This window comes from Elephas maximus, chromosome 17 (assembly GCF_024166365.1).
Source record: "Elephas maximus indicus isolate mEleMax1 chromosome 17, mEleMax1 primary haplotype, whole genome shotgun sequence".
Taxonomy (NCBI): domain Eukaryota; kingdom Metazoa; phylum Chordata; class Mammalia; order Proboscidea; family Elephantidae; genus Elephas; species Elephas maximus.
The window spans coordinates 90,030,274-90,174,452 of NC_064835.1; the positions used below are offsets into that span (position 1 = coordinate 90,030,274).

The following is a 144,179-nucleotide window of genomic DNA, read 5'->3' on the forward strand; positions in this document are numbered from 1 at the left end:
TTCATATAGCCTGGCTTCTTGGATTATTTGCTCAGCATACAGATTGAATAGGTATGGTGAAAGAATACAGCCCTGATGCACACCTTTCCTGAGTTTAAACCAATCAGTACCCCCTTGTTTTGTCCGAACAACTGCCTCTTGATCTATGTAAAGGTTCCTCATGAGCACAATTAAGTGTTCCGGAATTTCCATTCTTCACAATGTTATCCATAATTTGTTATGATCCACACAGTCAAATGCCTTTGCATAGTCAATAAAACACAGGTAAATAGCTTTATTCAAATACCCCCATCCTAGCTGAGTTTCTGGTCAGCCTAGTCCATCAGTTATTGAGAGAGCAGAGCTGAAGCCTCCCACTCGTGTGACAGATTGTCAGTGCCCCTTTGTAATGCTTGCGGTGTGTGCCTCTCATCTCTTCTGAAGCTGTGCTATCAGATGGTTACACATTTAGGGTTGTGATATCTTCCTGGCGAAGTGAATCCTTGATCCTCATGTAGCGACTCTCTTCCTCTAGTCGTGCCTTGCCACGTATTTTGTCCAATATTCGTGTAAGGACATAAGCTTCCGTCTGTCCTGGAATTGGCATTTACCCGGCATATCCTTTTACTTTCAACTTTTCTGGGTTATTTCTTGATTTTGTGTTTCTTATAAACAACATTTGTTGTTGCTGTTGTTAGGTGCCATCGAATCTGTTGCGACTCATAGCGACCCTATGCACAACAGAACGAAACAGTGCCTGGTCCTGCACTGTCCTTATCAGTTTACTCGGACAGCCTTGTCTTTCGTTTGATGGTTAGCCTAAACCTTTATAGTCGTTACTGATATATTTGAATTCACTTCTGCCATCTTCTCTTTACTTTCTACTTGTTTTATCTCTGTTTTTGTGAATGTCTTAGTTTCTTTTGCATTTATTGTTTTCTTTCCCTTTCTATTTTTCCCGTTTGTAGCTTACGCTCTATTTCTGTTCATTTTGTGGTCACCTTGGCAATTTTAACATGCACATTTAACTTACAAAGTCTAAAGTTAATTATCTTTCTTTTATCTCAGCACTACAAGAGTTTAGATTGCTTTAAGTAATCACCAGTTCCCAGCCTTCATATTATTGTTGTCCATTACGTTAGTTCTACTTTTTTTAATCCCACCAGTTACCCATGGGATTTATTATTATATACAGTCAGTGTTTCCTTAACATTACCACCTTTCAAGCATTTACTTGGCTTACAATTTCTTATTGCATTTCTTTAGTTATTCTCCTTGTTCTGGAGTACCTTCCTCAGAAGATCATTCAGCGTGGATCTGTGGAGCTGAACATCATTGGCATCGTTGTGGGGCTAAACAACGTATTCTAAATATGTCTTTATTTCACCCTCGGCCTGGATAGGTTAATATTGTTATGTATAGAATTTATGGCTGACAGTCACTTTCTCTCAGAACTTTGAAGTTATTCTATCATCCTGGATTCCCTCATCGTTGCTGAGGAATCAGCTGTCTAGTTATAATTTTTTGTGGCAATCTGTTTTTTCTGTTTGCTTCTTTTAGGATAGGGTCTTTGTTTTTGGAGTTCTGTGTTTTTACCACAATGTGTCCTAGTACGGATTTGTCTTTATTTTTCCTGTTTTCTGAATGTGTGGATTTGTGTCCCTCAACAATTCTGGAAAATTCTAACCTGTTGTCATTTTGAATACCACTCCTCCACTTTCTTTGTCTTATCTCCTGCTAACGTTCAGTTTAAGGAGCTCTTGTGCACAGTGGTTAAACATTTGGCTGCTAACCAAAAGGTTGCAGTTTGAATCCACCAGCTGCTCCTTGGGAACCCTATGGGGCGGTTCTCCTCTGTTCTGTAGGGTCTCTATGAGTCAGAATCAACTCTATAGCAGTGGGTTTTGGGTGGCACAACAGTTAACTGCTTGTCTGCTAACCAAAAGGTCATAGCTGAAACTACCCAGCAGGTCAGACGGAAAAAGACTGGTGATCTGGTTCCGTAAAGATGACAGTCAAGAAAATCCTTAGGGGGCAGTTCTGCTCTGTCACATGGTGTCGCTATGAGTCAGAATGGGCTTGACAGCACTCAACAACAACAGCACTCAGTATTTGCTTCATCTGCAGGTTTGGTTCTGTTGATTTTACCTCTCGTTGGTTTCTCTCCTGTTTTGTGAATTTTTTTTTTTTTTTTTTTTGAGCCTATTTTCTTTGGAGTTTTATCTTGGTAGTTCTTTCAGGCTGGAGGGGATTTTCTTGCATTTTCCTCTACAGGTGCCTGGAATACCACAACCTAGGGCCACTTTAAACTGGGCCCTCTACTTGGGGCCTCAAGGGCCTCCTAGGTTGTATGGATCCTGGCCCAGAGCATATGAAGGCAGTCTTATCGTCAGAAATTCTAAGGAGAGGTATTTCCTTCTCAACTCACAGCCAGAGTTGAGGAGACTGATTTCCTCATTATCAATGAAGAGATGATATTTTCTTGTTTTACTCATAGTAGGTGTCATTTTTACTCAAAGCCAGAGTTGAGAAGACTGATTTCCTCATTATCAATGAAGAGATGATATTTTCTTGTTTTACTCATGGTAGGTGTCCTTTTTCAGAGGACCTAGGTTTATGTATGTACCACCACCCGTCTGTCAGTTTGTGATGGCTTGTGTGTTGCTGTGATGTTGGAAGCTATGCCACCAATATTTCAAATACCAGCAGGGTCACCCCTGGTGGACAGGTTTCAGCAGAGCTTCCAGACTAAGACAGACTGGAAAGAAAGGCCTGGTGATGTACTTCTGAAAATTAGCCAATGAAAACCCTATGGATCACAACAGAATATGTCTGACATAGTGCTGGAAGATGAGCCCCCTAGATGGAGGGCACTACACAATGACCACAACAATGGACTCAAAGATGGCACAGGACTGAAGATGGCACAGGACTGAACAATGTTTTGTATGTTGTACGCAGGACCTCCATGAATCAGAGCCAACTCTGTGACATCTAACAACAACAGGTGTATGTAGGCTCTTACCTGGCCTCAACACTTGCTACCATCTTGGGAATCGTGTTCTGTCACTGTATTTGGCCTCAGAGCATTTCTGTTAGTCATTTTAGTTATGCGTTCAAAATAATTTTTAAAAATTATTTTATTGGAGTGTATTTTCAGTGATTTCTACTTTAGAGTTTTTTAGTCCACCATGTTTAGTCTGCCATGCAGCTTCATTGCAGAGACAGATGTCCTAAGGAAACCTGGCTTCCCTTCCTCCACGCTACGTGAACTGTTTGTCAGGATCACCAGTGATTCCCTGCGATTCAGTCCCAAGGTCCCTTCTTGGTGCTCACCTGCCTGACCGTTCAGCAGTGTTCATCATGGTACACTGCTAACTCCTGGACACACCCTTCTCTCAGCTTCCAGGACACCATGCTCTTTGACTTTCTTCCCACTTCTTCAGCTTCTTAATCTCCTCTGCCAGTTTTTTTTTTTGCCTGACCTCTGGGTCCTTTCCTCTCTGTGAATTTGCACCCTTGGTGATTGCGTCCCTTCCTGTGGTTTTAATACAGTCTACATGGAGAGGACTCTAATTTATATTTCCATCCCAGGCTTCTTTTCTTGTCTCCAAATTCTTGTATCTGACTTTCATTTTGACTGGTCCACTTGAATGTCTCCCCACAGGTAATGTCTCCGGATGTGAGCATTCCATTTCTCCCCACAAACGTACTTCTCCAACGCAGTAAGCATCACAGCTGTCCGCCTAGCTGTCCACGTAACCCGCCTTCCTTTTTCTCACACACACACCCAGTTCCTCTCCAAGCCCTTCACCATGTATCTTGGTTCTACCATCTTCCATCTCCATGTACCAACTAGTCCCAGCCATTCTCCCTCTAATGTCTGTGCTCCACCAGCAGCTATTGTAATCCTTTAAAATCACAAGTCATCTTACTGCAAAAACTAGGTTCCTTAGTGGCTAAACATTACACCTAAAATAGCGTAACATGAATCCCCAAGATGGCTCCAGAGACCCCCAAGTGACTCGAGTCCCGTCTCCCTCTCCCACATAGTCTTTGGGCCACTCTTCCCTCACTCACCACCTCCTGCCACGGCCTTCTGGAATCTGTGAACATTCTGCTCCTTCGTGGCCTCAGGGTGTTTGCACATGCTGGTCTCATACCTGGAGCAAACTTTCTCTTGTTCGTGGCTTGGCTGGCTTCTCTTCTTTAGGGTTCCTAGTTAAGCAAGCCCTCCGAATGCCTTCTCTGGCATCCAGGTTAGTTTTTTCTTGTTAGTTTTCTTTCACAGAACCCCGATCTTTTCCTTTCTGGCAGTTTCCACAGATTTGTGTGTGTGTGGTGAAAAATGTATATAGTATATATATAACAAAACATATGACAATTCATCACAATTTCTCCATGTATAACTCAGTGACATTGATTACATTCTTCAAGTTGTGTAACCATTCTCCCTATTCTTTTCCAGATTATCCCATCACCATGAACATAAACTCAGTGCCCCCGAAGTAAAATTTCTCCCTTTCCCCTCCCTTCCACCCTGGTAACCGCTAATAATCTTTGGTTTCTATATATTTCTTATTTCAGGCAAGTAAGATCATACAGTATTTGTCCTTTTGCAACTGACTTATTTTGCTCAGCGTAATGTTTTCAAGGTTCATCCATGTTGTGGCATACAACAGAGCTTCATTTCTCTTTATGCCCGAGTAATAGTCCATTGTATATATCACCACATTTTGTTTATCTTTTCATCTGTTGATGGACATTTTGGTTATTTCCACCTTTTGGTTATTGTGAAAAGTGTTGCAGTGAACATCGGGGTACATTTTTGTGTTCCTGCGTTCACTTTTCCTGGGTATATGCCTAGGATTAGGATTGCTGGATCATATGATAATTTTATGTTCAACTTTTTGAGGAACTGCCAAAATGTTTTCCGTAGCGGCTGCACCGTTTTACATTCCCACCAGCAATGGATGAAGTGCTGTAGATCTTTATTTTTTTTGTCTGCCTGACTGATAGCTGTCTTTCTCGTGAGGCCAGGGCCATGACTGTGTGCTCACAGCGTGTAGCATAGCGCCTGGACATAAGGAGACCCTGTACGTATTTGGTGATGGGATACACAAACGATTTCCCTCCCACTCACTTTTCCCAGTTCATAAATCCTGAGAGTGCAGGATAGCACTGAGAGGGTCACCTCAAAGCATAGAGGACTAGGCAGACAGCCTGTCATCACTTCTGCTGGGCCCTGAATTCTATATGCCAGAAGACCCAACCAGATTGTGGCCGTCAAAGAAAATGTTGTGGTGGGTCTTCAGTCTCATACACGCCTAGGTCCCCATACATGTGGGCTCTTCCTGTAGTTTCAGTGGAAACTGGGATGGTAGAGAGATATAGGTATAAAATTAGTACAACTAAAACACAGCCCCTGCTGGTGGTTGAGTCAGTTTCAATTTTTTTAAAATGGACTTTCCTCCAAAAAATAAGATTTATTTTGTCTGTTTCTTCTTCCCTGGGTAGAGCAAATGGTTAAGCTCTTGACTACCAGCAAAAAGGTTGGTGGTTGAAACTCATCCAGAGGCACCTCAGAAGACAGGCTTGGCGATCAGCTTTCAAAAGGTCACAGCCTTGAAAAACCCCATGGAGCAGTTCTTCCCTGCACACATAGGTCACCGTGATTCGGGATCAACTCGATGGCAACTAACAACAGTGACAGCCCTCAGTTTGGTGTCCCTGAGTGGCGCTATGGTTAAGTCCTCAACTACTGACCAAAATGTTGGTGGTTTGAACCCAGCTGGAGGCGTCTCAGAAGGAAGGCCTGGCAATCTGCTTCTGAAAAGTTACAGCCGTGAAAACCCAATGGAGCACAGATCTACTCTGCACACGTGGGATTGTCAGGAGTCAGAATCAACTCCATGGCAATTTGTGGTTACCCTCAATTTGTTTGAAAAGGGGGGAAAAAGACTGCTGTTCGTTTGTTCTGGTGCATTTATTAAATTAATCATGTAGTTAAAAATCCAGAGACATTAAAAACATCAGGAAAACGTTAAACTTTTGCTCTACAGTGTTTGAATCAGAAAGTATGTTTTGTGGAGCTCTCACTGAAATGAGACACAACCTTAACGACATGCACGATTAGTTGCCAAGAGGCTGGATGTAACGCAGACGCGACGAGTGGAGTGCGCTGTCTACCGGGAGCTCGCTCTTCAAGGAGACGGACGCTGGGCTGCGTGGCCCCTGGGGATTGTTCCGGCTTTTGGAGCGTGAGTTTCGAGTTTCCTCTGCTTTCTATGTTCCTTTCTTTCTTTTTTATTACAAGCGAAGTAAGCTAATGGAAAAGATTATTCACTTTTTTTCTTTTTGGATGAAACCTGTTTCTTCCCTCACTGCTGTCTTTTTTCCTATCTTCCTTCTTGTCTCAACCAGGAATATATAAACAAGTTCCCCCACTCAGGAGTCCAGTGTGGAAAGAAAAAAATTTATGGGAACTACCCTTTCCTTTTATAATAAAAGCCTACGGGCCTGTTGCGTACCTTGAGATGGTGACTTAGAGAAGGGTTTCCTGAGAGTGACAAAGATTTACTCGAGTTGGATAAGCAGTCAACACGGATTAATCTTGTGTCATGAACAAGCACAACCTGAGATAACACTTTACGTGTGTGCATGTGCACACACACACCAGACACATGCATACACACACACACATGCAGACATACCCACATGCATACTCTGCTCTGTGATGTTCTCATAGGCCTCCTCAAAGTACATTTTTAGTTTTAGGCTGAGGGCCCTGTGGTGGAGAGATTCCCAACAGAGGTATACAGGGGAGGGATCCAGCCCATCCCCCAGAAAGCCTTCATCAGTGCAAGCATTAGGCATGTCCCTGGGGAGAGCTGCCTGGCCTGGCAGAGGAGCTAACACATCCGCTATATTTGAGATATCCATGACTCACTTGGAGCACCTCACGCTGTAACCAGCACAACCCAGCTGGGGAGGAAGGGAATGTGCCCACTGGCTTTCACTCAGGTGGCACCCTCCATGTGGACATGGACTCCTGAGGAACCTGTGTGGTTTGGCAGCTTCGCTACTGAGAGATGTCTTTGGCACCTTTTCCCCAGTTACTGCTGATACAGTTATGAGGCTCAGAGAAATCAGACAAAACCCAAGAGAGAGTGATAGTACCCCGTGACTCGCAGGTGGAGGAAAAATACAGGAGTGGAGGACAGGAAATACACCCACAGGTATTTTCCTAGGTACTTCAGAGTCTTCAGGAAATCAGCATGGAAGTGGCAGAGCCCTCGGCACGCTGGGGCACTCAGGGGTGTCTTCTCCTGGGCAGAAGCAGGTTTCTCACGAGGGTATTTGGCTTCAGAAGGGGTCCACGAAGATGAGACCCTGGCCAAATGCAAAAGAGGTATGGACACCTGAATCAGCATGTCTTCCCTGGAGCATTGCCCCTGCCCTGCCCTGGGTGATACGGTTTTCTCTACCTACCTCAAGAATGGACTCATTCTAAACACCTCATCCTGAAGGTGGACCTAACTAGACCCCTGTGGGGCACTGTGTCAGAATACAGTGCAGCACTCAGGTGAGGAGGCTCCAGGGACAGAGCTTGGAGTGAGGAGGGCACATGGGCCAGACTTGGGGCCTCAGGCAGATGGCGGAGGCACAGGGTCTGTTCTGAACCCCGGGGCACTGCCCTGACCAGCATCAAGAGCCTCGTGCAGGGGCCGTTGTCTCCTGGCCCAGTGACTTGGGCCTGAGGAGACACAGCTTTATGAACCCTGTCGGGGTGCCCCAGTCTGTGGGAAAGTGGTGCCTTCTCCTCCCGGGCCCATGAGGCTGTTGCAGGAAGCCCTCTGCCTCCTGTCTGTCTTGGGCACTCGCTCAGAGCCCCTTAAGTGCTGTCTTTCTCCACTATCCTCCTCCTCCGTGCCCTCCCTCCCCAATCTGAAAAGAGCTGGTTGCTGATTGTCACGGGGCCCTGATTATCCCTCTAACCTGGTGCTCTGTTCCATGCTGAGGTCTCTGTGAGGGCTGATGGTCTGTGTGCTGGGCTGGTTAGAGCTTCACTTTACATTCTGTGGGGCGTGAGACACCTCTTGGTCAGGTCCCCACTGGGAGAATTGGGAATGTCAGGTCACCACCTGGCAGCAGCCTCTCGCATCTCAGGCTGTAGCAGCTGAGGCAAGGTTTGTGCCTGTTCTCAGGCCATGGCTGCTTATTGTTAACTGTGCTCAGTAAATTTTCAGGAACACATAAATGAGTGCAGGTCCACGCATGGGTGCACAGGAGCCGCTCACTTACAAGGGTGTCCCATGCCGACAACTCCATCTAAGTGGGCTCTGACGCACGTCAAATGCCTCCTGTTTTTTTTAGTTTTTATTATCAGCCCGTTTGGCACAATGGTTAAGAGTTATGACTGCTAACCAAAAGGTTGGCAGTTGAGATCCACCAGCTGCTCCTTCGAAATCTTATGAGGCCGTTCTACCCTGTCCTGTAGGGCCACTGTAAGTCAGAATTGACAGCAACGAGTTTGGTTTTTGGTTTTTATTATCAGTATCTTTATAAATCAGATCTTTATTTCTCTTTGGGGGTTGGAAACATTACATGTAAGCATCTGTGAGTGAACATCTGAGAATGAAAACATCAGCAAATTACGAGCTGTAATCTTGCACGTAGTACATACGACCAACTATAAGACGTACAAAAAAAAGGGATGGTCGTAAGTGTAGTTCATTTACGTTGAATATTTCCTTAGCCAGGGACTATCTGTACCTACTTTGTCTCTAGCCCTTGAAGACGATTGGGTTCACTCACCTCCGTAGATCTGAGCCATGGTTACCTGTGACCTTGGTTGGCGATTTTCCAGGTCCTTTGCTCCCACCTCATTCTGCATCCCCTGGTGCCATTCCTGCCTCCACCTGAGGCCCGACGACTTGAGACCCTGGCCTTTCCCGGCCTCTGGCCTTGGGGCTCCATGTTACATTCTGTCTCTACTGCATTTGAACTTTTGCCTTCACTAATGGAATGTAACCAGCCATACCCTCTGTCCACCTGGGCTCCTGCTCTGCAGAACTCGACCAGGACAGGGATGGTCGTTGGATCCAGGCACGTAAAGTGTGACTGCTAGTTTATCTTCTAACCTCTCAGTCCAACCACACATCCATGTGTCTGTCCAGCCATTCATCCTCCTTGTAGAAGAGAAGTAAGCATGCAGGCGTTCGAGCTGGACGGCTCTGGGCTCAACCCTGTTTAACCACTCGCCAGCAAGTGGCTTCACTTGGTAGGTCAGCAGATACTGTGTTGTGCCCCTCCAGGGTGCCAGACTGCGTGTTCATACTGGGGAGACAGCAGGGAACGAGATAAAGTCTGTGTCCTTATAAAGTGTACAGCCTAGAGGGGCAGACAGCAGTGAACAACTATACAAATAAGAGGTTATACTGTTGACGTATAGTTATGATAGCATGGTATGCTGCCAAGAGAAATAAATACAGAACAGGGACTAGGGACTGACGGGGTAGGTAGGCCAGGAACAGGCTCCCTGTGAGTGACGGGGTAGGAGGGCCAGGAACAGTCTCCCTGTGAGTGATGGGGTAGGTGGGCCAGGAACAGCCCCCCTGTGAGTGACGGGGCAGGTGGGCCAGGAACAGCCCCGCTGTGAGTGACGGGGTAGGTGGGCCAGGAACAGCCCCCCTGTGAGTGACGGGGCAGGTGGGCCAGGAACAGTCTCCCTGTGAGTGACGGGGTAGGAGGGCCAGGAACAGCCCCACTGTGAGTGATGGGGTAGGTGGGCCAGGAACAGCTCCCTGTGGCAGGAGCCTCTGACCAGAGACCAGAGTGAGCCCCTCTGAGATGCGGAGTGTTCCAGACAGAGGCAACATTCAAGGAGGGGCAAAGCCAGGGTGACCGGAGCAGAGTGAGGGACTTTCACTGAACCGCAGCTTTCTCACGATGTTGTTGGGAAGAAGTGATAGCTTACTTGTAACACATAACACAGACTTGGTCCTCACTCGTGGCGTCTGTGACAGTGGTACTGGTAGCCTCGCGAAGGCAGCAAGTGGGGAGCCTTGACCTGGCAAGGACCCTCTTCTTGATCTCCACCAGCGGCCGCTGTGGGTAACTACCAAGGGAACATACTCCGTCTTTCCCCTCAAATCCTGCCCTCTGGAAAGCAAGAAGCAGGGAAGGAAGAAGGGAGGAAAGGGAGAGGGCAGGATTTGAGGGGAAAAACGGAGTATGTTCCCTTGGTAGTTACCCACAGCAGCCGATGGTGGAGAGCTAGGAGAGGGTCCTTGCCAGGTCAAGGCCCCACACTTGCTGCCGCTCTGTCCCCACTGTGGAGAGTCCAGGATCACTGGGAGGACAGTCACACAGTTTACCAGCCTCTCACCCTGGGGGAGCAGGCCAAAGCTGAGCTTCCCGCCTGAAGAGAGAAAAACTAACATCAGATAAAAAAAACCTTTGTGTTCACACGACTGTTGTGTCTGTTTTCTGAGAGACAGTTGGCATTTGTTTGCTAATTCAGCTGCCCTTTGAGTAGAGTATCTGGGCATTTGAAAGCCCCGGTCACCACATTTCCAGGCCCAGGGTGTGCACAAGGTCTAAAGTGTCAGAAAGCAGCCAGCTGCCTGTCGCCCCTCCCCGACTGAGGTAGCCCAGAGCAGACTGAACCACAAACCTGGTCAAGGAAGAAGTGCGTTGCTTTCCAGATTTATTGTTTTCAGCATTTGGCACCTGTGTTTCTTAGCTCTAACCGCATCTTCTCAACACCAAGGTTGAATATTTAGTGTTAACCTTTTCCCACACTCGACCTTGAGAGATTATTCCAGGACATTCTGAGGCTCACTTTCTTCATCTGTAAAATGGGAGTGACAATGCCCATCCTGGAGCCCTGGTGGCGCAGTGGTTAAGAGCTTGGCTGCTAACCAAACGGCTCCCATGGAATCCACCAGCCACCCACTCCTTGGAAGCCCTATGGGGCAGTTCTACTCTGTCCTACGGGGTCACTCGCTGTGAGTCAGAATCGACTTGATGGCAGCGGATTTTAATGCCCATCCTACAGAGTTGTGAGAACTAAAAGAATTAAGTGAAATAAATGAAGTTTCCGTAAAGCACCCAGCACATATGTGGCCTGTAGTGGGCAGGACTAAATGGTAGAATAGTGATGATTTGAATGAGTCAGAGGTGTCCTTGGTGGGGAGACGGGGGGAGCACTCTGTGACGTGATTACATCCAGAAAGAATGTGATTTCATGTGGTTTGCCTATGAGGTGGGTTTAACCTGAGGTCATTTAGAAGGGCTGAACCTCTCCAAGACGGAAATATTACTGATTTAAACCCGTTGCCCTCAAGTCAATTCCGACTCACAGCGACCCTACAGGACAGAGTAGAACTGCCCCATAGGGTTTCCAAGGAGTGGCTGGTGGATTTGAACTGCCAACCTTTTGGTTAGCAGCTGAACTCTTAGCCACTGTGCCACCAGGGTCTGTTAATGATCTATTTATCTATAAATAAAATCAGTTTAAACTTCCTAAAGTAATTTAGAGTTCCTGCAGCCTCCTGGAGACCCTTTTGCTCCTGTATACTTCTGATGCTAACACTGCCTACTCTTGTCTCCTCAGACTGCCCCGATGCTGAGGAGAAACAGGGAAGGTGGGCCTGATGGAGGAGGGCGGGTCTCCAGGCAGGAAGTGGGCTGGCACCCACAGGTTTACAGGGCTCTGCAGGCAGCAGGGGAGTCCCTGCGTGGTGTGACAGGTTAATGCACTTGGCTGCTAACTGGAAGCTTGGAGGTTCCAGTCCACCCAGAGGTACCCCAGAAGAAAGGCCTGGCAATCTACTTCCAAAAAATCAGCCATTAAAAACCCTATGGAGCCCTGGTGGCTCAGTGGTAAAGAGCTCGGCTGCTAACCAAAAAGTCAGCAGTTCGAATCCACCAGCTGCTCCTTGGAAACCCTATGGGGCACTTCTACGGTGTCCTATAGTGTTGCTGTGAGTTGGAATCAACTCAATGGCAATGGAATTTTTCAGGAGCACAGTTCTACTGTGACACACATGGAATCACTATGAGTCAGAATCGATGACAACTGTTATTGGTGACAGGCGGAAGGACCCCAGGAGTCCTGGCTTCTCTGACTCAAGTGGCCATTTTCAGAATTGAAGCATTCATTCAGAGTGCTTGGAGATTTGTGTGTACGACTGACTGCCAGGCGAGAGCAGCCCTCTGGGACCCTCTCTATCCCATGATGCTTGAACATTTTAACACGGGACACAGCTCGCGCTAACGTAAGTGTGTTCTTAGTGCAAACGTTAGATGTAAATAGTCCTGGGAGCAGTAACGTGACCCCGTCTCTCAGAGAACTGTCTTAGACAGGATTGATTTGTGTGAAAGCAGATTTTGATAGTGGGAACGATTCTTGAGATTAAACGGGGAGCACGAGCTGGCTGGGAGGAGAGTGCAGAAACCTTCAGGAGAGGAAGGGGCCTCGGGCTAAACAAAGAAAAGTTTTGCTTCCTTCACATTTTGCCTGGGGCTGGACCTGTTTTCTCTCAGGTGGCTGATTCCTCCAGTTTGTGTGCAGGTACACTATTTATGCTTTGAAAATGGGCCTTGGAGAACTGCCATTGAAATATGGATTTCAGGAAGTTAAAAATAGACTAGCTGGAGTATGAATTTATGATGCATAGTGTTTAATGGTGTTGAGGTGCAGAGTGGTCACATGAGGTTTTTATGTTGCCCCCCATAAATGACAGGTACATTAGCTCATTTGTGGAAGGGAGGGAGATACCAGCCCCCTGCATGTGGTGGGTGTGATCTTTATGACATTTGCTGGAATTTATAAAATTTGGAAGAAAGAGAAAAAAAATTAGCATGATTTGTTGACATATATGGAAAAATATGACATAATTATTTTCAAATATTTTTGCTATCAATGAGGTCAATATGTGTGAATAATGTGTATAAAAGGCCAAAAGCTGATACGATGCACCAACATTCTTACAGCGTTTTTCTGGGCAGCAGAAATATGGTTGTTTTCTTCTTTTAATAGTCTATATTTTTTTATTTAAAAAAAGTTAATCCTGTATAATAATGGAATTGAAAATTTAACATGTGTTTCTTTTTTTTTTCTGCAATAGGCTTACATGATGGAAAATTGAATCTCAGGCTTAAAGTGTGACACAGATGTGTGTTTGCAACTTTTGAAGGTGACAGTGTTGTTACGCCTCAGGTGAGATTCAGGAAATGTTTATTTTTCATAACGGTATAGTTTTCAAGATCAAGAATTATCTGAACAATCTGAGCTATTTCCTATGTTTTATCTTTATCCGATGTCTTTATTCGATTGGCAGGTGTTTTCCTGTTAGGCACATGATTTATGCAGATGTGAAAGGAGGATTAAATTATTTCTCTCCTAGCTGGTCTTTGGGAGGAGCCCTAGTGGCACAGTGGTTAAAGCACTTTCCTGCTATCGGAAAGGTCAGCAGTTCAAACCCCCCATCTGCTCTGCGGGAGAAAGATGTGGCAGTCTGCTTCCAGAAAGATTTATAGCCTTGGAAATCCTGTGGGGCAGTTCTACTCTGTCCTATAGGGTCACTATGAGTTGGAAGCAACTCGATGGCAACAGATTTTCAGTTGGTTTTTGACATTTCAGTTGTATTTTTTGGGTTTAAGAAAACTACTTCCTATACACATTGAGTCGGATTTTTCTGCTGGCCCCAGAAGATGGACAGGCAAAAGACATGAAAAGCCAGTTTACACAAGAAAGGCAACTGATCAACCTCATTAGTGATGGGAACAGTGCACACAAGGGCATAGTACAATAGAGTTTTCCTTCTATCACACTGGCTCGTGGTGAAGAGAATGCTGGTGTCCCAGGGCGGGTGAGGGCACAGGGACGCTCTTCCGTGTTGTTATAGGGCTGCGTGTAACGCTGCGCCTATGACCCTATCCGAGGGCGATAACCTTAGAGACAGAGTTTATAGCACAGATGTTTTCTTTGGTACATTATTTATTACAGCAATAATGTTGGGATCTAAATTTTTAACCATAAGAAAATGATTAAGTAAATTATATTCTGGCCACCCAGTGGAGAATTATATAGCCTTGGAGTCCCTGGGTGTTGCAGATAGTTATGCCCTTGACTACTAGCCAAGACGTTGGTGGTTCAAACCCACCCAAAGACACCTTGGGAGACAGGCCTGGCATTCTGCTTTGGAAAGGTCACAGCCCTGAAAACCCTGTTGAGTACTTCTCTGCACACCTGGGGTAGCCATGAGTCAGAAACAACTCAACAGCTAACAAAAACAACAAAATTGTACCAACAAAAAAGTTTATAGCAGAAATTAAAAACTCGTATGTTAAGTAAAATGATACAAAATTATGTATAAAATAAGATCACAATTCAGTGTTTTAATAAAAAAGGAAGAAGGACTTCTAGTTCCACCAAAATGGAGGGGCCACATTCCTCTCAGGTGCTCCGTCTGACCGCTGAGAAACCCTGGACGTTATACAACAGACAGGCACAGGCAGACTCTGAAGGTGGAAAGACGATGGGCTGCCTAGAGACCTCAGGACTTGAGGAACCACAGGGCGGTACGCTCATACATATATATCCTGGAGAGGGAAGAAGCCTAAGGAAAGCCTGTTCCCTCAGCCAAAGGACCCAGAAGAGGGTGGTCTAACAATAGAAAACTTTTTTGGCAATACACACTCTACGTTAGTCAAACCCAGTGGAAAAACTGCACCCTCCCCAACGGTTTACAGCTACAGTAATCAATACCATGTGTATTGGTGGAGAGAGAGACACATAGATAAATGAAACAGAATAGAGAACCAAGAAATGACCCACACAAATATGCCCAACTGGTTTTTGACAAGGTGGAGGAAAGAGCCTTTTCAACAAATAGTGCTGGAGTAATTGGGCATCCAGAGGTGATAAAATACATTCAGCTGAAGTCTCACAGCTTATAAAAATTAACTCTTAAGGGGTCCCTGACTTAAATGTAAAGTATAAAATCATAAAACTTTCAGAAAAAAACAGCTTAGGAGAAAATCTTTGAGACCTACAGCTAGGCAAATGGTTCTTAGACTTGACATCAAAAGCCTAATTCACAAAAGGAAAAAATGATCCATGAATCTCATGAAATGAATAACTTTTGCTCTGATGAGAAGACCAGCTACAGACCGAGAGAAAGTGTTTGCAAATGACACATCTGATAAAAGACTTGGGTCTAGAATATATAAAGAACTCTGAAAACTTAACAGTAAAAACCAAACAACCCAGCCAGAAAACGGGCAAGAGACGTGAACAGACATTTCCATGAAGAAGAAATACGGATGGCAAAAAAGGTATTCACATGATTAGCAGTTAAAAAGAAAACAAAACAAAAACCTACTACTGTCGAGTTGGTTCTGACTCACAGCAACCATATAGGACAGAGCAGAACTGCCCCATAGGATTTCCAAGGCTATAAATCTTTAAGGAACCAGACTGCCATGTCTTTGTCCTGCAGAGCAGCTGGTGGGTTTGAACTGCTGACCTTTTGGATAGCAGCTGAACACTTAACCACTGTGCCACCAGGCCTCCTGTTTATTGGCAGTTAGGGAAACACAAATTCATACCACACTAAGGTCACCATATACCCATCAGCAAGACCAAAATAATAATAATAAAAAAGAATAACACACAAGGCTGGTGAGGATGCTGAGAAACTGGACCACATTATTGATGGGAATGTAAACTGCTGCAGACTTGAAGAATATGGTTGTTTCTCATAAAACTAAACATGTAACTACCGTACAACCCAGCACTTACCCTCAGGGGCATTTGTCCCAGAGAAATGACATCTGTGTTCACACAAGAACTGAGCATGAATTCACAGCTGGTGTATTCGTAATAGCCAAAACTGGAAATAACCTACAGGTTCTTCAGTGGGTTAATAGTTAAACTGTGGCAGAGCCACACCGCGAGGTATTACTCAGCAGCGAAAAGGAATGAACTGTTGATACGGCAACAACTTGGGTGGTTCTCAAGGGAATTAATTATTCAGAGTGGAAAGAAAGAACTCAATCTCAAAAGGTTACATACTGTATGATTCCATTTATTTAACATTCTCGAAATGATAAAATTGCCGAGATGGAGATCAGACTGGTAGTTGCCAGAGGTCAGGGACGGGGAGGCTGTGGCTTGAAAAGGGGTGCACGAGGGATCCCTGAGGTGTAAGTGTTCTGTATCCTGACTCTGATGGTGGCTGCGTGAAGCTGCACATTTGATAAAACTGCACCTAACTGAACACACACATGCGCGCACACAGACGCGCGCAACCGCGTGGAAAACTGGTGAAATCTAAGTAACCTGAACGGTACCCACATCATTCTTTCTCGTTGTGCTGTACACCGTGGCTATGCTGGGTGCTTCTACTGGGAGAGGCCGGTGAAGGGTACACGGGATCTCTGAAATGTCTCTTATGATGGCGTGTGAATCTATATATATCAAAAGTAATAGTTAAAAAAAGGTGAAGAAATAAACCGAATAAAAACGGCACTGGGTTGGGATGTGTAAGTTTACAAAAAGAAGTATACCAGATATTGGAGGTAATTGTCTCTATGTTGTAAGGGCTCTAGTTGTAAAATAAAATTATCTTACTTTTTCTCTCTTTTTAAACTAGATGAGTAATTTGAAAAAAATTACTAACTTAAAAAAAATAGTAAGTCTGACATTTATACAACACTATTCTAGGATCCCTGGTGGCCCAGTGGTTAAGAGCTCAGTCTGCTACCCAAAAGGTCGGCAGTTCAAATCCATGAGCCGCTCCTTGGAAACCCTATGGGGCAGTTCTAATCTGTCCTATAGGGTCGCTATGATTTCATAATCCACTCGACAGCAACGGGTTTGCTTTTTTGGTTTTATTCAGGTATCTAGTTTAGCCCATTGAAAAGTGAAATATGTGGTACTCAGTGGCAACTATCCCCTCCCTGTTATTATTTTAGCTTTTAGGGTTATCTATAATAACATAAATATTTGAGGGGTATCTTAGCTTGGGTCCTCTAGAGAGGGGAGAGACACAAAGAGATTGATTTAGTTCAAGGGATTGGCTCATGCAGTTGTGGGACTAACAACAGCAAAAAAAACCCATTGCCATCGAGTTGATTCTGACTCATAGCGACCCTATAAGACAGAGTAGAGCTGCCCTATGGGGTTTCTGAGGAGGGGCTGGTGGATTCAAACTGCCAACCTTTTCGGTTAGCAGCTGAGCTCTTAACCACTGCGCCACCAGGGCTATCCATAGCTCAGGCAGCGGGCCGGAGACTTCTGCAGGCTTACATCCCAAAGTCCATAGGTCAGATGACAAGCCGAGTGCAGGGTCAAAAATGAGAGAAAGCGAGCTCCTCTGGAGCTTATGTATGGTCTGGAGGCAAACCCCACCCCCAAGGAGACTTCCCTGTCAACTGCTGAGCTGAGGACATTAGATCACATCGCGAACAGCGATTGCGCTGCACTGCATTACGTTAGGGAACAGCAGCTGCTCCGCTGTCTTGTCAAACCACCGTGAATCACAGCCCAGCCAAGCTGACACGCAGAATTAGCCGTCACAGGCAGGAATCATTTGAGAATTGCAGTTTAGTTTGGGATAGGTTAAAATTTGCCTGTTCTTTTGTCTCCTCCTGCAGAAATATAAACAAAACCAGTTTTTGAAGAATATTCAGTAACTCAGACATCACCCTAATTCACGTTGTCCATCTCTGCTGTGAGCCAAGTGTGTAAGGTTTTTCTACAACCTTCTGTCAGGGTGTGTATTTAAACTGAAGCGTGTGGTTCGACGTTGCTTGACCCCTGAAGTTGTGATCCAGTGCTTAATTGAAAGCTCTCACTCATAGGCTTCACGGGAAGGCTGTTTAGCATTATTTAGTTCCAGGAGTGGTCACAATTTCTCCTATGAACTGAAGTGGGAGCAGTGGGAGAAACAGGGACTTCTTGTTGCTTATCACATAAATGGAGATCTGGGAAAAGCAAGGGAGGAGCTCTGGACCACAAGTGGGTGTAGCGTTCAAGGGTGCTGGGCTGGCGGGAGTTTGAGCCACCTGGTCAGGAGGATGTGTGTCAGCACCAAAAGCAGAGCACCTTCGTGCACTAGGGTACACGCAAGAGTGTCAGGGCCAGGGCTGAGGAAGGGATGGTCCAGGTTTGCAGTCTACTGAAAAAGGGGAGCCAGAGATCTTAAAATCAGACTGTGTGGATCTTTTTCAAAAGGTCTTAGGTGGATCAAACAGTTTGTGCTTGACTGCTAACCTAAAGGTTGGTGGTTCAAACCCACCCAGCAGTACTGCAGAAGAAAAGACCTGGCAATCTGCTTCCATTAAGATTACAGCCTGTGGAGCCATTCTGTAACACATGGGGCCGCCGTGAGCCAGAATCGTCTTGAAGGTAACTAACGACAGCAGCACCCTTTCTGGACACTGCCAGATTAACACCTTCCAGACCTGCGCTGGAGAAGCACTATCTTAAGCCATGATCGAAGCTTATCAAGAGCTGGAAACACTTGTTTTATAAGTGACATGTATCAAGGTCCCTAAGATTATCCCCAGGTTTGACGATTCTCTAGGAGGTCTCTCAGGACTCGGCGTGATTTATTACAGAGAAAGGATAAAATGCAAAATCAATAACGGGAAAAGCTGTGTAGGGCAAAGGCTGCAGGAGACCAGGCACAAAGTTCCAAGAGTTCTTTCCCAGCGGACTCACAGGACACCCTTCATTCTCCATTTAATTAGAGACTTAGCCTCCGGGGTATTTACTGGGGGCTGGTCACATAGGCACCTGCTGCCTAGCATGTACTAAAATTCCAGACTGTCAGAAGGAAAGCAGGTGTTCTGCATGCACCACAGTGTTTGCACACACTGTTTGGGCACAGTGAACTACTCTTATCAGCTAGCGAACCCTCCAAAATCCAAGTGCCCGGTTGTCAGCCAAGGCCCAAGCTTGCAAGCAGGCCTTTCTAAGGATGGCAGGCTTAGGATGGCCATGTTAGCTCTCCCACACATGGTGTCATGAGGTAAGGCAGGCGCCCTGCACATGGTGTATAAGGTAAGGCAGGTGCCCTGCACATGGTGCATAAGGTAAGGCAGGTGCCTTGCACATAGGGTATAAGGTAAGGCAGCTGCCCTGCACATAGTGTATAAGGTGAGGCAGGTGCCCTGCATGTGGTGTATAAGGTAAGGCAGGTGCCCTCTATGTGGTGTATAAGGTAAGCAGGTACCCTGCACATGGTGTATATGGTAAGGTAGCTGCCCTGCATGTGGTGTATAAGGTAAGGCAGGTGCCCTGCACGTGTGTATAAGGTAAGGTCGCTGCCCTGCACGTGGTGTATAAAGTAAGGCAGGTGCCCTGCACGTGTGTATAAGGTAAGGTAGCTGCCCAGCACGTGGTGTATAAAGTAAGGCAGGTGCCCTGCACGTGTGTATAAGGTAAGGTAGCTGCCCTGCACGTGGTGTATAAGGTAAGGCAGGTGCCCTGCACGTGTGTATAAGGTAAGGTAGCTGCCCTGCACGTGGTGTATAAAGTAAGGCAGGTGCCCTGCACGTGTGTATAAGGTAAGGTAGCTGCCCAGCACGTGGTGTATAAAGTAAGGCAGGTGCCCTGCACGTGTGTATAAGGTAAGGTAGCTGCCCTGCACGTGGTGTATAAGGTAAGGCAGGTGCCCTGCACGTGTGTATAAGGTAAGGTAGCTGCCCAGCACGTGGTGTATAAGGTAAGGCAGGTGCCCTGCACGTGTGTATAAGGTAAGGTAGCTGCCCTGCACGTGGTGTATAAAGTAAGGCAGGTGCCCTGCACGTGTGTATAAGGTAAGGTAGCTGCCCTGCACGTGGTGTATAAAGTAAGGCAGGTGCCCTGCACGTGTGTATAAGGTAAGGCAGGTGCCCTGCACGTGTGTATAAGGTAAGGCAGGTGCCCTGCACATGGTGTCATACAGTAAGCCAGGTGCCCTTCCTGATTTTGTTGCTAAGAGGAGGAGTGGCTAAAGGTGATGGTGGGGTGAGGGGAAGCGGTCCCAAGGCATCCAGAATTAGAAGAAATTGCGGAGACAGACAATGCAGCAGAAGGAGAAGGACTTAAGGATGTCACCCAAGTCAGGACAGAGACGTGAGCACTGACATCACTGCTCTGCCCTCTTCAATGCTATTGCAGTGACTGAAATGAAGAATCAAAGGGAATAAATAGGATTGGCAATGAAGAGGAGCCAACAGAGCACCAAGGATTGATTTATTTTTTATTATGCTTTAGGTAAAGGTTTGCAGAGCAAATTAGTTTCTCATTAAACAATTAATACACATACTATTTTGTGACCCCAGACGCTGCTCACCAAAGTAGGATGTAGAACATTTTCCTTATAAACTGTGTATGCCAGCTGAGCACGACGTTCCCAGAGACTGTGGCCCCCAGCCCTCAGCCCAGTAACTTGATCCCTATGGGAGTTTGAATGTGTCTATGAAGCTTCTATGACTTTGTTTAGAGGACCAAGGATTTTGACTAATTTCTGGAGAATGGAAAGCAGATGGAATGGAATTGATGTGGGTAGAGTTGGGGGTTGTTTTTCTCAGCTATCCCTGGAGAGACTCTGGGTTCATTGGAAATAAGAGCAGGAGAGAGATTTGGGCTGAGAGCAAGGCATTTTTGTAAAGACTTGCCTACCAGCAGGACAGTCAACCTTCCGCATCAAAGCGACTGAGTACAGCAGTAGCGTTTGGCACAACTCTGGAAACGTGCTCTGGGAAGGGTGCTTGGCAGCCCGCCCAGGGAGGGCTCGGTCTCCGGGGCTGGGAGAGGGAGACCTCTGAGCATATTATCTTACTGGGGAGGGCATCAGCTTGCCACGGTCAACACGCCAACAAGCAGCCTGTCAGTCAATATGCTCCTCCTCGTACCCAGAGCTTTCAGGCTGCCATCTGGGGGCGAGATCTACACAGTGATGGAGGAAGTGGTGCTGGCTGCCTGCACTAATCCACCTGGCCATGCCCTGATTGTCGTGTAGGCTGGAATGTGCCCATCTGGGGAGGTTACCCTTCTCTGGCTAGATTATGCCTTGATTCTATTCATTGAAGTAGAGATAGACATTGCAGGAGGCTAGACGACAGACCACCACCCTTCTGTCGGTTTGTCATCCTGTGGTGGTTTGCATGTTGCTATGACGCTGGAAGCTATGCCACTGGTATTTCGAACACCAGCAGAGTCATCATCTGTGGTGGACAGGTTTCAGCGGAGCTTCCAGACTACGAAGAAAGGCCTGGTGATCTACTTCTAGAAATTGTTCGGTGGAAATCTTGCGGATCGCGACAGAATATCGTCCAGTGTAGCACTGGAAGATGAGCCTCCTAGGTTGGAAGGCACCACACAGTAGTGCAACAGTGAGCTCAGACACGCCAGCGATCGTAAAGAACCAGTCAGCTGTGAGTGGGAGCTGAATAGACTGCACCTAACAACACGGGGACAGAAACTGATAGATACATTTCACAATATTCTGATATCACCCACAGTTGCTTTCAACCCTTTACCCGAAGGTCAGGCTCTTTAACAGTCCCAGAGGTCCTGGCCCAAGAGCTGGGGCTTCTGTCCCGTGATTGAGGCGATGTGAACGGAGCGGGTATGTGCTTCAGAGTTTCTGCGGGCTTTACACATTTCCCTTTAAGCAAGAAGGAATGTCTTCTGATCCTTTCATTATATCTTTAGGGCAGAGGTTGTAGGCCCTTGGTGAAATTTAATTATACCCTCCACCAAATCCAGTTACTAGGTGCCCCCATGAGATCCGGTTATAAATTTCTTTGGCTTCATTAGGGGTGTACCAGGATGGGCCCCTACCTAATCAACTCTGGCAGATTTCCTAAAGAATATCAGTCAGAAGCTTTGCATATATTGTTCCTTCATCCCTATCGCAAATATGCAAAAATGCAAATGACCTGTAGCCTAAGTAGTTTACAGACCATGGTATCTGTTTTCCTATAAGAAAGTAGAGTCCTGAGGGATTTCAGGCCTCCAGGGGTATGTTCCCCAAGGATATCCATAACAATCAAGCATCATCAAATATGACTGAGCCATCAAGCATCGTCAGATATTTTTGTTTTGTTTTTGGTATTTTTTCAAACTTTTTATTAGAAAAAAATTCAAACAATTTTCAAGACAGAAGTTGAAAGACTAGGTACAATAAATACCTGGGTATTCTGTTTACCTGGCTCCATCAAATGTTAACGCTTTGCCATATTTAAATTTTCTCTTTCTTACTCCCTCTATACATATGTTTTTCTGAAGGTACGTGTGTGCATATGTACAAAACCATTTGAAAGAAAATTGCAGACATGAAGACACTTCGTCTCTAAAATCTCAACATTCATCTTCTAAGAATAAGGACATTTTCTTGTATAACCACAATACCATCATCACATCGAAGACAATGAATAGTAATTCCATAGAATTACCTAATAAGGATTATCAGACACAAGGAAGATCAACAACATGAACAAGAAGGAGCAAGGTGAATAAATAGCTGGCCCTGGAGGAAACAAAACAGAGAAAGCAAAACTAATTAGTATCTGTAGAGATGGGAGATGCTGTTGCATCCATAAGACAAGAACCACCTGCTATGAAAAGTGAGCACTTGCAGAACCACAAAGTGCCTTTCAAATTAAAAGTATGTTACAACATAAAAATTCTCACACAAGGGCTAAAAGATAAATTTGATAGAACTTTCCAGAATAAAAACCAGAAAACCAAATGAAGGGGAAGGTTAAGATAGACAGATGATCAGTCTAGGAAACCCATGACATTCCCTAAAGAGGGAACAGAGGGTACAGAGTGACAGGAAGAAATCAGAGAAATAAAAGAAGAAAATTTCCCAGATTTGAAGAAGCACACATCTTTAGACTGGAATGACTCATTGAAAAGGTGTCCAAGCTTAAAAGTAGCCTAAAGAATTTCAGAATTCCAGGTAAGGAAAAGGTTGTTGTTATCTGCTGTTGAGCTGACTCCGACTTGTGGCAATCTTATGTACGGTAGAACGAAGTGTTGCCTGGGCTTGCGTCATCCTCACAATCGCTGGCATGTTCGAGCCCATCGTTGCATGTATTATGCCAATCCATCTCACTGAGGGTCTCCGTCACCCCCGTTGGCCCTCTATTCACCCTCTCCTTCTCCCTCTCCTTTGCCCTCTCCTTCACCCTCTCCTTCACCCTCTATTCACCTTCTCCTTCGCCCTCTACGTCACCCTCTATTCACCCTCTCCTTCGCCCTCTACTTCACCCTCTATTCACCCTTTACTTTGCCCTCTACTTCACACTCTAACATGATGTCCTCCTCCAGCAATTGATCCCTCCTGATCATGTGTCCACAGAAAGCTAGTGGGACAATGTTCTGTTGTGTTCCATGAGGTTTTCACTGGCTAATTCTTGGAAGTAGATCACAGGGCCTTTTTTCCCACTCTCTCTTAGTCTGGAAGTGCTGCTGAAATCTGTCCACCATGGGTGACCCTGATGGTATTTGGAATACTGGTGGCATAGCTTTTAGCACCTCCACAACAAGCAAGTCACCACAGTATGACAAACTGATGGGCAGGTGGTAGAAGGTGACCCCAAAAACCTTAGACTGAGAAAACATTAGGTTATTTACTAAGGAATGAGAGCCAGATTGGCCTCAGATTCGGTAGCAGCAGCACTGAAGGCTGGAACAGTGCTTCTCAACTCCACTGTGCCCATAGATCCCTGAGGACATTGTTCAAATTCAGATTCTGAGGTAGGTCCTGGGATTCTGCATTTCTGCCAAATTCCTAGGTGACCCTGTGGCTGTTGTTCTGTGCGCCACACTTGAGTGGCGAAGGTTTAGAATAAAATGGAATAATAACTTTAGAATTCAGAAGAGAGTTATTCTGAATGTAAAACTTTGCAGTTAGCTAAATTATTGGCCAACCATGAGGGCAAAATAAAGACTTACAGTATTCATATACTTTGTAAGTTACCACTACGCACTTTCTGGAAAATGTTACTTGTTATGAACTGCAGAAAAACATAAAAGGAGTTAGGAATTAAAAAGACATGTAAACCTTCTGGAACTAATCCCAGAGCAACATGTAGAGAAATACCTTGATGGTAGCGATGCACAAACCCAGAAAACAATTAGTCCAAATTAGAACAGGACGGATCAAAAGAATGACTTCAGGAAGGAAATAGTTCCTGTTCAACAAAGAGTGATTAAGAAGCAGGGAGATCTTTGTGATATGATGGAAAAGGCATATGTTTCTTCTTGAAATATGGGAAAGAAAAGCCCATTAAGACCCTAAAAAGAACAAACTGCCCAAGAAAAGCAGGCTCCAAATGGGACGCAAACTAAAACATGACAGGAGAATCTAGTTGGTCTTGATACTTGGAAGCTTCCCCTCCTAGCAGAACAAAAACCGTTGAAAAATGGTTACTTCTGGAGTGAAGTCATGAAGTTAAGGGATAGGGTGGGAGACTTTTACTCTTTATTAATTTTCATTTTATATGGTTTGAATTTTAAAAATCAAGTATATTTAAAATTGTTTAAAAAATGGTCCCTCCCTTAACTATAGAAAGTGGGGGTGGGAAGAGGAGGAACAGGAGGTAACAAGAAAGGAAGGCTTCTCTCTGGAGAAGAAAGGCCAGCACATGACGCGCCCCCCCTGCCCACCTCATTCTCCAGCCCTAATGCTCTCCCCACCCCCACCACCAGGGAGAATTCCAGGTTCTTCTCCCAGGGAAGCAAGATGCCAGGTGCTAGAATGAGACCCTGGGACCCAGCCTGGGTATGGTGGTGGGTAAGGCTGGAGAATGGATTCTGTCTGGAAGGAACCATGGAGTACAACTGAAAGAATGTCATCACCGGGGCCCTTTGGCAGTAGGTGAGCCCCAGTGATCGGTAGGTGGAGATGTTGAGAGAGCGTGATGGGAAAAGTAGAGATACCTAGTCCGCCCACTTGCATGGCCATGGAACTTCAGTCCTAAAGAAAGTGAGATCGGAGTGGCAGCAACAGGGGTACAAGGAGCAGCTGGTACAAGGGGTGGCAGGCTGTGGGTGCCAGTTCTGCTTACCTGAAATTCAGCTGCCTTCCTCTTCTCAGGGGCTTCTGGAGAGAGAGAACAAGGGAAAGGGCTGAGGACCAGCTTGATCCAGCAGAGCCAGGGGCAAGTGGTTCAAGGGATTGTCCCTAAGACCTACAGGCTGGGAGTTACGCATAGAAGCACCCCTGGTGGTGGCAGAAAAATTCAGGGAAGAAGCTTGAAATGAGGCTGGAGAGGCTGCCCGAGGCCTGACCAGGGAGGGCCATCGAGGTGGCCAAGAGCGGGCTTGGGGCTGAGCTTCCGTCGGGAGGAGGATGGTGGCGCCCAGGCCAGGCGGTAGCACTGGAAATGGAGCGAGGAGGAGGCCTGTAAGATCTGCCCGCAGGGAGAACTGATGTGAAACATTTTACGTTTCGGGGACTATGCACTCTTAGAAAAGCTGACCAAGGCAGTTCGAAAAGACGTCCTGTTTTTCTCTTTCTAAATTCATTGACCCATAAGCAGAGTGGGCACTAATTTTTTCAAAACCAGATGCTGCGAAATCTAAATATTTAAAGGTCTCCTTAAGGACTCCATGTGTGAGGATTTGGAGAAAAGGCTCCTTCTGGGTCTGAGCCACTTTTTATTTCTCTGCCTCCCAAAGCAACTTCTTTATGTACAGGGTCTTAGTTTTGCAATGAGTTTTTCTGATTGGGGTCTATAAGTTCCTTAAAAGAATGCATTAATTGTGTGTTTTAACTTTGATGACAACCTAAATAGAAATAGTGTGAGCAGGGTGCGTGGACTGCCTGGATAACAGCCACGTAGCCAGAGACTGTGGTTCCAGCCCTTGCGTTGTCTTTGTATTTACAGGCCCTTTGGCACCAAATAGGGGTTCCTGGATGGTACAGTTTGCGCTCGACTACTAACCTGAAGACTGGCAGTTCAAAACCACCCAGTGGGGCTGGAGAAGAAAGGCCTGGTGATCTGCTCCTGTAAATACGACAGCCGAGAAAACCCTGTGGGGCAGCTCTGCTGTGTCAGCCTGGGGCCGCCCGGGGTCAGAATCGACTTGGCTGCAGCGGGTTCGGTTTGGCACCAGATGACACCACCTCGGTCGTCAGAACCCCTGAGGAACGGACAGATGTAAGCTTTCAACGATCAAAAACATGTGTTTGTGCCAAGTGGAGGGGACGGGACGGTGTAGTGTGCTGTTCACAGGAAGATTTCCCGGGCACGTGTGCACACAGGGAGACAGGGTGGCAGGACCCGCTCGTCCCCAGCGCCCCGCAGTGTGAGTGAAGGGACCGCAGGAGCCGCCCAGCCACGGAGCGCCTGGCCAGTGCCCCACAACAGGCTGCCACGCGGTATTAGGGCTGTCGATGTGAATCTTACTGGTTTTGTAACTTTGCTTATATTTAATTTCATAGTTTATAGTTGAACAAGAGCTATAAACATAAGGTGTTTATATCTAGTTTTATGTTTGAACATGTTTTAGTAACGTTATAATTTGAAACCACTTAAGTCAACACTGGGGGCTAAGGAGAATTTTTTTTCCTTTAGAAGGCTTTTGTACATTACTCAAGTTGTAGAAAACATCGTAGAATTTCTTTTTAAAAATTCTATTGCCATTTATTATTTATTTTCTTGCTATATTTTAGCGTCAGTTCCTTTCTCTTTTTAATAAAAACAAACACACGAGTAAGTAACATCTGTTCCTACTACACTGGACAGTTTTTAAAATTTTGTCAGTTTTTAGGGTTGGGGGGGTGTCTCAGGGAGAGGCCCACAGGCAGGCCGACCCTGCAGGACGGCTTGCTGAGAGGCAGGGTGATTTGCTAGGGCAAGTAGAGAAAACCCAGGAATGGCAGCGGCAGCCCAGCCTGCACTTAGCTTCAGAGGCCAGTTCGGACCCAGTTACTAGTGGGGTGTATCATTTAGGACATATTTGGCTGCATAGACCAGAACACCCCACTAAAGTGCCTTAGAACATGAGAATACATATCACCCCTGTGGTATCCCCGTATCACCCCATGGTGACACTATATCCCCCCCATGGTGACTCCAGACCTGCTCAGTGGCCGGTCTGCTCCTGAGGCCTGGCCTCTGCAGCCTTCAGCATCACGGCACCTGGTGCGTGGGTCCCTGGTAGACCCTCAGAGGTCTCCTCAGTCTTCCCAGGAATTCTACTGTTTCAAGAGAAGATGAACACACAATTTGCTTACAATGTGAAATCTCCTGAATTTTAAGTGTTGGTTTAAAGTTTTTAAAATGATAGGGTAAAACTCATTGCCTTTGAGTCAATTCTGACTCATAGCAACACTATAGGACATAGGAGAACTGCCCCAAAGCGTTTCCTAGGCCATACTCTTTAAGCAGGCAGACTGCCACATCTTTCTCCTGTAGACATCGGGGGGTATTGAACAAAGCCCATCTGTGCGATGGGCCACAGAGCCTGGTACACAGAAGGTGCACACTTCTCTAGACTTCTTAACTCCTTCGAAAGTTTCTCCTTTAGCAAACATGGCCTCATAAAGGGCCTAGAAGCTGATTGGTATGCCTGGGGACCAAAGCCATGGTCTTTTCAGTTGTCTCATATGCATGTGAAAGCTGGACGATGAAAAAAGAAGACGAAAGAAGAATTGATGTATTTGAATTGTGGCCTGGCAAAGAATATCGAATATACCACGGACTGCCAGAAGAATGAACAGATCAGTCTTAGAAGGAACGCAATCAGAATGCTCCTTAAAAAGTAAGGATGACAAGACTTTGGGTTGCTTGGTTTTGACACGTCATCAGGAAAGACCAATCGCTAGCAAAGGAAATCACGTTTGGTAAAGCAGAGGGTCAATTCAATGAAAACGAGGGAAGCCCTTAATGAGATGGGTTGACACGAGGGCTGCAACAACGGACTCAGGCATGTTGAAGATGGCGGAGATGGTGCAGGACTGGGGAGTTCCATTCAGTTGTATATGAAGTTGTCCTGAGACCACGACCCCTGGGCAGGGAAGAGGGTGGGCAGCGTGAACTCCTTTTCTTCGGTCCGGTACACTCCCGAGAGTTTGCCTGCCGGGGCATCAGGGGACTGGGCTGACCTTGGGATTGTCAGGAAGACCCCCGCCCAATGATGGGACGATCACAGGAGGCTGCAGGGGAGGGAGCTTGAGAACTAGGAGGCCCACTTAGGCCAGAGAGGCGAGGGAGGCTTTGTCTGAGCGGTGCTGACCAATTGTGAAATCCTAGGCTTAGCCTCACAGGGATTAAAGTCCTTACCTGTAAAATGGGCCTGTAATGTGGTCCTGGTGCATGGATTAGGGACAGTCTGGCAGTTTAAGATACGATTTAAAGATACTGTATCTTCTGGGACAGATGAGAGAGCAAATATGACAGAGGGAGAGAGACCAAGACCCAAGGAAAGAAAAAAGGGACCTGAAGACCTCCCTGTCTGGTTGTCTCTTGTGTAACAAACCACCCCAGACTTCCATGCCTCAACCACTTTATTGTGCTTGTGGACTCTGTGGGTCATGAATTCCGACAGGAAACAGCAGAGGTGGCTCACACAGCAGCCTCCTGCCTCTCCACTTGGGCCTCCAGTGCAGTCCTTGTCTGGGTCAAGTCAGCTCCTTAGGCTGGCAGCCCCTGCCCACTTAGCCTTCCTCCTTCACAGGCCAGCTGCCGTGCCTCTCCGTGTGTGTGTGTGTTTTCTTAATGCTTTCTTATCATGTTCGGAACTTAGGTGTAAAGTAGGTGGTCCAGAAATGAGAGTGGAAGGAAGAACAGAAACCATGCAGGGTGCACGTTACGTCCTAATGTGGAAGAAACATGGAGGAGGATGAGTTAAATTTGGTCTAGATTTAAATTAAAAAAAAAAAAAAGTCTTGAGTTTAATTGAGATATACATGAATCTTTGTTGGGTCTATATCACTGTTTAGAAGCCATCCACACTCCTGGTTATAAAGTTCAAACCCCTGTACAGGCCATGCGGCTACTCAGAGCACTATGCCGTCACATTGGCTTCAGAATTCATTTAAAGCACCCTCTCCCTTCTTCCCCTTGCCTCCCTTACCAGCCCCTACTCTCTCCTTCCTTCCTTCCCCTTCTGTATTCCTTTCCTTCTTTGTTTCTAGCCATGAAATCTTTAGAGATTCTCCTCAGAATAACCTCACCTTGATAGAATGTCCAACATGTAGAAAGTTAAAATGCACGATGGAGAATCATGTCCAATTGCCTGTTCTTCACCCTCGCACCCCTGAGTGACCCTTGAGCTCCTCTCCTGGAACCTTGGGTTCCCCTCCTGGAACCTAGGGTTGCCAGATTTAGCAAACAAAGACACAGGATGCCCAGATAAGTTTGTATTTCAGATAAACAACAGATGAGCTTTTAATATACTTATGTCCCATGCAACATTTGGGTGTCCAGATATTAACTGGGTGGCCTGTATTTTATCTGGCAATCCTACTGGAGCCTCTAGGGGCAGGCCTAGCTTAGTGGGTGTGCCACCTTTGGAGTCACATGGATTTAGTGCTCTGCTGTCACTGTCTTGAAATTCTTAGTAACTTTTGACCAGGGAGTCCCACATTTTCGTTTTGCACTGTTGTTGTTAGGTGCCATCAAGTTAGTTCATAGTGACCCTGCGTACAGTAGAATGAAACATTGCCCGATCCTGTACCATTCTCACAATTGTAGTTATGCTTCAGCCCATTGTTGCAGCCACTGTGTCAGTCCCTCTCATTGAGGGTCTTCCTTTTTTTCGCTGACCCTCTACATTACGAAGCATGAAGTCCTTCTCCAGGGACTGATCCCTCCTGATAACATGTCCAAAGTATGTGAGATGTAGTTTTGCCATCCTTGCTTCTAAGGAGCATTCTGGTTGTACTTCTTCCAAGACAGATTTGTTCATTGTTTTGGCAGTCCGTGGTGTAGTCAATACTCTTCTCCAACACCACAATTCTCACCTGGTTGTCACAGCCTGATCACGGCAGAACACACTACTGTTTGCCACTCTAATCCAGCGTCACTGTACCTGGCACACAGCGGTGAAATACTTGGTGTGTAGAATGCTAGTTGCTTCATAGATGCCTTGGTCAGCCACTTGACCTAAAAAATAACTTTAACCGAAGTGATATAATCGGTGTTTCTAATGATGCAGGTGAGATTCATTCCAGTGGCTGCATATATGATGTCGTCAGTCTGCAGGACTGCTCGGACGCCTGGCTCCCGGTGGTGGTTGTGGGTTAGCTTAATTTCTTCTGCAGACGGGATCTGTTTTAAAAGAAAAGAACGCGGCCATTCTGAGTGCTAATCACCCAGAGTTTTCCTAAGAAGTGGGCTCTTGAACAGGTGCACCCCGGAAATCAATCAGTCACTGGGAATTAAACAAATATGAGGTACAAGAAAATAAAGAGCATTCACGTTTAGAAACAGAGCCCCATGTAAATAGCCCATCCTTTAAAAACCACAGAAACACCACCCATAATCACCTAGGCAGATATAACAACACAAGTTGTGTTAAGAAAACCTGGTAGAAGTGTTCAAAACACCAGACTTAGATAGGCAAGTCTGGTATTGCGAAAAAATTTTCATTTTACAAAATGATCTACTACTAGGTTTATTTGACATAATGAGATCTCTACTATAGTTAAAACACTCAGTTTATAAAAATTTGATTGAATTTCCTGGCTTTGATAATCACTATGGTTATGTAAAACCTTACTTTTGGAGGAAGCCAGCTGGCAGCTACATGAAACCTCTCTGTACTATTTTCTGCAATTTGTTGTGAGGCTGTAAGTATTTTAAGGAATCCTGGTGGTGCAATGGTTAAACACATGGTTGCTAACCAAAAGGCTGGCGACTCACACCCACCCAGCACCTCCAGGAGTGAAAGACTTGGCAATCTGCTCCCGTCAAGATTACAGCCTAGGAAACACTGTGGGGCAATTCTGCTCTGCATCACGGGATTACTATGAGACGGAATCGTCTCAACACCACCTAACAACAACAACATAATTATTTTAAAACACTTTAAAGATTTTGTATATGTATATTTTAGAATATTTAAAAATTGTGTATATGTATATACTCATATAGAGTATTAGATCATATATTCAAGAGCCCGTCTATTAGGGACAAGGGACATCTTTGCTGCATGCTCAGTCTTGATGGTGACTCATATGTCCTTACCTCCCCTGGTAATTTATCAAACGATGTACTGGATCTAAAAGACTGTAGTGGCCAAACCCCATGGTAGCTGGTAGCTCCAATCACTAAATCTTTCTTCCAGCGGGTATCAACAGCAGATAATAAACTCATTTTTTAAAAACCGTGTTTTCTTGTCTCATGACCTAGAAAAGGCGCAAAGATGCCAAAGGCAAGGAGCAAAAAGGAAAGAAACGGGATCAAAGACCCCGAATGAGTAATCTGCTTTTGTGATGTTAGCCAGGACCCAGTTTTCTATCTTTTCTCTTAAGTTTAGCAACTGCGCTTCATTGTTGTATCATTTTAACTTTAATTCTAGTTAGAGTCAGTCAGTTTTCCCAGTTGAAGTTGCTTCAATAAGGAATGGTGGAAGCAGTGACAAAAGTTAAAGGAAGTGATTAAGGAATTGAGCATATACGATGAGGTAGTAAAAACGAGGAAGTAATTCATGCATTCATTCACTCATTCAAGAACAGTTCTTAGTTTCTGACTCAGTCAAACATTGTTGGCGATACAGTGATAAACAGCCCTGCCCTGCTGGTATTTACATTCCAGGAAGCAGAAAGACAATAAACCAATAAACACGTTTTTATGTGGTATATCCAGTAGCAGTAATGTTATGAAGAAAAATAAAGTGAGCTAAATTATGGAAGAATGACAACCAGAGAAAGATTTTTTTTATGACTTAGAATGGCATTGCTTCAATAGCTGTTGGGAGATAGACTAGCAAAACCAAGAAAATGATTCATACTAGTGATCGGGCGATGAAATGAACTTGATTGCTGTATCACTTTAATTCTAGTTCTAGTTAAAGTTAAGTTCCCCAATCTTTCCTTCATACACTGCTGGCATTGTGTGACTCACACACTTATTTTATAAAGCAGTTTATGTCCTTTGACCTGTAATACAGTGGTTCTCAAGCCATCGGACCTAATTTCTCTGTTGTATGATAGATATTTTATAACGCCTCTTACTATCTTGAGATGAAATCATGGATAATATAACCTATCTGGAGACATAATTTCAAGAATCCAAGACAAAACATCCAGAAAATAATGTCAAGGAACAAAAAGAAAGTAATTTATAATAAAACAAGACCAAACCACAGAAAGGCTTGATAGTGCCTGATGTGTACGCAGGCTTCTTACCACGGCAGCCTCACATGCAGACTGTGGCTCAGTTTGTGGTGGACCAGTCACAGCCAGGTACACTGCAGGTGGCCGTGCTAGCAGGAAAGGAGAGAAGGGCTGAGTCACTCGTGCAGCACTCTGCATGTCATGTGTCACTGTGTGTTTTACAGTAACCTCTGACTTCAGGGGAGCAGGGGAGGCCCATCATTGCACAGGCCTGGGAGAAGGAGAACCATAAAGCTTCAGTCTAACCGAGATTGGCTGTGGCCTCGTAACTGCCCGCACGTGTTTGCCCCCTGGCATTCAGCAGGACGTTGGACGTGGCACAGTCCTCTGGGACTGGAACTGTCCTGTGCGTAACAGGCATGGCTTGGTCACCAGTGCCGTAGAGCTACCCCAGGCAAAGATGCCCCAACAAGTTTCCAGCACCCCCTGATAGGCAGGGTGGCCCTTCTCATAGGATTTATTTTCAGGTAATAATTCAAGAAAACGACAATGCTATTTGTCTGACTATATTGACATCAAGGTTATTAGTAACAGTATAAAATCGGAACCAAACTAAATATCCAACAGAATGGAAATATTTAATTAGCAGTGATTTATCCAAACAGAAGGGCATTATATAACCATTAGACAGGTAAGTGGAGTCCCTGAGTAGTGCAAATTGTTAATGCACTCAGCTGCTTGCTAATTGAAAGGTCAGAGGTTTGAGTCTACCCAGAGTGCCTCAGAAGAAAGGCCTGGTGGTCTGCTTCCCAAAAATCCGCCGTTGACAACCCTGCGGCGCGTGGTTCTCTGATACACGTGGTGTTGTTGGGAGTCAGACGACCCTGCGGAGAGTGGTTCTTCGATACGCGTGGTGTTGTCGGGAGTCGGATGACCCTGTGGCGCGTGGTTCTCTGATATGCGTGGTGGTGTCGTGAGTCACGGTGACCTGATTGCAGCTGTTGCGGGTGGTAGAAACTGATAAGTAGAGTTGTCCACAAGGTGGTACACATACTGTTGATTAAAAGTGTAGTGGTTAAGCACTACGGCTGCTAACCAAAGGGTCGGCAGTTCGAATCCACCTGGCGCTCCTGGGAAACTCTATGGGGCAGTTCTACTCTATCCTATAGGGTTGCTATGAGTCGGAATCGACTCGACGGCACTGGGTTTTTTTTTTTTTTTTTAAATATATAAAACGCTTAGATATATGAAATGAAGAAGAAAATACTCTAAAATTGCTAGCTGCATGAGGGTAAATCAACTATTATTGTGGCTTAAAACGGCAACCATTTATTAGCTCGTGATTCTCTAGGTCTGGAATTTGAACTGGGCCCATATGCCTGTTTTTTCTGCTGGCCTGGCCTGGCCCCACTCGTGCTGTGGCATCGGGCTGGAGGCTCGGCAGAGCTGGTTTGTCCCCTCACACACCTGGCGGTTGGTGCTGGCTGTCAGCTGGTCCTCTGTCTCCAGCAGCAAGCTGTAACAAACTTGAAAAAGCATGAAGTATTTGAGTCCCAAATTATAAATGTAAAACTGGTAAGAGTGGGGATTAATGGATGTTGTTTTATGTGTATATTTCATACCATTCCCCAAAGGCCTAATTGACCATAGAATGTCAAAGATAGAACAGACCAGCCAAGTGGGTTTCATCTGAAGTGTCAGCTCGAATTAGTTGGTCCCAGGACCGGTGTTAGAGGTTGCTTCTGGCATCAGTGGGAGAGAGAGCTGTACGCAGTTAGGGACGTTGGCTACGGGGCAGAGATTTGGGGCGGGAGGTCAGCACCACACATTTGCCATGGGGAAATTGAGGTCCCTGAAAGGATGGGTTTTCACGTTTTTGAGAAGTGACTGACAGTAATAAACTCTATGACAGGTGGTGGTACAGGAACTGCTGGCTCAATATTCCCAAAGCTGGACTGAGTTCTTGGGTGACAAGCTGAGAGCCAGGTACGTATCGCTCAGGTTGCCACTGTTACTGGCTTTCCGCGCCTTATCACTGAGCCTGAGTTTTAGAGCTTGGTCATTTCACAACTCAACAACTCACTCTTGTTTGAATGTTTTTATTAGGTAATATTGGATACGTAGAACACTATATATGAATTATGTATGCAAATTGTATATGCAAATCAGTGCGCATGCATCGAGTTCAAGAACTGCAACTTTGCTGACTCTATTCCTGAAGCTCCTGCCCTACCCCTTCCGTGTTCACTGCTCCAAATTGACAGGTTTTAACCCTCATGAAAACCCCATGAGGTAGACACGGTTGTTATTGCCATTTCATATGTGAGGGAACTGAGGCACACAGCCTAACTATTTTGCCCAAGGTAACGTGGCTAGTGCGTGGCAGAACTGGGATTTGAACTCACACAGCCTGGCTCAGGATCACTGCTTTTGGTTGTTTTTATTGATTTTTTAGTATTGTCTTTAAGCTTTATAAATAAGGCATACTGTATGTCGTATTCTGTAACTTCCCATTTTGCTCAATATTTTGTTGCTAAGATTCATCCAAGTTGTTGTGTAGCTGAAGAGCTGACCTGTTTGCTCATAATATTCCATTTTGTGCAAAACTAAGAAGACCAAACCTGTTGCTGTCGAGTCAATTCTGACTCATAGCGACCCTATAGGACAGAGCAGAGATGTCCCATGGAATTTCCAAGGAGCATCTGGTGGATTCGAACTGCTGACATTTTAGTTAGCAGCTGAGCTCTTAACCACTGTGCCACCAGGGCTCCATTATGTGTGTATGCCACCATTTATTGACTCATTCTCATGTCCAGGATCAGTAGATGTTTGAGTTGTGTCCAGTTTTTTGGTATTTTGCACGAGGCTACTCTGAACAGCCTTGTACATAGTTTCTGAGGAACAAGTACAGGCATTCCTACAGGTCTTTCAAATGTGATTGATGTAACTCAGGTTGAGAAATACAGTTTACATCGCTACTGCCACCTTAGTTTGCAATCTGTTGTTCGGAAAACACTCCCCTGGGGTATTTACTACCAGGATGGGAATTGCTGTTTTGTGGAGTTTGCCAATGTCTAGCTTTACTGGGTGGTGCCAAATTATTTTTCAAAGCAGTTGTACAAATTTACACCCCACCAGTAGCTTGTGTCCTGTGGAGCCAGAGTCGCACCAGGCTTGACGTTACCAGTCTCCTTAGTTTTTGTCAATCTAATATAAAACAATGATGTCTCACTGTGATTCCAGACTGCATTTTCCTGATTTCTATTAAGGTTGAGCATACTTTCACATGTTTATTTGCCATTCGTGTTCCATTTTCTGTGAAATTCCCGTTCACGTCTTTTGCCAATTTTTCCATAGTTCCCCTCCCCCTTGGTTTAGTGATTCTTTATCTTTTACTATTATAGATGTCACTACTATCTTCTCCAAGTTTGTGGCTTGCCTTATACTTTCTTTATGGTATCTTTCAGTGAACATAAATTCTTAAATTAGAAATGAATTTGTCAGTCTTTTACGGTCAGCACTTTATGCATCTTGTCTACTCTGAGGTCATAAGATATAATTTTTCAGTTTGAGGGTTTCACTTTTCACATTAAGTCTTTAATCCTTTGGAAATTTGTGTCTGTGGTGTGAGGAAGGGATCAAATTTCATTTTTCCTCCCTTAAGAATTGTCAGTTTTTCCAGCACCTGTCAGCTTTCGAGAGTTGTTTACTGAATTAACCAACTATCCTTCCCTAGTGATCTGCAATGCCCCCCGGCCATTAGTAAGTCTCCACATATGCACGAGTCCATTCACGGACTGTCTGTTTTGTTCCTGGAGTGTTTGTATATCCTTGACCCAACACTACACCTGACAGTTACCCTAGCTTCACAATAAATCTTTTTATGTATTCAGAATTATACACAGAAGTCCTTTGCACGTCCATATTTATTTTAGAATCCGTTTGTCAAGTTCCTTAAATAAAACAAAACAAAAAATCCCTGCTGGACTTTTCTTTGAAAGCATATTAAATCTACAGATTCATTTTCAGGAAAACTGATGTATTTATAAAACTGACTTTTCCTCTTGGTTTTAATACTCTAAGTGTCTTCCAGAGTTTTACAGTTTTTCCACGTAACTCGTACATTTTTTGACAGATTTGTTACTAGGCTTTTTATAATTTTGGTTGTTGTAAAGTGTATATATTTTTTAAATCATGCTTTTTGTAGTCACTGGCTTATTACAGATGCGTTAACTTTGTATGTAAGTCATATAGCAGGTCCCCTTTAAACATTTTTCTTCTGATGATGTATCTATAGATCATTCGGAGTTTTCTCTGTAGATGGTAATGAACCTACAAATGATGGCGTTTTTATTTCTTTCTTTCCAATTGTTACTCTTTTTATTTATTTTTGTATCTTAATGCATGGATTGAGTACGTCTGTTTGCATCCCATCGGGAGATAATGCTATCAGGTTGTCCTCTGTTGCTGACACTAGAGTTTGGTACCTTGGTCAAGATGGCGACCCCTAGATTTCTCTGTTGGAGAAGTACATTTTCCCCTTTGAAAGTAAAACGTAATTTATGGGGTGACACTTTGATACTTTTAAAATGTCCTGTTATTCAGAGCCATTCACCTAGTGGGTTCAGTATCTGTTGATGTTGCCAGTGCCCGCTCTCTCTCTTATTCTGTTAGGAAGAGCTTTCCCTTTTTACGTCCTTTTCCTCTATCTTCTATCTTTCTGATATACTGTGTTATAATATATTACTACTATTCTTCTTTTTGTGATGCTCAACCATCCAAATTTGGCCAGTGAGAGCGCTTTCAAACCAGCTGCTCCAGTGTCATTTAAAAAAAAAAAATAATACCATTGGTCTTTGCTTTCTGGCACGACTAGATACCTTAGGCTCACATTTTGCTCTCCCTGTCCCAGACCTAGAATCCACCTCTCTAAGGGGGTCTGGTTCCTTTCAAGGAGGAATCGAGTTTAGAAACCAAGATTTGTGTCTTAACTGCGTTCATTGTTGTTGGGGTGTCATTGCTTCTAGGCCTTCTCAGGGAACAGAGCTAAGATATTTATTTTTAAATCTTGGGTTCATACTGTTATTTTCAGATCAAATTGAACATTTACTGTGTTTTCTTCTTTCTTTTAATTTGTATTTACATCTCTTTTCTCTCACCATACAAATCTTGGCTCTTAATAGCATTAATTTATTTATTGAATTTGAATTATCTTAATATACATGAGGCGCCCTGGTTGCTCAGTGGTTAACAGCTTGGCTGCTAAACAAGAAGTTGGCAGTTTGAATCCACCAGCTACTCCTTGGAAACCTTATGGGACAGTTCTGCTCTGTCCTGTACAGTCCCTATGGTTGGAATTGACTCAACAGCAATGGTTTTTTTTTTTTTTTTTTTGAATATACATAAAATAGTTCCTGGATTGTAATACAAAGAGTACTGCAAACAGTAAACTTGCCAAGGAAAGTTGAAGGTTTCCTTGAAGTTCTTTTATTCTAGATAATGTATCCCACGAAAATTGTACAGTAAAAGTACAGTTTTCAAAAGTTATTTGAATTCTTCTCTTACATTCAGCTGTGCTGTCAGTTCGATACATTTAGATTCATTTGTTTATTTTTGTAATTCAATTTTAGAGGATATTTCATCCTTTTGATATAATTATATTTTTGCATATGTCGAGAATTTACATTATTTAAAAGCCTAGTAAAAACATGTACTCTCAGGAGCCCACTGCCTTCTTATTCCTCCACCCCGTCTTGACATCCCATCTGGAAACCCCTTCTCATTAGTTTCTGGGTTTATCCTTTCGATGTTTCTTTTTGCAAAAAAGAGTAACAATTGTATATATTCATTCTTTCTTTTTCCCCTTCCATTTTATACAACAGGTAGGATATTATGTAGGCTCTTTTACTCCTAGCTTGACTGACTTTGCAGTAATATTCTCTGGTCATCACGCCGTATCAGTTCATAGAGATTTTCCTTATTCTTTGTTGTGACTACACTGCACGAAACACCGTAGTTTATTCAAGCAGTCTCCTGTGGTTGGGCCTTTGGACCAGTTACTGTGTATTTTAACTAATACCTCAATAAATAACACCGTGCATATTTTGTTTTGCATTTATGGAAATGCAGCTTCAGGAAAACTTCTGGAAGCGGGGTAGTTAGACCAAAGGGTAAATGAAGGTGTGGTTTTATTAGATACCACCCATTCCCCCTTTTCTCTTACTTCTTATTAAGATGCTTACCTTACTTGTTTTTCTGCCTTTCTGCATTTCTTGTGTGAATCTTTAAGGCTGTATCTCTTCCCCCTAAATACTGCCCTGCTGGTTTGTTAGTTTTATGCTCATGGTTCTTATTCTCTCATCCTGTGTTCCACAGACTTTGAGGAGTACTCCTTCTATTATTCAATTCTAAGTGTGTTTGTAATTCTGTGTTCTTCTTTACTTACTCATTGTTTGGAAAGGTGTTTGGAGATCTTTTGTTTGTCTTTTTGTTACTGACTTATGATTGGAATAGCCTCTTTAGTGAGTAGTCTATATGGTATTGATTCTTTGAAATGTTTTGAGATGTACTTAGGGCCTGGTACATGCTAAGCTTTTGTAAATGTCCTCTGTGAGAGGAAAGCTACTATAATTGTTGGGTTGTCAACGACCAAGCTTGTTAATTGTGATATTCGGTATTCTTATTCGTGTCCCTGGGTGACGCAGTGGACTGCTAGCCAAAAGGTTGGTAGTTCAAGCCCACCCAGAGGCTTCTTGGGAGACAGGCCTGGAGATGTGCTTCTGAAAGTTCCAGTTCTTGAAACCCTGCGGGGCAGTTCTGCTGTGTATACATGGGATTGCCGGGAGTCAGAATTGACTCGACGGCAACCAAAAACAACATATTTTTACTTGTTGGCCCTATTAATAATTGAGAAGGTGTATTGAAATTTGCTGTCTGATGATGAGTTCATCAATTTCTTCCTGTAGTTCTTTCTTCCCGTTTCCAAGGAGCGGCTGGTGGATCCCAGCTGCCGACCTTTTGGTCAGCAGCCAAGCTCTTAACCACTGCACCAGGATTCCAGATGAACGTGTAGGTCTTACATTTCCCCGATAAATTGGACCTTTTATTCTTTTACCCTTATGAAGTGATCCTTTCTGTCCCTAATAATGTTTCTCTTGAAGTTGATTCTGTCTGATCTCAAGGGACACCCGGTCAGGCTGGAGATGGGCATGTTTGCATACAGATGACAAAGTACTGAAAAGCAAGAAGGTCCACAGAGAGAGCCTCTGGAATGGAGAGAAGGAGTGTGTTGGGAGGGTGTGTTGGGGGGTTGTGTTGGGGGGGTGTGTTGGGGGGTGTGTTGGGGGGTATGTTGAGGGAGTGTGTTGGGGGAGTGTGTTGGGGGGTGTGTTGGGGTGTGTTGAGGGAGTGTGTTGGGGGTATGTTGGGGGAGTGTGTTGGGGGAGTGTTGGGGAGGTGTGTTGAGGGAGTGTATTGGGGGGTGTGTTGGGGTGTGTTGAGAGAGTGTGTCAGGGGTATGTTGGGGGAGTGTGCTGGGGGAGTGTGTTGGAAGTGTGTTGGGGAGGTGTGTTGGGGGAGTGTGTTGGGGGTGTGTTGGGGTGTGTTGAGGGAGTGTGTTGGGGGTATGTTGGGGGAGTGTGTTGGGGGAGTGTGTTGGGGGTGTGTTGGGGAGGTGTGTTGGGGAGGTGTGTTGGGTGTGTTGAGGGAGTGTGTTAGGGGTGTGTTGGGGGGTGTGTTGAGGGGGTGTGTTGGGGGTGTGTTGGGGTGTGTGTTGAGGGAGTGTGTTGGGAGGGTGTGTTGAGGGAGTGTGTTGGGTGTGTTGAGGGAGTGTGTTGGGGGGTGTGTTGAGGGAGTGTGTTGGGGGTGTGTTGAGGGAGTGTGTTGGGGTGTGTTGAGGGAGTGTGTTGGGGGGTGTGTTGGGGGGGTGTGTTGGGGGTGTGTTGGGGGGTGAGGATTGTGAAGTGCCCTGTCTCTTGGGTAGCGTAAGGATCTCAGCGCACTTGGACCCAAGGCATGTGGGGGGTGGCGAGGAGGCAGCAATGAAGGACAAGGAGCCAGGGATAAGTCTTCTCCTGGATTCCAAGGGCCACACCACCTGTTAACTGGGGACCGTCAGATGGCGTTAAAAGAGCAGTATTTTCCTGATCCTGCCGAGCTAGTTGACACTGAAGGTTTGAAGGACTGAAAAGCGAGGGGCTTTGAAAAAGTTAATGGATTCAAAGACCTGGGAAAAAAAGGGGGGGGGGATGGTAATAAAGCTAGTAGTAGCCACAAACATTGAGCACATTTCAAACGCCAAGCACCATTATCTTGTTTAATCCTCACAGAAGTCCTTCAAGGCAGGTTCTACTCTAGTCCTCATTTTCGTGTGAGGAGACTGAGTTTGGGGGTGAGATGAAAACTCAGAGGCCGGGGCTTCAGACTTGACTGTACAGGAGACAATAAACACTTTGAAAACAGAGAGGACATGTTTGCTACTAAAAATGCCTCGTGCAGGTCTGCGCCTGAACTTGGCACTCATTCTGTCCCTGATGAATAGATCTGAGTGTGAGGAAGTGGTGGGAAGCCTGGGTCAAGGGAGGTTTGACAGGTGGGTAATGAGGGTTTCTCAGTAGCCCAACCTAGAGTGGCCTCTGGCTTAGGAGGGTGAAACGTCCGGAGAACTTGCCGCCGGTGGCTTAACTGTGGACAAGGCTGGGGCTGGGGTGCGGGGCAGGGAGCTCTGGGATCCTTGTTCCCTGGATATTCACCTGTTGGGGTTGTTGGGGAGAGCAGAGAAAGAAGGAGAAACCAGCGGGTGCATCTCCTGTGAAGGCAGCAGCTGCAGTAGCAAGTGAAGGCCCAGAGCAGGGATGGGACTTCAGGGAGCAGCACTTCCTCAGCTTTAGGGAAGTGCTGTGGACCCAGGGTCTCTGCTAGGTGCAGGGCCCCAGTGTAGACCTCCCCACCAGCATCGGTTCTGTCCTTTCAGGAAACTTGCTACTAAACGGGCCACACAGATCATCTGTCCTTTTATTTCTCTTCTGGATAAGAGAGCAGGGTTTTCTATCATTTTGAAGACCTGACAAGCTCTCACCCATACGCCAATCTGTACTTCTAGCAAATTTTCCGGAATAGATCTGAGATGTGCCAGAGGCAGTATTCCAACGGTAAATATTTGGAAAGTTCCAGTCTATTTATTTTTGTCTCGGTTATTAACCTCAAAACCAGTACACATCTCTCCCACACACCCAGACTTTACCGTCTGTGTTTATCCACATAAGACCCCAAACCACACTTACTCTGAGTTTTACATTAAAGAAAGCCTTTTTTACCAGCCTGTCCTCAGCAGACGCTGCATACTGGGCACTTTTCTAAGCAGGGGTGATGTAGCACCGACCGTGGGCTGTCAGCCACCCTGGAGCTTGCACCCCAGTAGAGAAGGCAGGCAGCAGTCCGGTTGACAACCCCCAACAGAAGTACCTGAGCAGGTAGGGGCTTGAGGAGAGATGGGCGGAGAATTTCCTGGTGCCCTGAAATCCCTCCAAGTAGGCAGCCATTGTCTGCTCTCCGTGAGGCTACCCCTCGTTTGAATGTTGGGGGAATCAGTCATGGTTTGAAAAGTCTCCGTGGGACCAGGTAAAGCTGGGAGGGGCTTGGCAGGGAGCGCTGAGGGAAGTGGCGCTCAGAGGGGAGGTATCTGACTCTGGAAACAACTCACTCTGCCTTTCTTGTTCCAGTGAGTCCTGCCTTTTCTCCCCTCCCCTGGGGCAGCCTGCCAAGGAGCCCCCACTGGCCTCATCAGCCCAGATACCCTAGGAAGCTGTGCGTGCTGAGGAAAGTGGAGGATCTGTGTTGCATTTTAAAGCTTTTTCATATTATGGAAATTTCCAAATATCCAGCAGAGTTGAAAGAATTTTACAGTGAACATACGTATCCTCACTGTCTATAAATATTCTACCATTAATATCTTGTTATACCTGCTTTGGAACCCTGGTGGCGCAGTAGTGAAGAGCTCAGGTACTAACTAAAAGGTCAGCAGTTCGAATCCACCAGCTCCTTGGAAACCCTATGGGGCAGTTCTCCTGTGTCCTGTAGAGTTGCTGTGAATTGGAATCAACTCAATGGCAACAGGTTTGTTGTTGTTGTTTTTTTCTGGTTTATACTGGCTTTATCACTTATCTATCCCTGTATCGTCCTTCAACCTACCCGTCAATTCACCGTATCTTTTTGATAAATTCCAGAGGAAACTGCAGACAGCATACTTCTCCGAATACTTCAGCGTGATCATTTACAGTTCAGTGTTTCATTAGTTTATTCTTTTTGTGCAGAATTTGCATACAAGGAAGTGCAGAAATCTCAAGTATACATTTGCTAAGTTCTGAAAATACATACACCTGTGTGATTCAAACTCTCATCAAGATGCTGGTCGTTGCCTTCACCGCAGGAATTTCCTCCATGCCCCTTTCCAGTCAACCCTGCCACCACCCTCAAGGCACCACTATTCTGACTTGTTCCACCGTAGACTGGTTTTACCTGCTGTAGAACTTCATATAACCGTAGAGTATGTACCCTTTTGTGGCTGGATTTATGAAGTTAGTATAATTTTTTTTTGAGACTAATTATGTTGCTGTTTGTATTAGTTTATTCATTTTATTGCTGAGTAGCATTCCATTTTATGGGTCTGCTATGTTTTCTGTTCTCCTATATATGGATTGAAAAAAAAGCCTCACTGCCATCAAGTCAATTCCAACTCATAGCACCTCTAGGACAGAGCAGAATTGCCCCATAGGGTTTCCAAAGCTGTAATCTTTACCGAAGCCAACTGCCACATCTTTCTCCCTAGGAGAGGCTGGTGGGTTCAAACCTCTGACCTTTCAGTTAGCGGCTGAGCTCTTAACCGCTGCACCACCAGGACTCCTTCATATCTGGGGGGACACCTGGAATGTTTCCATTTTTTCACTCTCTTGACTAGAACTGTGGATATTCTTATACAGTCTTTGTTTTGTGAACATATATTTTTGTTTCTCAGGAAAATGGCAAGAGTAGAATTGCTGGGTCATAGGGTATGTGTTTGTTTAGCTTCATGAGACACTGTGAGAACTTTTTCCAATGTTGGTTTACTACTCACACTCCCTTCAACAAGCGTGAAAAGCCTGGTTGCTCACAACCTTGTCAGCATTTGGTATTGTCAGTGTATTTTAGTCATTCTAGTGAAGGTACAGTGCAGCCTCATTGTGGTTTGCATTTGTACTTCCCTGGCAACCAATTATGTGCATTTGAATTTAATCTAAAATTTATTTAATTTAGAGTCATATTGGTCTTCTTGTAATATAAGTACTTACAAGAAGATTGGCTCTAGCGAAATTCCGACTTCAGGAGTTTGCACTGTCTCCTGCCTTGAGTAAGTCCCTAGAGCCGTGTCAGTGAGGTCGTGATCAACACCCAGATTGTCTCAGGGCTGGGGGTGGGACTCCTTCCTGGAGCAGGGGCAGTTTGTAGCCGCAGGTGGACAAACATTCTCTACAACAAACACACCAAGAAAGGTGGCTGCCCATGACAACACTCAGTCTCTGGTTTCACAGTGACAGTCCCTGGAATGACTAAAACATACTTTTCTATAAAATATGAACGTTCTTAACCTTCTTAACAAAGTTCTTTGTTAAATAGACTGAGGCAGAAACTCAACTTTCCAAAGACCAGGTTCAGCGTGATATTGATGTCTTGGCGTTTGGAGCCCTGGTGGGACAGTGGCTAAGAGCTCAGCTGCTAATCAAAAGGTTGGCAGTTTGAAGCCACCAGCTGCTCCTTGGAAACCCTATGAGGCAGTTTTACTCTGTCTTATCGGGTCACTGTGAGTCAGAATTGACTCGACAGCAATGGGTTTGGTTTTTTGGTTTGGTAATGGGTAGTGTTCACTAACCTCCCGTCTTCTCTGTCTCAAAAAAAGGGCAGGTGTTAATCCAGCATGTAGCACTCCGAAAAGCACCATATCAGTTGCTCCTTAAGTTTCTCTCGTAGCCTCTGATTTAATGACAATGCCTACTTGTGTGCTTTTAATTTTAACTAACAGGAATTAATGGGAATCCTAGTTACTTGGATCTTAGAATAAACTTATTTCCCCAGGACACGGGGGTGGGGAGCAAAAGGGTGGCTGAGCTGCTGGAAACCCTAAGTGCGTTTTAACCCCTCAACTGTTGTCTTAGTCAAGGTTCTCTAGAGAAACAGAGAGAGGTTTTAGGAAATTAGCTGATGCAGTTGTGGAGGGCTGACAAGTCCAAAATACGTAGGTCAGGCAACAGTCTTGTGTCCCAAAACCTGTAGGTCAAGCGATGGAAAGAGTGAAGACTGAGAGAGTCCTGGAAAAATCTATTTTAGTGTAGAGGCAGAACATGCCCTGGGAATGTTCCCCTTTTCCTCGTAAGGCTTTCAACTGATTGGGTAAGGCCCACCCACATCATAAAGAGTCATCTGGTTTAATTAAGATCAAATGATGTTACCTTGTGTAACTGCGTCCTAACGCCATCCAGACTAGTGTTTGACCAAAAAACTGGGCACCGTAGCCTAGACAATTTGACACATAAAATTATTGATCACAGTCATTTATTAGATTCTAAAGACAGAAGTTTCATGAGGGGCAAAATTAGCACAAAAGGCAGAGACTTGAGTGTTTGGAGTCCGTTTGTGTATAAGCCCCTTAACTACCCTGTACCTCAGTTTTCTCATCTGCCAAATGGGATGATGGAAGTTCCTACCTGTTAAAGGAAGTCCCATCTCTGTGGCCCACTATACCCTGTGCTTGTCCCTTCCTCCCACTGTCCTCCCCTCTACCTGGGGCTCTTTTTCCCTTAAATACTGGTGTACCCTAAGACAAAACCGGAGATTTACCTACCATGTTCTGCCTGTGTGTACCTTGGCAAGTCACTAAATATTGCTGAGTTTCAGTTTCTTGAAGTCTAAGTTGGGATAATTATAGTATCTACATTACAGAATTATTGAGATTATTAACTCATTCATGGAAAGTGCACAGCAAAGTTCCTGATATGTAATGTATTTAATAAATATCGTTTGTTGACAAATACTTTTTGACAGATATATTTGACTGTTAATATTCAGTTCAAACAATATTTATAATGTCCACCAATGATTGTTATATACCACTTGGTGGAAGTTATATAACTGTTAATGAAGAAAATCTACTTAAAATATTGAAAACTACTTATAATAGAACAGCAAATGGAAGAAAACAGGAACCCAAATCATCTCCGTCCCACAAGGCCAACCGTGTAGGACAAATGAGAGCCAAACATTCGTCAGAGAAGCACTGAGGAGACGCACACACTCCAGTGTGAGGGGGTGGGGAGGTGGTGTGTCCTTACACCACTTTTCTATCGGAAGAACATTTTTTTTTTTTTTTAATTTCTTCAGGTTTTCAAAAAATTTTTATTGTGGTAAATATATATGTAACATCTAGAAGAGGCAAGCGTGTGAAGGCCCAAGTTTATTAGCGGTTACCAAGGATGGGTGGAAGGGAGGAGGAAAAGGGGACTCATTGCTTAGGGGACACTGGGCTTCTGTTAAGGCCGATGGAAGAAATCGGAAATGGAGAGTGGCTGAACAACATGATGAATGTGATTAACCTCGCTGAATCAGGAGAAAATTCTTTTTGAAAAAAACAAACGTTCTTCTTTCTAACGAAATTCTTTAGTGAGGCCAAAATAGTAATGATGATTACTGTGTTTTTCCTTCAGTTTTCTGGCATTCAACATGGACACAGTCGGTAAACTCACCTTTCTGTTGAAAGCAGTGAATTTTCGTGAGAGGGTTCTTCAGCTGGGTTTGGTGGCCAGGATTTATTATAAGGTAAAAATACATGATTTTTTTTCCTTTTGACATGTGTTTAAGGCATATTCTTTCAAGTGAACTCTGTTAAATGTAGCAGAGGAGAGTCTGGTTGGTCACAAGCTTCTGAAATGACTAGAGTCCTACAGGCCATTCTCCGTGACAGCGTTCCTTGCTTTGGAGGCCAGGACACTATTGTTAACCTCCTTCGTTTCACAGCTTCTCTCAGAAGTCCACCCACGAGCATCATTTGGCTGCCATGGAGCTTGATGAGTAGAATAATTTTAGTCCTTACAGAAACTGAAAATTCATTGTTCTATATGTGTGATCAATATATTCTCTGGGGAGAAAAAAGGTACATTAAAGGCATACATAAAAACTAACCAGTGGGTTAGCCTGAAAGGTATGAGGATTCACAAAAACATAAACCTTGTATAAACAGTGGTAGAAATCTAGAGGGAATTTTTGTCAAGGACAGTGCCAGTCAGATTTGAGGAAACATAGCCTGCCCCAGCAAGACCCCAAGAGAAGGCCGTACTCAACCCACTATCTGCCCAGGCTCAGGCTCAAAACCAAAACCCCAAACCAGACCACTGCCCTCCCTCTACATGGGAATTAAGACCTGAGGGGGCCAAAATTGGGCCCTGTGCAACTTGTCCCCTTCAGTCCTTCTCTTCTTACATCAAGTCCAAGATTATACCTCTCTGTACAACACAGAGTGGGCGGAAGGGAGGAGGATGCGTGGCACATGGGCGTGGCGTTCTCGTAGGAAATGCTCAGAAACGGGAAGAGCCCTGGAAACAGCGAGCGGTCGAGATCCACCTTGTGTAGAAGAGCCGCACGTGATGAGTACCTGCTGGAAGCTGAGCTAAGGGTTGTGCAGATCAGTTCATCCTCCAGGTATAGATCTGAGGCGAGGCTCAGCCAGACAGTGAGGGCACATCTGGGTGGGTTAAAGTCACTTCATGTACCCTGCCTCTATCAGACGTGGAGCCAGCCAAAATATGAGAAAGATAGATATAATCAAAGGCAAAAGAGCTATAGAGGCATCAGAGAGCAAAATTAACACTGGGGGAAATAAAATCAGTGAACTAGCTTTCCAGGATTATACAGGAAAAGGATAAAGATGAAATAGCAAGAGATGACAATAGATTTCTTTAAAAAAGTAAAGAAAAGCATTAAATAGTAGGAAACCAAATTGATGATACAGTACCATAAGCCTTTATGTGCCACATAACATAACATCTATGGTAGCCAGCTTCCAAGAATCCCCACTTCCTAATATTTATACCCTTGGATAGTGCCCCCCACACTGTACCAGGGTTTGTCTGTGTAACCACAGCGGCGGTGACGTATCACTTCTGAGATTAGATTGTAAAAGATACCCGTGACTTCCTTCTTGGTCACTGTGTTGCTCACTCTCGCTCCTGGATCCCTCACTCTGGGAAAAGCCATGTCATGAACATGCCTCCTGCCAAAACCGCAGGAGTGAGTCTGGAAGTATTTCCTCTAGCCCCAGGCAAATCTTCAGAGACTGCAGGACTGTGGAAGTCAACAGCTTGCTGCCACCTCATGAGAGACTCTGAGCCAGAACCAGCCTGCTAAGCAGCTCCTCGATTCCTGGCCTTCAGAAACGACATGAGATAATAAATGTTTGTTGTTTTATTCTGTTAAGTTTGGGGGTAATTTTTTGCACCACAGTAACTAATACAGGCTTTGGTGTCTAGAAGTGGAACGCTGATGTAACGAAAACCTAAAATGTGGATCTGACCGTGGAACCTGGCAGTGAGTTTTGAGAAGAGCGGTAGTGAAAGCCCGACATTCCTCAAAGAAGTTAATAGAAGGCTCATGGTCTTTGATAAGGTTGTGGGTAAGGATTCGCCAGAAAGTGAGGTAAATGTTGTCAGAAACTGAAGAAGAGGATTCTTGTTATGTGGCAGCAAAAATTTAGTAACGTTGTTGCCTGCAGTTATGGAGAAAGTAGAAAATGTACCAAACGAACTGAGTGATTTAGCTAAAGAGATTTCCAACCAGAGTGTTCAAAGTGCTTCCTGTCTTCTCACTGCTGCTTATAGTAAAATGCGAAAGAGAGAGAGGAGCTAAAGGAAAGACTACTTAACATGAAGGAACTGGAATTTGATTTGGTTTTGAAGATTCCTAAGTTCTCTGAGTGGAAAACAATGCTAAAATTAAGAAATGACTTCAAAGCAACAGTAAAATCCAAGACACTCTCAGAAATGCATGGTCTAAAGATAAAGCCCAGAATGTAACTGTGAAATTCTTGAAGAGCTGAGGAAGATCAGAGGTGGGACTTCAACCAGACAAAACGCCTTGTGGATTCTCTCGATCAAACTATAGGGCTTCTGGAGAGTTGGAGGGCGTTTACCATTCGCTCTCTCAGCACCACAGGGTAGAGGAGCGTCTGTCTCAAGGAGATTTGTGGATGTGACTTTTGTCTAATGCACCAAACTCAAAAAAATGTCATAGGAGACTCACAACATTTTAAAGATAATTATATCGGCCAAATACTTTCAGCTTGGGCTAAAAGGTATAGAAACAGTACAAAATGAAAAGAGCCTTTGAGCCACCAAGCTTCTGCAAACAAGCAGCCGGCTGAGAAAACTGCAAACATATGCTACCTTTCATAAAAAAGGAAAAATGCCTTAGAGGACAGAGCCAAGAGCACAGAGGGTGGAGCCAAGAATCAATGCGAACAATAACTCCTGAGCAGAAATAGGATTGAGTCCTAAGCAAAGGAACCTCTGACATTTGCCCAAGTGGGTTTCAGACTTGCTGTGAACCACTGACCCCTGTGTTTCTCCTATTCCCCTCGTTTTTGAACAAGAGTGTATGTAATGGTGATCCTCTGCCTGCCTTACTGTTGTACAGAGAGTATATAGAGGTATACGGAGAACAGATAACTTGTCTCTTCAGTTCACAGGCCTTCAAATTGAGAGAAACATACATAAGGAATGACACCTGAGGAAACTTATCTTCACCGAGGCCTCGTTTAGTACACTGAGCTGATGCTATAATGGGGTGAAACTTTTTGTGGGCCTGTAGACCGAGTGAGTGTGTTTTTGGAAAAATGTGAATCACCGAGGGCCAGATGGTAGCCAGCCTCCAAGACGACCTCCAATGATATACATCTCCTGGCATTCACATCTTTACGTAGTTCCCTCCACGTTGTGACAGGGTTGGTCTTTGTGACCAATAGAATACAGCAGATGTGATGATATATTTATTCTGAGATTAGATTATAAGAGACACTGGGGCTTCCAGCTTGGTTAACCTGTCTCTCTCTCCTGGATCACTTACTCTGGGGAAAGCCATGTCCTGAGCAGCTCACACGGCAAGGAGCTGAAATGTCTTTCCGAAGCCTGCACGAATGAGCTTGGAAGCTTGTGCTGCAGCCCTGGCCTGACTGCATCTCCATGAGCGAGCCAGAGTCAGAAGCACCGAGATTTTAACTCTCAGAGACTGTGTGAGATAATGAAAGTTCATTGTTTTAAGATACTAAATTTGGAGGTAATTTGTTGCACAGCAATGGATAATTAATGCATACAGCGTCTGAAATCAGAAAATCGTCAATCGTTTTGGCATTGATACACGCATGCTTTTGAAACAAAATATAAATGGGGCATTTTAATCTTTTGTAACCAATATCTGCATTAATAATATAAGATGGGAATCTTTCTGTGTCAATAACTGCATGATTTCAGATTCTGATACTTTTGGGTTTTTTTTTTTTTTTGGTTATTATAGACAGTGCCAGAATAAATATCCTTAACAGTGAGCATTTTTGGGCTTTAAATACTGCCAAATTGTTCTCTAGAAATGTTGAACCAAATTGTACTTCCCCAGCACTGTATCAGGGAGTACATTTCTCCGATAGTCATTTTGCTAACACTCTTTTCCTGCAACTCTCAAACTTTTTCTCTTCAGGGTTTGAGAGTCTACCATCTTCTTTTTATGCTTTTGTTTTATTGACATTAGAAATAGATCCATTGTAAAATATCTGTTTTTAATTCTGTTTTCAGCAGGGCATTAGATGTTCCCCATATTAAATCCCATAATAAATATTCAGAACTTTTTTCTGCTTATAGTTGTTCTCTACCAGAGAACAAATTCTTCAGTTTTTTCCCGTGTGTCCATTTTCTGATTTGGGGGAGAAGAAAACCTTTGCACACACACGAGTGTGTTTTCTGAACAACGACAACGGGCGTATCACGTGGTGAAAACATTGTAAGGGTTTTAGAATCAGACCATTAGATTTTACCACTTCTGAGTCTCAGCTTCCACACAAGGTTTTTGCAAGGATGGAATAACCAAAAAAAAAAAAAACAAAAAAAAAACCCAGTGCTGTCAAGTCGATTCTGACTCATAGCAACCAAGGATGGAATAAGAATATGTAAAACAAAAAACAACAGTTTTTAAAACTATAAGCCTTGCACTCGTGTTGATTATCTTATTTACCACCAGTAATATTTTTTTATGGCCAATTCAATTAAACATTCATTGAGTGCATACTGTTTTCTAGACCTAGCATGGGAAGCCCACAAAAATTACTAAGGTGTGCACCTGTGTTGGGGGAACTTAAAATCCAGAATGGCAAAAGGACAAGTCCACGTCTAGTTTTAAGCCCAGGCAAGATGAAATGTGCTAAATTAAGAAAAAACCTACAAACTCAGAGAAAAGAATATTGACTTCTTCTATATTTTAGTTTGTATTTTTGGTCTAGTTTTTTGCTCAGCTAGCTGTACTTTGGCTATGTCTACCTGGATTAATATAGTATATCTTGACATAAAGTGATCGTGTTCAGTAATTTAAACTTCGGACCCAAACAGTTTTGACAGTAGTCTTTGTATGGTGTCTGTCTTAGTCATCTAGTGTTGCTATAACAGAAATACCATAAGTGGATGGCTTTAACAAAGAGAAATTAATTTTCTCACAGTCTAGTAGGCTAGTATGCAGTTCTACCCTGTCCTATAGGGTCGCTATGAGCTGGAATCTACTCAACGGCACTGGACTGAGTTAGTAGGCTAGAAGTCCAAATTCAAGGCATCAGCTCCAGGGAAAGGCTTTCTCTCTCTGTCGGCTCTGGAGCAAGGTCTTTCTCATCAATCTGCCCCTGGACTAGGAGCTTCTCCATGCAGGAACCCCGAGTCCAGAGGACACACTCTGCTCCTGGTGCTGCTTTCTTGGTGGTATGGGCCCCCCCTCTCTGCTCACTTCCCTTTCCTTTTTATCTCTTGAGAGATAAAGGTTGGTTTAGGCTACACCCCAGGGAAACTCCCTTTACATGGATCAGGAAGGTGACCTGGGTAAGGGTGGTGTTACAATCCCACCCTAAACCTCTTTAACATAAAATTACAATCACAAAATGGAGGACAACCGCACAATACTGGGAATCATGGCTGAGCCAAATCGACACACACTTTTGGGGGATACAATTCAATCTGTGACAGTGTCCTTAAGGAGGGTGATTTCATTAAAATGCCAAAACCCTCTAAAAATAACCCTGTGATTTGGTCATAATATTTAAATAAAAGAGACAGAAACATGAATGGGTTTCAGAAATCTGTCCTCTTCTCAGCTTTTCAGTAATGCTCTTTAATTTTCCAGAAAAACCCTTTTTACCTTAACTCAGAGACACTAGGCCAACCCTCTCGGTATATTGGATAGCTCATCTCCCCCTTTTTCCCTGGGGTGAAATATATCACCAAGAACTACAATTCACAGTCAGAGTTAGAGAAATGAAGAGACAACTAGGTGCTCAAGAAAGAATAAGCCTTCACGGTGGTCTCGTGGTGGTTCAGTGGTAGAATTCTCGCCTTCCATGCAGGGGACCCACCGTTCGGTTCTAGCAATGCACCCTCCTGTACAGCCATCACCCATCTGTCCGGGGAGGCCTGGGTGCTGCTGTGATGCTGAGCAAGTTTCAGCAGAGCTTCAACGCTAAGATGAACTAGGAAGAAAGGCCCGGCAGTCTACTTCCAAAAGACCAGTCAGTGAGAACCCTTTGGACCGTAGCAGTCCGAGCTACAGGACCGGGCAGTGTTACCTTCCATTGTGTGGCCAACTCGAAGGCAGCTAACGACATCATCTGACGATGCATTTCCTCCTCCTTGGAGTAGCCAGGATTTCACTCAGAATGGGTCCAGGAAACGCCCCTTGGTGTGCTGGCAGGCATGGGGTAAACCTCTATCTTCTCTTGGAAGCAGTGCTTCTCCACTTTTCCAAAGTCCTGTTGCAGGCCACTGCTCACCATGGTTGCTGCATCATTTTCCATTGGCGGGAAGAACAAATAAACCAATAAACAATGGCTTGTTGCTCCACGAATATCCTAATGGGGACTTGGGCAGTTCTGTGGTGCTCATCAGTGAAGAACATCAGAAGTTCTGTCTTGGTTACCTAGTGCTGCTACAACAGAAATACAAGTGAGTGGCTTTAAAGAACAGAAGTTTGTTCTCTCACAGTCCTGGAGGCTCTTCATTCCTTCCCTGGCAGTAGAGCTGGGCTTTCCTTGGTTCCTTAGCATTCTCTGCCTAGTAGCCCATCCTCACCTAGTGTCTGCCTTCCTCCCTGGTGTCACTGTATCCATTCTGGCCTTTTTGTAACTTTAGGCCCATTTTACGCTGGCATATCTCATTGACACAACAAAAGGGAAACCTATTTCTGAATGGGATTACATCCGCGGGTATAAGGACCAAGAATTCAGCATATATTTTGAGGGTACACAATTCAGTACATAACAGGATCCCAATAACCAATTTGTTTAACAAATGACTATTTAAAAATATATACCAAAAACAAAAAAATGGGGCAGGTGGAGGATGATGATATAGATGGTTGAAAATGGTTTAGTTTTCTCGGAGTTGGCTCATGTTCTGTCCCTCACTCCCTGTAACGTCTCCCACCCGCCTAGTGGTTTCTGCACTTCAGGGCTACAAGAGTCACCTAGGAGAGCGTCTTCGTAAAAATACCTCTGAATCAGATTGCCCTCCACCACACTGCGAGGGTGAGTCACAAGGAAAAGGGAAGTGGTTTGCAAATGAACGTCATAATCACCCCCAAAATCCAGAGGGTGAGCAGTGCAGTCATTTGGAAACAGCTACCCCACGTTACTTTTTCTTCTTCAGAACTGGAGATTTGGGTGGAAATGAAGGTCATGGTCATTAGAAGGTCGTTTCCCACAGCTTTCTGTTTAGAAGCGTTACCATCACCAATTTTTATTGTGGTCGCTGTGCAACCTGACTTCTCTTTTTTTGTGTGTGACTTTAAAGCTCTTAATTTAGATCTTTTAAACAGAATAAAACCGTATACTTCTGTAAACGCTCTTTCTGACAGATGAGGGCAGCTTTTCTGTTTGTTATAATTTTTGACTGGTAGCTTCTTTGCTCAGGTCGCCTGGTTAAGGTTTGGAATATTATCTGAATTTTTGTGGGATTTTGAACTGCCTGTGTTGGTGACTGGAAGGTACTCCGCCCACAATGGGGGCAGGCAGTCAGAATGTCTGTCAGTCGTGGGATTCTCAAGAGCTTTGTTCGGGCCATTGTGGGTGAACCCAGAGAGAGAAGTCGGGTGCTGGTCTGTTTGTTCTGGTCTGCGAGTTTGAGGGTGAAGATGGGGAAAATGGAGAGGGACAGCGGCTGGTTTGTGTCTGTCACCTTTTAAAAAACCAGTACAGTGGCCTGACAGCAGATGTTTTACCAAACATTACGTGGCGCAGAGATGTCAAGAGTTTTGTTCCAGAGACAGATCGTCAGACAGGAAGCCAGATTAGAAGCTAGAGTTCCTGAGTTGGCATTTTCTGCTGAGTGTGCTGCATTGCCCTTCTGCCTTTGGAGGCTGGCTGTGGAAAGAGCGTCTTGTCCAAGAGTGAGGTCCCCTCTCTGCTTGCTGACTGATTCTCGCAATCCCTTTAGCAGGGAAACCATTCCCATTCTCTACTGAGGGATAAGGTTTAAAATCCCGAAACTGCAGAGAGAGGGGAAGGATGACTGACTGTCATGTCACAGTCAGATCTGTGTGGCACAGTCAGCCCTCAGCATCCACACGTCCACATCCGAGGGTTCAACCAACTGCGGATCAAAAATATTTGTAAAAAAAAGAAAGTTCCAAAAAGCAAAACTTGAGTTTGCTGTGCTCTGAGCCCTGCACCGAACGCAGGCTGGTCTGGGAAGTGCAGCAGCCCCTGTGGTAGTCTCCACCACCTCACAGGTCCTCGTCTCTCTAGCACTCAGTGTTCGAGCGTTGTTTGCCTCGCGTCTTGTTCCTTCACTACTTACGTTGTGTGCGCCCTTTGTTTCTGTGCAGTAATAGCTCCTAAAAAGCAATGAAGTGGTCAGAGCAATCCCTCAATGGCTAAGTGTGGGAGGCTGAGGAGAGGGAGAGGAAGGACCCCAGGCTAGTAAGGGATGGCTGGCTAGCTCTGGAACGTGCTGCAGCCTCCAGAACTTCAAGACCGTGGAGAATCGGCATCGGCTGTGCCCAGGCAGCATCCGAGCTCCCAGAAGAGCTCAAGAAACTCATAGAAGAGAAAGGCTACCTTCCAGAGCAAGTCTTCAGTTGCGATGAAACAACTATTTACATAGCATTTCCATCGCATTGGGTATTGTAAGGCATCTAGAGATGATTTAAAGCATACAGGAGGATGTGCGGAGGTTGTATGCTCACATTACAACATTTGGTGTAAGGGACTTGAGCACTCAAAGATTTTGGTGTCTGTGGGAGTCCTGAAACCAGGCGCCTGTGGATACTGAGGGACGACTGTAAATAAACAAGGACAACAACATTCTGACAACAACAACAGCATTTTGTATAAGGGACTTGAGCATTCACAGATTTTGGTGTCCATGGGGGTCCTGTAGTTCAGGAAGGGGTAGATGGTGGTCTGGAGAGATGCAGGAGTGGAGAAAGACAGGAAGATCTGAGGCAGGCTGTGCTCGTTTCCCAAATACACAGTGTTTTTTTTTTTCTCAAGCCCTAGATTTGCCCCTTTCCTCTTTGTTCTTGCTGATCCTAAGAAATGTTGCTGTCTTTGTCGTTTTCCTCACTCCTGCTCCCTTCCTCACCCCATAGTAGCCCAGCTGCCAGTGAATACCAGGAGTTGCATTTGCCCCACCCTCCCCCCACTTCTGACTTTCTCCATCTTCCATTTATAGAGTTCTCTAAGTTCTCTTTTTCAAGAAATCTGTTATGGGAAAAGAAGGAAAGAAGGGGGAGAGAAGGGCAGGGAAAGGAAATGGAATTCATACTCCCAATAACTGCGTGGTAGGTGCATCTGTCTCCATGGGAGCCTGAGAGCTGGAAGGTACTCGTGGGTCATCTGGTGGAACTCATCCGTTTACATGTCGGCAACTTGAGGGTCAAGGTTAGGGGTTACTTCCAGGAAATAGTCACCAAGGGCAAAACTGGAACTGATCTTTAACTGTGTACATATCCTGTTCCTCCCCAAGCTTTCATCAGCTGTTTTTAGCATTTATTCTTAGTGAGGGTTTTCTCTTTCCCTCATTCCTATTACATTTATTAATTGGAACCAGGAGCTCTTCCTTCTCCCTGTGTATTTATTTATGCTTTGGGCTATAATCTGATGCATTCAGTATTTATTTCCTCAGATGTCCCAGCTTTGGCCATTGAGAACTCCTTTAAGTTGGCTCCTGCGTTCCTTTGAGTTACTCCCATTCTTTTTTGAGCGCTTCCTATTTTCTACCACAAAATGTTCCCATATCATCTTTGTATTTTCCCTGTTTCAGCTCTGTAATCATCCATTTCTCTAAGGTTCCCTGATTCCTATTATTGTTGTTGTTGTTAGGTGTTGTTGAGTGGTTCCGACTAAGTGACCCTATGCACAAGAGAACGACACGCTGCCCAGTCCTGCACCATCTTCACGATCGTTGCTATGTTTGAGCCCATTGTTGCAGCCACCGTGTCAGTCCATCTTGTTACGGACCTTCCTCTTTTTCGCTGACACGCTACTAAGCACAATGCCCTTCTCCAGGGACTGGTCCCTCCCGACAACATGTCCAAAGTATATGAGACGAAGCCTCACCATCCTTGCTTCTGAGGAGCATTCTGGCTATACTTCTTCCAAGATGGATTTGTTAATTCTTCTGGCAGTCCACGATATATTCTTTGCCAACACCACAACTCAAAGGCATCAGTTCCTCTTCAGTTTTCCTTATTAGTTGTTCAGCTTTCACATGCATATGAGGCGATTGAAAATACCATGACTTGGGTCAAGCTCACTTTAGTCCTTAAAGTGACATCTTTGCTTTTTAATACTTTAAAGTAGCCTTTTGTAGCAGATTTGCCTAATACACCCCCCCAAAAAAACAATGCATCATTTAATTCCTTGACTGCTGCTTCTGTGGGCGTTGATTGGGGATCCACGGAAAATGAAATCCTTGACAACTTCAATCTTTCCTCCACTTATCATGATGTTACTTGTTGGTCTGGTTGTGCGGATTTTTGTTTTCTTTATGTTGAGGCGTAATCCATACTGAAGGCTGTGGTCTTAGATCTTCATTAGTAAGTGCTTCAAGTCCTTTTCACCATCAGCAAGCAAGGTTGTATCACATGAATATCACAGGTTGTTAATGAGTCTTCCTCCAATCCTGATGCCCCATTCTTCTTCACAGAGTCCAGCTTCTTGGATGACTTGCTCAGCATACAGATTGGATAAGCATGGTGAAAGGATACAACCCTGATGCGTACCTTTCCTGATTTTAAGCCATGCAATATCCCCTTGTTCTATTTGAAGAGCTGCCTCTTGATCTATGTACAGGTTCTGCATGAGCACAATTAAGTGTTCTGGAATTCCCATTCTTCACCATGTTGTCCACAGTTTGTTATGATCCACACAGTCGAATGCCTTTGCATAGTCAGCAAAACAGAGGTAAACATCCTTCTGGTATTCTCTGCTTTCAGCCAGGATCCACCTGACATTACCAGTGATATCCCTCATTCCATGCCCTCTTGTAAATCTGGCTTGAATTTCTGGCAGTTCCCTGTTGATTTCTGGCAGTTCCCTGCAACCGCTTTTCAATTATCTTCAGCAAACTTTCCTTGCATGTCATATTAATGATATTTTCCAAATTCTGTTGGATCACCTTTCTTTGGAATGGGAACAGATACAGATCTCTACCAGTCAGCTGACCAGGCAGCTGTCTTCCAAATTTCTTGGCATAGACAAGTGAGCACTTCCAGCATTGCGTCCATTTGTTAAAACACCTAACTGATATTCTATCCGTTCCTAAAAAGCCTTGTTTTTCAACAGCACTTTCAGTGCAGCTTCGACTTCTTCCTTGGATACCATCGGTTCTTGATCCTATGCTACCTCCTGAAATGGTTGAATGTCTACCAGTTCTTTTTGGTACAGTGACTAAGTGTATTCCTTCCGTCTTCTTTTGATGCTTCCCGCATTGTTCAGTATTTTGCCTATAGAATTCTTCAGTATTGCAACTTGAGACTTGAATTTGTCTTCAAGTTCTTTCAGCTTGAGAAGTGCTGAGTGTGTTCTTCTCTTTTGGTTTTCTAGTTCTAGGTCTTTGCACGTTTCATTGTAATACTTTGTCTTCTCAAGCCGCACTTTGAAATCTTCTGTTCTGCTCCTTTACTTCATCATTTCTTCCATCTAGTTTAATTTAGCTAAGCGATGTTCAAGAGCAAGTTGCAGAGTCTCTTCTGACATCCATTTTGGTCTTTTCTTTCTTTTTTGTTTTTTCAATGACCTTTCTCTTTCTTCATATAGGATGTCCTTGATGTCATCCCACAACTCGTCTGGTCTTCGGCCATTAGTGTTAAGTGTGTCAAATCTCTTCTTCAGATGGTCTCTAAATTCATGTGGGATATACTCAAGGTCGTACTTTGACTCTTATGGACTTTTCAAGAGCTATCCTAAAGTACAGCATTGTCAGCGATAGGATAATATCTATATGCTTGCAAGGAAGACTGGTTAATATGACAGTTTTAGTCATCTAGTGCTGCTATAACAGAAATACCACAAGTGGATGGCTTTAACAAAGAAAAATTTATTCTTTCACAACTTAGGAGGTTAGAAATCTGAATTCAGGGTGCTAGTTCCGGGAGAAGGCTTTTTTCTCTGTTGGCTCTGGGGGAAAGTCCTTGTCGTCAACCTTCCTCTGGCCTAGCATTTTAGTCCAGGGACCCCGGGTCCAAAGAACATGCACTTCTAGTTCTTCTTGTTTGGTGGTTATGAGGTCCCCCATCTCTCTGCTTGCTTCTTTCTGTTATATCTCAAAAAAGATTGACTGAAGACATAACCTAATCTTGTAGATGAGTCCTGACTCATTGACATAACTGCCCGTAATTCTGCCTCATTAACATCATAGAGGTAGCATTTACAACACATATGAAAATCAAATCAGATGATAAAGTTGTGGACAATCACACAATACTGGAAATCATGACGTAGCCAAGTTGACACACATTTTGAGGGGACACAACTCAATCCCAACAAAGACAATTATTCAAATTTATGCACCCACCACTAATGCCAAAGATGAGAAAATTGAAGGTTTTTACCCACTTCTGCAGTTTGAAATTGACCAAACATGCAATCAAGATGCATTGATAATTACTAGTGATTGGAATGTGAAAGTTGGAAACAAAGAAGGATCAGTAACTGGAAAACATGACCTCAGTGAAAGAAATGACGCTGGAGATCACATGACAGAATTTTGCAGGACTGGTGATGAATTCATTGGAAATACCTTTTTTCCACAACTACACAGGAGGACCTCACCAGGTGGAATACACAGGAATCAAATCGACTGTATCTGTGGAAAGAGATGATGAGGAATCTCAATACCATCAGTCAGAACGAGGCCAGGGGCCGACTGCGGAACAGACCATCAATTGTCCATATGCAAGTTGAAGTTGAAGCTGAAGAAAATTAAAACAAGTCCTTTTATTACAGAGTGGTCTTTAGAAACCATATCTGACCACTGAGTGTGGTCATTGCTACTAGGTAACAATGCTTTAGGCCCTTTCAAGTAGACAGAGCTAGGACATTGATGTATGTACACTTATTCCTGCATTCATACCCAGCTTTCTCTCTCTGTATGTGTGCATTAGAAACATGCACTTATTCTGATAACTCTGAGTCTGATCCAGCACCACAGGGGTCATCCTAGCTCCCCTCCCCCGTTTCATATTTATAACTTCTTTCTCTGAGAATGTGAGAAACCTGGCTTTCATTATCTACTATGTATTTAATTATTTGTTCATCTGTAGTATACTTATGGAGCCCTGGCGGCACAGTGTTTAAGAGCGCGTCCGCTAACCAAAAGGTTGACAGTTTGAATTCAGCAGCCGCTCCTTGGAAACCCTGTGGGGCAGTTCTACTCTGTCCTATAGGGTCGCTGAGTTGGAATCCACTCAAGGACAACGAGTTTTGTTTTGTTTTGTTTTGTTTGGAGTATACTCATCCACCGCCTGTCAGTTTGTTGTACTGTAGTGACTGGTGTGTTGCTGTGATGCTGGAAGCTATGCCACTAATATTTCAAATACCAGCAGGGTCACCTGTGGTGAAAAGTTCTCAGCAGCTTCCAGACTAAGACAGAGTAGGAAGAAAGACCTGACAATGTACTTCAGAAAGCAAGCCGGTGGAAACCTTAGGGATGACAAGAGAGTATCGTCTGATACAGTGCTGTGATCATGAAGACGGCACAGGCCTGGGCAGCGTCACATTGTGTTATACGTAAAGAGAGTATCGTCTGATACAGTGCTGTGATCATGAAGACGGCACAGGCCTGGGCAGCGTCACATTGTGTTACACGTAAAGAGAGTATCGTCTGATACAGTGCTGTGATCATGAAGACGGCACAGGCCTGGGCAGCGTCACATTGTGTTACACGTAAAGTTGTCATGAGTTGGGACTGACTTGAACTAACACAGCAGCAGCAGCATGCTTGTGGTTTCAGAGTTACTAACCCACGTACCTGTGAGAGACACAATTATTAACAAGAATGCAATATTTTTCTTTGTGACTCTAGCCTTACAGTATCCAGTCAACATGCTATTTACAAAGTTACTTTGATTAGGGTTTTTTTTTCTTTTTTTCTTTTTCTTCTCCTCACCCCTCACTGTGGTTATGTTATTCATTTGTAACACAATTAGATTCATTTGTTACTACCTGTATTCCATTTTGGGTTCCCCCTACATCTTGGTTTCATTTTAGATATTTATTTTTTGGCTATGTGAAATAATCCCAGGTTTCTAAGGCTCAGAGCTACACGAAAAAGGTGTACTCAGAGAACTTTGACTCCTCCTCCCGCTGTTACCACATTCCTATTCCTTCTTTTCCCACCTACCTCTTATAGGTCGCCAGGCTCTTTAGCTTCTGGCTTATCCCGCCTTTATTTATTTCACACAAATGAGCAGATACATGTTACTCGTACTTCTTATATTACTTGCTTTCTTACATGAAGGATAGCACACTGTAGATACTCTTTTATACTTTTTTGTTTTTTACTTAATAGTGTGTTCCAGAAATCACTCCATATCAGTGCATAAAGATCTACCTCACTTTTTTTTTATGGCTGCAGTCTAATTCACTGTATAGATGTGCTATAGCTTACTCAGCCCCTCCTTATATATGGGCATTTAACCCCCCTCAATGTTATGTAATTATAAATAATGCTACAATTAATGACTTTCACATATGAATTTTAGTATTGTTGGAGGTGTATCCTGAGGGTAGATTCATAGAATAGTAATCGCTGGCTCCAAAGAAGCTGTATATGTAGTCTCGTTAGGTTTTGCCAAATTCCCCTCCAGAAGGGTTGTTGTTTGCATTCTGCCAGCAACGTCTGTGTCCCCACAGCCTTGTCAACAGAATGCGTTGGCATACTGGTTTTTGCCAGTCTTAGAAAAAATGGTATCTCTGTGTTAGTCTAACTTGCATTTTTCTACTTATGACAGAGTTTGAACAGCTTTTATGTGTGTGAGGGCCATTTTAATATATTTTTCATTTTTGTCTGTTGAGTCATTTTCCCATTTCTCCATGGGGTTTTTGGTACTTTATCAATTTTTAAGAGTATTTTCCGTATTAATGATCTTAGCCTTTTCTCATGTTGCAAAATTTCCTCCCAGTTTTTTACTTGTCTTTTGACTTTGTTTATGGTGCTTTTTGCCATGCCTCCCAAAATATTTTTATGTAGTCAAATTTAGCAATTTTTTCTTTTATTACCCCTGGATGTTGAGACATAGTTAGAAAGCTTTTCCCTACATTCAGGTTAAATAAGAATTCACCCCATGAAAACCTCAATCTTAATGCCCTGACCTTTAATATCCACTGAGCTTTCAGTTAACGGCCTTCACCACTGTGCTCAGTTAATGGCCTTCACCACTGTGCTCAGTTAGCGGCCTTCACCACTGTGCTCAGTTAATGGCTTTCACCACTGTGCACCACCAGGGCTACTTTAATGTCCCGAAGGGTCAGTGAATGGAGTTTGGAAATGCCGTAAAGACTGAAAATTGAGTAGACAGTCTCCAAAAGGAGGGAACCACAGAGAGGAGAACTTTAAAACCTGTGTATGAACACCACTCAAATCGTTAACTGATCCCTGAAATATGCATGGGTGGACAGGATTCAAAGATCCCAAGACCTCTTTAATCTGGAAGATTTAAAGAGCTGAAGAGAATTCAACTGTTGCCCCCCATATAAGAGACAGAATTTGTAGTTTAAATCCTGCCAACTTAGAGGGATACGATAAATTCAGTGGGCTTCTGAGACTCTAGAAGGACCATACCTTAGCAGTAAAGGTGAAACCAAAAGAGACTAAAGGGAAAACTAAGACAGACCCTTCTTAACAAAGCATAAAAACCAAGCCTCCAAAAATTCAAGGTTATATGCCAGTAATTTAGCTAAAGCCTCAATACTCTTTGTAGGAAGATAATGTTATTCAGAATTAGTATAATTTACAGTGTTTACTATATTTTTTACTATATAAGATAAGTCACAAGATGTGTGAAGAAATAGGAAAATATGGTCCATAGTCAAGAGAAAAATTAGTCACTAGAATGATACCCACAAATGACCCAAATGTTGAAATTAGCAAAGACTTTTAAAAAATATATGTAATAAACTTATTAAATAGTCTACAAGAAAATATATAGTGGTGAAGAGATAGGGAATTTCAGGAGATTTGTGGAAACTGTTAAAAAAGAACCAAATGAGATTCCTAGGGAAAAAAATCAATTGGATGGAATTAACAACAAATTGGTCATATTGAAGGAATAGGTGAGTGAATCTGAAGACAGATCAATAGAATTCATTCAAACTAAAGCACAAAGAGAAAAAAAATGACAAAATGAGCAGAGCCCCATGTCCTGTGGGAAGTATCATGCACTCTAACATACCTATAATTGAAGTCTCAAAAGAAGATGAATGAGAGAATAGGACAGAAAATCTATTTAAAAAAATACTAGCCAAATATATATATTTTTTAATTTGATCAAAAAATAGCAGCACACAAAATCCAGAAAGCTCAGCAAACTTCAAGAAGGGGAAGTTTAAAAACAAACCAAATAAAGAAAGCAAGAAGAGGCATATTATAGTAAAGCTGCTGAAAATGAAAGATAATGAGTAAATCCTAAAAGTAGGCAGAGAAGAAAGAACATTAAATACAAAGGAACAGTGATAAGAATGATGGCTGATTTCTCATTAGAAACCATAGAGGCCAGAAGATAGTGGAACAGACTTCTTTAAAGTGTTGCTGAAAGTAAAGTTAAACAAAACAAAAAACTGTCTATTTAGAGTTCTAGATCCAGCAAAAATATATAGAAAATGAGATAGATATTTTCAGATAAAGGAAAGCTGAGAGAATTTGTTGCCAGAAGACATGTACCTTAAGAAATGTTAAAGTTCTTCAACTGAACAAAATTATACTAAACAGAAATTCTGATCATATGATGTATTGTGTTGGGTAAATTTTCTTTTTAACACTTTAAAAAGGTGCACCTGACCCAAGCCATGGTGTTTTCAATTGCCTCATATGCATGCAAAAGCTGGATAATGAAAACGGAAGATGGAAGAAGAATTAATACCTTTGAATTATGATATTGGCAAAGAATATTGAATATACCATGGACTGCCAGAAGGACAAAAAATCTGTCTTGAGAGAAGTACAGCCAGAATGCTCCTTAGAAGCAAGGATGGCAAGACTTTGTTTCACGTACTTTGGACAGGTTATGAGGAGGGACCAATCCCTGGAGAAGACCATCATACTTGGTAAAGAAGACAGTCAGCGAAAAAGAGGAAGACCCTCTATGTGATGGATTGACACAGTGGCTGAAATAATGGGCTCAGGCATAACAACGATTGTGAGGATGGTGCAGGACTGAAAAATGTTTCATTCTGTTGCACGTAGGTTCACCATGAGTTGGGACTGACTCAATGGTACCTAACAACACAACAACAAAGGAAGAAAGAACTCTGAAATTGGTAAATGTGTAGGTAAATGTTAATGGCTACCTTTCTTATTTTTCTTAAACTTTTAAAAAAATTTGATTGGTTGTTTAAAGCAAAAAGTAATTATTTGGAAGTTTATAACATATAGAGAAGTAAAGTATAAGGCATCAGTAGGACAAAGGATGGCATATAGTGTAAATGGGATTATACTATTATACAATTCTTACATTATGTATGACATAATATAAGATTAATTCAAGACATATTGTAAATATAGAGTGCATATATTATTATAGAGAAGGTAAACTGAGGGAAAAAATAAAACTCAATTAATCTGAAAGAAGACGTAGAAAGAGGAACAAAAACCAAAGAACAGAAGAGACAAATAGACCACATATAGCAATATGGTAGACTTAAACCCAACAATAGTAACAATTACATTGAATGTAAATGGACTAAAATATCTAAGTAAAAGGCAGACATTGTTATACAGGATTAAATATAAACAAAACTCATCAATACACTTTAAAGACAAAGAAAAGGAAATGATATAGCATGGAATTACAAACATAAGGAAACCTGTATTCATGTCAGGCAAATTTTAAGACAAGGAGTATTGCTAGGGGTAAAGAGGGCCATTTCATGATGATTAAAGAATCACTTCATCAGGAAGACATAATAATCTTAAATAAGTATGTGCCATATCAGAGTTCTTAAATACATGAAGCAGAATTTGACAGGACTAAAGGAATAAATTGACAAATCTGGTAATTGATTAAACAAGTAGACAGAAATCCAGTATGACTATAGAAGACATGAACAACATTGTCATCTGACTTGACATACTTGACATTTATGGAAAAATACATCAAAGACAACTGTGCTGGCTGTAAGACAAGTCTTAAGTTTAAAAGGTTGAAATAATACATAGGATAATCTCTTTAAATACTGGAGTTAAATTAGAAACTGATAACAACAAAATACCTGGAAAATCTTCCAAATATTTGAATGTTAAGCAACATATTTCTAAATAATCTGTGAATCAAAAAAGGAATCATAAGGGCATTATCAAGTATTTTAAACCAAATGATAATGATAAAACAAAAAAGCAAAGTTTGTGAGGTGCAGTGAAAGTAGTCCTTAGAAAAAAATTTATGGCTTAAAATGCTTATCTTAGAAAATAAAAAGGTATTAAATACATAATGTAAGCTTCCACCTTAAAAAGCTAGAGAAAGAAAAGCAAAATAAATAGAATAAAGGCAATAATAAAGATAAAATAGGAAATCAATGAAATAGAAAAGAAACAATAGAGAAAATCAACAAATTCTTAAGTTCTTTGAAATGATTAATGAAATAGACTAATTCCTAGCAAGAAAAAAGAGAAAGAGAGAGAGCAAGAAACCACAAACTAACAATATCAGGAATGAAAGAGAGGACATCATAACATACCGTATAGACATTACAAGTACAATAAAGGACTATTATGAACGTGTCTGTCAGTTTGTCATACTGTGGGGGCTTGCGTGTTGCTGTGATGCTGGAAGCTATGCCACCGGTATTCAGATACCACCAGGGTCACCCATGGAGGACGGGTTTCAGCTGAGCTTCCAGACTAAGACAGACTAGGAAGAAGGACCCGGCAGTCTACTTCTGAAAAGTATTAGGCAATGAAAACCTTATGAATAGCAGTGGAACATTGTCTGATATAGTGCTGGAAGATGGACCCCCCAGGTTGGAAGGTGCTCAAAAGATGACTAGGGAAGAGCTGCCTCCTTAGAGTCGACCTTAATGACGTGGATGGAATAAAGCTTTTGGGACCTTCATTTGCTGATGTGGCATGACTCAAAACGAGAAGAAACAGCTGCAAACATCCATTAATAATCAGAACCTGGAATGTATGAAGTATGAATCTAGGAAAATTAGAAATCATCAAAAATGAAATGGAACACATAAACATCGATATCCTAGGCATTGGTGAACTGAAATGGACTGGTATTGGCCATTTCGAATTGGACAATCATATAGTCTACTATGCTGGGAATGACAGCTTGAAGAGGAATGGTGTTGCATTCATCATCAAAAACAACATTTCAAGATCTATCCTGAAGTACAATGCTGTCAGGGATAGGATAATATCCATACATCTATAAGGAAGACCCGTTAATACGACTATTATTCAAATTTACGCACCAACCACTAGGGCTAAAGATGAAGAAATGGAAGATTTTTATCAGCTGCTGCAGCCTGAAATTGATTGAACATGCAATCAAGATGCATTGATAATTACTGGTGACTTTAATGCGAAAGTTGGAAACGAAGAAGAAGGATCAGTAGCTGGAAAATATGGCCGTGGTGATAGAAACAATGCCAGAGATCGAATGATAGAATTTTGCAAGACCAACGACTTCTTCATTGCAGATACCTTCTTTCACCAACATAAACGGCAACTATACACATGGACCTCACCAGATAGAACACACAGAAATCAAATGGACTACATATGTGGAAAGAGACGATGGAAAAGCTCGTTATTATCAGTCAGAGCAAGGCCAGGGGCCAACTGTGGAACAGACTACAGAAATCAAGTGGACTGCATCTGTGGAAAGAGACAGTGGAAAAGCTCAATATCATCAGTCAGAACAAGGCCAGGGGCCGACTGTGGAACAGACTATCAATTGCTCATATACAAGTTCAAGCTGAAACTGAAGAAGATCATCAAGACCATGAGAGCCTAAATATGACCTTGAGTATATCCCACCTAAATTTAGAGACCATCTGAAGAATAGATTTGATGCATTGAACACTGGTGACCAAAGACCGGATGAGTTGTGGAATGACATCAAGGACATCATACATGAAGAAAGCAAGAGGTCATTGAAAAGACGGGAAAGAAAGAAAAGACCAAGATGGATGTTGGAGGAGACCCTGAAACTTGCTCTCGAACAGCTAAAGCAAAAGGAAGAATTGATGAAGTAAAAGAACTAAACAGAATATTTCAAAGGGTGGCTCGAGAAGACAAAGTATTATAATGACATGTGCAAAGAGCTGGAAATGGAAAACCAAAAGGGAAGAACACGGTTGGTATTTCTCAAGCTGAAAGAACTGAAGAAAAAATTCAAGCCTTGAGTTGCAATAGTGAAGGATTCTAAGGGGAAAATATTAAATGACTCAGGAAGCATCAAAAGAAGATGGAAGTAATACACAGAGTCTTTATACCTAAAGGAATTAGTCAAAGTTCAACCATTTCAAGTGGTAGCATATGATCAGGAGCTGATGGTACTGAAGGAAGAAGTCCAAGCTACTCTGAAGGCATTGGCGAAAAACAAGGCTCCAGGAATTGATGGAATATCAATTGAGATGATTCAATAAATGGATGCAGCACTGGAGGTGCTCACTCATCTATGCCAAGAAATATGGAAGACAGCTTCCTGGCCAACTGACTGGAAGAGATCCATATTTATGCCTATTCCCCAGAAAGGTGATCCAACCGAATGTGGAAATTATAGAACAATATCATTAGTACCACACGCAAGCAAAATTTTGCGGAAGATCATTCAAAAACAGCTGTAGCAGTATATCGACAGGGAACTTCCAGAAATTCAGGCTGGTTTCAGGAGAGGACATGGAACCAGGGATGTCATTGCTGATGTCAGATGGATCCTGGCTGAAAGCAGAGAATACCAGAAGGATGTTTACCTGTGTTTTATTGACTATGCAAGGGCATTTGACTGTGTGGACCACAACAAACTATGGATAACATTGCGAAGAATGGGAATTCCAGAACACTTAATTGTGCTCATGAGGAACCTTTCCGTAGATCAAGAGACAGTTGTTCGGACAGAACAAGGGGATACTGATTGGATTAAAGGCAGGAAAGGTGTGTGCCAGGGTTGTATTCTTTCACCATACGTATTCAATCTGTATGCTGAGCAAATAATCTGAAAAGCTGGACTATATGAAAAAGAACGGGGCATCAGGATTGGAGGAAGACTCATTAACAACCTGCGTTACGCAGATGACACAACCTTGCTTGCTGAAAGTGAAGAGGACTTGAAGCATTTACTAATGAAGATCAAAGACCACAGCCTTCCATATGGATTGCACCTCAACATAAAGAAAACAAAAATCCTCACAACTGGACCAATGAGCAACACCATGATAAATGGAGAAAAGATTGAAGTTATCAAGGATTTCATTCTACTTGGATCCACAATCAACAGCCATGGAAGCAGCAGTCAAGAAATCAAAAGATGCATTGCATTGGGTAAATCTGCTGCAAAGGATCTCTTCAAAGTGTTGAAGAGCAACGATGTCACCCTGAAGACTAAGGTGTACCTGACCCAAGCCATGGTATTTTTAATTGCGCCGTAGGCATGTGAAAGCTGGACAATGAATAAGCAAGACCAAAGAAGAGTTGACGCCTTTGAATTGTGGTGTTGGTGAAGAATATTGAATATACCATGGACTGCCAAAAGAAGGAACAAATCTGCCTTGGAAGAAGTGCAGCCAGAATGCTCCTTAGAAGCAAGGATGGCGAGACTGTGTCTTACATACTTTGGACATGTTGTCAGGAGGGATCAGTCCTTGGAGAAGGACATCATGCTTGGCAGAGTACAGGGTCAGCAGAAAAGAGGAAGACCCTCAACGAGGTGGATTGACACATGGGCTGCAACAGCGGGCTCAAGCATAAGAACGATTGTGAGGATGGCGCAGGACCGGGCAGTGTTTCATTCTGTTGTGCATGGGGTTGTTATGAGTTGGAACAGATTCGACAGCACCTAACAACAAGAACATGAACAACTTTATCCAAAGAAATTCAAGAACTTAGAGAAATTGAACACATTCCTGAAAAAACAGAACTTTCAATAGCTAACAAAAAAAAAGGAATATCTAAAAAGATCTATTGAGTGAATTGAATTTGTAATAGAAAATTGTCCACAAAGAAAGCTCCAAGTCAATATGGTTATACTGGCGAATCCTATCAAACATTTAAGGGTGAAATAATACCTGTCTTACACAAACTCTTTCAAAAACCAGCATAAAACCAATGTAAAAAAAACTAAGTACATAACAAAGAACAAAAATTAAGACCAATAATTCTCATGAACATAAATAAAAAGTATATTTAAAAAATTAGTGATTGAATCCAGAATCCAGCAATACATAAAAAAGTTAATACATCATAACCAAGTGGTATTTATTCCAGGAATGCAAGGTTGGTTTAACATTCAAATATCAATCAATGAAATTCACCATATTAACAATATAAAGTAGAAAAATTATATGATGCCCCAAACAGTCAACAAAACTCAACAGCGGTTCATGATAAAATGTCTTATCAAACTAGGAATAGATTGATACTTGACCTAGAATGTCTTGTGGCAGCTCTTGGTGACCTGCTCAGATTCCTGACACCTTCCCTCCTCTGCTTGCCAGCACCTTGGGCTGTCCAAGTAGGCTGGGGTTCTTGGTTGGTTTTTTAATCCCCAGTGTTAATTTACTCCTTACAGATATCTCAGACCCTTCTCCCTGCCAAGTACACTGAAGCTCACACAGATATTGTTTGAAGTTCTGAAATGTGTGCTGGTTTTAGAATACCTAAAATGTTAGCCAAGACTATAAGCTCCTCAGTACAGTGAAATAAATAAAAATGTTTTATACAGATAAATGGTTAAAAAAACAATGAGGCAAAAATAAAAGACCTGCAAGCATTTTTAAGTTTTACTCAATAGGCCCTTGTTTGAAAAACATCACTCCCCTGTGACTCCCCTGGTGCTGTGCCCTATGCCGAGTCCTGGGGTTGCACAGGTGACTGAGACAGGATGCCTGTTGGTGCTGGGCTGTCAGTCTGGGAGGGATCGGTGGTAATGATGCTGCACAGAGGAAGTGTGGTGAGAGTGTGAGGCAGAGAGAAGGCCATCCCATTCTTAAGGTTGGGAATGGCATACAGAAGGCTGTGTGGATGGAACACGCGGGGCAGGACCTTCCAGGCTCGGCCAGGGGATTGTGAGTGAGCGACTGGCATGTTCAAGCTGAGCGTCAAACCAGTCATCGTCTTAGTTTCCTAGTGCTGCTAGGACAGAAATACCACAGGGTGGCTTTAAGGACTAGAAATTAATTTTCTCCCAGTTTAGGGCACTGGGTCTAGGGAAGGCTTTCCCTGTGGACTCTGGGGGAGATTCCTTGTTTCAGGGTTCTCTAGCATTCTTTTCAGCGTTCCCTGGAAATCTCTACATGGCGTCCATCTTTCCTCTCTTTGTCTTGCTTGCTTCCGTGTCTAATCTGCTCTTTTTGTATCTCAAAAGTGGTGGGCTGAAGACACACCTACACTGATACGGCCTTGTGAACACAAGGAAAACCCCATTCCCAAATGGGATTACATCCACGGGTATAGGGGTTAGGATTCACAGCACATACTTCGGGGGGACACAGTTTAGCCTGTAACAGTCAGCATCACTGGCACACAGGTGAGAAGGACAGGCGAGAGACCAGGACTGTCGTGGGCAGGGTCTCTATGGTGGTGACCCTGTGCAGTCTGTGCCTGGGGCTGAGAACCTTTCGCCTTCCCTGCAGGCGATAGGGCAGTGACCTGATCAGGTTGACATTTTAGGAAGATCCGTGCTGAGCGGCGACCCATTAGAAGGCCACCGTAACCGATGCCCGGAAGAGTTAGGATCCGCCTATGCTAGGCCATGGTGAAGAGGCTGGAGGGAGGCTGTGGTGACCGCGTGATGGGGAGAAAGCAGAAGGAGCATCAAGGATGACCCAGGGCTTTCGCTTGCGTGCTGGGAGACAGGGTTCCTGAGTGGAGACAGGAATGTGGAGACCTGGGAAAGCACAGTGGTCCAGTGCTTTCCATCTGGAGCTTTTCCTCACTGGATTCACTCCTAGCTCCCCAGATGGGCACGTTTTATGTGTGCTGTGCCCATGGCTTTCCACCCCTGGCCTCGCAAATGCCTCCTCCAGCTGCCCCACAGGCCAAGCACCAGCTGAGCGGCTGCAGAGACAGGAAGCAGAGACGTCGAAGCCTAATTTCTTTCACCTATTAAATGTACCTTATTCTGCTTTATGTCAGCTTTCAGCATTGACTAAGGGCAGTCAGACTCCATGTCGTAGTCTTCGGCTAAATGTGAAGATCATATTATTGAAACAAGATCTTTGTAGCTGATCTTAGGCCAAATGCCTCTTTTGCTGCCTGCAAAATCTATTTAAGGCTGCCTGATTCTCCCCTCTACCCTGTGCCCCCCAGAACAATTAGGAGGAACTTGTAAAATGAGGAAGCGGCCAAGAAAGGGAAGAGGTATCAAATATTTGTTTATTTGTGTATCCGTTGTTGAGAATTACCAAGATCAGTTTCTGGAGCGTGAGTTCAAAGGTACGCGAAGTGAGCAAAGAGAACGTATCACCCAACTGTAATTTTCTATTCTGAGGGGCCGGGTAATGAAAAGCAGACCTTTCATTTGACACAAAAGGGTAAAGAAGGAGAAATTAGGAAGCAGTGTATTCAATTATAGGAACCTTCTGCCAAGACCCTTTTGAGTTCATGTTCTGACACTTTCAGTTAAGCCTTAGTGGGGTCAGGATTCAGAACAGGTCAGATCAAACACGTGCGGACTCCCACTCCTGGGCCTCCTGTGTGTGACAAAAACAGGAGTGGGCTCTGTCTTTGGAGTCTGCCCATGTTGCCTGCCGGGCCCCAGACCAGAGCTTGGACAGTGAGGACGAGACGCCACTTGGCAGTTGCCTCGAGTGGACTCTGACTCGTGGTGACCTCCTGTGTGTCAGAGTAGAACCGAGTTCCACAGGGTTTTCATGGCGGATTTTTAGGAAGCAGATTGCCAAGCCTTCATTCCGAGGGACCTCTGGCTGGACTTGAACCTCCAACCTTTCAGTTAACAGTGAGGATGTTAACCATTTGCCCCACCCAGGGACTCCATGGGTAAGAGAAGAGACTTGGAAACCACAATAGACCCCAGAGCTTCCTGGAGCAAGAGGCTGGCCAGGAACCCTGGCACCTTTTCATGTACATCCTTGTCTGCTGAACCCTCTCTCCTGATCTCTGCCCTCCAAGTCCAGTTTCTTTTCTCCTCCCACTCCCACGTCAACTTCTGCCCTCACTGCCCATCTGCAGGAAGGTGCCCCTTCACGTGGCCATTGGCTCCTGATGGGTGTCTGGCACTGAACTGGGGCTGAGGTTGTCCAGCCTGCCCCCACAGAGCAGCACCAACCCTGCAGCCTGGCAGGTGCTTCAGGGGATGGGTGTGCCAGTCTGTTCGGGGCCTGCAGACAAGCACTTAACCAATGGGGGGAGTGAGGGGCTGTTGGGGAGGCTTCCTGGAAGAGGTGGCACTCTCAGTCTCAAAACCAGGAGGAGGAGGGAGGGCGCTCCAGGTGGAAGAAGCACACGTTTTCTATCTCTGAAGCAAGAGAGGGTGGGGGGAGTTCTGGGGCTGGACCTAGTTCAGGTTGGGGGAGTGGGGCTTGTGCGCGTGTGTGTGTGTGTGTACGTGGGTGTGTGGGTGTGTGTGTGGGTGGGTGAGTATAGGTGTGTGTATGTGGGTGTGAGTGGTGTGTGTTTAAGTGGTGTGTGTGTAAGTGGGTGGGTGTGTGTGTACATGGATGTGGGTGTGTATGTTGGTGGGTGAGTATAGGTGTGTGTGTGGGTGTGTGTGAGTGTATGTATATGTGGGTATGGGTGTACGTGGGTGGGTAAGTGTACGTATGTGGATGTAGGTGTGGCTGAGTGTGTGGGTGTGAGTGTGTGGGTATGTACATGGGTGGGTGAGTAGGTGTGTGGATGTGAGTGTGTGTGTGTTTCTGTGCACATTTATGTGTCTGTAGGTGGGTTTGTCTAGGTGTGTGTGTGTTTGTGTGTAGAGCGTGTGTAGGGGTCTGTGTGTTTCAGTGCACATTTATGTGCGTGTGGGGTGTGTGTGTGCATGGGCGTGGGTGTGGGTGGGGTTGTGGGTGGTCTGGGGGTGTGGGTGGAGGTGTGTGTGTGTAGGAGTGTGTGTGTGTATAGGGGTTTGTATGTGTGTGTATTTCAGCACACACTTATGAGAACCTACCTTGAACCAAAGAATGGACAAATCAGCCTTAGAAGAAATACAACCAGAATATTTCTTAGATGCCAAGATGGCGAGACTTCAACTTGCTTGCTTTGGACATCTCATAAGGAAAGGCCAATTGCTGGAAAAGAACATCGTGTTTGAAAACGTAGAGGGTCAATGAAAATGAGGGAAACTCTCAATGAGATGCTGCCCAGAGAGGTGGGGTGTTAGATCAGTGAGGACACCTTGATGAGGGGACTCTGGAGGAAGACAGCCTTGTGTCCTGCCCACACCAACCAATGTGATCACAGAGATGTAGGTGGGAACCAGAGAGACCAGGAGGCAGCCCAGCTAGGGATGGTGGGAGGGACTTAAAAGCAATCCACAGCTGAAGGGAGGTGAGGCCAGGTGGGCATCTTGCCAACGATGACCAAGCCCGGGAAAACCAGACCATGGGCTGCACCTACTACAGAAAACAAAGCGAAGATAAAGAAAGAGAAGGAGAAAGAAAAGTCTGTGGCCTGGGAAGACTCGACTTGCAGTATTTCCCGCGACTCTTCAAAGCGGCTGCGTGCTGGCCTGTCTCGGGGCTTGTTGCTAGGTGCCCTTGAGGCGGCTGCGACTCTTGGTGACCATACGTGTAACAGCGTGGAGTGTTGTCCTGCGCTGTTTTCTTGACTGCTGTTACGCTCCAGTTTTGGCCGTTGGGTCAGTTGGCCTCATTGGGGTTTCCTTTGTTGTCACTGACCCTCTGCTTTACCAACCAGGATGTCTTTTTCTAGCGACTGGTCTTTCCTGATGATGTGTGATGTAAGCAAGTCGAAGTCTTGTCATCCTCGCTTCTAAAGAGCATTCTGGTTGCATTTCTTCTAAGGTTGATTTGTTTGTTCCTCTGGCAGTTCACGTTATAGTCAGTGTTTTCGCCAACCCCACAATTCGAACATGTTCAGGTACTTACTCCCGTCTCAAAGTTGGACCTGCAGTTCTAGGGATGGGCTGCTGTGGACGGCAGGAGAAACTGTCCTAAGGAGGAAAAACAGAAAGTGAGGAGAAATCACTGTTTGATGTCCAAGTGGACATGTGTACCCCGTGGAAGAGATATCGGACTAGAAGGCTAGGGTAAAGAATAGGAGCGAAATGTACGTGTATCTGGATGAGCGTGGGAACATGGGTGAAGGTGCCTCTGTGGAGATGAATAAACAGGAGATAAGGAGCAAGGGGCTAAGCCTCAGGGGTCGCCCCACTTGGGGAGCAGGAAGAAGGATAATCACCAAGAGAGGACACTGAACTTGTCAGCCTAGCTGATCGTCCCCATGCATGGTGGTCATGGAGGGCACAGACTGGAAGATGACAGGGACAGACTGGGAACCCGAGGTTGCTCGAGGTTGGAGATACCACAGAAGAGCCTCAAAATGGCTGCCGAAAGAAGGCAAGGGGCGCCCCATGGAAGCAGGAGACTCACGGCAACCCCGTGTGTCAGAGCAGAGCTGTGGTCCGTGCAACCCCGTGTGTCAGAGCAGAGCTGTGGTCCGTGCAACCCCGTGTGTCAGAGCAGAGCTGTGGTCCGTGAGGTTTTCAATGTCTGATTTTTCAAAGTAGATTGCCAGTCCTTTCTTCTGAGACACCTCTGGGTGGACTCGAACTGCCAACTTTTTTTTGTTGTTTCGCAGCACACACACACATATACATATAAATGTGCATGTATATATGTGGGTATGTATGTACATGTGTGTGTAAAATATGCTAAAGTTCACCAATTTTAAGTATATATGTCTTCTTTACATGAAGATAATTTTTCTTCTTTTTTCCTGTTAATCTTTGCAGAAGCAGCCTGCCACGTCTTTCTTCCATGAAGTGGCTGGTGGGTTCAAACTGCCGACCTTTGGGTTAGCAGCCAAGCTCTTTAACTACTGCACCACCAGGGCTTCTCAAAGATTACAGCCTTGGGAGCCCTATGGGTCAGTTCTACTCTGTCTCTATAGAGTCACTGTGAGCTGGGATCGACTCCTGGCACACAGCAACAACATGTGTTTCACAGGCAATTATCAACTGGGTAACAGTTGTGGGCAGCCACACTTTTGGGGTTAAATCTCTGACCTTGGAGGCTGAGCCAGAGTTTGACCCTCCAGCCTGTTTTGACCACTGGACAGTGGGATGGAGTGTGGCCACATGGGCCTCCTGGGGCAGCCCACGTGGCATGTGGACCACTGCAGCCCCAGGGGCTTCAGCATGTCATATCCTACCCATAAACTCCATGTCTCGGGTACAGGGTCTTCTCAGTTGCTTCCTTGGCAGGTAGGATTACTTGCCCCAGCCGGGATGCCTTTCTGCGCACATGCTCCAATCCCTGGGTGCTCTCCCTGGGTAGGTGAGTCACACCAGCTTTCTGGCTGCAGGGAAGAGGGGGCACCTGGCCAGCGGGTGTGAGGTTAGCTGAACCTGCTGCAGCGGACTCGAAGCAGCACCGGGAGCCGAGACGCTGACGTAGATGGAAAAGCACTCAGAAATGGATTGGTTGGCCTTCGAGGGCCCTTTCACCCTACCTGGAACTTGCTTTTCCTTTTCCCTCCTGCTTTTTGAGGGGTGCAGCCACAGGGAGATTTTCAAAGTCCCTGGGCAAGTCTTTGCCATCAGCAGCCCCTTCCTCAGGCAGGATTCCGCACAGCCCAGGCAGCTGTCTGCCCCAGGTCTTCTCTCCATCTGGCCAGTGAAAAGCTAACTCTACCTGCTGGTTACGATTCTCTTTGGACAAGTCTGCCCAGGGTTGTGTCCCTCCAGTCGACTCACGTGGGACAGCCTGACCACCAGCCTCTGGTGTGGATTCCCAATATTATTGTCCACTGTGTGATACCGGGTAGTGGATAGTTTCAGGACTTCTTTCCCGAAACCCGGGGGCTGCTTGGCCCACTTGTGTCCACCCCTCTGCAGGGCGTCTCTGCACGGCTTCCCTTGCTATAACGTGGACATGGAGCCACATTGATTCAGGGAGCGAGACAGATGTTATCCTCCCCAGTGGTGTAATGAGAGGTCGCGGTTAGCTGGGGACCTGTAGGCAGACGTGACATTGTCCTCCACACCGTGCCTGCGCCTCAGGTGATCCTGCTGAATTATACATGGCAGAGGCTTTCTGCAGCACTGTTTTCCACTGGAGCACAAAGCACTCTGTTCCATGAGGGATTTTACAAAGCAAATCTTCCAGAAACTGCGGAGCTGCAGGAGAGCAGGTTGCCTTCCAACCTGTAGTGCTCACTGGGGTGCGAGTTTAAAACAAACCAGAGGCAGACACATCACGGTTTTAACTTTCTATTTGAATGTTATTTCCTTGAACAGAGAAAATTGCTAAACAGTTTAAATATGAAATCCGTTAGGTTTTTGAAACAAAGAAAGGCAAGACGGAACAAAGAAAAGTCACAAGTGACAAATTTAACTCCTCTCTGATCAGATAAGAATCTGCTGTAAGCTCCACCAAAATGACTTAATTAATGACTGAAACTGCTAGCTTCGTGATTCGGCATCTTTCTCTTCTCCTTGTGTTTTCTGCATTCTTATTTTATTCAAGTTATATTGCCTCATTTCCCCACAATTAAAAAAAAAATCCCCTCTTTAAAGTGATTGAAAGACCATCTTACACAGAGTAGACCCTAAAAGCTATTTCTGAGATGAGTAAATGACAAACATCCATGTTGAAGTCCTCACGTGGATCGAACGTGGGGACTGCCAACTGCCTATTCTTAGGATGGAGCAAATCTTCAGGAGCAGTTTGAAAACAAATGGAAATACTTGACTACAGTGGAAGAGAGAAGGTAGGTTGGGTAAGTGAGCATTAGATTTAAGTAGTTAGTTACGGTATTTAGGATTCTCCAGGCAGTGACCCTATTAAAACCAGTTGAAACAGGTTGTTGTTGAGTCAGGTCTCATGCCTGGAGACCCCATGTATGTCAGACGAGAACTGTGCTCTGTAGGGTTTTCAGTGGCTGATTTTTTTGGAAGTAGATCACCAGGACTTTCTTTCCAAGGCACCTCTGGGTGAATTTGAACCGCCAGCCTTTTGGTCAGCAGCCAAGTGTGTTAGCTGTCCCACCCAGGGTCTCCGATGAAAACAGCCCCATTTTGTGTATAAGCCTGCACTTGAAGCTTTTTCGTGAACATTTGTTGCATCTCAAGACCTGGCAATCAATTGGTAGCATTTATGTTTGGACAATGAGTACGGAAGACCGAAGAACTGATGCCATTGAATTATGGAATTCACCTTTGGTACGTGTGAGGAGTTTATGTAAGTGTGTAAGCTGGACACACTGCGTATGTTGTTCGTTCATCTAATAAATACCTGCTGTGCCTCACAGACGGGCCTACAGTAAGTCTCGCACTCTGCCGGCGCTTCCTAGTGGGTTGAAGCTTTGGATGTTTGCTGTCTGTCTTCCCACAAAGTTCTAACCCCTCTGAATATCACAGCAGATATTTTTTCTCTGCCCATTTGACAGGTGGTGACAAAGAAGGAGGACTCTTCCAGCGCCTGGAATGCATGCCTTCACCGCGGGGCCTCCCTGTCTCTGGCGCACGTCCGCAGAGGTCAGTTGGCTCCTGCTGGGTGTTTGTGTAATCCAGGGCCTGCAGGCTCTCTGGAGCAGGGCTCTGTAGAGAAAGGACACAGCCACGACGGTCGGGGCCCTCGGGTTGAACTTGACCAGCATTGGCTGCCGTTGCGTTGGTGTGACTCGCGATACCCACGCGTGTCAGAGGGGAGCTGTGCTCTAGGATTTTCAATGGCTGATTTTTGGGAAGGAGATCACCAGGCCTTTCTTCTGAGGCACCTCGGGTAACCTTTCGGTTAGCAGCCGAGCACGTTAAATGTTTGAGCCACCCAGGGAATGTGTGTTGAATTTAATACTCCCAAACACCTTACAGAGGTTTGAAGCCTTACAGTAAACGAACTCCCAATTCAAGAGGAAACTGGCAAAATGGCACCCCCAAAGCACAGTGCTAACCTTGTCAGGAGCTGCTCACCTGACACGGCCTGCTGCACTAGTCAGGAGCCTGTTGCCAAAAAGCCAGCACTCAGAAGGGACCCTCTGCCCAGCCAAGGCTGTCGTTCCTAAATAAACCAAGGAGAGGGCATGCTTTAACAGGGTCTGCAGAGCAGCAGGTATATGGCCTTTCTCATATCTGTGGACTTTCTCATGTACGTGGCCTTTCTCATATCTGTGGCCTTTCTCATACACGTGGCCTTTCTCATATACGTGGCCTTTCTCATATCTGTGGCCTTTCTCATATCTGTGGCCTTTCTCATATACGTGGCCTTTCTCATATCTGTGGCCTTTCTTATGTATGTGACCTTTCTCATACACGTGGCCTTTCTCATATCTGTGGCCTTTCTCATACACGTGGCCCTTCTCATGTACATGGCCTTGCTCATACACTTGACCTTTCTCATACACGTGACCTTTCTCATATCTGTGGACTTTCTCATACATGTGGCCTTTCTCATATCTGTGGCCTTTCTCATACATGTGGCCTTTCTCATATCTGTGCCCTTTTCATACACGTGGCCTATCTCATATACGTGGCCTTTCTCATGTGTGACCTTTCTCATATACGTGGCTTTTCTCATGTACGTGACCTTTCTCATACACGTGACCTTTCTCATATCTGTGGCCTTTCTCATACACATGGCCTTTCTCATATCTGTGGCCTTTCTCATATACGTGGCCTTTCTCATATATGTGGCATTTCTCATATATGTGGCCTTTCTCATATACGTGGCCTTTCTTATACACGTGACCTTTCTCATATACGTGGCCTTTCTGGCCTTGGGTTTATAATTCTGCCAAGAATAATTGGTTGGGCCACAGCCTGCCACGTGGTTGGACTATTTTATGCACCTTGCAGGGATTGGTCAGTAGATTATGCAAATAAGGTATGGAAAACCACACAATAGGATTGAGTGACTTACTTACGTAAGCAGCCAGCCTACAGAGGTTTTCAGAGAGACACTCAGAGACAGAGAGAGAAGGAGCTGTAACACTGAAGACAGCAAGAAACAGCGTGATACAGCGGGAAGCAGCCAAGAGACAGCAGAGCTTGGCAGCAGTAGGCCCGAGGGGGCCCTGGCCGCACAGGAGGCCAGAGAGAAGGGCCTGCCTTTAGGCACTCCTGAGAAGGAGCGGGGCACTGTCTTGTTTGCACGCTGTCCTGACTGAATGCCGAGAAGGAGCTGGATGCTGCCTTGCTTGTAAGCTGCCCTGACTGAATGCCGAGAAGGAGCTGGGCGCTGCCTTGGTTGTAAGCTGTCCTAACTGAATGCCGAGAAGGAATTAGGCACTGTCTTGGTTGTAAGCTGTCCTGACTGAATGCCGAGAAGGAGCTAGGCACTACCTTGGTTGTAAGCTGTCCTGATTGAAGAACTATACCCTGTCTTCCAAGTTGTATCCAATTGTTTTCAAGTTGTTCTGAGCTGAGTTATAACCTGTTACTTCCCCAATAAACCACTTAGCTGCAAGTTCAGTTTGTGAGTTCCATGAGATGTTGCAGTGAACTGCCAAAGCCAAGGGCAGGAGGAAGAGTCTGAGGGGCGGGAGCAGCTGGAGTGGAGATGATGGCGTGAAACAGCAGCTTGGAGAAGTTGGAAGTCTGGGACATCTTTAACCTTCACCTACAGGAACCAGCTGGGTGCTGATTCTTACTGAAGAAGCTATTTGTTCAGGGTCGCTTCCTGAAGAGCTCTAAGTACTAGAACTAACTGCCTAAGCCTAACCCACAAATCAGCAGGTAACTGATTCAATGCCTAAACCATGGGTTCTCAACTAGGGCTGATTCTGCCCCTCAGGGGCTGTTTGGTGATGTCTGGAGACGTTTTGTGTGTTAACACTGGGTAGGGGGTTGCCACTGGCATCTTGCGGGTGGAGAGCAGGGATGCTGCTAAATATCCTACAATGCACAGGGCAGCCCCCACAACAAAGAATTGTCTGACCCAAGATGTCAATAGTGCTAAGGCTGAGAAACCTCGAACCTTTGTTTTGGCTTAAAAAGACCAAAATAATGTAAAAAAAAAAAAAAGAAACATTAAAAACCAAACATAATCCATGAAGATAACACAAATTGTTATTGAATTATTGTTCAGTCTCAAGAACGATTAGTTTATTCTTCACCATGACCCTATTACAGGAGCAGGGGCAGCTTACCCAGCGCGGGAGGTACACAAGGGCCCATGGTAAGCAGAGTAGGGCCGAGCTTAATTGTGCTTCCTTACTGATCTGTACAGCACAGTTTCAAAGATGAAGTGAAACCCATGCGAAGCCGTGCACCACGGGTTAGTACGTAAGCACAAGTAAGGCTGTGTGTACCTTGCTCACTGGGTAATCTGCCCCGGGGGAAAGTGTTAAAGGAGAAAGTTAAGACAGAGAAAATCAGGACGCAATGCGTATTACTTTGCAGTCTTTTCCATCACACAGGGCCCTCTACTGGCCCCAGGAAGGCAGGGCCAGGCTTCCTCACTAGCACAGCTCTGGGGCCGCTCCTAGTGCGTCGTTGGCACCATTTACCTTGTGGGGTGGAATTCCTTGGTGGGGTCTGTTACAAGTCAGGGTAAGTATCATGACTAACCAACCAAAAAACCAAACCCATTGTCATCGAGTCAATTCTAACTCACAGCAACCCTATAGGACAGAGTAGAACTGGCCCATATGGTTTCCAAGGAGCAGCTGGTAGATTTGAACTATAGACCTTTTGGTTAGCAGCTATAGCTCTTAACCACTATGCCACCAGGCTTTCCAGTATTATGACTAGTAATCTAGAAATGCTTGAATCCTACCCAGCCTCCCAGCCTATTCACCACCCTCCCTTCCCAGCCAAGTAGTTCTGGAAGAATAAGGTGCCACGTATTAAGTGCCACATCACTAATAGCTGTGGCGGTGCCCAGAACTCCCTACGCAGTTCTGACTGGAGCTGGAGTGGAGTGACGGGTTAGCCACAGGCTGAGCCTGGTCTCTGCCCACCCCATAAGCCTAGTGCAGCTCTGGGGACTTTGTGGCCTTGGGTAAGCTCATGATCCCATGCTTGAGGGTAAGGACTGGATGACAGCACTCAGGTGACTGGGCAGAGAGGGCACGGCTTATCTGTGTTCCTCCTGGGGACAGGAAGCAGGAAGCACATAGGACTTCCCATCACTGGGCTGGCCCTTTTTACATAGAGACCACCCCCTGTCAGAGCCATGGCTTCATTCATGCCCACCTTCTGCTCTCTGGGGCAGGGGAAGGAGGAGCAAGGAGAGGATGGAGAGGGTCAGGCAAAGGCCATGAAGGTTTGTCCAGAGGCTTGTGTGCAGTGACTTGTGGAGCAAACTTAACCGCATTTCCGAATGTTCAGAAGCTTCTCACCTGAAATCCACATGGCTCATCGTCATGTCCCAGGATCGACAGTCTCTGCAGTCAGTACACAGGGCTGGAGGGAGTGCCTGCCAGTGCCCTCTGATAGCAGCACCAGTGGAATGTCTGCACACATGGGTGAGGAAGCCTGGAAGTACTCAGTAGGGTGTCTTAAGTGCAGCTTCAAAGAGGCCTGGCTAAAATGTGGCTGACGTGTCCCAGATAAGTTTCAGCCTGAGCAACAATCTGAAAACAAAAACAGAAAACCATTTTCCTCCTCCTCTGCGGGGACTGTCCATGTAGAATTAAACTGTCCTCAGAGGGTGGCTGAGCGTGCTTGGCAGTTTGTGATGTTAGGCCTGGTGGGAGTCCGAGTGTCCACTCTAGGGCTGACGGCCGTGGAGGCTGCACCATGGAGCCCACAGGGCATCCTCTTCCTGGACTGTCCCGGTGCTCTCAGCACCCCCATCACTCCTTCAAAAGCCCTTTCTTTAGTGTCTGACCTATAGTTAAAAAAAAAAAAAAAGTTGCCCTGGAGTTGACACCATGTGTGTCAAGTAGAACTGTGCTCCACAGGGCTTTCAATGGCTGACTTTTCTGAAGTAGATCACCAAGCCTTTCTTCTGAGGGGTCTCTGGGCAGACTCAAACCTCCAAACTTTCTATTAGCAGCTGAGTGCATTAACTCTTTGTACCACCCAGTGTTCAGTTAAAAAAGAAAACAAACTATTAATTACTACTCTACAAAACCCTTAGTTCAGAGGCGGAGCCAAGATGGCGGAATAGACAGGTGCTTCCATTGAGCCCTCTTTACAACAAAGACCCGAAAAAACAAGTGAAAGGAGTATATTTGTGACAAGCTGGGAGCCCTGAGCATCAAAGGCAAGCTTAGACAACAAACTGAGGGGCAGGGGGAGGAAGAAGCCGTTCAGAAGTGGAGAGGAGTTACCGGACCTGAATCGCAGGGAGCCCTCAGGCACCATTCCCGGAGCAGCAGAGGTGGTGGGCTGGTCCTAGCGTTCGACCACAGTTCCCTCAGGGAGAAGCAGCCAGCCACACAGCCTACTCACACCTCCGGAACCTGAGAATGGCGCTCTAGGCAAAAGCTAAGTACTTGGGTATATTTTACCGCACCCCCCCACCCCCAAGCCAGCTGCAGTGGCTGAATCCCTGGGCCTGAGATAGACCCTGGTGAGCACCTAGAGCCATCCTCCTGGCCTTGGGGAAGGAAAAAATTTGCAACTGGGGGGAAAAGATAATTTGCTAGCTCCATTAACCGGGGAAGCTCAGGATAGAAGCGGCTCCTGTCCAGGCATAAACCGTTCGTGGACCTTGAGCACCTTTCCCTTCTGCACGGACCTGTGTGGGCCTATTTCAGGAGAATAGGCCCTTGTTGGCAAACTCCAACCATTTCAGCTGTGCGGTGGAGAGGTGGGTGTTTGACATTTGACATTGCTTTGCCTATTAAACAAGGTCCTCACCTACCCACATCAGGGACCTAAGGACTGGTAGCTCCACTCAGGTCACTCAGCCACCCACTATAGGAGTCCAGAGATAACTGGTACCTCCCAGTCCTTACAACCAAAAACTTTGGGTGCCCATGGTCCCTCTGCAGAACCCACCCACCAGCACACTCCAGGGAACAGAGGCGCGTTTTCCTCAGAGACACTTGGGGGTCAGTTCTCAGCCCCCTGCCTTGTTCAGAGCGTGACCCCCTGCTGCAATCAGATACCCGTATATGTGCCAATCACCCCTGCCCCTCTAAGACTGTAGGACAGAGCCTGTACCACACATTTGATATCAGCTACCTGGAAACCTGAGCTGAATTCATACAAGAAAGCTGAATGGGCTCCTAGACTGATATACCTGATAACAGTTCTAGCCAGCTGGGGATAGGACACCAGAGCTCCAAAGGTGAAAATAATCAAACTAGCTCACTCAAGCAACCCATAGGGGTATACCAAAACAAAACAAAGCAAGCAGCTACTACACAGTAAGCAAACATAACCTAATACAATAACTTATAGATGGCTCGGAGACAACAGTCAATATCAAGTCACATAAAGAAACAGACCATGATCATCTCAACAGGCTCTCAAAACAAAGAATCCGGGAATCTTCTAGATGAAACTCCATTCCTGGAATTAACCAGATGCAGAATATAAAAGCTTAATATACAGAACCCTTCAAGACATCAGGAAGGAAATGAGGCAATATGCAGAACAAGCCAAGGAACACACAGATAAAACAATTGAAGAAACTAGAAAGATTATTCAGGAACATAATGAAAAGTTTAATAAGCTGGAAAAATCCATAGACAGACAGCAATCAGAAATTCAGAAGATTAACAATAAAATTACAGAATTAGATAACTCAATAGAAAGTCAGAGGAGCACAATTGAGCAAGTAGCAGCCAGAACTTCTGAACTTGAAGATAAATCACTTGGCACTAATATATTTGAAGAAAAATCAGATAAAAGAATTAAAAAAAATGAAGAAAGCTTAAGAATCATGTAGAACTCTATCAAGAGAAATAACCTACGAGTGATTGGAGTACCAGAACAGGGAGGGATAACAGAAAATACGGAGAAAATTGTTGAAGATTGTTGGCAGAAAACTTCCCTGATATTGTGAAAGATGAGAAGATATCTATCCAAGATGCTCATTGAACTCCACATAAGGTAGATCTTAAAAGAAAGTCACAAAGACATATTATAATCAAGCTTGCCAAAACCAAAGATAAAGAGAGAATTATAAGAGCAGCGAGAGATAAATGAAAAGTCACCTACAAAGGAGAGCCAATAAGAATAAGCTTGGACTACTTGGCAGAAACCACGCAGGCAAGAAGGCAATGGGATGACATATTTAAAAAATTGAAAGAAAATAATTGCCTGCCAAGAATCATATATCCATCAAAACTGTCTCTTAAAACATTTCCAGATAAACACAAGTTGAGGGAATTAGTGAAAACCAAACCAAAACTACAAAAAATACTAAAGGGAGTTCTTTGGTTAGAAAATCAATAATATCAGGTATCAACCCAAGACTAGAACACTGGGCAGAGCAACCAGAAGTCAACCCAGACAGGGAAATCCGAAAAAAACAAAGCAAAATTAAAAAAAAAAAAAAAAAGAAGCCCAACACAGGGTAACGGCGATGTTATTATATAAAAGAAGACCACATTAAAATAATAAAGAGGGACTAAGAAATGTAATCACACACCTTCCATATGGAGAGGAAGATACGGCGATACGAAGAAATAACAGTTAGTTTTAAATTTAGAAAAATAGGGGTAAATAATAAGGTAACCACAAAGGAGACAAACTATCCTACTCATCAAAATAAAATATAAGGGAAAAATACAGACTCAGCAGAAACAAAATCAACAACAACAAATATGAGGAAAGGACAATATACAAAGAAAATCTACTCAGCACATAAAATCAAGTGGGAAAAAGAAATTGTCAACACACAAAAAAGACATCAAAATGATAGCACTAAATTCCTACCTATCCATAATTATCCTGAATGTAAATGGGCTAAATGCACCAATAAAGAGACAGTGGCAGAATGGATTAAAAAACAAGATCCGTCTATATGCTGCCTACAAGGGACACACCTTAGACTTAGAGACACAAACAAACTAAAACTCAAAGGATGGAAAAAAATATATCAAGCAAAAAACAATCAAAAAAGAGCAGGAGTGGCAATATTAATTTCTGACAAAATAGACTTTAAAGTTTAATCCATCAGAAAGGGTAAGGAAGGACACTACATAATGATTTAAGGGACAATACACCAAGAAGATATAACCGTATTAAATATTTATGTACCCAATGACAGGGCTGCAAGATACATAAAACAAACCCTGTCAGCATTGAAAAGTGAGATAGACAGCTCCACAATAATAGTAGGAGACTTCAACACACCACTTTCAGTGAAGGACAGGATATCCAGAAAGAAGCTCAATAAAGACACAGAAGATCTAAACGCTACAATCAACCAACTTGACCTCGTAGACATATACAGAGCACTCCACCCAACAGCAACCAACTATACTTTCTTTTCTAGTGCACATGGAACATTCTCTACAATAGACCACGTATTAGGTCATAAAGCAAGCCTTAGCAGAATCCAAAATACTAAAATATTACAAAGCATCTTCTTTGACCATAAGGCCATAAAAGTGGAAATCAATAACAGGAAAAGCAGGGAAAAGAAATTAAACACTTGGAAACTGAACAATACCCTGCTCAAAAAAGACTGGATTCTAGAAGACATTAAAGATGAAATAAAGAAATTCATAGACTCCAATGAGAATGAAAACACTTCCTATCAGAACCTTTGGGACACAGCAAAAGCGGTGCTCAGAGGCCAATTTATATCAATAAATGCACACATCCAAAGGAAAGAAAGGGCCAAAATCAAAGAATTATCCCTACAACTTGAACAAATAGAAAGAGAGCAACAAAAGAACAACACAGGCACCAGAAGAAAACAATAAAAATCAGAGCTGAACTAAATGAAATAGAAAACAGAAAAACAATTGAAAGAATTAACAAGACCAAAAGCTGTTTTTTGAAAAAAATCAACAAAATTGATAAAGCACTGGCCTAACTGACGAAAGAAAAACAGGAGAGGAAGCAAATAACCCAAATAAGAAATGAGATGGGCGATATTACAACAGACCCAACTGAAATTAAAAGAATCATATCAGATTACTATGAAAAACTGTACTCAAGCAAATTTGAAAACTTAGAAGAAATGGATGAATTCCTAGAAACACACTACCTACCTAAACTAACACAAACAGAGGTAGAACAATTGAATAGACCCATAACAAAAGAAGAGATTGAAAAGGTAATAAAAAAACTCCCAACAAAAAAAAGCCCAGCTCCAGAAGGCTTCACTGCAGAGTTCTACCAAACTTTCAGAGAAGAGTTAACACCACTACGGCTAAAGGTATTTCAGAGCATAGAAAGGACGGAATACTACCAAACTGATTCTATGAAGCCACCATATCCCTGATACCAAAACCAGGTAAAGACACCACAAGAAAAGAAAATTATAGACCTATATCCCTCATGAATGTAGATGCAAAAATCCTCAACAAAATTCTAGCCAATAGAATTCAACAACATATCAAAAAAATAATTCACCATGACCAAGTGGGATTCATACCAGGTATGCAGGGATGGTTCAACATTAGACAAACAATTAATATAATCCACCACATAAATAAAACAAAAGACAAGAATCACATGATTTTGAATCACATGATTTTATCAATTGATGCAGAAAAGGCATTTGACAAAGTTCAACACTCATTCATGATAAAAACTCTCAGCAAAATAGGAATAGAAGGGAAATTTCTCAACATAATAAAGGACATTTATACAAAGCCAACAGCCAACATCACCCTAAATGGAGAGAGCCTGAAAACATTCCCATTGAGATTGGGAACCAGACAAGGATGCCCTTTATCACCACTCTTATTCAACATTGTGCTGGAAGTCGTAGCCAGAGCAATTAGGCTAGATAAAGAAATAAAGGGCATTCAGATTGGCAAGGAAGAAGTAAAAGTATCTCTATTTGCAGATGACATGATCTTATACACAGAAAACCCTAAGGAATCCTCCAGAAAACTACTGAAACTAATAGAAGAGTTCAGCAGAGTATCGGGATACAAGATAAACATACGAAAATCAGTTGGATTCCTCCACACCAACAAAAAGAACATCTAAGAGGAAATCACCAAATCAATGCCATTTACAGGAGCCCTCAGGAAGATAAAATACTTAGGAATAAATCTTACCAGAGATGTAAAAGACTTATACAAAGAAAATTACAGTACACTTCTGCAAGAAACCAAAGAGACATAAGTGGAAGAACATACCATACTCGTGGGTAGGAAGACTTAATATTATAAAAATGTCTATTCTACCAAAAGCGATCTATACATTTAATGCAATTCCGATCCAAATCCCAAGGACATTCGTTAATGAGATGGAGAAACAAATCACCAGTTTCATATGGAAGGGAAAGAGGCCCCGGATAAATAAGGCATTACTGAAAAAGAAGAACAAAGTGGGAGGCCTCGCTCTACCTGATTTTAGAACCTACTATATCGCCACAGTAGTCAAAACAGCCTGGGACTGGTACAACAACAGGTACATGGAGCAATGGAACAGAATTGAGAATCCAGACAAAAATCCATCCACATATGAGCAGTTGATGTTTGACAAAGGCTCCAAAACAGTGAAATGGGGAAAAGACAGTCTTTTTAACAAATGGTGCTGGCATAGCTGGATATCTACCTGCCAAAAAATGAAACAAGACCCATCCCTCACTCCATGCACAAAAACTAACTGAAAATGAATCAAAGACCTAAATATAAAATCTAAAACGATAAAGATCATGGAAGAAAAATAGGACAACGTTAGGAGCCTTAATACATGGCATAAACAGTATACAAAACATTATAAAGAATGTAGAAGAAAAACTAGATAACTGGGAGCTCCTAAAAATCAAACACCTATGCTCATCCAAAAAAAAAAAAAAAAAAGACTTCACCAAAAGAGTAAAAAGACTACCTACAGACTGGGAAAAAGTTTTTAGCTATGACATTTCTGATCAGCGCCTGATCTCTAAAATCTACATGATACTGCAAAAACTCAACTGCAAAAAGACAAATAACCCAATTAAAAAATGGGCAAAAGATATGAATAGACAGTTCACTAAAGAAGACATTCAGGTAGCTAACAGATATGTGAGGAAATGTTCACGATCATTAGCCATTAGAGAAATGCAGATCAAAACTACAATGAGATTCCATCTCACTCCGACAAGGCTGGCATTAATCCAAAAAACACAAAATAATAAATGTTGGAGAGGCTGTGTAGAGACTGGAACACTGCTACACTGCTGGTGGGAATGTAAAATGGTACAACTACTTTGGAAATCGATTTGGCACTTCTTTAAAAAGCTAGAAATAGAACTACCATACGATCCAGCAATCCCACTCCTTGGAATATATCCTATAGAAATAAGAGCCTTTACACGAACAGATATATGCACACCCATGTTTACTGCAGCACTGTTTATAATAGCAAAAAGATGGAGGCAACCAAGGTGCCCATCAATGGATGAATGGATAAATAAATTATGGTATATTCACACAATGGAATACTATGCATCAATAAAGAACAGTGAGGAATCTGTGAAACATTTCATAACATGGAGGAACCTGGAAGGCATTATGCTGAGTGAAATTAGTCAGTTGCAAAGTATAAATATTGTATAAGACCACTATTATAAGAACTTGAGAAATAGTTTAAACTGAAAAGAAAACATTCTTTCGTGGTTATGATGGGGGGAGGGAGGAAGGGTGGAGGAGGGGCATTCACTAATTAAATAGTAGGTAGGAACTACTTTAGGTGAAGGGGAAGTCAGCACACAATACAGGGGAGGTCAGCACAATTGGACTAAACCAAAAGCAAAGCAGTTTCCTGAATAAACTGAATGCTTCCAAGGCCAGCGTAGCAGGGGCAGGGGTCTGGGGACCAGGGTTTCAGGGAACATCTAAGTCAATTGGCATAATAAAATCTATTAAGAAAACATTCTGCATCCCACTTTGAAGAGTGGCGTCTGGGGTCTTAAACTCTAGCAAGCAGCCATCTAAGATGCATCGGTTGGTCTCAACCCACCTGGATCAAAGGAGAATGAAGAACACCAAGGACACAAGGCGATAACAAGCCCAAGAGACAGAAAGAGCTACGTGAACCAGTGACTACATCATCCTGAGACCAGAAGAACTAGATGGTGCCCGGGTACAACCGATGACTGCCCTGACAGGGAACACAACAGAGAATCCCTGAGGAAGTAGGAGAGCAGTGGGATGCAGACCCCATATTCTCAAAAGTGCAGACTTGATGGTCTGACTGAGACTGGAAGGACCCTGGTGGTCATGGCCCCCAGACCTTCTGTTGGCCCAGGACAGGGACCATTCCTGAAGCCAACTCTTCAGACATGGATTGGACTGGACAATGGGTTGGAGAGGGATGCTGGTGAGGAGTGAGCTTCTTGGATCAGGTGGACACTTGAGACTATGTTGGCATCTCCTGCCTGGAGGGGAAATGAGAGCATGGAGGGGGTTAGAAGCTGGTGAAATAGACATGAAAAGAGAGAGTGGAGGGAGAGAGCGGGCTGTCTCATTAGGGGGAGAGTAATTGGGAGTGTGTAGCAAGGTGTATATGGGTTTTGTGTGAGAGACTGACTTGATTTGTAAACTTTCACTTAAAGCACAAAAAGAAGTATTTTAAAAAAAAGAAAAAACAAAACAAAAGAAAAAAAAAACCCTTAGTTCACATAACCCAAGTGGGATATTTAGACCCTTGTTCCTGAAGAGGAGGAAAAGAGGAAGGCTGAATGGTTTAGTGTCAGCGCATGAAGCCTCCACACCAAGGATTCGATGTTGCCGTAGTGCAAATAAAATCCACATGGATTCAGTGCCTTTTACTGACAAATGACCACGGTAGCTAAAATGGTCATTTCCAGAAAATTTGTATCAGATCCAATATCTGATGAAGAGGATTTGACTGTATAAACAGAAGAAAAATAATAAGAATTAGTACGCTGACAGCATTTAGAAATCCCAGGAATATTCTGAAATAGAGAAATCCATCGATAATGAGGAGGTCTGCAGAGAGACAGCACTGGCCTTAACAATAAGCATGCGCCAAGCATGCATGACCTAGGAAAAATTAATCAACGTTTCATCACATACAGATAGCACGCTGCCCTTCCCGAAGGGGTCTCCAGGGGATAGGAGAAGGGGTGGAGGAGCCCATCCGTCTTTGGTGACGGGGCCCAGATGTTGCCTTTGGAGACTTCTGAGGAAGCACAAAGAAGTAAAGGAAGGATCGGTGTGTCACAGACAGACCTTGGTGTCGCCCCAGATGAAAATAAACTCAGAATCCAGCTGTTATCATTAGGAACAAATGGGCAGGAGGCTTCTGGCGTCAGTATCCGTTTGTCACCTGAGGACTTGGGAAAAACATGTTTGGAATAAAATGTTAACCAGTCCCTAATGGTTTCTGTAGTGGGATGTAGCCATTACAATGATAAATTGTTAGTTTTCTGTGATGTTAGTTTTTATCTTGCCCTGGAAATAGCAGTTCTGAAACCTGGTGCTGTCTGACCCCCAAAGCGTGTACCAGTTCCTAAAGAAACAAAGCAAAAAAAAAAAAAAAGAGAGAGAGGGAGAAGTAAACTTAAATTATTAAGTAAACTTAAACTTAAATTATTAAGTAAATTGCATCTACTATTCTCCAGCTCCATGCAGAATTGTCTCTTGGTTTTCTCTTTCTCGAAGCTCCTATGTACTTCTCATTATGCCACAGGAAGTCTCTTTTCTGGCTCTTAGTAAAGCAACTAACAATTGAGAATGTTCATGTTAAGAGCAGATTGTGATTATAATTAGAATATGTAATAGTGTGGATTTCTGCCCATCGGGGGCTTAGTTTTAGTTTCTTCTTGAGAATGTATTTTTTTCCCAACAAGACTTGGTTAGGAACGGTGTGATCACGTGCGTTACTAAACGTTTTCTCTGTATTTTACCTACTGGTGCTTGTTCCCATATTTTGCATGTCGTCAGCATTTTCCTCCCAATTGTTAGTAGGACTGTTCTTTATTCAGATTCTATTCACCTTGATTTGGTTTTAGGAAATACTAGAATACACTCACCGCCTCCTCGGAAGACTTAACTGCCCCAACTTGAACCAGAAGTCGTGTGTGAATTTAGGTTTCTGAAGTCCACTTACACTTGACTGCAGAAGGCACACAAAACCCTGAATCCTCTCAGCTGAAGGGCACACTTGGGGTGGAACCAGAAGTCATAAATCAGCACATTTTATTCTTGGAATAATGGGCTTCACCCACGTTCTGCTGCAGCCGCTGGATGTGCAGGTCCAGGGGGGTGAATTGGGGGAGCGTGAAAACCAGAGGTCCCATGTCGGCTGTGGCAACCTGGGTGCCTTCTTTTCCCACTGCCACCATCTGCTGGTGTGGGACAAGCTTCCGAGGAGTCCCAGTGTGGCCCTGGGCAGGCGGTCAGAGGGAGGGAGGGAGCCCTGGTACCACTGTCCCTGCTGGTGACCTCTGCCTTCCTCTAGCACCATGTACGTATGTGTGGTGGAAGGGGGCAAGAGGTCTAGTGAGGCAAGAAGGGGCAGTCTCCCAACATCTTGGAGGCCCTGAAGTTGGGGAAGAGAAAGGGATGTCTGCGGCTTATTTTCTCTGCCCAGGTCACATGGCTGAAATTCAGACCTTTTGGTTCCTGTGAGCCAGTGTTGCAACTCGGATGAAGATGACCATTTCAGTGAGCACACGATGGCCAGGAGAGGCCTGTGGGAATGCTCACATGCTCTGAAGGAATTGGTGGACCCCAAGGACATTCCGGTCTCTACTGCTGGAGCCTGGAACAATGGGGACGTACCCTCTGAAGTCCAGAGGATGGCAGCACATGAGGATAAAAGAAAGGACTGTCTTCTTACTGGAGAGTGATAAGGCCACAGGCAAAGTGGATGTCGAAGGGCGGGGTCTAGTGGGTGGAGTCCATTTTAAGTACCAGCATGAGAGCACTCTGCACCAACATAAATGATGGCTCTTAAAAAAAAAAAAAAAAAAAAGAAGCAGCAGCAGAAGAAATTTGACTGAACTTGAAGCATTGAAGCGTGCAAACGCTTGGGAGAGTGTACAGCGTTGCCAGATTGGGTTTTTACCTTTGTACCTTATCAGCAGATAGACACAGAAAAAGAGAAAGTGTCAAAATGCAGACACACCAACATTGTACGGTGTCCCTAGCCTTTCCCCTCCTGGGGAAGTAGGTGAGGGGGCAAGTCCACCTAGCCTCCCACGAGTCCGTTTATCCAGGGGAGGACTCTCCTCTGACATCTGCAGGTCACTCCCATCCATCACCAGGCTGCGGTTTCCTCCCCCAAGGCCTGGCCATCCCCCCGTGGCGCTGCAGGTGAACTTGAGGTTTGGGTCATCTGGACCCTAAGTTCTCAAGTGCAGTTTTCTCCAAGAGTGCTGTCGCATTGCCCGGCGGGGGCAAGCCCTCGAGATCCTTCATCACATAGAACATGAGAACTTGTCACTGAGGAAAGCTGTCTCTAGAGAGCTCTGCCAATTCACTGTCCTTTGGAGGTGGTGATAATAGATGAGACAGCTAGTTCTATGACAGAAGACCTGGGAAGAGAGGGAAAAAAGAAAAGAGCCAAGCCTAACTCCTGAATGACTTTTGCTTTGTGGAGGACAGTAGAGATCAAAAGTTAGATGCTGAACACGACCTGGATGCTAATGAAATGTCACTTATTTTTGGGCCTCAGCATGTTACCAGTTGTAAAGATAACAGCTTGTTGTTAGTTACCGTCAAGTCAGTGCCGACTTGTGGCAACCCCATGTGTGCAGAGTAGAACTGCTCCTAGGGTTTTCAAAGCTATGACCTTTGGGAAGCAGATCCCAGGCCTGTCTTCCAAGGTGACTCTGGGTGAGTGGGCTCAAACTGCCAACCTTGCAGCTAGTAGTCGAGCAGTTAACCATTGGTACCACCCAGGGACTCCTAGTGGCCACAGCAGGCCCCATCTGCCCAGTGCTTCCCCAGCTGTTGAGTACTTGGCTCTTGTAATTTTATTTAACCTTCACAGCAACCTCACAAAACACATTGTCTCATTTTACACTGGAGAAAATTGGCTCGGGGCCAGGGGAGTAGAAACCATTGCCTGGGATCGCACACAAATAATTGTGGGGCTGGGACTCTGCCCCTGGACTGGCTAGCCCCAAGGTAGACTATTTAAGCATCAGATTTTGAGAGAGGTCTCACCCCTCGCTCCTCACCCCAAGGACTTTCCTTTCTACAGATGAGTACGGGAGAAAGGGATTCTAGCATTCTTGAACTTTGGGAGGTTTTTCTTAGTGTATTTATTTAACACGTAATTTCCTGTATTCGAGTTGACATGCCCTGCTTTTCACTACTGTCACTATGTTTGCCTCTGAATAATGCTCCTTATTTTTTCTGTCTCACGGAGTTTCTGGGGATTAAATGGAAAAAAACATGTTTGGCAGCACTAGGGCAGTGTGACCATGAGGAGAGTTGACGCTCCGGGAGAGTCAGTGTTTCAGGCCCTGAGAGAAAGGTGATAGATGGAGCAACCTTATTAAGGGTTAGACTTTGCTCCTGTCTTTGTTTTTTCTCTTCCCAGTGCAAACGAGTCCTCAGGTCATAGAAAAAGCAACTGTCTGTTGACACGGCAACGAGGAAGGGACCACTAGCTTCTCCATTTCTGTCTGAGAAAACTAATGCTCAGAGAGCCAAGGTCGCACAGCTAAAAAGGGCAGAAAGAGGATTTGACTGCCGCTATCTTCTCACCTTGGAAACGCTGGTGGCGTAGTGGTTAAGTGCTGCAGCTGCTAACCAAAAGGTCAGCGTTTGAATCTACCAGGCCCTCCTTGGAAGCTCTACGGGGCAGTTCTACTCTGTCCTGTAGGGTTACTATGAGTCGGAATCGACTCGACGGCGATGGGTTTGGTTTGGTTTTTTTTATCTTCTCACCTTAAAGAAAAAAAAAATCTGCCAAACCGGTTGCTGTTGAGTCCGTTCCAATCGTGGCGACCCCATGTGTATCTGAGTAGAACTGTGCTCCACTGGGTTTTCAATGACTGTGGTCTCTTGGAAGTAGATCACCAGGCCTTTCTCCAAAGTGTTTCTGGGTGGGTTTGAACTGCCAACCTTTAGGTTAGTAGCCGAGCACTTAACTGTTTGCACCACCCAGCAGCACCCGTAAGTTCTTGCTGAATCCAAGCCTGGTAGCTCAGCATTGCTAAAGAGGCAAGAAAAATAAGCCCCCCTTGCTTTGTAAATGTATTTTGTTCCTTTGCTTCCCATGGTGGGATTGAAAACTGCCTTCTGTGAGGTGCCGCAAAGTCTGCTGTGGGTCCAGGCTGACTTCATGTCTTCTGGTACCTCGGTGCTTTCAAAATCAGGTAGATGAGCACCCAAGTTGGTGGCGAAGAGTAACACAAAAACTAAAAATGAAACATCTTGTAAAATAATTATTTATTGTCATTTTTCTGCTAGGAATGTGGTTTAAGAATAAGACTTTTTACACTGTGAATGAAAATAGAAACATAGGAACCCTTACAGCAGCGCTTGGTATGGCTTCATTTAAAGCTTTGGTTCAGCACTCCACGTGGTAAAGTCAGACATATTTGCAATAAACATAAACTTAAATTTAGGTTTTAAAGGACTCGTTCTAATCTCACAAAACGTTTAGCAAATAACCTTTGTGCTCACATGAGCCACCCACACAAAACCAAAATGAACTACAGGGAAAAAAAAAAGCAGAAAAAGCAACTGTCTGTTGACAACCAGATTTTCTTTCAGTTCTGTGAGTTTTTCATCCATAAATAATCTGTATATTTCGAATGTGACCATTTTTTTAAAGGTGTCTCCTGGCATGTTTTTGTCTCGCCATGTCTGAAAAACAAGAATTAAATGTGTAAATCATGGGGACTATTGCATTTTTGGGGGGGAGATCTTTAACGTCCATGCTTCTTAGGTACCAAGAGTGTCAAAATGAAGCATTAAGTTGATGTATTCTTTCTGCAGTGCATCTGTTTATCTTTTATGAAATCTCCAGTTTGATAAATCACCAGAGATAAAAACATCATTTTTAATCTATCCTAGATCCCAAAAGCCAGGAAAAGAAATAGTGTTGTGTCTCCTTTGCCTGGCTTCACCTCTCTCTTTGCTCCTGAGTTATGGGGCTTTATTTGCTGAGAAAACTTAATGCTCTATTAACTTGAAAATGATGGCTTTTACTCAGAAATGTGAGAACTGGAAAGAAAAAAAAAGTGTTCATTCCCTGAGATGTTACTGTTTAACAGGTATTGGTGCTTAAAGGGACATAGAATGTTAGATGGAAAAAATGATCACAAGATAACTCAAATGGAGGCTTTTATCAGCATTGCCCTTTCATTTGCAGGCACATCAAAGGTGGCTATTGAATATGAATGTCATTTACTATCAGTGTGGGTAGCCATTGATGAAGCTATCTCATGGTTTCTTTCCCTTGCAAGTCACTCAGAAATTCTCTCTTATTCGACAGCCTGGAAAATAAAGAAATCCTCACCAATTTATATAATTATAGGTAAAAGTTGGACCATGTCCAAGAGTGCAGCTTGTTGTTGTCAGGTGCCGTCAAGTCTGTTTAGACGCGTAGCGACTCATGTGATAGAGTAGAACTGAGCTATGGGGTTTCTTAGGCTGTAATCTTTATGGGAGCAGATGGCCAGCTCTTTTCCTCTGTGGAGCCATGGTGGGTTTGAACCGCCAACCTTTCGGTTAGCAGCCGAGTGCTTCACTGTTGTGCCACCGTTCCACTGATGTGGAGTCGATTCTGACTCCTAGCGATCCTATAGGACAAAGTAGAGCTGCCCCATAGGGTTTCCAAGGCTATAAATCTTTACAGAAGCAGACTGCCACATCTTTCTCCCGTAGAGTGGCTGGTGGGTTGGAACCACTGACCTTTTGGTTTGCAGCTGAGCACTTTAACCACTGTGCCACCGTAGCAAGGTCCAAAAGGACTTGTAGTACAAATGACTTCTAACCTCTGCTTACTGTGAACAGGGGGGAAAAATCCATGAGCCAAAAACGTAAGAGAACATAACATGGCAGAAAAAATGGCATTTTAAATAACAGTGTTCACGATAGCTGTTTCTCAGTGCGTAACACAGTTTCTTGATGAAGTAGCTATGGGAGTTCCCCATCCTGAGTATGTTGTACAAGTCTTCAGTCTTGAGCATTTAAAACACATTAAATGTTATGCAAGCCCATCCCAAGCCATGAACATGCAGCTGAGTTTTTCTGATAATTACTGTGAACAGGTTTTTCCAGCAACTGATTAAGGAGACACACAGGTTCTGCTCCAAGCACCAGAGGTACCTAAAGTCCCAACTGCACAGGACCGGCCTTGGCTGTGCCTAGAGGACTGGCCTTGGCTGTGACTAGGGGACCGCCCTTGGCTGTATCCGGAGGACCTCAGTTTGTTCTGCTCTTTCCTCTTGCAAGAAACATGTGAACTGTGACTGTCCCACGGAGCGGAATCCAGGAATTGTCTCAGATCCTCAGGACCGAAATCATGGTGTTCAGGAGAAGTGGAGACTTGTTCCAACTCTTTAATTCTGATTGCCCCATGGAGAATGGGCCCTTAAAATCTAGGGCTGCCCCACCTGAATCCATCTTCTATTCAGCTGCCCTCCAGAAATGACACTGATGTGAAACACCATTCATAATTCCTTTATTTACTCATCCTCATCCAACAAGTATTTATTGAAGGCCTCATCTGTGCCAGTAGCTGTGTGAAATTCTGGGAATAAAAAATTCAACAAGCCATGGGCTCTGCTCCAAAGGACCTTGGTCTGGTGGGAGATCTCCACAGCATTAGTCATTGCTGGGACAGAGCTACCACAGACAAGGGGACCTGGGAGAACATTAAAAAACAACTCCAACTTACGGCAACCCATGTGAATCAGAGTAGAATTGTGCTCCACAGGGTTTTCAATGGCTGATTTTTCTAAAGTAGATCTTCAGGCTCTTCTTCCATTTGCCTCTGGATAGATTCAAATCTCCATCGTTCTGGCTAGATGCCAAGCACTTAACCGTTTACACCACCCTGGGCTCCCTGGGAGAACATAGGAGACACTTAAGTCAGATCAGGAGTACGGGGTGCGCGCAGTTTACCATGATTCCCCTGCCAACAGAGTCAACATTTGAGACCTTGACTTTTGAAAGACAGGTAAGACTTGCCTATGTTACCAAGCTGGAAAGAACATTACCTGCAGAAGGAAGAGCAGTGATGGAGGCATGACAACGTACGGATGATTCGAGAAGCTGCTGGAGGTTTGATGTGACTCAAATGTAAGGCAAACACGGGGACGTTGAGAGCAGGAAGAGACAGGTCCCACGGAGCCTTCGTGTGCAAAGTACAGGAGCTTTTATTGTCAATCTCCACAATCAATAGGAGTCTCGGGAGATTTAAAACAGGGAAGTATTATGACCAGACTAGGGTTTTAGAAAGATTTCTCTGGCTTTGGTTGGACATGAATCATGAGAAGAGGAGGCCAGATGAGGCTGTTCAGAGAGAGCTGATGATGATATGAACTGAAAAGCAGAGGCAGCAGGAATGGTGGACAGGAGGTGGGTTCTGGAGGTTTTAAGGCAAATGGATCTATAGGACCTTGAGAGTAACTGGTGTGAAAGGTGAGGTAGGAAGAAGAGTCAAGGGTGATGAGGGAAGGGTGGTTCTGGGCACCAAGACAGAAGAGAAGGATCAAATTCAGCTTAGACATGTTGAGTGTGGGGCACTTGGGACATAAGAGGAGTCACCATAGTAGGGGTATGCAGAGAGGCTAAAGGACATAGTGATTTCCAAAGACCTGAACATAAATATTGCATTAAATTGAGAGGCAAATCTCTGCAGACCAGAAAATCAGGGCCTATGCAAGTGCCTGTCCATGGAAGCAGCCCTCAAGAAATCTGCTACAAAAGATCTCTTTAAAGTTTTAAAAAGCAAAGATGTCACTTTGATGACTAAGGTATATATAATCCAAGTTGTAGTCTTTTCAGTCATCTCATATACATTTGAAAGTTGGATAAAGAAAAAGGAAGAATTGATGCGTTCCAACTATGGTGTTGGCAAAGAATATTGAATATACTGTGGACTGCCAGAAGAGCAAACAAATCAGTCTTAGAAGAAATATAACGAGAATGTTCCTTAGGAGCAAGGATGGCAAGACTTTGGCTTGCTTACTTTGGACACGTCATCAGGAAAGACCAATCACTGGAAAAGCACATCATGGTTGGTAAAGTAGAAGGTCAGTGAAAATGAGGGAAATCTTCAAGGAAATGTATTGACACAGTGGGTGCAACAATGGATTTAGACATACCAATGATCATGAAGATAGTGTAAGACTGAGCAAAATTTCATTCTGTTGTGCATAAGGTTGCCATCAGTTGAAGCCAGTTCAAGGGCAGCTATCAAAAACAACAACATACCATGCCCCAAGCAATTTCTAACAGCTGTCCTATTCATATCATCCTGATTTCAGTGCAGTGTCAGGAGTCCACAGCTCTTGGTTTTCCAAAATCCGTCAACTCTTGTCCCCTGATGGGACAGTGGTGGTGGAGACCTTAAACTTGAAGTCATTAAAGGTAGGCTCAAGGGAATCTGCCAATAGGGTAGTGGCAGTCCCATGGGAAAAGCTCTTAATGGCTGTGATGCCTATGGAGGGGAGAAGACATGGTGGTAGTGGCTACCAGAGATGGCTCTCTCTGGCTCTGCACCCTTGCTAAGCCCAGAGCGCACCCAGAGTACGAGACCCTTGGCATTGTAAGCTGGGCTGCCATGGTCTAGTGAGTGAATGCTCCTATGTATTCTCACACAGGTCGACTGCCTTCCCACACAAGGCAGACAATGGGTTCTAGAGAGTAGAGTCCTATGACCACAGGCCTTATCTTTTCCTGAGTGAATGGCCATGTGGGTCCCAGGCTGAAAGGACTAGTCATTGATGTCTCTCCTTTGTAATCTGCTCTGTAAGAAATAGCCCGAGAAGGAATACAAGGTAAGTGTCTTGGATTTGTGATGCCACATGCATGGGGAAAGTAAAGCTGGTTTCCTTCCAAGGCCCAGTACACTGCAGGCATGTTTTGGCCCCTTTACGGATCCCCTGTGGGAACCTCCCACATCTAGGATTTGGTAGGTGACTCTCCAGATCTCATTTCTATGGCTCAGATTGGTATCGAGTCTTCCAGATGTCAAAGAGATGGCATTACTGTTCCCATCCCAGGGATTGGCCCAGTCTGGAACTTTGCCTGTGAGGCCACACTTCCCCTGTGTGGGCAGAGTTCCTACAGATTTCACACGAGCAGAAAAATACCTGCTAGTTTATTTGCTTAAAAATGTTTGATTGAATAGCTCCAATTAGTAAGACACTGGGCTAGGATTATCTGATTGACATGACACTGCTCAGCCAAGCAGACGGAGTAAGCAGTGAACCTAAGTGCCTTCCAGACAAGTGGGGTTTGAAGAGCTCTGAGAGGTACTGTGTGGTTGTCGATGTCACTGGACTCAGACGCTTTGCAAAGACCCGTGGGTCCTGGGTATTGGAGCGTGAATAAGATCCCCACAGCTGGAGATGTGGGCAGTGCCTGCAGGGAAGAGGGCACACTGTGGACAAAGGTAGAGGTGACAAAGTGAAGGGCTTGTTCTGCTGGAAGACAAGTGTCTTGGGGAGAGACCAGGAAATAGTATTGAGAGGAGACTGGGCAAGTGGGCTGGGGGTAGATGGAGGGATATGCTGAATGCTGAATCCAGCTGGGGAGCAGCAGGAAGCCAATGAAGGCACCGAGCTGGAGTGACTCAGGCATCATGGAGGGAGATTGACCTGGTCCTAAGGGAAAAGATGCATTGGCGATATAGATGTGGGGGTGGGGGACCAAAACAAGTGAGTGTGCCCATTGAGAGGACAATGACCAGCAATAAGGCGGTGGCAATGGGGGTCAAAAGGAGGCATGGCACAGGAGAAGCAGTGGTTCCCATTCCCCTTTCTGGAGGTGTTGCCTTTGGAAGTGCTGGGATCCAGACTAGGGGCAGAAAATGTGTTGAGACTTAGTTCTGGAGACCAAGGACTTGTGACCCACCTGCTGGAGGAGAGGCCTCTCTCTGGGCTCCTGTCCCCAGACCTGGAGGCTGAGAAGGGGCAGCCACACGTGAGCATGCACTGCCTGCTCTGGAGTGGACCACCTGAGCTGGAGAGAGGTGTGGTAAGCACGCACCGCCACCGGCCTGGCCACACAGAGCAGGCTGGGGTGGGTCAGTGAGCTGCTGCCCACACCTTGGAGTGGAAGTTCTCGTGGGTCAGCGCCATACCCTTGCACCCTGGCTCACTGCGTAGGAGGCTGGAAGCACCTCGGATGCTGGGTGTCTAGAAGTTGAAAGCCTCTGTTCATCTTCTCCACCCCCATGTTGATTCTGAAAACAAAGCTGGAGTTCTTTTTGCAGAGTACGAAGCCCTGTTGTTGCTCTCTCTCTTTCAACATGTCCCTGCTATGTTGTGAAGAAAAGGTGGGTGGGGGACTTCAGAGGCCTGCAGTGACAGTTCTGCAAAAGTAGCTGAGAGCCCGGCTGTCACGCAGATGAGGAGGGGCTGGGGGACAGCCACCATGTTCTTCCACCTTGTGCCACGGAATAAACGGGAAAAGCATTGCCAGCAAGGAAGGCCCCCAGCAGGAGCCTCCCCACCAGGTGCCACATTGTATGCAGGCACAGCCTCGTCAGTGTGGCGGGGCGGCCATAATCTGTTCTCCTGGCAGGTGTGGGCACCAGGCGAGCAGGCTCCCTGGAGAAGCTGGCTGGGCCTAAGCCAGAGAGTGGGAACCTGTACCTCTGGTGCCGGGAAGCGTCAGCAGGGAGGCCTCTGCTCCCCAGGGTTGCTCTGCCGCCAGATGGCTTCCAGATGGAACCTCTGTCGACCTTCGTCTTTCTGTTGCCCCTAAGAGGAAGCTGTCTTCTTGGTCTTCCTTCGTCTTCACTCTGGGTAAAAGGGGTACCTGAGGTAAAAGCCTTGTTCTCCCACTGGATTGGAAACTCAGCTGGAGTGACCATCCTCTTTCCAGGGGCGAAGAGCCCGACCTCTAGAAGCCTTGGACGAGCCTGGTGCTTTAGTGTCTGGTCCTCATTCCCTGGCATGGGCCTGTTTGTGGGGCCCTGGGCAAGCACACAAATGGATGTCTGTGTGCCACAGGCCTCAGCACTTAGATGCTGTGAGAAAGTTTACAAGGTGTTGGAGAAAACAGGCTCTGTCCTCCTGCCTTGACAAGTTTACCTTAATTTGTCCGGAAGGCCAGGCTAGAGTCCTCAGACTCCTGGGAGTCCTGTGTCGGAACTCTGCAGCAGGGGAGAAGCTGCTCCTGGCCCACCCCCAGCTCCATCCCACACGCACTCAGGTGCATCCTTTGGTCGATCGCCCAAGCTGTGTCCATGCCACTTCAGAAGCTGCCCTTTGGCCACTCCAGGGCTGGAGGGACACATCAGAAACCTACCCCAGGAAAGATGCTCGGGCGATTTGGGCCACGAAACCCAGGACTTGGGTAGCTGGATGGGTGGGGTACAAGCTTCAGGTGGTCATGCCCCATAACCCTGTGGGAAGAAGCTGAGGCAAGAGAAATGCCAGAATAAGGCTCTCCACCACTTAGTGCCAGGGCAGGGCCTCTGTTACCCAGGACTCCGTTACAGGGATTGAGACAGGAGCTGAAAGAATGTTCTGAGGCAGAATTTCTGGGCAGTCCAGCCCCAGGTGAGGCCATGTGTCAAAGTCAGTTGTTCCTGGTAACTTAGTGATGGGTCCCCATTCTTACCTGTACCATTTCGGGGAGAAAATAAGTATTATGGTACAGCAGCTGTGCCTGACTTACTCGGCAGCCCATCGCAGCCTGTGCTCAGAGGGGAAGACAGACGTGCTTCGTGCTGGTGTATAATTTTTTCTCCCGAACTACCATTTTCTGCTCGAATCAGGTCATTCTTCCCAGGCCTCTCCCTCACGTCCCTCGCCAGTCCCAGAGCTACTCATTATCTAAAAATCTGCTCTTCTCCATTTATCGTCAGGCATATATTTTTGTCTCACAAAGGGGTAAAGCCTGAACCAAGGAGAGAGCTTAACTAGACGAGTAGAAAGCTTGGTATCGCTATTGAAAACCAGTGGTACTTAGACATTTAAAAGCAGCTAAAACAGTAGATGTTGAATTGAGAAAATGGTTTCACCTGGAGCCTTTTAAGGACAATTGCGCCACCTCGGGAAATCGCGTGTTCTGTTGGCGCTTCTTTCGCCCCACACCTCACTCTCATTAAGCATCGCTCTCTTGAATCAGCAGCTGCGTTAAGGAAAGTAAATACCACAAATGCTTTCATTTTTGAGTGTTTGTTCCTGTTTAAAAGTTAGGGAGGAGGAGAGAGGAGGAGTGGAATGCCAGCCTAGTAACCCTGTCACCACGTGTGGTCAGTGAGCCAGCTTACCATGTGGGGTGGTCAGCACAGAGCCTGGTGGGAAGCAGCTGCCCAGCACCGTATACAGTTGGCCCTCCATGTCCGCAGGTTCTGCATCGAGGATTCAACCAACCACGGATCCAAAATAGTCTGAGAAAAAAAAAGGGAAAGTTCCAAAAAGCAAAATTTGAATTTGTGTGCACTGAGCACTCCACCGAGTCCACGGGAATGCAGTGACGGGCAGCGCCCCCTCCTGCAGCCTCCTGCCGTCAGAGACGCCGGTCTCTGTCTGGCGCTCGGAGCCTGAGCATCGCTAAACAGTACAGTGTAACAGCTGTTTATACAGCATTTACCTCGTATTGGCTATTATAGGTAATCTACCGGAGAATGAGCGTATGGAAGGAGTATGCCATTTTATATATGGGACTTGAGCATTCTCAGGTTTTGGTGTCTGTGTGTGTTCTGGAACCCATTCCCCGTGGATACTGAGGGCCGACTACTCTCTCCTGTTCTCCTCTTGGGACTCTGTACAAATAGAAAACCCACTGTTGGCATGAGAGCATATGTCACACTAACATCTCAGGTGAGGGGGAAACAGCCAAGAAATATGTGCTTCGTTTTAGCCACCAATTCCCAAGGTTGGGTTTGTTGTTTGTATTGTTATTGCTGCTGGTTGCCTTTAAGTCAGCTCCCACTCCTGGTAAACCCACACGGAACCGGGACCTGCGTCATCTACGTCATTGTTGGTACGTTAACCCCACCGTGGATCCTGAGTGCCTTCCAACCTAGGAGGCTCATCTTCCAGCACCGTATCGGACAAGGTTCATTGTGATTCGTAAGGTTTTCACTGGCTAATTTTTGGAAGTAAATCACCAGGCCTTTCTTCCTAGTTTGTTTTAGTTTCGAAGCCCTGCTGAAACCTCTCCACTAAGGGTGACCTTGTTGGTATTTGAAATACTCGTGGCATAGCTCCCAACACCATAGCCGCACGCAAGCCACTCAGTATGACAAACTGACAGACCGGTGGTAAAAAGGAAGACTCAATGCCATAGCAGTCATGATGGAGGCTTGAGATAGAAGACCTAGCACTGCTGAATTTCAGAGCCAGTGAGGAGGGACGGACAGCATGCCAGATAGAAATACCTGCTATAACAGCCGTATCCTCCTCTGTACCGCAAGTGTCTGAAGTGCGGTGCTCACCATTTTCCTTTCTTCCTTTCAGTACCTTAGAGCACTTCTCCCTGGCTGTGAAGAGCTGTCCTGACCACGAGGACCAGGCTTTGTTAATGAAGGTAGGCTATCAGATAAAGCATTCATTTCCTTAAAGGCTGCTAGCATTTTCACTGCCCTGAGGATAGTTTCATTTTTACAAGTGGGAGTAAATTTATCATCTCTGGATTTTATGCTCCTCCGGGAAGAGCTTGTCATCGGTGGCGGGGAGGGTCGCTGGTTAATGAGCACAACTGCCTTTGTGGCATGCAAGCAGTGACAGGAGACAGCCACTAGCCTGGGATCCATTCAGTTCTCCAGAGAGCTTCTAGTTAAACTTACCTGACAGAGTCTTGAGTTTCTTATTTGTAGCAGATTTATGAGGCTTGGCCAAATTCCCTGTCTCCCACCGTACTTTTTAATTAAGACAAAGGATTCTATGCATCCCCGTGTCTGCCACATTGTCACTTTTTTCACCGTGGGGAGTGCTGCACAGATCAGGCTGCTCACATGAACCCCTGAACTGGCACCTGTGTCACGGTGGCCTTGCTTCCGATCACATGAACCCCTGGACCAGGCACCTTGTGTCATGGTGGCCTTCTCCCCGATCAGGTAAACCACTGAACCAGGCACCTTGTGTCACAGTGGCCTTGCCCCCCCAATCACATGAACCCCTAAACCAGGCACCTTGTGTCACAGTGGCCTTGCCCCCAATCACATGAACCCCTGGACTGGGCACCTTGTGTCATAGTGGCCTTGCCCCCAATCACATGAACCCCTGAACCAGGCACCTTGTGTCACAGTGGCCTTGCCCCCAATCACGTGAACCCCTGGACTGGGCACCTTGTGTCATAGTGGCCTTGCCCCCAATCACGTGAACCCCTGGACTGGGCACCTTGTGTCATAGTGGCCTTGCCCCCAATCACATGAACCCCTGGACTGGGCACCTTGTGTCACGGTGGCCTTGCCCTTGAGTGGGAGGCAAAATGCATTTTTCCTTCTCACTAACAAGTGTGTCATTTCCTTCCAAATGACAAAAGAATAGAGGTGTGGGATAATATACGTGAGGTTGTACATCTAAGTGAACTGAAAGTGTGTGGAAGGGCTTGACAATCAGCCTGCCTGAATTCAATTAAAACTTTGTCTTTGAAGGCAGAAGGCAGTAGACACCAGCACATCACAAAGGTCCACACGTGCTTTCCCATCAATGACCGAGACTCATGTTTCCACCTAGAAACCGTCCATAGACTGACCTCGAGGCACATAGGTTTCCATGATGTCATTTCGGTTCTGTGCCATCAGGAATTACGTTTCTTTACCTCCAGCTCGCACCAGGTGTCCTCTGCCTTCAGAAATGAATGGAAAAACTAGGGCATCACTGTAAGAGATTCTCAGCTCATTTGCCTAAGATGTGATATTTTCAGTCTGTATTCATTTCTTTCTTTCATTCTCTTTTTTTTTATTTTTTATTTTTAGCTTTCAGTGATGTTAATTTTATACTAAAGAAGTGTGGACACCAAATGTTGGGTGTGTCTGGGAGACCTGGCACTGACTGTGAATGGCATAGGCTCAGCCACATAAGCCATTGGGCTTGTCTTGGTATTTTGAGGTTTTCCACACTTAATTCTCTGTCCCCCACTGTGAGATTCATTCATTAGGACTCTTTCCTTCTAGGTGCAGGCTGGCTCTCTGTGGCCTAGGAGCAGCCCCTGGGCCCCAGAGACTCACAGCTGTATCCCCAGTCACTGCTCATGGTGTCCAAGGACACCGGGCCTTTGGCTCTTTCCTCCCATTCTTTTCAGCGTTTTTGCAGCTGCTTCTTCTTGCTCTTCTCCTTCTGTCTGACTTTCCCCTTTTTCACTTCTCCATGGGGTGTCTGCCTGCTGAGTGGCCTCGCGTGCACTGTGTGGCAGTCGTGGTGACCCTACCTGATTTTCCATGGACGTCATCTCAAAGGCAGGGTGGTATGGTACAGAGAACAGAGCCGAGCTGACGTCAGAAGACCACACCTTCTGTCCCACCTCTGACTGAGCTCACAACCTGCACGACTTGGGACACCAGCGCAACTCTAGCCAAGTTTCCTCCCATCCGTAGTGACCAGGTAGGAAGAGGTGCTTCTCGCCTCGGGACTGACTCATGCTGGCCCAGACTTGCTTCTCCATGACATTTGGTTAGAGGCCAGTCGTATGGGGTTGGGAGAGGAAGGGTAAGTTGGCCTGAGGCATCCTCCAGTAAGTTCAGCATCTCATGTGTTTCTCGTTGGTTCTGCGAATGTGTGACTTGGGCGACTGAGGATGATGTCTGTGGGTGTTACCTCAATATTTGCAGATATCTGAACATGTACCATCAAAGAAGTTTCACTGAACAAAAAGTGTGCTCACTTTATATATACTGAAACTATCTTATGATTTTTTTCAGGAGATTGAGGTTTTTTTAATGTCACATGTTGAAAAGCACCACGTGCATGACAGCGATGTACAGGATTTTGTAGACATTATGTGGGAAGACTTACTCAGGGTGATAGTAGATTAATTTGGGCCCTGGTGGTACAGTGGTTAAGAGTTCGGCTGCCAACCAAAAATGTTGCAGTTCAAACCCACCAGCTGCTCCTTGGAAACCTTACAGGGCTTCTCTGTCCTATAGGGTCACTATGAGTTGGATCCAACTCGATAGCAATAGTATTTTTTGGTTTTCAGCCTGCAGTAGCTTATGTTTGCTCCTGGAAGCTGTTCACTTTGCAGACTGTAACAAATTTAAATATTTAACTTGACCTCATTGGATGAAAAGTTGTTGGAGGGAAAAACATAGATCTGGGTCAAATATTATTATTTATTTATTTAGCTTGTCTCTGCCACTTGCTGATTAATTTTCCAACAGTGATACCGGTTCTACATATCATCAGATTTTAAATGGCTGTGTTTGTATGTACAGGATAAAACTAATGCAACTTTACATGGAAAATCATTAGTATATATATTTTCTTCACGGAATATACATTTTCAATTTTCTATTGTTAGAAATGTTAGGCTACACTGAGGAATTAATGTTAGAGTCTACCTACTACATACCACAGTATTTCACAACAAGATGTGATAGCCCATAGAAGTTTAGTTCCAGTTTTAGCTAAATTCCTGTTTATGGCTAGTAGCTAGTATTTGTTCACTGTATGTCAGTACTTCCCAAATATTTAACCTGTACAGCAGTGTAGGCTGCTACATCCACTTTACAAATTCATAAAACTGATTAGAGTACCTTGTCCGGGGTGGCAGAACAAATAGTGCAAACGAGATTTAAATCTTTAGCCTTACTCAGTGGGGCTCTCAAATCAGATAGTTTATGTAATCTCGAATTTTAAATACATACTAGTCCTCAGCACGTAACAGGACATGTGAATTTCCCCTACTCACTCTCTCAGCCTGACTTCATCCCTGGCTCTTTTTCACTTGGTCTAGCTAAGATTACTCTTTAGCCCCCATCCATTTTCAGATCTTCAAGGTAAACCTTTCCACCCCTACCCCTAAGTTCTAACCCTTGTTTCCTCTATACTGAGTATCCTGCCTTCAAAATGCCCTGTCCTCCCCATTTAAAACTGTAAAGGCTCTCATTGTGGGACCCACTCTCCTTTTTCCAGCTTGCCTCAGCTCATACTATTCCAAAGTGCCTCCTGATTCACAGTGTTCTTTTTCTAGCAGTCCATCCTACAAACTAGTGCTCAATTTAACACAATCCCATGGCTTTCTTGTTCTGCCCCATTTGGGCTTGGACATACCTTCCCATCACTTAGCATAAACCCTAATTATTCATTAGATTAAATCCTGTTCTCTTTCCCCTGTTAACTTTCAGACCTAGGCTGATTGCACATGTCTATTTAACAATGCAGTTTTACACAGAATGCTAAGAGCACTTTTCTTCATATTTTACAGAAGAGCTTGAAACAGTATGGACTTTCTATTAATATTCATACCATAACACAGCTAAATCTAACCTAAATAGATGCATTACAATTTGTTTATAGGGTTTGAAGACTTAATGGCAATAACCAGGGAAGGACAAGAGCAAGCTTATTTTACATAACTGACTGGAAAATACATTCAAGAAGCAGTAAATAAAATTTAATATGGCCTCATGCTCCCAGAAGGAGGTGGTGCTGGATTTGGAGGGGTGATCGCTATGTCCAAACGACCTCATACTTGGAATTTCTTTGACTGCTGAGTCATGGAATCGTCATCCCCCTTTCTGCCAGACATGGTGCGGCCAGTCTCCTTTACTCAATAAGCCAGGTCTTTTAAGATCCGTAAAAACAATTGCAAAATTGGAATGCGTGCCCTTCTTTCTAGCTTCTGGGTAGACTTCTTTTACTAAACTAGTCGGTTCTTTCAAGGTTGCATCCATGCAAGTGTAGATCTGCAGCTCGCTGGAGGGTACACTGCTATGGGAGAACGCGTCCATTCGGTGGTGGCCGTTATTGGTGGTGAAAACAGCAGCAGCAGTGGGCATGTCACCTCCTGATCCATCGGCTTCTCCGGCTCCGTGATTTCCTCCTGGGTGACGCGAGACTCTACCACCGTCTTCCTCCTCTGGCCCGTGAGACACTCCTCAGATACGACTTTTTAAAATGGATTTTTGCCTGCATACTGTCGCATCCCTACATTGCTGGAGGTAATTAAGACCTGAAGACAAATACTTTGTTCTCACCTGTGAGGGTGCTGAATACGCTGACCCACAGAAGGTGGAAGAGATGGACACACAGCTATGCCGATGGCTGAGCCAAGGTCAAGTGACCCCAGGAAAACACAACTAGAGCCTGAGACTTCGGAGCTGTCAGAGGCCAGATCCTTCATCTGACTATGAGGAAAAGCAGGGAGGGAGGAAGGGAAGTGGCTCACCACTGTTGCACAGCTGGTTAGCGGTGGTTGAAGTGTGACCAGAAAGCCAGGTCCTCCAGACCTTCGAGCTGGCTTCACTCAGGTAAGCAGATTCACAGAAGAATCTACTTCCCCACCTGTCTCCCATGCCCAGAGCACTCCCGGGAGCTGAGACTCAGATGAAACCATGAGAAGTAGTGCTGTGTCTGGCTTGTGGCGTCACTCGCATGGGTTGTTAATCACACCCATCTGCTGATAGTGCCGTAAGATAGGAAGAAGTCATCTTCTCTGTGCTCTGTTTTTCCATCTGCCAAACACAGGTCAAGGCTGCTCTGACTTACGGCTTTTTTTCCCGCCCCTGGAGCTCTGTAAAGGAGCTGGGAAAGAGGGAGCTAGGAGTAAGACAACGGCTATGGTGCTTGCCTTTCAGCAATATTTCACTACTCTTTGAAACATCGGAAGTATTTCATAAATTTCTTATGTGGCACGTCCACTTTTCACTCTGTACTTCACCTGCTTCTTCACTGGTTCTTCATTCTACTTGCCAGTTAACCTCCTCTGCCCCTTTTCATCACGGCCAGTTTTCCCTGTGAATTCACCCATCACTCGGTGGTGATTCCAGGTCTCACCTGAGCTGCAGCATCACATCCAAGCATGCTCAGCTCATCTAACCCCGCATCCATCTCTATCTTCCCCCCAGCTCCCTTCTCAACACCCCCCTCCCCACCTCAACTCTGAGGCTGTGACTCGTCCTGTCCTGGGGCTCCCAGGGTGAATCTGACGCCTTTGTTTATTCTTTGCAGCATCTTTTGGGCCATCCCTTTCCCTCTGTCCCAGAAAGAAGCATCTGGGCTCCATACCCTGGGGTAAGTCCTGGTCCCCCCTTGTTTAGACACCAGCTCTGTGTCCTTGGGAAGGTCACTTTTATCTCTTTTAGCTGGGTGTCCTCTTCTGGTAAAAAGGAGATGGATTAGATGACCCCAAAGACCCGTCCAGTGTCCACACTCTGCAAATCTATGACTGGAAATTGCTAACACCCCTGCAATTCTAAACATTCTTGAGAATGAGCCAATCTGACCCTCTGCTACCTGTCGGTCTCAGTCTGCTGCAGAGTTGACCTTCTGAGGTAGACTGCATCCTGCGTGCTGCTCCCCGGGTCAACTGCAGCAGTGATTCCCCGTTTCCTCTGGGACAGAGTGGCCATGGAATGTATCATCCAGACTTGGGTGACAGGCATGAACCGTGACTGTCTCCGGATAAAACAGGGCATCTGGTCACCCTGTTATTGAATCAAGTCCAAATTCTCCGCCTTAATCAAATGGCTCTTCCTTGCCTGTCAGTCTCTCTCAGAACTTGGGCCAGGATTGTCCCCTGTTAAAAATTCTACCTTCTTTTTAATAATGGAAATTGGCCAGCAGGCAGATCTTTTGGTGCCAGTCTGCATTTGGACCATCATTTTCTAAACCAAAAATAAATAATCACACCTCCCAGTTTTGCTCTTCAGGGAGTTTCCTACACATCTGGTAGCAGCCGCTTCCAATTTGAGTAGGCGACAGCAGCCCCAGCTAGGATCCTCAGTGTGGCTAAAACTTCCTGAGGCCCCCACCCTGTCCTCCCTGGAAAAGGTAGGAAAGTGAGTCATGTGCTAGGGAAAAGTGGCCCTTGGGGGTGAACGCTGCTCCCCCGGGTCAGGAGACAAAACGGGGGGATCTGTAGGGTTCTGGAGCAGGACAGAACAACAGGGGTTGGCTCAGAGCAAGGTTTTCCCGCTGCAGCCTTCACCACAGTCCCGGCCTGGCCACTCTGCCCAAGGCCACTGTCTAGAGGCACCCTGTGAGGCTCAAGGCAGGCCTTCTGTAGGTTGGATCTGATACCAGACCACATTTACTCTAGAAAACAGTCACAGAAACCAAGCTGCTGTATGAAAATAAATCAATAAGCTGGCAGCCAGCTGGGCTTGCTGATAAGCCATCTCAAATCTCAGCTCCCCAGATTGTAGACCTGTGGCAGAGCCGCTACACCAGCAGCAGCCAGGATTACGGCATCTCCAGCCTGCTGTCCCCCTGGCAAGTTGGTGGAAGTGGGCATGCTATTTGGGGGTGAGATGGATGAGAATTTGGTCTGAGGAAATAAGTAGAGCCATTTTCATCTCTGCTGTCTACCCAGCTGGCGCAGGCAGAGACCCTTGGATTGGTGCACAGTTGCCTGGTGCTGAGGCCTGGGTCGGGAAAACCTGCAGAGATGAGGCCCCCGGGATCCTCCATGGACTGAAGGTGTGGGGGCTACAGTGCTTCCTAGAAGCTTCCTTAGCGTTTCTTGCCAACTGCCGAGCACTGACGTTGCCCCCAAATGCACAGGGGAAGCCAGACACCTTGCACCTCTCCCCTCACCACTGCAGTCCGGCCAGATAGAACCCTTTCTCTGTCTAATGACATTTTAAGAAATCTGATACACCCAAGTCGTATCCCCAAGTGAATGACAGGACACAACTTTTCAGTCCTCCACGTTTACAAAACACCTTCTTTCTGGAAATGGGCATTTCTCCCAACTTGAGTAATCTCAGCCTGTCAGGAATGAGAGGTTTCACAAGAAAAAATGCTATACCTCAGTGCGGGAATGGCCGTGCCCTGAAGAGAGAGGGGATTTTCCACACGACCGCTCTGCTGATTCACCTCCCTCAGCAGGTTTAGAAACAGCCCAGCAAGCTGATTGTCTGGTGTTCCCTAAATTGTCATTGTCACAAAGATGATTTCTGCTTCACTTCTCTCATAGTTCTCCCCCTCACCCCGGCTGCTCCCCCGACGTTGCTTGGCCCTAGGAGCAGTAATTGAGCCATTCAGCCATTGGGAACCGTCCTGTGCACATCCCCTTAGGGTCTCTTTGTCTGCTTTGTTTTTGAGACAAGGCCTCAGCTCCCTCACTTTTGGTTGGGTGCTTACCACAGCAACCCAAACCCATAAACAGGGTGTTTGCAGGGGACTGTCCCCGCTTCACAGGCAGCTGGCTGAGGCTGCTTCAACCTGTCAAGTGGGGCAGGTGGGGATTTTCCCTCTTTCCTGCATTCTAACTGCTCTTTCTTCCTTTTCTCACCGTGTGTAGGTGGTAGCTAGTTTATAGCACCAAACCTAACAGCAAATAGTTAATTGCAAACACTTCCCTTCATGCACAGGGCAAACGATTGTGTCTTCATCTCCTCAGACAGCCCTTTTCATGCCCATGGACCCCATCTTGTTCCCCTTGCCTTTGAGAGGCTCCCAGGCTGCATCCCTTGGCCTCTCAAGTCAAGGCACTCAAGGACTGCCTGTTTTGGACTGTACATCCTGTGTGTGACTACACATGCCCGCAGCCACAGCTCAGTGAGCTGGGTGGTCATGGGGCTGGGCCTCACACACAGAAAACAAGGTTCTCATTCAGGGCTTGACTGCACTTCCAAACCCGGTCCAGGTGAAGAGGGTCAGTCCCTGTCCTGTGTTATCCAGTGGCAGGTGTCTGTGGTGTTGAAATCCAGCCCTTTTCCAATGTTCTTTTCACACTACTGATTCTTCTGTGTTTTATTGACTATGCAAAGGCATTCAACTGTGTGAATCATAACAAATTATGGATAACTTTACGAAGAACGGGGATTCTAAAGCACTTAATAGTGCTCACATGGAACCTATAAATAGATCAAGAGGCAGTCATTCAGACAAAACAAGGGGTACCTCATGGTTTAAGGTCAGGAAAGGTGTGTGTCAAGGTTGTATCCTTTCACCATATTTATTCACTCTGTATGCTGAGCACATAGTCTGAGAAACTGGACTATATGAAGAGGAACGTGGCATCAAGATTGGAGAAAGGCTCGTTAACAACCTGCGTTATGCAGATAACACAACCTTGCTTGCTGAAAGTGAAGAGAACTTGAAGTACTTACTGATAAATATCAAAGACTACAGCCTTCAGTATGGATTACATCTCAACATAAAGAAACAAAAATCCTCACAACTGGACCGACAAGCAAACACAATGATAAATGGAGAAAAGATTGAAGTTGTCAAGGATTTCATTTTCTACAATCAATGCCCATGGAAGTAGCAGCCAAGAAATCAAATGACGTATTGCATTGGGCAAATCTGCTGCAAAAGACCTCCTTAAAGTGTTTTTTTTTTAAAAAAAAAAAAAAAGCAAAGATGTCACTTTGAGGACTAAAGTGAGCCTGACCCAAGCCATGGTATTTTCAGTTGCCCCATCTGCATGGGAAAGCTGGACAACGAATAAGGAAGACTGAAGAAGAATTGATGCCTTTGAACTGTGGTGTTAGTGAACAGTATTGGGCATACCATGGACTGCCAAAAAAATGAACAAATCTGTCTTGGAAGAAGTACAGCCACAATGTTCCTTAGAAGTGAGGGTGGCGAGACTTTGTCTCACATACTTTGGACATATTGTCAGGAGGGACCTGTCCCTGGAGCAGGACATCATGCTTGGCAAAGTAGAGGGTCAGTGAAAAAGAGGAAGACCCTCAACATGATGGACTGACACAGTGGCTGCAACAGTGGGCTCAAACATAGCAATGATTACAAGGATGGCAGAGGACAGGGCAGTGTTTTGTTCCGTTGCATTGGGCAAATTGTACATGTTGTACATAGGGTTCCTATAAGTCAGAACGGACTCGATAGCACCTAACAACAAAAATAAGAAGTAACAAAGTGTTGATACATGCAGTATCTTGAGTGAATCTCCAGAAAATTATGCTGAGTGGAAAACAAGCCAATCCCAAAGGGTTGTGTACTATAATCCCATTTATATAACATTCTTAAACTGACAAAAATATAGAAACGGAGACAAGAGTCATGGGTGTCTGTGGTTAAGAGTGGAGTGAGGTTTGAATGGGCAGGAGAGAAGTGTCTGTGGCCATAAAAAGACAACATGAAGGATCCAAAGGGTCTGTCTTTGAGTCTATCAATGTCATAGCCTGTTTGTTACATCGCACTATAGTCTTTGCAAGATGTTACCATTGGGAGAAAGTGCATAAAGGGTTTATGGCATCTCTCTGTATTATTTCTTAACTGCATGTGAATCTACACAATTATCTCAAAATACAAAGTTTCATTCAATTAAAAAAATTAGAAACTTAAAAAAACGTATTGAGAACAAGGTGGCTCAGAAAAGCTCAGAGTGAAGGAGCAAAGATATATTGGGCAAATTTTAATAACAACAAAAAATCTAGGGTTCTGATAATTAATATTGGTCCAAGTTGACTTCAAGGCCATAAAAGGTATTGAATAAGGAAAAACACGATACCATATAGGCCACAATCTACAATGGGAATTTACCTGTCATACATTTTATGCACAGGGTGGCATAATATACCAATACATAAGACATAAACTGCTGGAAAATCTAAAAAAATCACAGAACTCCAAAGTATCATGAGAATTTGAGCATGTCTCTTGCCAAGCAACGAAGAGACTGTGAACGATGATAATAAAGTTGAGTTCACAAATATATATTGAGTTTCGTTCGTTTCTTGACAATAGATAATATACCCTCTTTCCAAAGGCTCATCAACTTTTCACACACACAAAAAAGATGATATATTAGACTATAATAAAAACCTCAATAAATTCCACAAAGTAAAAAATAGTTCAGGTGACATTCTCTGCATCAACGAGACAACACTAGTAACAACAATAAAATAGAACCAAAAGAGAAAAGAAAAAAAAAGTTAGTCACCTAGAAATTTAGGCACTCTTTTTAAACCAATACTTGATCAAAGAAGAAATTAAAATTGAAATTGCTAAAAAGCTAAGAAATAATATAATGGAAATGTGAAACAAAGAAAAATCATACTTTTAAACCTTGATGAGAAAGGATGAATTAAGTTTGAAGATATTATGTTGAGTGAAGCGAGTCAATCACAAAAAGACAGATATTGTTTTTCCTCACTTATATAAAAGGACAAAAAAGGGCAAATGTACAAAGTTTATTAGTAGGAAAAGGGGGGTTAGCAGTGATGGAAAAATTGCATTGATTAAGGGTGGGTCGCATAGTTGATTATTGCAATTTCTGTCAATAAGTTGTACACCTGTAAAAAGTTGAATTGGCAAGTTGTGTGATAGATATACTCACAACAATGGCAAAACAAACAAACGAGCTGCTGAGGCTGCATATGTACAACCAAATACCTCATGGGATTTTGTACCTTGGTTTGCAGGTTTAGGGCTTGGTTTCATGGGACATCCCAGTTAATTGGCCTAATAACATATTTAGTGCTTCTGTTCTACCTCCTAGTTCACTGTGTAGTTCCCGGGGTCTTAAAAGCTTGCAAGTGGCCATCCAAGGCTCAACAATTGGTCTCTATTTGCCTGGAGCAACAGAGGAAGAAGGAGAGTCAGAAATAGGAGGAGGAAATGGATTGTGTGGCTAATTCCTTCTGCGAACAACTGCCTCCTTTACCATGAGACCAGAAGAACTGAATGGTGCCCAGCTGCCATTACTGAACATTCTGATCAAAGACTCTACAGACGAATCCTGATCAAAAGAGGAAAAATGCAAAACAAATTTTCCGTTTATCGTGGACTCCAGACTTTCTGGAGCCATGGAGGCTGGATGAATCCCTGAAACTATTGTCTTGAGATATCTTTAAATCTTAAACCAAAAAAAATCCCCTGAAGTCTTCTTAAAACCCAACATTAGTTTAGCTTTACTGATAAAGAATGTCTACCTTGAGCATTGTGGTATTTCAAGATCAGTGTGGGATCAAATTAACAACTGCCACTGGAAAGATTAGATAAGAACCTCAGGGGGCAGTGAGTTTATGTTAGTGGTGGAGGAACAACTCAGAGAAGGAGGGTGAGAATGGTGCACAACTTGAAGAATGTAATCAATGTCACTGAACTGTACATGTAGAAACTGTTGAGTAGGTATGTATTTTGCTCTGTATATTCTCAACATCAACAGAATGAATTAAATAAAAGAATCCAATTTAAGGAGCATTTTTATAAGCACTATGAAGACTGAAAGAAATAATAAATAAAAAGAACATAAATTTATAAATCAGAAAGCAGTAGATTTTTTTTTTTTTTAAACCAAACTAGTTCTCTTGAAGAAAAAAGAGCGAACAGTAGACTTCTAGAGAAACCACTGGTTTACCTAATCTACAGAAAAAGAGAGAGCCCAGGTACCTAGAAGTAGAAATGAAAAGAAGGAAATAAACATGGGTATCAAGAGAATTATAAGTTATACAAGACAGTATTCTACAGCATGTTTACAAGTAAAATTCAAATTATGGATGCAAGGAGTGGTTGTTTTAGGAAAATATAAGTTGCTGGAAGAAATTGAAAATCTCAAAATTCCCCAGGAATGGAATAAGTTGTCAAAGAACAATGCACTCCATGAACATGTACTGAATCCCTTTTATGTGCTGGGGTCCTGGAAGATCCAGAGGAAAACCAAAAGGCCTCACTTTCAGGTTGTTCTCTGCGAGTTGGGGCTGAGGGGAATTTAAGGGAACTCTCAATTTTGCAAGATCCTGGTCATCAAGGGCCAAACAGATGGGAGAAGTGAGAGAGGCCTGGGTGTCTGTCGTGTCCTGTCCCTCACGAGCTCACTTCTTTCTCATTAAGACCAAGCCCTTTCTATGCCCCTGTTTCCTGCTAGGGTAACATGCGGCCACTGGGGACTACCTCTCAGGACTTTTAGGAGCATAAAGAAGTACCCTGTGATGGTAGTTTCTCTTGGCTGCCCCCGTGCACGGGGACCACCTCCTGAGGACATCAGGAAAAGTGTCCAGGGGAGGGGGCTGTGCATTGGAATCCTGAAGGACGAGCTGCAAGCGAGGAAAAAAGTGTTCTAGACAAAGGACATGTACAGCAGCAGGAAGCAGAGGAAGGGCCTGGTACTCGAGGACCTGCCCCTGTGGCTTTCTATAACTGGAGCACGTAGGGTGGGCCGGGGGGGACGTGCGGAGCTGAGGCATGGACCAGTCACAGAGGGTCCCCCACATCAGCAACATTTAGCTGAATGTTCTTGGGTACGTACCCAAAAAAACCAGCCCAATTCTCAAGTAATTCCAACTCATGGTGAGCCCATGTGTGCTGGAGTAGAACTGTGCCCCATGGGAGTTTCAGTGGCTGCATTTTGGGAAGTAGATCACCAGGCCTTTCTGCTGAGGCACCACGGAGTAGACTCAAACCTCCACTCTTTTGGTCAGCAGTGAGTGGATTAATCATTTCCTCCACGGAGGGACTCCCTTACATAGATAGGTGTAAAGGAAATCAAGTGACCCTCGACATTCCAGGGGCTGAAATTGTCCATAAACTGAGCATCTTTGTGTGTGTGTGTGTGTGTGTATTAAATGTTTAATGAGGGACTAATTTGCTCTGCAAACCCTCATCCAAAGCACAAGAGAAAAAAAAAAAGAAAACTTTCTAAATTGTTGGAGTTCCAGAGGTGGTTCTGGCAAGAAGAAAGTACATTCAAAATGGCTAGACAAAAAGTTATGAGGTAGTTCACTAGAATTCTGCAATGTTGCTAACTGGAAAGGTTCTAGGCCATGCTAAGACATCCTCTTTGAGGCACTCAGGGCAACAGAATACAGGACTAAATGGATCACAGCTTTTCCTCTGTGCCTTTGTTGTGGTTCAAGCCCTGGTTGTGCAGTGGTTGAGTGCTCAGCCGCCAACCAGAAGGTTGGCAGTTCAAACCCACCAGCCACTCTCCAGAAACCCCACTCATAGGATCACCATGCATTGGAACTGACCCAGTGACAAAGGGTTTGTTTTTTTGTTGTGGCTAGTTAATTGCTGAGTCAGCTCCGACTCATGGCCACCTCGTATATAACAGAACCAAATGCTGCCTGGTCCTGTGCCATCTTCGTAATTGTTGGTATGTGTGAGTCCCTTGTTGTGGTTATTGTGTTAGTCCATCTCACTGAGGGCTTACCTTATTTCAGCTGGCCCTCTGCTTTACCAAACATGATGTCCTCTTCTAGCAGCTGGTCTTTCCTGATGACATGTTCAAAGTAAGCAAATAAAAGTTTCACCATCCTCGCTTCTAAGGAACATTCTGGTTACATTTCTTCTAAGACTGATTTTTCATTCTTTTGTCAGTTTATGGTATGTATGTTCTGTATTCTATGTCAGCACCATGGTTCAAACACATTGATTTTTCTGTCTGTTTTTTTCGTTATCCAACTTTCGCATGCCTGTGAGGCAACTGAAAAGATCATGGCTTGGGTCAGATGCACCTTAGTCTTCAAAGTGACATCTTTGCTTTTTACAGTTAAAGAGATCTTTTGTAGCAAATTTGCCCAACACAATATATCGTTTGATTTCTTGACTGCTGCTTCCATGGACATTGTTGATCCAAGTAGAATGACATCCTTGGCAACTTCAGTTTCTTCTCTATTTATCATGATGTTGTTTATCAGTCCAGTTTTGAGAATTTTTGCTTTTTTTCGTGTTCAGGTGTAATCCTTACTTAAGGCTGTAGTCTTTGACCTTTATCAGTAAATGCTTCAAGTCATCTTTATTTTCCACAAGCAAGGTTGTATCATCTGCATATTGCAGGTTGTTAATGGGTCTTCCTCCAATCCTGATACCATGTTCTTCTTCATATAGTGTTATGAAATTCTCATTTTTCCAGATTTCATCCGTATTGGTTTTGATCCACATAGTCAAATACCTTCGCACGGCTGATGAAACACAGGTAAACATCTTGTATTCTCCGCTTTCGGCCAGGATTAATTTGACAACAGTGATGATATCCCTCATTCCACATTCTCTTCTGAACCCAGCTTGAACTTCTGGCAGTTACCTGTCGATGAATAGCTGCAGTTGTTTTTGAATTATCTTTAGCAGAATTTTGCTAGCCTGAGATATTAATGATACTGTTCAATAATTTCTATGTTCTGTTTCATCACCTTTATTTGGAATGGGCACCAATATGGATCTTTTCAAGTCTGTCGCCTGGGTACCTATCTTTCAAATGTCTTACATGGATGAGTTAAGCACTTCCAGCATTTCATTCTTTTGATGAAGAATCTCAATTCGTGTTCTGTCAATTCTTGGAGGCTGTTTTTTTGCCGATGCCTTCAGTGCAGCTTAAACTACTTCCTTCAGTATCAAGCAGTTCTTGATCATATGTTATGTTCTGAAATGTTTGAATGACTTTATATATTTCTTCCATCTTCTTTTGATGCTTCCTGCATCATTCAGTTTTTACCCACAGAACCCTCCAGTATTGCATCTCAGTGCATTTGAGAAGTGCCAATAGTGTTCTTCCCTTTCAGTTTTCTGACTCCAGATTTTTCCAAATTTCATCATAATTTTTACTTTGTCTTCTGGAGCTGCCCTTAGAAATCTTTTGTTTAGCTCTTTTACTTCATTTTTTCTTTCATCTGCTTTAACTATTCTGTGCTTAAGAGAAAGTTTCAGAGTCTAAATTGAGCATCTTAAATCACTCTCCAGGGGTCCAGGGTGAGCCCGAAGTGGGGCTCTTAGATGCAGAGAAGGCTCTGACCTGCCCTGAAAGCCTTTTGATGGGGCTCCGTAGGTAGAGACGACAGAGCTAAGACTCACATGGCATGGTCTGAGGCCCAGGTGCAGGTGACGGGGAAGAGGTCTTGAAGTTGTTACTGGATAGGCCATCCCCAGCAGGTTCTTCCAGATCTGCTTCCAAGAAGCCTTGCTCAGCAATTAACTCAGATGGTCACTGGGGGGTTCCTTTTACCTATAAATCTTTGAAGCCCTCTTTTGGATTTCAACAGCATCATTGCAAGCTTTCTCTACTTCCCCCTAAGATCTAGAGGTGTTGTCTCAGCTCATTCCAGCCTTCCTTCCCAAGCTGTTGTTGGATTTGATGATGTAGGAAAATTAGCAGTAGATGGATGGGTAGGTGGGTGGGTGGGTGGATGATAGGGGAAGGTATAGAAAGACAGGCAGATATGTAGGTAGACAGACAGACAGACAAATAGATAAGTATAGATAGATGACAAGTAGATGGATGAATAGCCCCTGGTAGAGGAACGGGGCCTCATCTGAACTTGCCTGACATGGAGGTGGACCTCTGAAATGAAAAAGTTCTTTGGTGTTTGTTCCTTGATTATTAATGCCCATCCTGTGAGTTTAACCTTCTAGGTAAGGGATCTAAGTCCAAATTCAAGGACAAATGGGGAATTAGAGGCAGCAGTAAGTTGAGGTCAATTCTGGGTTACAAGTCAGAGAGAAGAGCCCGACTGAGTGCCTTTTTACAAGTCACCTGTCTGCATACGGTGGGGGCTGTATTTCTGAGCCAGGCTGCAGGGTGGTATGTAAGGACCCCCTCATCTCTGCCTGCAAAGCTCTGCTTTCTGAATTTGCTTACTCCCACTGGACATGATGAGGCTGTAACACCATAGAGGATGGGTTTGCCAGAGCATGGCAACACACAGGAGAGCTTTGATTCTGCAGTCAGCAATATAACCCCCCTATTATGGATTGACTTGTGTCCCCCAAAGATGTATGTCAACTTGGCTAGTCCGTGATTCCCGGTATTGTGTGATTGTCCACCATTTTGTCATCTGATGTGATTTTTCTGTGTTGTAAATCCTGCCTCTATTATGCTAATGAGGTGGGATTATCCGCAGTTATGTTAATGAGGCAGGACTCAATCTACAAGATTAGGTTGTGTCTTAAATCAATCTCTTTGGAGATATAAAAGGGAGAAGTGAGCAGAGAGACAGGGGGACCTCATAGCACCAAGAAACAAGAGTCAGGAGAGTAACGCGCCCTTTGGACCCAGGGTCCCTGTGCTGAGAAGCTCCTAGATCAGGGGAAGATAGATAACAAGGACCTGTCCCAAGAACTGACAGAGAGAGAAAGCCCTCCCCTGGAGTTGGCACCCTGAATTTGGACTTCTAGCCTCCTAGACTGTGAGAGAATAAATTTCTCTTTGTTAAAGCCATCCATTTGTGGTATTTCTTTTATAGCAGCACTAGGTAACTAAGATACCTCCCCCTCAATAGAAGAGAAAGAATTTCCCATCAGCCTGCCTTCAGGGTCCAGAGGCAGCAGGACCCCAGGCTCCCTTCCATCCAGTGCATTCAGTATGCGAGTAGAAGATGTCTGTGGTTACCTTCTCAGACCCTTCCCTTTGTTTCCTTTTGGGCTTGTCAAATCTTTGTTTTGTGCAGATGGATTTTCTGCACTTTTCATTTCTCAGCATCTAGAGAGGACAGGATATAGCATACGTCTGGACTTTTCCAAGGAGTCCTTGGGTGGTGCCAGTAGTTAAGCGCTTAGCTACTAACTGAAAGATTGGCAGTTTGAGCCCACCCAGAGGAGCCTCAAAAGAAAGCCCCGGTGATCCGCTTCCAAAAGTCACAGCACTGAAAACCGTGTGGAGTGTAGTCGACTCTGACATGCATGGGGTGGCCGTGAGTCAGAGTCAACACAATGGCGACTGGCCAAGCGTTTCCACTGGGGCCTAAACAGGTTGTGCCTGCATCCTTGGGTCTGGGTGTAGGCTGTCCTGCCTTCTTCCATGGCATTTGATCCACCATGACACAAGTGAGTGTCCCGTCATCACCTCACAGTGATGCTTGGCGAAGAGAAGCAGTTTCTTCTGCACAGAAGAGAGAGCCACCCGGGGCTGTGTCCAAAGATTCAGAAGAAAGAGGTCTCCTTCCTCCTCAGCCCTCTCCCCAGAGTACCCTGACTGACCAGAGTGGTCCAGCTGCCATTGTCTGCCACCTTCCTTGAGAAGAGAGGCTTTTAGGACACAGAGGTACTGAGCAGGTTGGATGTTAAAAACTGGGAAACATCTCCAGACGGTGGAAGAAAAAGAGGCCAATCTTGAACAACCTCCCCTGGTGATCAAAAGGGCACTGAAGTTGCCCTCCCTTTTCTGGTTAGATATAAATAAGACTTGCTCACCTGTGCAGACCTGTGCTCACACCTGGAGGTGATGGTGTGGAGGAAACTGAACAGGTGGACTGTAAGGACTGGAAATGGGCACTGTTCCAGTTTGGTCCAATTTTCAGTCGCGTTCCTTTTGCAAAGAATGTCCTTAGAAACCGCAAAGCTAGTACTTTTGCTAATGCAAACAGAAATTTCTTAAACTAAGAGATGGGGCCACTGCCCATCAATTTTACAGGCAGTAATGCAGATCCCCAGTGGCTAAAGCCTGAGGCAGCTGGCAGAGCACTTCATCACAGTGAGAGAACTGGGTTGTTGCCAAGGGGAAGCTGTTGTGATAGCATGCTGTTATTGCTCTGCATTAATAAGTTGTGTTCATCTTCTCGGACTCTGGTGGCCCAACTCAGCCCTTTTTCTTCATCTTTTTGCTTATTATACAGCTCAGGCCATGGGTATGTGCCGCCTACTTGTCATGAATTGCAGGAAAACCCCCTCCTGCTGCTGCTGGTCCCGGTGGGCTTACACTTCTGGGAATCAAGGCTTTCTGGACTCTTTGGTTCCACAAATTATACTGAGCACGATGCTGGGCTGGCGCTGCAGGGAACTCCAAGATGCATGCCCACAGTTCTACCTTCATGATCATTTTGTGGTTTCAGGGAAGAAAGTCACATAGCCAGATAATTTCAACAACAGGCAGACTGTGTAACAGAGGGAAAACACACTGCTGTGGGAACCCAGACGAGGAGAGGGAAACTTGCAACGGGGGTAGATGAGGGGTGCCTTCTTGGGTGAGGTTTCAGTTTAGGGAACTCTTAGAGAGTGTAGCCATTTCAACCTGGAGTTTACCATAATGAAGAAGGAGGAACCTAGACACAAGAAAGGACACATAGCCTTTATGTATTTTTTTAATTATTACACAGTAAAATGACCTTATTTACAACAATGACCAAAAAAAAAAAAAAAAGACTAGCTGCTAAGGCTGCTTATGTACGACAAAACACCTCATGAAATTTGGCTCCTTAGTTTGGAGGTTTAGGGTCACAGTTTCATGGGACATCCCAGTTAATTGGCCTAATAACATGTTCAGTGCTTCTTTTCTATCTCCCACCCCTGGTGGCATGGTGGTTAAGAGCTCAGGCTGCTTACCAAAAGGTTGGCGGCTCAAATCCACCCGCTGCTCCTTGGAAACCCTATAAGGCAGTTCTACTCTGTCACATAGGGTCACTATGAGTCAGCATCAACTCGATGGCACACAACAACAACAGTTCCTTGAGTAGTTTCTGGGGTCTTAAAAGTTTACAAGTGGCCATCCAAGGCACAACAATTGGTCTCTATTCACCTGGAGCAACAAAGGAAGAAGAGTCAGGAATAGGAGGAATGTGCGGCTAATTGCCTCCATGAAAAACTGTCTCCTTTGCCATGAGACCAGAAGAACTGAATGATACTGGGCTACCACTACTGAATGTTCTGATCAAAGATTCTGTAGAGGAATCCTGACCAAAAGGGGGAAAATGCAAAACAAGTTTTCAAATTATCACAGACTTCAGACTTTCTGGAGCCATGGAGGCTGGATGAATCCCTGAAACTGTTGTCCTCAGGTAACCTTTAAACTTTAAACCAAAAATATCCCCTGAAGTCTTCTTAAAACCAAACAATAGTTTAACTTAACTAGTAAAGACTGCCTGCCTTGAGCATTATGCTCTTTTGTTGTTGTTAGGTGTGGTTGAGTTGATTCCGACTCATAGCGACCCTGAAACACTGCGAGGTCCTGCGCCATCCTTAAAATGGTTGTTATGCTTGAGCCTATTTTTGCAGCCACTGTGTCAATCCATCTCCTTGAGGGTTTTTATCTTTTCCTCTGACCCTGTACTTTCCGCTGACCCTGTACTTTCCCAAACATGATGTCCTTCTCCAGGGACTGATCCCTCCTGATAGCACGTCCAAAGTATATAAGATGCAGTCTCTCCATCTTTGCTTCTAAGGAGCATTCTGGTTGTACTTCCTCTAAGACAGATTTGTTTGTTCTTTTGGCTGTGGTATATTCAATATTCTTCGCCAACACCACAAATCAAAGGCGTCCATTCTTCTCCGGTCTTCCTTATTCATTGTCCAGCTTTAACATGCATATGATGTAATTGAAAATACCATGGCTTGGGTCAGGCACATCTATGTCTTCAAGGTGATATCTTTGCTCTTCAACACTTTGAAGAGATCCTTTGTGGCAGATTTGCCCAATGCCATGTGTCTTGATTTCTTGACTGCTGCTTCCACGGGTGTTGATTGTGGATCCAAGTGAAATTAAATCCTTGACAACTTCAGTCTTTTCTCCATTTATTATGATGTGGCTCATTGGTCCAGTTGTGAGGATTTTTGTTTTCTTTATGTTGAGGCGTAATCCATACTGAAGGCTGTGGTCTTTGATCTTCATCAGTAAGTGCTTCAAGTCCTCTTCACTTTCAGCAAGCAAAGTTATGTCATGTTCATGATGCAGGTTGTTAATGAGCCTTCCTCCAATCTTGATGCCCCATTCTTCTTCATATAGTCCAGCTTCTTGGATTATACCATCTCAAGAATAGATTTGATGCATTGAACACTAATGACCAAAGACCACACGAGTAGTAGAATGACTTCAAGGACATCATACTTGAAGAAAGCAAGAGGTCATTGGAAAGAAAGGAAAGAAAAAAATGACCAAGATGGATGTCAGAGGAGACTCTGCAGTTTGCTCTCAAACATCCAGTAGTAGCTAAAGCAAAAGGAAGAAATGATGATAAAAGAACTGAAAAGAAGATTTCAAAGGGCAGCTTGAGAAGACAAAGTAAAGTATTATAATGACATGTGCAAAGAGTTGGAGATAGAAAACCAAAAAGGAAGAACATGCTTGGTGCTTGTCAGGCTGAAAGAACTGAAGAAAAGATTCAAGCCTGGAGTTGCGGTAGTGAAAGATTCTATGGGGAAAATATTAAATGTCACAGGAAGCATCAAAAGAAGATGGAAGGAATACACAGAGTCATTATACCAAAAAGAATTAGTCAATGTTCAACCATTTCAAGAGGTAGCATATGATCAGGAACCAATGGTACTGAAGGAGGAAGTACAAGCTGCATTGAAGGCATTGGTGAAAAACAAAGGCTCCAAGAATTGACAGAATATCAATTGAGATGTTTCAGCAAATGGATGCAGTGCTGGAAGTGCTCACTCGTCTATGCCAAGAAATTTGGAAGACACCTACCTGGCCAACCAAATGGAAGAGATCCATATTTATGCCTATTCCCAAGAAAGGTGATCCAACTGATGCAGAAATTATAGAACAATATCATTAGTATCACAGGCAAATTTTGCAGAAGATCATTCAAAAGTGGCTGCAGCAGTATATCGACAGGGAATTGCCAGAAATTCAGGACGTGGAACCAGGGATATCACTGATGATGGCAGATGGATCCTGGCTGAAAGCAAAAATACCAGAAGGATGTTTACCTGTGTTTTATTGACTATGCAAAGCTATTCGACTGTGTGGATCATAACAAATTATGGATGACATTGCAAAGAACTGGAATTCCAGAACACTTAATTGTGCTCATGAGGAACCTTTACATAGATCAAGAGGCAGTTGTTTGAACAGAACAGGGGAATACTGATTGGTTTAAAGTCAGGAAAGGTGTGCGTCAGGGTTGCATCCTTTTACCACACCTATATTCCATGCTCTTTTAAGAACTATCTATATGGGATCAAGTTGACAACAACTCAAAAGATTAAATAGGAACCTTCGGGGGCAGTGAGTTTGTGTTAAAGGGAGAGAAACAACTCAGAAAAGGAGGGTGGGAATGCTTGCAGAACTCAAAGAATGTAATTAATGTCACCGAATGGTACATGTAGAAACTGTTGAATTGGTGTATATTTTGTTGTGGATATTCGCAACAAGAACAACAACATAATATCTTTTTAAATGACCTTGTTTTTGAGAGTATAAAAAAAAACCAAACCTGTTGCCGTCAAGTCGATTCCGGCTCATAGCGAGAGTATAGTTCTATAAATTTTAGGACATGTATAGATTCATGTAACCACCACCGCAACCAGGATACAGAAAAATTTAATTACCCTGAAATAATCCCTTATACCCCTGCCAATACATAACCTTTTGATATTGGCTTTCTCTACTCAGCACAGGGACGCATTACTCAAAAAACAAGATATGCACAGCTTTACTTGTACTTACTTATTAATCTGTAGTGCACAGTTTCACCAGTATTTCACCACATGTGTAAGTAAGCACAAGCAAGTCCATGCATACCTTGCTTCCTGGTTAATCTGTCCCTAACTCAGCATAATGACTTTGAGATCAACCAAGTTGTATGCATCAATATTTCATTCTTTTTCATTGCTAAAGTAGTATTCTGTTGTATGTGTGTACCAAAATTGTTTATCCACTTACCTGTTGAAAGGCATTTGGGTTATTTCCAGTTTTTGATGATAATGAATAGAGCTGCCAAAAATACTTATGTACAGATTACCGTGTGAACATAAATTTTCATTTTTCTAGGGCATAGTTTCTCAATTTTGGCCCTCTTGGCTTTTTGGGCTGGATATATCGTTGTTGTGGGGGTTGTCCTGTGTGTTGTAGGATGTTAGCAGTATGCCTGGCCTCTATCTACGAGATGTCAGTAGAACCACCCCGGTTTTGATGGCCAAAAAACATCTCCAGACATCATCGAATGTCCCCTGAGGGATGAAAAGCTCCATGATTTCAAGCCACTGCTCAAGGGTAAATATGCAGGAGTGGATTTTACAGGGTCACATGGTAAGTGTATGTTCAACTTTATAAGAATCTTTACATTTTGATTTTTTATCAAAAATCATTTGGATGTATTTGTGTGGGTCTACTTATGGGTTTTCTCCTTTACTCCATTGATCTTTCTGTTTATCCCCTGATAATCCTGTGTTATCTTCATTACTGTAACTGTATAGAAAGTCTTAAAATCAAGTAGGGTGATTCCTCCAACTTTATTTTTCTTTTGCAAAACGTTTTAATTATTCTAGTTTCTCTGCCTTTCCAAACATTCTAGAATCAGTTTGTGTCTATCTACAAAAAGTTCTGCTGCATTTTTTATTGGAATTGCATAAAATCTATGGGTCCATCTGGGGAGAATTGGCTGTGCTCTATTGACTCTTCCAATCCATGTTATTAAGCCTTCTTTGATTGCTTTCATCAGCATTTTTAGTTTTCAGCATAAAGGTCCTGTACATGTTTTTGTGGATTTAACCAGATGTTTCGTTGTCTCAGAGCTATTGTAAGACATATCTTTTAAATTTTGGTTTCAAATTACACATTGACACTAATGTAGAAATAGTTGGTTTTTGTGTGTCAACTTTGTATCCTGTGACCCTGCTAAGCTCACTGTTATTTCTAGGAGTTTTTGTTTCTTGTAATTTCCTATGTCAAAAATCATGTTTTTTGCAAATAGGGATAGTTTTATTTTTTCCCTTCCAATTTGCATGCCTTCGTCTTCTTTTTCTTGCCTTACCGCAATGGCTGGGACTCCACTGTGATGTTGAGTAGGAGTGGTGAGATCAGACATCCTTGCCTTGTTCCCAGTCTTAGGCAGAAAGCACTCAGTCTTCCACCATTGGGTAAAATATTAGCAGTAGGGTTGTTCTGGAGGTTTTAGGTGGATGCTGTTAATCAAGTTGACAAAGTTTTCTTCTATTCTTTGTTTCTTCAGGGTTTTTTATTTAAAAAATTTTTTTAAACATGAATGGATGTAGAATTTTGTCAAATGCTTTTTCTGGCATCAATTGATATGACCACGTGGTTTTTCTTCTTTAGATTGTTAACATGGTCAATTACAATTATTGATTTTTTCGAAGGTCACACCAAAATTTTAATAGTGATTATCTGTAGGTAGTAGGCTTAAATACCATTGTGGTTTTCTTCTTTATGTTGTATCGTTGTTGTTCGGTGCCATCGAGTCAGTTCTGACTCGTAGCGACCCTATGCACAACAGAACGAAACACTGCCCAGTCCTGTGCCATCCTTACAATCGTTGTTATGCTTGAACTCATTGTTGCAGCCACTGTGTCTATCCACCTCGTTGAGGGTCTACCTCTTTTCTGCTGACCCTGTACTCTGCCAAGCATGATGTCCTTCTCCAGGGACTGATCCCTCCTGACAACATGTCCAAAGTATGTAAGACGCATTCTCGCCATCCTTGCTTCTAAGGAGCATTCTGGCTGTACTTCTTCTAAGACAGATTTGTTCATTCTTTTGGCAATTCAATTCAATTCAATATTCTTTGCCAACACCACAATTCAAAGGCGTCAACTCTTCTTCAGTCTTCCTTATTCATTGCCCAGCTTTCACATGCATATGATGTGATTGAAAATACCACGGCTTGGGTCAGGCGCACCTTAGTCTTCAAGGTGACATCTTTGTTCTTCTTGACTGCTGCTTCCATGGCTGTTGATTGTGGATCCAAGTAAAATGAAATCCTTGACAACTTCAATCTTTTCTTCATTTATCATGATGTTGTTCATTGGACCAGTTGTGAGGATTTTTGTTTTCTTTATGTTGAGGCGTAATCCATACTGAAGGCTGTGGTCTTTGATCTTCATTAGTAAGTGCTTCAAGTCCTCTTCACTTTCAGCAAGCAAGGTTGTGTCATCTGCATAATGCAGGTTGTTAATGAGTCTTCCTACAATCCTGATGCCCATTCTTCTTCATATAGCCCAGCTTCTCGTATTATTTGTTCAGCATACAGATTAAATAGGTATGGTGAAAGAATACAACCCTGACGCACACCTTTCCTGACTTTAAACCAATCAGTATCCCCTTGTTCTGTCCGAACAACTGCCTCTTGATCTATGTAAAGGTTCCTCATGAGCACAATTAAGTGTTCTGGAATTCCCGTTCTTCTCAGTGTTATCCGTAGTTTGTTATGATCCACACAGTCAAATGCCTTTGCATAATCAGTAAAACACAGGTAAATATCCTTCTGGTATTCTCTGCTTTCAGCCCGGATCCATCTGACATCAGCAATGATATCCCTGGTTCCACATCCTCTTCTGAAACCAGCCTGAATTTCTGGCAGTTCTCTGTCGATATACTGCTGCAGCCGTTTTTGAATGATCTTCAGCAGAATTTTGCTTGCGTGTGATATTAATGATGTTGTTTAATAATTTCCACATTCGGTTGGATCACCTTTCTTGGGAATAGGCATAAATATGGATCTCTTCCAGTCAGTCGGCCAGGAAGCTGTCTTCCATATTTCTTGGCATAGACGAGTGAGCACCTCCATCCAGTGCTGCATTTGTTTGTTGAAACATCTCAATTGATATTCTATCAATTCCTGGAGCCTTGTTTTTTGCCAATGCCGTCAGAGCAGCTTGGACTTCTTCCTTCAGTACCATCGGTTCCCTATCATATGCCACCTCTTGAAACGGTTCAATATTGACTAATTCTTTTTGGTATAATGACTCTGTGTATTCCTTCCATCTTCTTTTGATGCTTCCTGCATCATTTAATATTTTCCCCATGGAATCCTTCACTATTGCAACTCGAGGGTTGAATATTTTCTTCAGTTCTTTCAGCTTGAGAAACGCCGAGGGTGTTCTTCCCTTTTGGTTTTCCATCTCCAGCTCTTTGCACATGTCATTATAATACTTTATTTTGTCTTCTCGAGAGGCCCTTTGAAATCTTCTGTTCAGTTCTTTTACTTCATCAATTCTTCCTTTTGCTTTAGCTGCCTAACGCTCGAGAGCAAGTTTCAGAGTCTCCTCTGACAGCTACCTTGGTCTTTTCTTTCTTTCCTGTCTTTTCAGTGACCTCTTGCTTTCTTCATGGATGATGTCCTTGATGTCATTCCACAACTCGTCTGGTCTTCGGTCACTGGTGTTCAATGCGTCAAATCTATTCTTGAGATGGTCTCTAAATTCAGGTGGGATATACTCAAGGTCATATTTTGGCTCTCGTGGTCTTGCTGATTTTCTTCAGTTTCAACTTGAACTTGCATGTGAGCAATTGATGGTCTGTTCCACAGTTGGTCCCTGGCCTTGTTCTGACTGATGATATTGAGCTTTTCCATCGTCTCTTTCCACAGATGTAGTCAATTTGATTTTTGTGTGTTCCATCTGGCGAGATCCATGTGTATAGTCACCGTTTATGTTGGTGCAAGAAGGTATTTGCAATGAAGAAGTCATCGGTCTTGCAAAATTCTATCATTCGATCTCCGGCATTGTTTCTATCACCAAGGCCATATTTTCCAACTACTGATCCTTCTTCTTTGTTTCCAACTTTCGCATTCCAATCGCCAGTAATTATCAATGCATCTTGATTGCATGTTCATTCAATTTCAGACTGCAGCAGCTGATAAAAATCTTCTATTTCTTCATCTTTGGCCTTAGTGGTTGGTGTGTAAATTTGAATAATAGTTGAATTAACTGGTCTTCCTTGTAGGCGTATGGATATTATCCTATCACTGACAGTGTTGTACTTCAGGATAGATCTTGAAATGTTCTTTTTGACGATGAATGCAACACCATTCCTCTTCAAGCTGTCATTCACAGCATAGTAGACTGTATGATTGTCCAATTCGAAATGGCCAGTACTAGTCCATTTCAGCTGACTAATGCCTAGGATATCAATGCTTATGTGTTCCATTTCATTTTTGACGATTTCCAATTACTTTGTACACTCCAGGTTCCAATTATTAATGGATGTTTGCAGCTGTTTCTTCTCATTTTGAGTCGTGCCACATCAGCATATGAAGGTCCCGAAAGCTTTACTCCATCCATGTCATTAAGGTCAACTCTACTTTGAGGAGGCAGCTCTTCCGCAGTCATCTTTTGAGTGCCTTCCAAGCTGGGGGGCTCATCTTCCAGCACTATATCAGACAATGTTCCGCTGCTATTCATAAGGTTTTCACTGGCTAATTCTTTTCAGAAGTAGACCACCGAGTCCTTCTTCCCAGTCTGTCTTAGTCTGGAAGCTCAGCTGAAACCCGTCCTCCATGGGTGACCCTGCTGGCATCTGAATACTGGTGGCATAGCTTCCAGCATCACAGCAACACACAAGCCCCCACAGTACGACAAACTGACAGACTCTTAGGTATTACCCAGATTTTCTAGAACAAACATGTATTTTTAAAATACGAAATAGAATTAAAAAAAAAAAAAAAACAGGCTATAACATCGTCATACTGTATACCGTGGAAAACCTGGTGTGTGGTGGTTACGTGCTACAGCTGCTAACCAAAAGGTTGGCGATTGGAATCCACCAGGTGCTCCTTGAAAGCTCTATGGGGCAGTTCTACTCTGTCCTATAGGGTCACTGTGATTCAGAATCGACTCAACAGCAATGGGCTGGTTTTGTTTTTTTTACATACACCATATGGACTCAAGCCAAAAGGGGGGACGACTACAGAGCTATGTTGAAATGTTAACACTGGTAGTTTCTGACTATTAGTGTTGCTTTTTTTTCCTTCTGTTTTATTCTACTTTTCAGATTGTCTACAACCATATGTAAAAATGCTTAGCACACGCCTGGCATATAGTGTGTGCTCAGGAAGGAGTACTTAATAGTATCAATTGTATAACTAGGAGAAATGTTTTAGAAGAATGGCCAGCATAGGATCAGAGCTTCAAGTCCAAGATCTCAGGACCTGGAGTTTGGACGATCTCACAGGAAAAAACACAGACTAGTTGCTCCAGGGGGCTTTAAGTGTTTCTCTACACGCAGGCCTGCTCTTGGAGCACAATTCTTCCAAAAAAGGAACCAGCGTAACAGTCCGAATGTTTATAGATTGCTGATGCCAGCAGATCCCTCTCCTGGGTGTGACAGTCATATGTGTTGACCAAATTTTTCTTTATTCACCGAATATCACCACTGCCAATATATATTAATCCTCAAAGGTTACTTCCATTAGACCAAGAGTCACATCCTTAGGGCTACATCATTCACGTAAACCCCCCCTTTTTTAATGTGAGAATTCTTTTATTGTGGCAGGTATACATATAACAAAACAGTTGCCATTTCAACATTTTTTACATGTATGGTTCAGTGACATTGATCATGTTCAGGCTGTACACCCATCATGACTCTTCTTTCCCAACTCCCTCCACAGACGCTCAGTGACCTTGATAAGGTCTTAGCTGAGTCATAGTCTGGTCCACACTGGATGTTTCTTTCTGTAAATCTTCCTTAAGTGACTTGACCTGAAAAGCGGAGAGCTCCGTTCATCCCTGGGGTCAGCAACCTCCGCAACGTCTCCAGCTTGTTGTGAGGAAACACTCTGTAGTTCACACGTGGCTCGTCGTCACTGTCCCCAAAGCCCTTCTTGAGGATGAGGAGTTTGTAGATCTGTGTTGCTCTCATCTTGCGCCTTCGTTTCCTTTGGCTGTTCCAAGTGAGCCCTGTACAAGCGTATCATTTTTAAAGGTCTCACCTTTAAAATGTTGCATTAATTGTCTTATTAATTCCCTGTGGCTGCTGTAACAAATTACCACACACTTTGTGGATTAAAACAACAGAAATGTACTCTGTTATGGTTCTGGAGGGCAGAAGTCCAAAATCGGTGTCCCTGGGACAAAATCAAAGTGTCGGCAGGATTGTGCTCCCTTTGGAGGCTCTGGGGAGAATCTGTTCCTTGCCTCTTCCAGCTTCAGCATTCGGCATTCCTTGACTTGTGGCCGCATCACTCCAGTCTCTGTCTCTGTGGTCACATTGCCATCTCTTCTTCATCTGTGAAATCTCCTTGTGCCTCACTTAGGGCCCACACATATAATCCCCGACAATCTCCCCACCTTAAGGTCCTTAACTTCATCAGTCTGCAGAGAACTTTTTTCCTTACACAGTCATATTTAGAGGTCCCAGGGGTTTGGACCTGATATATCAGGGGGCATGATTTAGCCCAAAATGTATGCCTTCTTTTGAGTTATTTTATTTGAACTTCATTTTTTAGGATTTTATTGTAATTTGTATTTCTTTGTATAGTTTTAAAAAAAATTTTTTAGTGGTTGCTCCAGGGATTACAGTGTACCCACTTAACATTTACAGTCTACTTGGAGTACTCGTGTTACCCCTTCAAGTGGAGTGCAGAAAGCTTAGCACCATGGAGTTCCCCTTAACTGCCCCGTCTGTGTCATACTTTATGATTGTATCTGCACGCGCCGACATCTCATCAGACAGTAGCTTAATCTTTGCTTTCAACCATCAAATGTGTTTTAAAAGAGGAATGGTCTATCATATTAACCCAGGTATTTGTCATTTCCATGGCTCTTTTCTCACTCTCGATGTTCCATGCTTCCTTCTAGTGTCTTTTTCTTCTGTCTGAGAACTTCTTTTAGAGTAGGTCTGCAGGCAACAGATTCTCTTCGTTTTTATTCATCTGAGAATGTCACCATTTCACCTTCATTCCTGAAGGATATTTTCACTGAACGCAGAACTCCAACCTGGTAGTTGTTTTTTCAGCACGTGGAACATGTTGCCTCTCCTCTTTGGCCTCCACGGTTTCTGACGAGAATCCACAGTCATTCAAATCATTGTTCCCCCACAGGTAATGAGCATCATTTTTTCTGTGGTTGCTTTCAAGACTTTTTTTTTCTTTATTTTCCAAATAAAGAAATGTTTGATTATCATGCGTCAGGACATGGATTTCTTGGTGTTTGTTTTTTTTTTTTAATTTCGGAATTTTTTAGCCATTATTTCTTTAAGTATTTTTTCAGCTCTGCCTTCTTTCTCCTTTCCTTCCAGAACGCCAGTGACCTGAATGTTAGACCCTTTTTTTACGATCCCTCAGGTCGCTGAGGCTCTGCTTATTTGTTTATTTTTCCAGACTGTTTCCTCTGTGTTGTTCAGACAGGGTGATTTCTGGTATTCTTTCTCCCAGGTCACTGGTTATTTCTTCTGTCTCTTCTATTCTGCTATGAACCCATTTTTATTTTGACCATTGTATTTTTTAGTTGTAAAACTTCCATTAGGTTTTCCTTCATATCATGTATTATTTTCTGAAACTTACTCTTTTTACCATTTGTTTCAAGAGGGTTTGTGACTGCTTGCTGGAAAGTTCCGTAATAACTGCTTTATAGTTTGTCAGGTGATCCTAACAGCTCCGTGTTTTTCTCAGGTGATTCTAACAGCTCCGTGTTTTTCTCAGGTGATTCTAACAGCTCCGTGTTTTTCTCACGTGATTCAAACAGCTCCGTATTTTTCTCAGGTGATTCCAACAGCTCCGTATTTTTGCTGTTGGCATCTTTTCCCAGGCAAGTTGATTCTCTTTTCCCAGGCAAGTCAGGTTTCCCTGGTTCTCCTACGCTGAAAAGCTATATTTCCTGGACGTTTTGAATATTATGCTATGAGACTTTGGGTCTTGTTTAAATTCCACGAAGAGTATTTTTGTTTTAACAGGCAACTTACCTGGTTAGGTTTGGGCTACAAGTTCCAACATACCTTCTGTTCACTGTGGTCCCAGTGTCTTCACATGCTATTCAAGTCTGTGCCATGTGTGTGTCATGCAGCGGCCAGCCTGGCTCCTGGGTAGTCATCTAGCTGCTAGTTCAGCTCTCAAAGTCTTTTATAAACTGATTAGGATCAGATCCTTTCATGTAGACCTGGGCTCGATTCAGATGTTCAGAAACAACTTCATAGGGTTGCTTTCCCCAGATCCTTCCTCAACCTCCCTGATACTTTCTGGTTCTGCGGGGCCCCTTTTTGCAGTCCTCCAGCCCGAAAGCTGGGGTTTAGTTACCCCACTCTGCTGCACTTGCCTCTGGGCATGAGAACTAGGGGAAAAGAAAGATAAACTCAGCCCCAGTTCAGAGAGACTTTGAATCCTGGTCTTTGTCCCCAATCCACCTGCTTCCATTTATTTTCAGAGTCTTTGTGGAGCCCTCCAATAGCTGCAGCGTGCGTTCTACCTACATGTTATGCCTGCATTCAGCAGGAGAGACTAGAAGGAGGCAGGTAGTCCATCTGACCCAGGACTGGAATCCATAGTCTGTGCTTTTAGAAAGAGCTGTTTGTTTTGTTTTTGAAATTCAGAAAAAGGAAGGTGCTATGGTGTGGTAGAAAGAATAAAATCTTTGATACCAGAAAGACTTAGTTACAACCCTGGCTCTATAATTTACCTTTTGGAGGCCTCAGTTTCTGAATGCATGAAATGGGGCATCCCCAAGACCACCCTTAAGTTCAATAATTCACTAGAAGGACTAACAGGACCCAGAAAAGCTGTTATACTCCCAGCTATGGTTTATTATGGCAAAATCAGTAAAGAAAATACGTATGAGGTGGAGTCCAAGTACGATCTGCCACCTGACATCACCCAGTGGAGTAACACGAACGGCATTTTATGTGACAAGTGTAAAGTGTTGCTGACCAGGGAGGTGCACCCACACCTTGGTGTCCTGGGTTTTCATTGGGGATCAGTCATGTGAGCATGCAGCACCTGTGTGACTGACCTCAGTCACTCAGACCCCAACCTGCCAGGGGTCAAACTGATACAGCATGGCCCAAAGCCTCAGGCACACAAGAACAGGCATTCCACATAAATCATACTGTTGTCATAAACTGTCTGATGTGGCCCAAGGCCTTGGACAGACAGAGAAGCTCTTATCAGGAACGATACTCAAAGGGTTCATAGGTCATCTCCCAGGAGACAAGCCAAGAGCCAGTCCTGAAGACCTTGGGAATATTCAGGGTTTGCACAGCCCAGCCCTGCTGAGTTAACCCTTTCCTGCACAGGCTTACATCTATCTTTCAGAGTTATTGTGAGAATTAAATGAGGTGGGTGCAAATATCTTGCTGTGCCTGGCATATAGAGGTAGATAGGTAGGTATGTAGACAGACAGCTGTTGTAGAGCTGACTCCAAGTCGTGGTGACCTTCTGTACAACAAAATTAATTTTGCCTGGTCTTGCAACATCCTTACCATCTCCAGCATGTTTGAGTCCCTTCTTGCGCCTGTTGTGGCAGTCCATTTCACCAAGGGTCTCCTTCACCTTCCCTGGCGCCCTATTTCACCAACTGTGATGGCCTCCTCCAGGCCTCGATCCTCCTGATGACACGGCCAAAGCCCATGAGTCAGACAGTGTTCTATTATGACCCATCAGGTTTTCACTGGTTCATTTTCAAGAGTGAATTCCCATGCCTTTCCTCCTAGTCTGTCTTAGTCTGAAGCTCTGCTGAAACCTGTCCCCTGTGGACGACCCTGCAGGTATTTGAGATGCTGGTGGCACAGCGTCCAGCAGCACAGGAACATGTGGGCCCCCAAAGCATGACAGACTCACAGATGGGTTGTGGACTGGGCACAGAATAGGTGTTTAATAAATATTGGCTATTATGATTCTTTGGGCAGAGATTTCAAAAGGACATTTGGGCTCAAGAGGAAGAAAAACAGTAGAATGTCATCCCAACTATACAATATATAAAAATTACAAGAAGTTGTGATTTGGGACATGTTTAGAGAAACCAGGATAGGATCAGAGAGGCCTGTCTGATGGCAGGGGTCTAAGGAGGACATACATAAATAATGAGGAGTGCAGTAATTTTGGGGAAGACACTCGTTTAAGGATAAATACAGAAGAGTAGCATTTAATAAATGTCCACATGGCCAAAACCCAGCATAACACAAGACTTGAGAAATAATCCAATGAAAACTCAAAAAGTCATTTTTAGCTATATTCAGAGATTGGAGAGGCAGAAGCCCATGGTTTGGTGAAGAACGGTGTAATGTTAACAGATAGCAAAAAGAAAGCAAAGGTACCTGCCTCGTGTAATGGAATTAAAACCAAATCAGAAGATTTTTAATTAGCAAATTTAAATAAGCAATAAGGACTCATTTTCAAAAATAGAAAGAAAAGTAAATTTAGGAAACTATAGAATTTGAGAATGATGTAAATCCAAGTTAAAATTCTAGAAAAGGCTATACAAGGTGGTTTTTGAGCAAAGATAAAAGAAAGTGATGGTCACTAGGAGCCTGTCTGTGTTCACTGTGGATAAGCCCTGCTGAACTCGTCTTACTTTCTTTCTTGGTCAGGTTACTGGAAGAGGAAATTTAGGGAAAGTCAGAGACATGATGTATCTTGATTTCAGCCAGCACTTTGTCAGACTCTCAGAATATCATTGTGGATGAGCTAGAGAAATATGAGCTCTCTGACATTCCGTTAAATACGTTCTAAGATGCTCAAATCGAAATATGCAGACCTACTTTGTTTATCCATTCATCTGTTGATGGACATAAATATTACTCATCCATAAAGGAAAAATTAACTCCTGACACGTGCTACAACATGGATGAGACTTGAAAACATCATGCAGGGTAAGATAAGTCAGTCACAAAAGGACAAATATCGTATGATCCTACTTACATGAAATATCAAGAATAGGCAAGTATATAGAGACCACAGTTTATCCGTGGTTACCCGGGACAGTTGGGACGGAGGGGAAAGGAGGACTCAACGGTTAGGGGACACTGAGAACGTCTTTTAAGGTGATGGAAAATTTTGGAGTGGATAAAGTTGATAGTAGCACGATATGATGAACATAATTAATGTCACTGAGCTGTACGTGTGAAAATGGTTGGGACGGCAAATGTTTGTGTTACATGTATGTTTGTTGTTGTTGTTGTTAGGCACTGTTGAGTTGATTTCAACTTATAGCGACCCCTGGTGACAGAGTAGAACTTCCCCGTGGGGTTTTCTAGACTGTAACCTATATGGGAGGAGATTGCCAGGTCTCTTCTCCCATGGAGTCACTGGGTGGGTTTGAACAGTCAACCTTTTGGCTAGCAGCCGAGCGCTTAACCATTGTGCCACCAGGGCTCCTTACATATATATTTACCACAAAAAATGCGTTAAAAAATAAAGAATAAAATCAGCCAGTGAAATGAAATACATATCTATATATAAATAGGTAGACAGACAGACAGGTAGATAGATAAATCAGCTGGGTTCTGTGGTACCAAGACATAAATGAGACTTGACACCCGTAAATCTCACAAAGAGGTAACAGACATATTTGGTGATTGAATCAAGATTCATGGCGATCTTCTGGGATTCCAGGGAAGTCAAACCAACAAGGTGATATTTTAAAAGAATGAATTTAAAATCCCTTTAGCTACTGTATATATATATAGCAGTTTATGGGGGAAAAGACTTAGCTGGCAGTGTCAGATGATCAAATATTTTGTGTAAATCAAATGGGCGTGACATTCATTCACTCATTTAATCAACAAATACATTGCGAATGCTATAAAAGCAAAAAGAAAACATATTAAAGCATGGAGTCCAAATCTAGGGCAGTAATGGTACTGTGTTCAGTTCTGGGAGACACACTGAAGAAGAAAAGTAGGAATTTACAAGAGGCCACCAGGTCCAAGGTGGTATAAATACTGGAAACTACGCCTTAAAAGGAATCTGTCAAGGTTGATCATCTTGAAGAGAGAAAAACTAGGCGGAGATGTGAAAAATATCTTTAAAATATTTAAGGTGTGTTATCTGGAAGCTTTTGTAGACTCTGGCTTTGTTCCTTGGGCAGCAGAAGTTACAGGATTTATAGCTTTGAGTTATGGAAAATTAGGTTTGAGCCAATCACAGTGTGTCAGCTCCTTTACCAGGTCCTAGGCATATGGTGAGCAGAATCAGATTCCTTTCCTCACAGAGATAATAACCCATGAATTCATATTCCAATGGAGAAGTGGCTCAGTACACAATGGCTCGTCCAACTGTTAGAGAATCTGATGCCTCTTAACACAGAGAGCTCCCATTTCTCGAACACAAAAAGAAAGACATCCAGGTTTCGTTTGAGAGACAGGTTGGGCTGATGGTGTTTCTCCTTCAACCTGGAGTCCTGGAAGCAACCAAGGACAAGGACACCTGTTTACCAGGACAAGCAGAGTCCTAAGGGGAGTCATAACTGTGGTCAAGGAGAAAAACCAGAGATGTGGTGCTGAGCATCAAATAAACAAGAGCCATAGACCGTCAGTAGGAAGATAGTTGAGTTAAAGAAAGGAAGAGCAGGCATAAGTCACGCTGTGAGGCTGTCAAAGCTAACTGACCGCAACAAAGCCTGTACCCATGCCCTCAACTGGGGACTTGTTTCCTAGGAGCTCTGTGGGCCCAAGTGGGCTTTGGTTTGAGTAAGACAAGACTGGACTGGAGGCTGGATAACTAGCTGTCAGGGATAAGAGATGGGATTTATGCCAAATATCTTCCATTCCTTTCTCCAGCTCTACTCACCACCCTTTTCTGCTCTATTCTGAGCCCAGGAGGCTGACCTAAATGTTCTGCATCACAGAACCCATTGCTCTCTGGCTCCAGTTGAGTTTAGATAGCAAGAAGTCCCAATTAGAGATTGGACAGTGAGAAGAGGGGGAGGTTGGTGTATTCCATCCCCTGCCTCCCTAAGAGTCATCTTGGGTTTTATGTGCTCCTTGTCTGAAGGTCATAGCTCCTCTTAAGGTGGCTGTGTCTACATAGCTCTCTCCTCTGGGTTCCAGGAACTGCTCCCTTCCCTCCTCCTTCCAAGCCTAGAGATGGTACAGCTTCAGAGTTCCTAGCCCTGGGGTACTGGACTATCCTTTGTGGTTCCCCTACATGTTGCCTATTGTTGTTGTGTGCTGTGGCACATAGCAACCCTATAACAGAGTAGAACTGCCCCATAGGGTTTGTTAGGCTGTGATATTTACAGCAGCAGATCACTAGGTCTTTTATTCTGCAGAGCCACTGGGTGAGTTTGAACCACCGACCTTTCAGTTAGCAGTTGAGTGCTAACCATTGTGCAACCAGAGCTCCTTATATCTTGCCTGGACCTTTATTAAAAAGCAAAACCAAAAACATTATTCAACTCTCCTTGATTTATCCTAATTTGAATGTGCCCATCTGCTTCTTTGTTGGACCCCAGATGACAGAGCATTCAACATTAAACGAGAATTTAAACTAGACTATTTCTAAGAATGCTTATACTCCTGTGATTTGGGATTTCTTATTGCTGACCTTATATTTTGTATACCCAAAAGTGATAAGGATAACATTCTGCACCTAGGGGTCCATACTGAATATTTTTGTAGTGAATATGAAGTTCACCTAGGGCTTTGGGATTCAGTTTAGCCACATAATGTATCATTTTTATATGACATTAATGTTTTCAGGATGTAGTGCAGTATTTTGCAGTGATTTTATCACCATGTCTGTGAGGTCAGCTAACATCTTTACTGCTGTTATGTGTAAGAGGCAAAGGAAGCTTAAATTGGCCAAGCGACTACTGCCCAGAACTTGGCATGTTCATAAAAGAGCCATATTTAGTCTTAAGTCTCTTTGTAAACAAGCTGTTAAGCCACACTGTGACCCTTTCTGTGAAGACCGAATAATTGAGACTCAGCATAATGATGCTGTTTCAAGGATGTCCAACCTCAAGACAAGAATGAAGAGACTGCATTGTCTACGTGACTCTGGACGTGACCGTGGAGCCTGATGTTCCACAGAAGACACGTTGTCTTCTGCTGTGAAGATCCTTTCCATTTGAAGAGACTGCGTTGTCTACGTGACTGTGGATGTGACTTTGGAGTCTGATGTTCCACAGAAGACACGTTGTCTTCTGCTGCGAAGATCATTTCCATTTGAAGAGACTGCGTTGTCTACGTGACTGTGGACGTGACTTTGGAGTCTGATGTTCCGCAGAAGACACGTTGTCTTCTGCTGCGAAGATCATTTCCATTTGAAGAGACTGCGTTGTCTACGTGACTGTGGACGTGACTTTGGAGTCTGATGTTCCACAGAAGACACGTTGTCTTCTGCTGTGAAGATCCTTTCCATTTGAAGAGACCGTGTTGTCTACGTGACTGTGGACATGACTGTGGAGTCTGATGTTCCACAGAAAACACGTTGTCTTCTGCTGTGAAGATCCTTTCCATTTGAAGAGACTACATTGTCTATGTAACTGTGGACGTGACTTTGGAGTCTGATGTTCCGCAGAAGACATGTTGTCTTCTGCTGTGAAGATCCTTCCCATTTGAAGAGACTGCGTTGTCTACGTAACTGTGGACGTGACTGTGGAGTCTGATGTTCCACAGAAGACATGTTGTCTTCTGCTGTGAAGATCATTTCCATTTGACTCTGAATATGAGGGTTTTGTTGTTGTTCCTTGGTTTGACTTTGAGACTATCTTATTTCTAAAGAGTCGTTATCTTTTAGAGATACATAGTGAACAATTTATGAATGGAATGATACATCTGGGATTTGCTTCACAATAACAGGTGTAGGGGATGGGTGGGAGCAGAGAGAAAAAAGATGGGCCAAGAGTCGATAACTGTTGAAGCCGGGTGATGGAGACATGGAGGTACATTATAGGATTCTCTCAACTTATGTGTAATTTTGGAATTTTTCATATTAAAAGGTAAATGAATAAATAGTTAAGTAAGAAGTTATTTCTTGATATAGGAAAACTTCATTATTATTTGATGTCACTGAGGTCGTCAAGGGGCTCTGTGTGTACGTTTTGGAAACTTAATAGGAGAAACTTATTGAAATGAAATGTGAATGAGGGAATGTTATTATTATGACAACCAAACCAAGCTCACTGGAAAACATCTAGGTGATATTGTTCTGATTGTACATTTAGAATATTCTTTTTATGAATTAAGAAGTGAAGCCAAAAACAAATACTACATTTATGTTCAAAATGATACGTGGAATTTGCTTAGACATAATCTGGGGCATGGAAGGATTGAGTGAGTTTATAGATGAAACAAAATTGACAATGAGTTAGCATTTGATGAATTTAGGGTACGAATATATGGAGGTTCATTATACTACTCTTTCTACTTTATGCTTTAAATTTTCCATGGAACAAATTTTTAAAAATAAAACATATACTGCATATCTAAAATGTGACCATTTTACATTAAGAAAATACTTTTATGATTTTATAAGATGTTATATTGTTACTTCTCTTTTCACCTTCTAACATTCTGCATTTTCTAATATATTACTATTTGTCTATTTTTTCTTCTTCCCCCACCCCTTAGTTTTGTCTGTTACATGGAATCAAGCTGGTGTTCCAGGAGCGAGCCTGTTATTTGAACATAAATACTTGATCCCCAAGGCCAGCATGCAGATTAGGAGTCAGGTAAGGGTCCCTGGTGTGCAGGAAAAAACCAATTATGTATTAGCCATCGGCACTTTGCTTTCTTAGAAAACAGTCCAGTCACTTTTACCGGTTTCCACCCGTGGATTTTTCTAGCTCATGTTTTTCTTTGCCTGCTATGATCACACTTCAGTTCAGAGTTCAAGTGACAAGGAAGTGGTTCCCTGTGTGTGAACTTTCTTACAGGAATCTTTCTCCAGTAGGACAGGAGGGAATCAAAAGTGTTTTTCCTGAGCTGACAGGGAAAAAAATTTTATTTAGTGATTTTCATGTTTCTTCTTACCAAACCTATTAACTCATTCTTCGTATTTAGAAACAAAGACCTGTGATATTTTTAATGTTATGGTAGCAATGGGAATTCAATATAAAAGCTACAGAACTCCTGAAAATGAAGGTAGAGCCCAAAAGTCACCACCAAAATGCTACTCTAAAGAAAAAGAATAGAAAACAGCAAAATAACCAATAAAACATAATTTCCGAGTTCCTCCTTTCTTCCAGGCACTTTGCTAGATGCTGAAACACAAACAGGTATATGGCTCTGTCTCTGCATTCAAGGGAGCTCGTTATATTTGGGAACACAAAATTGACCTTGGAAACACATATAACAGCGCCGGAGCATAGGCTCTCCAACGAACTTGCCAACGAGAGTAAGTTCAGAATTCAGAGGACAGAAGTCTCTTAGGAGTGGGTGAGGTCATTTTCAACATAGACCCTAAAGAGTGGAAAATTAAGACAAAGTGGAGGTGATGGTTTGATTGGAAATGGTGGCAGGTAGTTGAGCCTTTAGGTGGGGCTGATGGAGTGAGCAAAATCACAGAAATAGGAGTACAGGGTCAGACATGTTAAGAAGCAGTGAAAATAGATACATTTACAATGACACACAAAAAAGTAGCTGCTGAAGCTACTTATGTACAGCCAAACATCTCATGTGATTTAGTTACTTGGTTTGGAGGTTTAGGGTCATGGTTTCATGGGACATTTAATTGGCCTAATAATATGTTTAGTACTTCTGGTCTGCCTAGTAGCTAATTGCATAGTGCCTGGAGTCTTATAAGTTTAGAAGTGGCCATCCAAAGCACAGTAATTGGTTTCTATTTGCCTGGAGCAACAGAGGAAGAAGGAGAGCCAGGAACAGGAGGAGGACATGGAATGTGTGGCTAATTGTCTCCATAAACAACTGACTCCTTTGCCATGAGAACAGTAGAACTCAATGGTGCCTGGCTACCGTTACTAAATATTTTGATCAAAGATTTCATGGAAGAATCCTGATCAAAAGGGGAAAACTGCAGAGCAAAATTTCGGCTTCTCATGGACTCCAGACTTAGGAGCCATGGAGGGTGGATAGACTCCTGAAAGTACTGCTTTGAGATAATGTTTAAACTTTAAACCAAAAGTATCCCCTGAAGCCTTCTTAAAACCAAGCAATCATTTAGCTTAACTAGTAAAAACGGCCAGCCTTGAGCATTATGCTCTGTTAAGAACTATCTATGTGGGATCAAACTGACAACAGCAACTCAAAATATCAGAGAGGAATCTTAGAGGGCAGTGAGCTCATGTTAATGGAGGAGGAACAACTCAGACACAGGGGGTGAGAATGGTTGTACAACTTGAAAAATGTAATCAATGTCATTAAATTGTACACATTGAAACTCCTGAGTTGGTATATGTTTTGCTGCGTATATTCTCAACAACAACATCAACAAAATAAAATTCAGAAAAAAAAAAAAGATGACTAAGGAAGAAGACCCCCTGTGTCCCCATATGATCAAATAGATTGTCATTTTGAATATAGGAATTTAAGAAAACTGTGAGGGATGTAGACCTTTGACAGTGTCCCAAAGGACCAAGTCCTCCAGCCTGGCATCCTGCCTCTGGAAGAGGTACTTCAGGATCCTGCAGAAGAAAGTCAGATTACTCTGCTGGGCACTTAGTCTGCCGTACGTGAAGACAGACCTTTCTCCTTGCTCCCAAAGGGACATAGCATAAACCCTCAGAGTCTAAGTTCACATTCTTTCATTAAGGCAAGCTTAATTGCGAAAGGTATGAGTCATAACCTTATGATTCTGATCCTTCCACACTGGGTAGAAACGGGAAAAAAATAAACAGCAATGTGTGGCATTCAGCACACAGGAAGTTGGATGTGTTTTGAACCCGGTGGTTTGCTGGACCAGCTTCCTAGAACCTTCTCTGATGCTCGTTGAAATGCCTCCTCCTTCCCATCTTCCTGACTCCTCACTCTTAATCTGGGTATGGGCTGTTAAGGATTGAATTGTGTCCCCTCAAAATATATGCTGTAAATCCTAACCCCTGTAGTGGTTATAATCCCATTTGGGAATGTGTTTTCTTTATTGTATTAATGAGACATTATTGATGTAGTATGTCTTAAGTAAATCTCTTTCGAGATATAAAAGAGATTAAACAAGCAAACAAGAGCGGAGATGACGGGAGGTGCCAAGCAACATGAAGATCACCCAGGAGGAGATGCTCAGAGGCAAGGACCTTCCTTCAGATCCGACAGAGAGAGAAAGCGTTCCCCCTAGAGCTGGCACCCTGAATTTGAACTTCTAGCCTCCTAAACTGAGAGAAAATTAATTTCTCTTAGTAAAAAAAAGAAAAGAAACGGTGAAAAGACCCGTTTGACTGAAGTCTCAGGTGGTATAAAAACCTGGAGAAGTATTCAGGAGCCAAACTACAATTACCTCGAAGAACCTTGAAGAGTTTTTTGCCTTTTCAGGAGAACTGTGATTAAGGAGAAAACTATATGTAAGGATGTCTCAGTTATCTCTTGCTGTGTAACAAACAACCCCCAAACTTAGTAGTTTAAAGCAGCCATTTATTACTTCTTACGATTCTGCGGTCTGGGTAGGGCTCAGCTAGACAGTCCTTCTGCTCCACGTAGTGTTTGCTGAGGCTAAGTATCCAAAATGGCTTCTTCGCTCATGCTTGCCACCTCAGCTGTGGCAGGATCAAATGGGGGCTGCCTGGACAACGGTTTCTCTCCAAGTGGCCTAGCTTGAGCTTCCTCACAGCATGGAGGTCCCAGGGTT

General features: G+C 44.0%; 1 long non-coding RNA gene and 1 pseudogene across 2 annotated transcripts; one reads left to right on the plus strand and one right to left on the minus strand.

Annotated features, from left to right (window-relative positions):
• The first annotated feature begins 5,502 nt into the window (after positions 1 to 5,502).
• On the plus strand, positions 5,503 to 103,475 carry LOC126060334 (uncharacterized). 2 transcript variants are annotated; one of them, XR_007513569.1, is made up of 7 exons: positions 5,503 to 6,239; positions 13,116 to 13,207; positions 25,888 to 26,160; positions 34,198 to 34,271; positions 46,016 to 46,127; positions 77,078 to 77,165; positions 103,279 to 103,475. It is a non-coding gene; the product is annotated as an uncharacterized LOC126060334 (long non-coding RNA). The 2 variants fall into 2 exon arrangements; XR_007513570.1 differs by lacking the exon at positions 5,503 to 6,239 and adding an exon at positions 11,975 to 12,263.
• A 3,902-nt stretch (positions 103,476 to 107,377) lies between these two features.
• LOC126060314 (histone deacetylase complex subunit SAP18-like) lies at positions 107,378 to 131,371 on the minus strand (annotated as a pseudogene).
• Between the last annotated feature and the right edge of the window lie 12,808 nt (positions 131,372 to 144,179).